This window comes from Rhinoderma darwinii, chromosome 7 (genome assembly GCF_050947455.1).
Source record: "Rhinoderma darwinii isolate aRhiDar2 chromosome 7, aRhiDar2.hap1, whole genome shotgun sequence".
NCBI classification, from domain to species: Eukaryota; Metazoa; Chordata; class Amphibia; order Anura; family Rhinodermatidae; genus Rhinoderma; species Rhinoderma darwinii.
Genome location: NC_134693.1, coordinates 94,586,675 through 94,730,853, shown reverse-complemented (window position 1 = coordinate 94,730,853; position 144,179 = coordinate 94,586,675). Strand labels below are relative to the sequence as shown.

The following is a 144,179-nucleotide window of genomic DNA, read 5'->3' as shown; positions in this document are numbered from 1 at the left end:
GTTTTTATGATGTTCCTGGCTGTTTCTCAGGAGTGTCTAGTAGGATGCAAGATGTTGCACTAAATCTGAGCATCACCTGTGATTTTGATTGTTCTGTATATTCTGTTTATTCTATGATCTCCTCTCTTAGTTTATCATACACTGTGCTTTAATTGCATAGGTAGACCATTGTACTTATATAAGTCTGTTGTCATAACTGACATTTCACGTATTCCTAGTATCACTGTTCCTAGTTTCATTTGATTTCTACCAAACATGTCTGAAATACACGTAGCTACATGGAACGTAAAGGGGATGAATTCACCTACTAAGAGATCCAGACTTCTTCAGGTTTTGAGATCTCAAAACACGGATGTTGCTATCCTACAAGAAACGCATTTAGTGAAAGGGTAGATGCCCCAGCTCTCCACAACATATTTTAACAAATGGTTTCACTCGCAACATCCTGAGTTGAAAAAGTGTGGTGTGTCCATAGCCATGAAGAAATCTGCACCTTTTACATATATCTCTCAACTTTCTGACCCAGAGGGTAGGTTCCTTTTTGTCAAAGGTTTAATTGCAAACACCCCAGTCACGATTGCAGGCATATATGCGCCAAATAGCCAGCAAGTCAGATGGTTGGTAGCCACTTTGCAACAATTGAAACTATTTCAAGCAGGGGTATGTATCCTAGGTGGGGATCTGAATGTCACTCTAGAACCGTTATTAGATTCGTCTAAATGCAGCTCACAGCAATCCTACAGGAGCCTTAGACTATTACATAAAACACTCTCAGACATACAGTTGCAGGATGTATGGAGATCATTTCACCCAACAGGGAAAAGACTACACACACTTCTCAGCGCCTGACCAATCCTATCAACGTCTTGACTATTTGTTTGTTAAGGCCTCACAGCTCTCCATGGTGTCCAAAATAGCAATAGGGCAGATTGTTGTGTCAGATCATGCTCCAGTGGTTATGAGTTTTAATGTGGCATCTTTACCCAAGATGTCGTATACTTGGCAGTTAAATGAAACGTTGTTGAAGTCTGCTGCTCATACGCAGAGAATTTCAGGTAGTCTCCGTCATTACTTTGTCGAAAACATAGCTGAGGAAATCTCCATGTCCAACACTTGGGAGGCTCATAAAGCAGTGGTAAGAGGCAAGTTTATTTCCATAGGCTCTCATGCTAAAAAGGCCCACAGGAAAGAGGTAGATGACACCATGAGGAAGATCTTAATACTGGAAGGCCAACATAAACTGTCCTTAGCTGCCCAGACCCGGAAAGAATTGGTTACGCAACGGGAGCATCTCAAACAGATACTAAACCTTAGAGCCTCTAAAGCTTACCTAAACTCCAAACATGCTATGTATATTCATGGCAATAGGGGATCAAAGCTCATGGCTCTCATGGCTAAAAAGCGACAGGATCAAGCTTATATTAAAACAATTAAGACTGATAATGGGATTGAGTCCTCAGATACCGGAGTTATTGCAAAACAGTTTAAATCATATTATGAGGCTTTGTATGGCATTAGGGCGCAGGAGTCCGGGGAACAGTTTGCAAAACGGAGCGAAGCGATTGATACTTTCTTGCGGAACTTGCACCTGCCTTCTCTTGTTGACAGTCAGAAGGAAGTGTTGTCTCGGCCCTTCTCTCTGCCCGAAGTAGACGCTGCCTTGCAAGGTATGCCGTTGGGAAAGAGTCCAGGACCCGATGGCCTTCCGGCGGTCTATTATAAAACTTTCAGAGACTTGCTCTTGCCACATATGGTCTCGACATTTAACTCGATGTCTGAAGGTAGTGGGTTTACCCGACAGACATTGGAGGCACACATCTCTATAATTCCTAAAGCTGATAAAGACCCGACTCTCTGTGGCAGTTATAGGCCTATTTCATTGTTAAATGTGGACATAAAGATTTATGCTAAAACCCTAGCTAATAGACTGAAGCTGATGTTACCAGATTTAATAAACCTGGAACAAGAGGGTTTTGTGGCGAGGAGGGAGGGCAGAGACAACAGTTTGCGGGTACTTCATCTGATTCAATTGGCGCATAAATGCAAACTTCCTTTGCATTGTTATCCACAGATGCAGAGAAAGCGTTTCGATCGTGTAGATTGGACTTTTATGATTAGAACGCTCCAGAAGTTTGGCCTACCGGACTGCATTATCGCACACATTATGGCTCTGTACACTTGCCCCTCCGCGAAGGTACGAGTGAATGGCACTTTATCCCCCCCATTTCAGATCTCAAATGGCACGAGACAGGGATGTCCGCTGTCACCTCTTCTATTTGTTTTAACGATCGAAACCCTGATTCAGCATATTCGTCAATGCAAACAGATTCGAGTGGTGGAAGTTGGTGGACAAGTACATCTGACGGCGTCTTTTGCTGACGACCTCTTGATATTAACCTCAAATCCACTAATTTCGCTCCCAATGCTGGCTGATGTGTTTGCCAATTTCGAGGAAATCTCCAACTTTAAACTGATAAATCTGTGGCACTCAACATAACATGCTCTGAAGAAGTGGTGGCGGAAGCCCAACTCTCGTCTCCATTTAAGTGGTCATCACGTTCTCTTAAATACTTAGGCCTACAGATTGCTCCTTCCCCGGACTCCTGGTTTCTACTTAATTATAAGCCTCTGATCTCTCAAATTGACAGTATGCTGACAAACTGGAAAATCCCATATATCTCCTGGCTAGGCAGATGTAACCTTTTAAAAATGTTGATAATTCCCAAAATAACCTACTTGCTACAGACCATGCCTATTTTTCTTCCGCAACTGTAATGGCAGGGGGTAGGGAGACGGACAAGTGAGCCCTAGTCTACCCGCCACTCTGTCCCTGCCTACTTGCAATGACCCGCCCTAGGCGACGGGGTACAACTGGGCGGCGGTCCCTGCGCTCAGTAAGTGCACGACAAACACGACAAACATACAAAGGAACACAAGCAAGGAAAAGGGGCCGTTGCCCACGGCAACACCGTGAGCAACCAGAGTGGTGAACGAGCCGAGTCAAGCCAGGAGTGTGCGAGGTACAAAACGAAAAGCAGAAGAGTAGTCGGTAAGCCAGGGTCTGTATGGAGCAGGATCAAAAATAGCAGGAGCTGTAGCTGGGCCAGGAAACCACAAGGAAAGAATCACAAGCACCGAGGGACAGGAAATGCAGGCTTAAATAGACCGAGGGCGGGAGCTAGCTGAGTCTGGCCAGGTTACGATAGGCTCTCCCACTCCTAAGCCTGCCAGCCTGAAAGGTGGAAGCAGGAGTCAGTCTCAGGGATGTATTCTCAGGTGCTGACTGATTAGTTCTGGGAGTTAACCCCGAAGCTGTGCCTGGCAGATCCTTTACAGCAACATTATTTCCATAGTATCAACTCTAAACTAGTGAGTTTTGTTTTGGATAAGAAAGGGCATATGCTGGCACATAGAACTCTGACTAGGCCAAAGATGTTAGGAGGTCTCAACCTCACGGATATACAAGTCTTTTATCAGGCTATTCAGTTGAATAGAATCCTGTATTGGTTTGGGATATCATGCTCCAAACTCTATGTATCTGTAGAAGAAGATGTGTGTGATAGATCCTTAACTCAAACTCTGCTACGCTCGGTATTGCCCTGCCCAAAGGTTGCTCCTACTAATTTGCTTACAAAAGCAACGTTAACTGTTTGGAAAAAACTGCCTTTGAAGGAAGACATTTGCCCAACTCCGTCGCTTTTGACAGCATTAGGTGATCTAATAGGACTTAAGGATGTGAGCGGTAGGGCTCATCCCTTATTAAGTTCAGACTTAAAGGATGTTGCCTTAGGAGATATTGCGCACACTGGAGACTTTCCTTCTTTAGAGCTTATAAGAGAAAAGTTTCCGCACATACGAATACATTACTTGGGTTATATGCAATTGCTCTTAAACTACAATTTTCTTGTTAAGCAAGGCTATATTACTAGGCCATTAACATGGTTTGAGTCCTTGTTGTCCTCGCCAACACCTATACCGAAATCCATCTCCTTGCTATATAAGAAAATAGTTTCAATGGATGAGGAGACTGTCCTACCACATATTGCTTCTTGGGAGAAAGAGTTAAATGTTAAGTTTACACCATCTGAAATTCAGCACATTTATAGGTCTAGTTGTGGCCCCTCTAGATGAGACCTCCTATAAATTGGTGAGCAGGTGGTACAAAACTCGGGAACTACTTCACCGTTTAGAGCCTGAGATATCTCCCCTATGTTGGAGGTGCAACCTAGAACTGGGTACGTACACACACATTTGGTGGTTGTGCGCACTCATACAACCCTACTGGAGAGAAGTGCAACGCATTCTGACACTTATTTGCCCGTCAGCTCAGACTTTATCGCTCCCCTTTCTGCTACTGAATTTACAATCTGACTTCACCTCACGTGGTCCTAAAGAGGACCTGTGGCCACAATTGGTACTAGCGGCAAAGGCTATGATCCCGTTGTGCTGGAGGAAAGCAGCACCCCCATCTATCACACACTGGTTAAATAAAGTGGCACAACTGTCCAGATTGGAAGAACTGAGCTACTTAGCAAACAGAAACATAGGCAAATATTACAGAATATGGCAGCCTTGGCTTAATTTTCTTAATGATCCTGTGGGATATATGGCCTGTCTAAAGGATTGATGTAACCGGCATATATAATGTCCTCTTAAAACTTAGGGATGGGGCTGCTTCCTAACTCCTGTACACCCGCTGACAGGTATTAACATTTCTTTAAGAGATGTTAGAAGGTATATAGATAAAATGGCTGGGTATACCCGGGTATTTTTCCCGACATATCTGCTGATTTCTGAGTCTTGACACATTGCAATGTTCGATCCTCTCTATTATAGTTTCTGTATAACTGCTAAAGTTCATTTTATTTTATATGAGATGTATAACATGTTTGATGGAAAAAAAAAATGAAAACCCAATAAACAAAGTTTTGAGAAAATATCACTTGCTGTCATATGGACATATATTTTGACTTCGTTACCAGAAGTATATCTACATGACAAGAAACAAATAAACATAATAACTATGGCCAAAAACATAGCCATAAAACAATAGATATCACCAATGGTTATCAGTGTATTGCGGTACAGTTGCTCACGTGTATGCGAGTATAGTAAACACCAACAAAAGGATATAGAGAGTCCAACTTTCCTCAAATATGTAATAGTTGCTTCAGGCCGTAGCCCAGTCTGCATCCACTTTGTTGACAGTTGGGTATCTAGTAGCAGATGGTCGTTGAGGAGGCGGCATCAGATTCCATGAATGCATCAGATCCACAGCCCTATCCGGGGAATTACAAATGAACAGAGAGCCATCTCTGCGGATGACAAGCTTCACAAGACATCCCCATTTATAGCAAATTCTCTTCTGCGGGCTAGCTTAGCAGCTGATAGATCAGCATATAGTGAAATACCACCGTAGCCTTCAGGCATATCAGGATTCTTTCTTAGATGTTGCAGGACAAAATCTTTAGTTTTGAAGAAATTTACTCTAGCCAAAGTATCCCTAGGTATTGAACGACCCACGTGTTTGGGCTTAGGGATTCTATCTATCCTATCCACAGACAAATCCAGGGCACAGAGATCTGGCAAGACCGCCTACATCAATTTTTAAAAATATAGGTCAAGCTCAGAGTCAGGAACTGTTTCAGGTATACCCCTGATACGCACATTGTTCCTCCTCGATCTCTCTTCCAGGTCACATATTCTTATTTTGAGCTGATTCACCTCCTCCTCCAGTTCTTAATGTACATCAATCAGTTCATTATGTTAATTGGCATATTCAGCCATCTTATATTCAATATGATCTGTTCTGTCTCCTAGCTCTGCTATATCTTTCCTCATCTCTGCCAACATGGATTTAAAATCAGTCATCAGAGAGGTACGCAGGGAGTTAAGCATAGATTGCATGACCGTTTTAGATAAAGGGGAATCAGATTGCTCACCCCTTTCTTCAATTCCAGACAGCTCAGAAAGCCGATCCCCAGAGGAAGCTGGAGAAACCGCCGGCAACAGTGGCGCCACGGGTATAGAGGAAGGCCCAGGAACAGATCCTTTAGCAAAGAACTCAGTCAATTTCGCCGGTGATGTGGTCTTTCTCCCTTTCCCTCGAGGCATGATATGACGGGTTATTCTTGGATGCAGAGGATCCAAAACAGAGTCGCTTAAGCCGGAGTGTGCTGATAGGTGAGGATTATCAGTCGGAGCTCTCGCTTCAAACGACCGGCGCCATTAGCAGCTAGGCCACATCCCCCATCTAAAGTAAAGTTTGATAGTTGTGGTCGATGACTCTTACTCTGGAAGGTCATTGGTTATTAGCGGTGTACCTCACGTTTCAGTGCTGGAACGACTGTTATTTAATAATTATATAGTAAATGTCATTAATAGCATAGTTTCTATTTTTGCAGATGACAACAAGCTATTTAATATAGTACAGTCTATGGAAGATGTTCATAAGTGACAAGCTAATTTGGAAACACTGGAGAAAAATTTATCATTCAAGATGCGGCGGAATTCGGGCTCAAATTGAGCCACAAATCTGGCAAACATGCTGTGCGCCACCTTTATAAACTGTTTTAGACACTTTTTGGTGGTCTAGCAGAAAGGGCGCAGGCCTAAAGTGCGACAGCCTGCAACAAAATTGTGGCAGATTTGTGGCGTAAATAAAAAACAAAGCTACGAGACAGTGCATCAGCCTTAATATTTTTAGACCCAGCCCTATAGGTGACCAAAAAGTTGAATCTGGTAAAAAAATAACGCCCATCGAGCTTGTCTCGGGTTTAGCCTCCGGGCAGATTCTAGGAAAACCAGATTCTTGTGGTCGGTAAGGACCGTTACCTGGTGCCTAGCCCCCTCCAGGAAGTGGCGCCACTCTTCAAATGCCCATTTAATGGCTAAGAGTTCGCGGTTGCCAATATCATAGTTACTCTCAGTGGGCGAAAACTTCCTGGAGAAGTAGGCACAGGGGCGAAGATGGGTGAGGGACCTGGTACCCTGGGACAAGACAGCCCCCACTCCCACCTCGGACGCGTCAACCTCCACGATAAATGGCTCCATTTGGTTGGGCTGAACCAGCACTGGGGCCGAGATAAAGCACTACTTAAGGACCTCAAAAGCCTGGACAGCCTCAGGAGGCCAGTGGAGGAGATCAGCACCTTTGCGAGTGAGATCCGTAAGAGGCTTGGCGATGACTGAGAAGTTAGCAATAAATCTCCTGTAATAATTAGCGAACCCCAGGAAGCACTGTAACACCTTCAGGGAGGCAGGTTGGACCCATTCCGCCACAGCCTGGACCTTGGCGGGGTCCATGCGGAATTCATGAGGAGTGAGGATTTGACCCAAAAACGGTATCTCCTGCACCCCAAACACACATTTTTCGGTCTTAGCAAACAGTTTGTTTTCCCGAAGGGCCTGGAGCACCTTCCTGACATGCTCAATGTGGGAGGACCAGTCCTTGGAAAACACAAGTATGTCATAAAGATACACTACAAGAAATACCCCCAGGTAGTCTCTTAAAACCTCATTTATGAAATTCTGGAAGACCGCGGGAGCATTACACAACCCAAAGGGCATGACGAGGTATTCGAAATGACCTTCGGGCATGTTAAACGCAGTCTTCCACTCATCCCCCTCTTTGATGCGGATAAGGTTATAAGCCCCTCGTAGATCAAACTTAGAGAACCATTGGGCCCCCTGAACCTCATTGAAGAGATCAGGAATCAAAGGAAGGGGATACTGGTTCCTTACAGTGACCTTATTCATGCTTCGGTAGTCAATACATGGCCTAAGACCACCATCCTTCTTCCCTACGAAGAAGAAGCCAGCACCTACCGGAGAAGTAGAGGGGCGAATGTAACCCTTGGCCAGGCATTCCTGGATATACTCTCTCATGGCTTCACGTTCGGGACAAGAGAGATTAAATATCCTACCCTTAGGGAGCTTAACTCCTGGTACCAAATCAATTGCGCAATCGTATTCTCTATGAGGTGGTAACATTCGGAGGCCTCTTTAGAGAAAACATCAGCGAAGTCCTGAACAAACTCAGGTAGAGTGTTCACCTCCTCAGGGAGTGAAATAGAATTAACAGAAAAACATGACATCATGCATTCATTACCCCATTTGGTAAGATCCCCAGTATTCCAGTCAAACGTGGGATTATGCAACTGCAACCAGGGAAGGCCTAAAACCAAATCGGACGATAATCCCTGCATCACCAGTACAGAGCACTGCTCCAAATGCATGAAGCCAACAAGGAGTTCAAAAACAGGGGTATGCTGTGTAAAATTAGCAAGAGGAGTTGAGTCGATACCCACTACCGGGACAGGTTTAGGCAAATCAATCAATGGCATAACTAGAGACATAGCAAATTCCACAGACATAATATTAGCAGAAGACCCTGAATCCACGAAGGCACTGCCGGTAGCAGACCTACCACCAAAAGAGACCTGAAAGGGAAGCAAGATTTTATTACGTTTCATATTTACGGGAAATACCTGTGCGCCCAAGTGACCTCCCCGATGGTCACTTAGGCGCGGAAGTTCTTCCGGCTGCTTATTCTTACGCCTAGGACAGTTGTTCACTTGATGCTTGTCATCCCCACAGTAGAAGCAGAGACCATTCTTCCTGCGGAACTCTCTACGTTGTTGGGGGGACACAGAGGCCCCGAGTTGCATAGGTACCTCCGAGTCTTCCGTGGAAGAACGAAGCAACGGAACCTCGGGAGGCATCATGGGGGAGTCAGAGGAGAAAACACAAACACGTTCAAGTTGTAGTTCCCTGAGACGTCGGTCAAGTCATACCACTAAAGCCATAACCTGATCTAGGGAGTCAGAAGAGGGAGAGCTAACTAGCAGGTCTTTCAGGGCGTTCGACAGACCCAATCTAAACTGGCACCTTAAGGCAGGGTCATTCCACCCAGAAGCTACGCACCACTTCCTAAAGTCAGAACAATACTCCTCAACAGGTCTCTTACCCTGACGTAAGGTCTCCAGCTGACTCTCGGCAAAGGCAGTCTTGTCAGTCTCGTCATAAATGAGCCCGAGAGCAGAAAAGAAAAGATCAACGGAGGAAAGTTCAGGGGCGTCAGGAGCCAAGGAGAAGGCCCATTCTTGGGGCCCGTCCTGGAGCCGGGACATAATTATACCCACCCGCTGGCTCTCAGAACCAGAGGAGTGGGGCTTTAAGCGAAAATAGAGTCTACAACTCTCCCGAAAGAAGAAAAAAGTCTTCCAGTCCCCTGAGAACCAGTCAGGCAACTTGAGGTGGGGTTCAAGAGGTGAGGTGAGGGGCACTACCAGGGTAGCATCAGGCTGGTTGTCCCTCTGAGCCAGGGCCTGGACCTGTAGGGAGAGGCCCTGCATTTGCTGAGCCAGGGTCTCAAGGGGGTCCATAGTAGTGTCAGGGACCAGGGTAGACTAGGTATATGGGCTTGTGATTATGTAATGTCGGGGTAGGGAGACAGACAAGTGAGCCCTAATCTACCCGCCACTAAGTCCCTGTCTACTTGCAACGACCCACCCTAGGCGACGGGGTACAACTGGGCGACGGTCCCTACACTCAATAGGTGCATGACAGACAAACAGACAAGGGTACAAAGAAGCCAGGGAAATGGGGAAGTTGCCCACGGAGACACCGTGAGCAACAAGCGAAGTGAAAGAGCCGAGTCAAACCAGGAGATGAGCGCGGTACAAAAACGCAGATCAGAAGAGTGGTCAGTAAAGCCAAGGTCAAACACAAGCAGAGGATCAGTAGTTCAAGAAGCTGCAGTAGGGCCAGGAAACCAGCAGAGAAGAATCACAAGCAAAGGAGGAACAGGAAAGGCAGGTATAAATAGACAGAGGGCGGGAGCTAGCTCCGTTTGGCCAGGCTGTGATAGGCTCTCCCACTCCTAAGTCTGCCATCCTGGGTGGTGGAAGATGGAGTCAGTCTCACAGACATAGAAGCAGTTGCAGACTGATTACCTATGGGCGTCGACACAGAAGTTGTGTCTGGCAGATCCTTTACAGCAGGGGTCTCAAACACATGGCACTGAAGCTCCCTTGGGAGAGGACAGAGCAGGCCGAAGGGGGAGCAGGCCAGCTCTCCTTTATGACATAATGAAAGAGCGCAGTCCCTTATCTGCGCTGCTGTATAATTGGTAATAGGTAAGCAATGGCCACACAGCCCCCTGTAAATAGTGCAACCCTCCCTATAGATAACGCCCCACACACCCCACCCTGTTGACAGCCCTACACCCCCTCCTTCCTGTATCCCTGTAGATAGCCCCATTGGGGCTCCCTCTAGGAGTGGAGTCCCCAGCCAGAGCGTTGCCAACGCATATATGGACAGTGACTTCAGGGGGTCCTCCAGCAGAGGAAACCCCGGCCAGAGCGTTGGCAATTCCCTGGCAGGGGAATCTGGTCCAGGAGGTTCCTCTGATGTAACTGTCCATATATGGACAGTGGCTTCAGGGGCTCCTACAGCATCACTCTGGCTGGGTATTCCACTCCTTCAGGGAGCCCCAATGGAATTTTCTATAAGTGGGGGGCACTATCTATAGGGTGTGTATGTGGCACAATCTATAAGGGGTGTGGTGGGGCATTATCTATAGGGGGTGTGGCACTATCTACAAAGGGGTGTGTGGCACTATTTACAGAGGGCATTGTAGTACAGAGGGCATTGTAGCATTATCTACAGAGGGCACTTCGGCACTATATACAGAGGGCACTGTGGCATTATCTACAGAGGCACTGTGGCATTATCTACAGAGGGCACTGTGGCATTATGTACAGAGTGCACTGTGGCATTATCTAGCGGGTGGCACTATGTACAGAGGGAACTGTGGCACTACCTACAGAGGGCACTGTGGGATTATTTAGGGGGTGTGGTACTATCTACAGAAGGCATTGTGGCTCTATCTACAGATGGCACTGTGGTATTATCTAGAGAGGGCACTGTGGTATTATCTACAGAGGGCACTGTGGCATTATTTACAGAGGACAGTCTGACATTTTCTAGGGGGTGGCAGTATCAACAGAGGGCACTGTGGCATTATCTAGGGGGCATGGCACTATATACAGAGGGCACTGTGGCACCACCTACAGAGGGCACTGTGACATTATCTACAGAGGGCACTTTGGCATTATTTACAGAGGGCACTGTGGCATTATCTAAAGAGGGCACTGTGGCATTATCTTGGGGGTGGCTCTTTCTACAGAGGGCACTGTGGCTCTTTCTACAGAGGGCACTGTGGCATTATCTACAGAGGGCACTTTGGCATTATCTACAGAGCGCACTGTGGCATTATCTACAGAGGGCATTGTGGCAGTATCTATAGAGGGCACTGTGGTATCTGTGGATAGTGTGTGGCGCTATCTACAGAGTGCACTGTGACATTATCTACAGAGGGCACTTTGGCATTATTTACAGAGGGCACTGTGGCATTATCTAAAGAGGGCACTGTGGCATTATCTTGGGGGTGGCTCTTTCTACAGAGGGCACTGCGGCTCTTTCTACAGAGGGCACTGTGGCATTATCTACAGAGGGCACTTTGGCATTATCTACAGAGCGCACTGTGGCATTATCTACAGAGGGCATTGTGGCAGTATCTATAGAGGGCACTGTGGTATCTGTGGATAGTGTGTGGCGCTATCTACAGAGTGCACTGTGGCATTATCTACAGTGGGCACTGTGGCATTATCTACAGAGGGCACTGTGGCATTATGTACAGAGTGCACTGTGGCATTATCTAGCAGGTGGCACTATCTACAGAGGGCACTGTGGGATTATTTAGGGGGTGTGGTACTATCTACAGAGGGCATTGTGGATCTATCTACAGATGGCACTGTGGTATTATCTAGAGAGGGCACTGTGGCATTATCTACAGAGGACACTGACATTTTCTAGGGGGTGGCAGTATCAACAGAGGGCACTGTGGCATTATCTAGGGGGCATGGCACTATCTACAGAGGTCACTGTGGCACCACCTACAGAGGGCACTGTGACATTATCTACAGAGGGCACTTTGGCATTATCTAAAGAGGGCACTGTGGCATTATCTTGGGGGTGGCACTATCTACAGAGGGCACTGTGGCTCTTTCTACAGAGGGCACTGTGGCATTATCTACAGAGGGCACTTTGGCATTATCTACAGAGGGCACTGTGGCATTATCTACAGAGGGCACTGTGGCATTATCTATAGAGGGCACTGTGGCACTATCTAAAAAGGGGCTTCCCAATCTTTAGTCTGCCAAATGCTGCCAACTGAGCAGCCAGGCTGCATTTAGCGACATTTAAACTGGAAAACTGGATTGTTAAAATAAGCACGTGGAGTAAACGTGCAAATTTCTGATAAGTTTAAACCTAGCGGTATTATTATAGTAATGTAGTATTATAGTAATATGATATTCTTATGGTAATGTGGTATTCGTATAGTAATGTAGTATTGTTATAGTAATGTAGTATTGTTAAAGTACTGTAGTATTATCATAATAATGTAGTATTATTATAGTAATTTAGTATTGTTCTAGTAGTTCAAATGACACATTGATTAACAATAATTTTGTATTGTATCAAATTAGAAGGTAATGCGGCCCGTCAACTTCAAATTTTTTCTATGTGCGGCCCATTTACCCGGCTGAGTTTGAGACCCCTGTCCTAGGAGGAGTAAAACTTGGAGAGTCAATTGCAGAGAAGGATCTTTTATCGCATTAAATAAACAGTTTCAAGAAACTTTAACATGACTTTTTCCAATGGCTTTTGTTGTCTGATAGCACTCTGCAGCAAGTTATCAGAGTCAAGATAAACTTTGGTACATCTGTGCTTGTAGATCATAGACTAAATAACAGCAACCAATGTCAAACAGCTGCATTTAGAGCCAGTAGGATACTGTTGTGTATTTAAAGAGGCTCTGTAACCAGATTATAAGCGCCATATCTCCTACATAATCTGATTGGCGCTGTAATGTAGATAACAACAGCGGTTTTTATTTTGAAAAATTATCATTTTTGACAAAGTTATGAGCAATTTTAGATTTATGCTAATTAGTTTCTGAATAGACAACTGGGCGTGTTTTTACTTTTTACCAACTGGGCATTGTGAAGAGAAGTGTATGAGGCTGACCAATCACTGACCAATCAGCGTCATACACTTCTCATAGTTCCAGCCCATTGTTACAGCGTGATTGTGCAGTGAAAGAAGCTGGGCTGCAACATTGAGAAGTGTATGACGCTGATTGGTCACTGATTGGTCAGCGTCATACACTTCCATTCACAACGCCCACTTGGTAAAAAGTAAAAACACGCCCAGTTGTCTATTAAAAAACTAATTAGCATAAATCTAAAATTGCTCATAACTTTGTCAAAAATGATCATTTTTTTAAAATAAAAACCACTGTTGTTATCTACATTACAGCACCGATCAGAGGAGATAGGGCACTTATAATCTGGTGACAGAGCCTCTTTAAAGAGGCAAGTACTCACGGGACAGGGATATAATTTTACTACTTTACAAAGCATTAGGCCTTATTCAAACTAACGTAAATTACGTCCTTGTGCTGTCCGTTGAAATAACGGACAGCACATGGACCCATGTAAGTCAATGGGACTATTCACACATGCGTGTTTTTTCACGCAGCGTGTGTCCGTTGCATGAAACTCACTGCATGTCCAATTTTGATCCATTTTTTGCAGGCCACATCGCCCATTGAAGTCAATGGCTGCGTGAAAAACACAGACAGCACACAAACCACATCTGTGTGCTGACTGTGTCTTTTATGCACCAGTTGCTAAAGAAATGATGAGAGGAAAAAAAATAGGAACACTGATGCCACACGGAGAGCCCACTCATACCACACGGAACTAAAACGCATGAAATACGGTCCGTTTTTTGCGGATGCAAAAGGGACACGTTCGTGTGAATCTGGCCTTAGTCTTATGTGGAATATGCAGTACATTACTGGGTGTCGCTTCATAGAAAGGATGCCCTGGAGTTGAAAAAGGTACAAAGACCCACATACTGTAACTTATAAGGGACATGGAGAGTCTTGAGAGTTCTGAAGAAAGAAAATAATAATTAAATGTATTTACTGTTGAGAAGAGACATCTAAGGGGGACATGATACGGATGTAGCCAAGTTTATCTTGACAACTTGCTGCAGAGTATTATCACAAAACAAAAGCCATTGAAAAGTCATTGAAAAAGTCCAGATAAAGTTTATTTTCACTGTGTATTTAATGCATTAAAATTCAATATAAAGATTGCTACATCTGTACATCTATGTAAGAATATTAATGCCCCGTACATATGTAGCCAAGTTTATCTTGACTCTGATAACTTGCTACAGCATGATATCACACAACATTGAAAAAGTCAAGTTAAAGTTTTTTTCCACTGTGTATTTAATGCGTTAAGGGTATGTGCACACACACTAATTACGTCCGTAATTGACGGACGTATTTCGGCCGCAAGTCCCGGACCGAACCCAGTGCAGGGAGCCGGGCTCCTAGCATCATAGTTATATACGATGCTAGGAATCCCTGCCTCGCTGCAGGACAACTGTCCCGTACTGTAATCATGTTTTCAGTACGGGACAGTAGTTCCACGGAGAGGCAGGGACTCCTAGCATCGTATATAACTATGATGCTAGGAGCCCGGCTCCCTGCACTGTGTTCGGTCCGGTACTTGCGGCCGAAATACGTCCGTCAATTACGGACGTAATTAGTGTGTGTGCACATACCCTAAGAGTCAATAAAAAGATGGTTACATCTGAACCAAAAATATGGTGAAAAGCTGTTCCATGTAAAATCCCCTAAAGAAACAAGGGGCATGCCCTCATTCTGGAGAAAAAAGGTTCAATCTCCAAAGGTGACAAGCCTTCTTTATTGTAGGAGCTGTGAACAATGTTCCCTCTAAGTCTTGGCAGCTCCTGAGCGGTGCAGTTAGGGAGAAGGGCAAATCTCCATCAATGGTGGGCGATCTGATGACCAAAAGTAATACCCCCAGTAAACGCTAATATAGCAACTAGATAAGAGAATAAGAAAACTTATTTTATATTCGTTTTAAATTACCTTTTTAAATACTATAATATTACAAGTCCAGCAGTAAAATAGACGACAATTATAAACACCAAATTAAAGAATCCTTCATTAGACCACTGTCCCTGTATATAGCGCCACACAGACCGCCTGTAGATATCGACACACACACACACCCTGTAGATAGTGCCACAGACCGCCTGTAAAGAGCGCCACACAGATCCTATAGATAGTGCCACACACATCCCCCTGTAGACAGCTTCACCCCCCTGTAGATAGCGACACACACAGCCCCCTGTAGATAGCGTCACACACATCCCCATTTCGTTAGCGTCACCCCCCAGTAGATAGCATCACACCCAGCCCCCTGCAGATAGCGCCACATGCAGCCCCCTGCAGATAGTGCCATACGCCGCCCCCTACAGATAGCGCCCCACACAGCCCCCTGCAGATAGCACCACATGCAGAACCCCCTGTAGATAGTGCCACACAGTCCCCTGTAGATAGTGCCACACAGCCCCCTGTAGATAGTGCCACACAGACCCGAAACAAATGAGCAGCATTTACGCAAATACAATTGACATGCTGCAGAATAAAAAACCGCACCGTAGGTCAATTTCTGAGCTTTTTTTTGCACACTTATCATTTACACAGCGTGTGGATGACAATTGTTCACATCTAATCTACTCTGCTGCTACTGTATTAGGGCTTGTCCACACTTAACGGAATTGCTGCGTATTTTCCGCCCGGAAAATATGCAGAATACAGTAGTGGCAAAGTGAGTGAGATTTACCAAATCTCATCCAGACGCTGCGTAAAATTTCCGACCAGACATTTTGTCCTGCGGTGCGTATTTCTCGTACTGCAGCATGTCAATTCCTGCTGTGGAAAGTGGACTGAATTGCTGCATTTTTTCAGAGGAGATGTTACCATCTCCCAACATTGAGAAAAATGCAGCAAAATACGCACCATTTTCTGCAGCAAAAATGCAGGAAATGGTGCTTTTTTTTTGCAGCAGAATTTCTGCAGAAATATATATATATATATATATATATATATATATACACATACATACACACACTATATATACACACACACACACTACATACACCGTGTTCCAAATTATCATGCACATTGGATTTAAGTGTCACAAGCATTTAATTATTAGTTTTTCAATTAAACTCATGGATGGTATTGTGTCTTAGGCCTGAGCGCGCAAAAGGCATTTGACAGCTCCGTGTGTCATCCGTGTATGATGCGCGGCTGCGTGATTTTCGCGCAGCCGCCATCATAGAGATGAGGCTAGTCTACGCCCGTCACTGTCCAAGGTGCTGAAAGAGCTAACTGATCGGCAGTAACTCTTTCAGCACCCTCGACAGTGAGTTCCGATCACAATATACACCAACCTGTGAATCAAAAAAAGACGTTCATACTTACCATGAACTTCCTGCTTCCTCCAGTCCAGTCTCCCGGCCGTTGCCTTGGTGACGCGTCCCTCTCTTGTCATCCGGCCCCACCTCCCAGGATGATGCGGCAGTCCATGAGACCGCTGCAGCCTGTGATTGGCTGCAGGCTGTGCTTGGCCTGTGATTGGCTGCAGCTGTCACTTGGACTGAATTGTCATCCCGGGAGGTCGGACTGGAGGAAGAAGCCGGGAGTTCTCGGTAAGTCAGAACCTCTTGTTTTTTTTACACGTATATGTATATTGTGATCGGAAGTCACTGTCCAGGGTGCTGAACCAGTTTAACTCTTTCAGCACCGTGGACAGTGACTGTCTCCTGCCGTCGCGTACCCGAACATTTTTTGCCGGGTTCGGTCAAAACGAGTTCGGCCGAACCCGGTGAAGTTCGGTGCGCTCATCTCTATTTTGACACTCCGTTTGGATGTTTGTGAACAGAAAAGCACGTGGTGCTTTTCTGTTTACATTCATCCTTTTGACCTTTCTTGCGCGAATCACGCAGTTCGCACGGAAGTGCTTCTGTGCGGCATGCGTGGTTTTCACGCACCCATTGACTTCAATGGGTGCGTGATGCGCGAAAAACGCACGATTATAGAACATTTCGTGAGTTTTACGCAACGCACTCACGCTGCGCAAAATTCACGCATCGTCTAAACTGCCCCATAGAGTAATATAGGTGCGTACGACACGCGTGAAAAGCATGCGCGTCGCACGCGCGTATATTACGCTCGTGTAAATGAGGCCTTAGGCTGGGTTCACACGACCTATTTTCAGGCGTAAACGAGGCGTATTATGCCTCGTTTTACGCCTGAAAATAGGGCTACAATACGTCGGCAAACATCTGCCCATTCATTTGAATGGGTTTGCCGACGTATTGTGCAGACGACCTGTAATTTACGCGTCGTCGTTTGACAGCTGTCAAACGACGACGCGTAAATTGACTGCCTCGGCAAAGAAGTGCAGGGCACTTCTTTGCCACGTAATTTGAGCCGTTCTTCATTGAACTCAATGAAGAGCAGCTCAAGATATACGAGCGTTACAGACGCCTCGTATATTACGAGGAGGAGCATTTACGGCTGAAACGACGCAGCTGTTTTCTTCTAAAACAGGCTGTCATTTCAGCCGTAAATGACAGCTAGCATGTGAACATACCCTAAGGGCTCTTTGGATTATTGTAAACAATCTCAGACACCTGTGATAATTAGTTTGCCAGGTGTGCCCAATTAAAGGAAAACTACTTAAGGCATCATTTACACGAGCGTAATATACGCGCGTGCGACGCGCGTGCTTTTCACGCGTGTCGTACGCACCTATATTAGGCTATGGGGCAGTGCAGACAATCCGTGATTTTTGCGCTCTGCGCGAGTGCGTTGCGTAAAACTCACGACATGTTCTAAAATCGTGCGTTTCTCGCGCATCACGCACCCATTGAAGTCAATGGGTGCGTGAAAACCCCTCATGCCACATCGATGCTCCTGTGTTGCATGCGCGATTTTCACGCATCACTTGTTATGTTCATGCAAAAGAGTTTATAAAGCTGGAGCAAGCAAACACAAACCAGGAAGTGCTTGCGTATTCTCTGCGAGTGGGCCAGCCTGTGTGAAGAGAGAGTAGACTGGCCAGAGATCTGCAGGCATGCGGATGTGGAGCGCCTCATCAGCCTGGTCCAGGCCCAAACTGCGATATGGGACACCCGTGCGGAGTCGTACCACGACCGCACGGCCAAGGAGGACGCCTGGGAGGAGATCGCCAAGGCTCTTTTTGGTGCGGAATGGGAGAGTGGCCGAACCCGGGACCGCAGTAGGATGGGTGAGTACCATGTGTTTTTCAGCGATGCAATGTCATCCCTATTGAAGTACTGTGGCCCTGTATGTGTCTTCCACTCAATTGCCAACTGACATATTGTGTTGCAGCCGCATCACCGTGTAGCATGTCATTAGCAGGGTAGGGCCCCTCATTTTTTGATAGGGCAGAGTTGTTATGTGACCATGTATTTGTTTTTCCTCCAACAGTCCAAGATATAAAAACACGTTGACAGAGCTGCCGCGACTAGTTCCGTCGGGAAATGGGGGACAAAGGACGCAGCGGAGATGGGGCCTCGCGAAAGCGCCCATATATATACATGAAGCAGCTGATGTTCTTGAAGGACATTATGGAGATGCGGACGTAAGAAATTGTGCTTTTGCATGTGTCTAATGTTTTCTCGCCCAGGTCCTGTTCGCCATTGTGTTGTTGTGGGCAATGATCCCTATTGTGTTCTAACGCTGTTTTCCCATTCTAGAACCACCGACAATTTGGAGGACACAGCGGAGGACACCGACTTCGCAGAGTCTCAGCCGCAACCTTCTGCTAGCCCTGACCTGCCCCTTAGCCCGGAGCCTACACCACTGGACCCCGCCCCTGTACAGTCTGCACGGGCCGTGGCCTCTCCGGCTGAGGAGCGCCCCCCGCGCATACCAACTCGCCGCCGCCGAGCTCCACAGCCCACCGCCGGCGGCCAAGTGGATATGCGGGTTTTGGAGTACCTGAGCCGAGCCGCAGATGAGGACGGACAGAACTTTTTTGCCCGGGGCATTGTTCCCCTTCTACGGCTGGTCCCTATGGAAAGAATGGCCCGGCTCCATGCGTCGATCATCACGTTGATCCACACCTCCACACCCCCCCACAATCCGCACCACTGCTTCACGGCAATAGAACAGTGCGCGGATTTGCCATGCCGGCCACCACGCCACATTTGCCGGCACCTTATCACCCCCCCACCCCGATCGCACGGCCCCACCCCTATATGCACCCTATGCCTCCCCCTTTCCCTGCCCCAACTTACCAGGGCCAACATCAGCACCACTATGCTGGCGAAGAACATCCTCCGCAGCTCCAGGTCCAGCATAGTGGTGCTGAAATGCCCGCTTATTCCTCCCCGGGCCACCACTACCAACACCTGTGAGCGTGTTGGTGTGCTCCAAGTTGGCAGCTGGATTTTTGAAGGGCTGGCAAATAGTCCCTTTATGTATTTTCCACCATGTTGGTATTATTTTGTTGAAAAAGTATTTTTGAGGTTCTGTCAACACCAGGTTTAGCTAGTGTGAAGAAGAAACACATAAACATGGTTGTTCATTGTTTCTATTGCGTGTTGTTTTTATTTCGCACACCTCAACACAATGTTTGCCCCACATTTCTTTCGACTATACACTCACACACGGCTGGGCTTTGGCCCCCAATGCATGCACACGTGTTATGAGGTTTTAGTTCATCTATCGGGGTTTGACATTGTTTGCAAGAGATGAGAACGTTTGGGTGCTGTCATGTGACTCTAGGCACACTAAGGACAGTCGCTATTGGAGTAGCCTAACTTTTGGCCGGCTATCATTCTATCTCCTGAAAACGTGTTTTCCAATGGCAAATGTCCTGATCAAACCCTCACAGATGTAAGCTCGCAACCTGCGTCAAGGGTCCTCATGTTTTGCGAGTCCCTAACCCTAGCCAAACAAAACCTAAAACAACAAACACTGGCCACTTGGGACCTGTGTCCTGAAGCTTCCAAAAAATAGACAACCCTTCAAATGTCATCACTCCCCCATGGTGCGGCTCCTGATGGGCACTCAAAATATGCCGCCAAAGTATCCCGCACTCGAAGGCCGGATGTGAGAGATCGGCCGAGAGGAATAGCCGGGACAGTGTCGCTGGTGGCTGCATGTGTTAGGATATATTCTGCATCAAAGCTTGCATCAAAGTTATGCAGAACGACACACACTTGTATAACACGTGTCACATTCTGCATGGACAATTGCATTGTCATCAGAAAGACCCGCCACCTGTTCGACATAATGCCAAAGGCACACTCCACACATCTACGAGCTCGGCCTAGGCGGAGATTGAACATGCGGCGACGATCATCCAAGCCCCTTCTTGCAAAAGGCCGCATGACTTGTCTTGTGAGGGCAAACCCCTCATCCGCCACGATGACATACGGGATTGGGGGTCCGCTGGAGCCAGGGAGGATGGAAGGTTCCGGCACCGCCAGTCGATTATTCAAGAGTCGCTTCCCCATTCTTGATGAACGGAATATGCGGGCATCTGCAGAGCTTCCATACGAGCCTATGTCAACAATAGTGAAACAATCATTTGTGTCCGCCAAGGCCAACAATACCATAGAAAAAAACTGCTTGTAATTATAGTATCGCGAGCCACTGCGTGGGGGCTTTTTCACCCGAATGTGTTTGCCATCTAGGGCACCAATGCAGTTAGGAAATTGACTTGCTCTAAGAAATACCTCCGAAATTCGTAGCCACTGCTCTGTCGTGGGCTGAGGCATGACCGTGCTTTTTAAGCTCTGCCACAACACGACACAGGTGGATGTGACAATGAACAAAATAGTGGTCACTCCCAAAAGAAATTCGAAATGTAACGAATGATAACTATTGCCTGTGGCAAGAAATCTAGAATGCAAAGAGAAAGCACAACACATGTTAGGGGGGGCTGGTAAAACTGACAGCGTCATTGACTAAGTAATTGCAACTGCACACATACCTCAAGTTCACAAGCAGACGTTCCTCAGGGGAAATGCAGCGTCTCATGTTGGTATTCTGGTAGGTGAGGCCAGGGCGAATCTGCTCAAGCAGAAGATCAAATGTGGCCACAGACAAGCGGCAGAACGCTCTAAATTTTTCGGGGTGCCGACGTAAGTCCTCATACAGAGTATCAAAATGCCCTTTGGTGGTTCGTTGGGCCACAAGTGGATGAACCCAAATGCGACATCTTCCACGCGTCTGGTGCTGCAGCATGGGTCGATGGTCCCCAAAACGACGCGAGATCATCCACGCAAGAAGCACACATGCCAGCGACTGAGAAGGCATAACTGTGCCTTGCAAAGCCGATAACGACTCAAATGGAGAAACACACACTGGGGTTTAATGCAGAGGCTGCAATTAAGGCGCAAAACCTGTTTTCCCAGCAAGCAGGGGTTGGGGCAGCAGGCCTATTTGTAGGCTGGCTTCGCGCGTTGAAAAACGCTGGTCGTGCGCGCGTTTAAAACTCAACAACGCTGCGTATACGCATGCCAAACGCAATGACAACGCACGCAATACGCTGCGTTTTTTACGCGCGCAAAACGCACACGCTCATGTAAATGAAGCCTAAGAAGAACGTTCCACATTATTAAGCAGGCCACAGGTTTCAAGCAATATGGGAAAGAAATAGGATCTCTCTGCTGCCGAAAAGCGTGAAATAGTGCAATACCTTGGACAAGGTATGAAAACATTGGATATTTCAAGAAAACTTAAGCGTGATCATCGTACTGTGAAAAGATTTGTGGCTGATTCAGAGCACAGACGGGTTCGTTCAGATAAAGGCATAATGAGGAAGGTTTCTGCCAGACAAATTAATAGGATTAGGAGAGCAGCTGCTAAAATGCCATTGCAAAGCAGCAAACAGGTATTTGAAGCTGCTGGTGCCTTTGGAGTCCCACCAACCTCAAGGTGTAGGATCCTCCAGAGGTTTGCAAGTGTGCATAAAGCTATTATTCGGCCCCCCCCCCCCCCCTAAACAATGCTCACAAGCAGAAACGGTTGCAGTGGGTTCAGAAATACATTAAGACTAATTTTGAAACCGTGTTGTTTACTGATGAGTGCCGTGCAACCCTGGATGGTCCAGATGGATGGAGTAGTGGATGGTTGGTGAATGGCCAGCATGTCCCAACAAGGCTGCGACGTCAGCAAGGAGGTGGTGGAGTCATGTTTTGGGCTGGAATCATGGGGAGAGAGCTGGTAGGCCCCTTTAGGGTCCCTGACGGTGTGAAAATGACCTCTGCAAAGTACGTAGAGTTTATGACTGACCACTTTCTTCCGTGGTACAAAAAGAAGAACCCTATTGAGAACCTTTGGAGCATCCTCAAGCAAAATATCTATGAGGGTGGGAGGCAGTTCGCATCAAAACAGAAGCTCTGGGAGGCTATTCTGACATCTTGCAAAGATATTCAAGCAGAAACTGTCTAAATACTCACAAATTCAATGGATGCAAGAATTGTGAAGGTGATATCAAAAAAGGGGTCCTATGTTAACATGTAACTTGGCCTGTTAAGTTTTTTTTGATTGAAAGAGCTTTTGATTTCTGTAAATATGACCTCCTGATGCTGCAAATTCAACAAATTACCATTTTAGTTCTCTTTCTAACCTTTAAAATGTTTTGATCTCTGTTGTGCATAATAATTTGAAACAGTGCATTTTAAGTTTTTTACTTCTAAAAAAAAATATGTTATCATTAGGAGATTTGTTCAATAAAATTCGCATTATACTCCAACGGTTGATGGCTTGAAGATTATACTGACTGTCATTTGCATCGACTATTTAGGAAATTCAGCGAAAAATAACATTTGCATAATAATTTGGAACGCGGTGTACATACATACACACGTACACATCACAGACACACATGAGTATGCACATTATACACATATAAAGTACACATTGTAAACACACATGAGTATGCACGTTATACACATATAAAGTACACATTGTAAACACACATGAGTATGCACATTATACACATATAAAGTACACATTGTAAACACACATGCACTTACCTTTTATGTAGGATATTTGTGAAGGGCGTTCAACAGGTTGATGTGGTGGGAGTCTTCACACTGCGTTTCTCCTGCTCACAGCCTGACACAGAACCTGCAGACAGTCTCACCTCCCTATGTCCCGACTGCTAGGCTAGCAGCAGGAGGAGAGATGTGTAGAGCAGGGAAGGGGGGCTGGAGGGGGAGTTTCAGCACAGACCACGGCTGCTAAGTAGGACAGAAGCTCACCTCGCCTCATGACAGGTGCGGTCCTGGCACCGGGCCACCGGGCCCTAATGATGATCCACCACTGAGTGCTACACAGCCCCCTCCCCTTGTATATAGTGCTACACAGCCCCCCTCTCCCCTTGTGTATATAGTGCTACACAGCACCCCTCCCCTTGTGTATAGTGCTACACAGCCCCCCTCTCCCCTTGTGTATATAGTGCTACACAGCACCCCTCCCCTTGTGTATAGTGCTACACAGCCCCCCTCTCCCCTTGTGTATATAGTGCTACACAGCCCCCCTCTCCCCTTGTGTATATAGTGCTACACAGCACCCCTCCCCTTGTGTATAGTGCTACACAGCAATTTGCCCCTGTATATAGTGCTACACAGCTCCCCTCCTCCCCTTGTATATAGCTCTACACAGCCCCTCTCCTCCCCTTGTATATGGCACTACACAGCCCCCCTCCCCCTGTATATAGCGCTACACAGCCCCCCTCCTCCCCTTGTATATAGTGCTACACAGCCCCCTCTCCCCTTCTATATAGCGCTACACAGCCCCCCTCCTCCCCTTGTATATAGTGCTACACAGCCCTCCTCTCCCATTGTATATTGCGCTACACAGCCCCCATCTCCCCTTGTATATAGCGCTACACAGCCCCCTCCTCCCCTTGTATATAGTGCTACACAGCCCCCCTCTCCCCCTGTATATAGTGCTACACCTCTCCCCTCCTCCCCTTGTATATAGCGCTGCACAGCAATCCCCCCCTGTATATAGCGCTACACAGCCCCCTCTCCCCTTGTATATAGCGCTACACAGCCCCCCTCCTCCCCTTGTATATAGCGCTACACAGCCCCCTCCTCCCCTTGTATATAGTGCTACACAGCCCCCCTCTCCCCTTCTATATAGCGCTACACAACCCCCCTCCTCCCCTTGTATATAGTGCTACACAGTCCCCTCTCCCGTTGTATATTGCGCTACACAGCCCCCCTCTCCCCTTGTATATAGTGCTACACAGCCCCCTCCTCCCCTTGTAAATAGTGCTACACAGCCCCCCTCTCCCCTTGTATATTGCGCTAAACAGCCCCATCCTTCCCTTGTATATAGCACTACACAGCCCCCTCCTCCCCTTGTATAAAGTGTTACACAGCCCCCCTCCCCCTGTATATAGTGCTACACAGCCCCCCTCTCCCCCTGTATATAGCGCTACACAGCCCCCTCCTCCCCTTGTATATAGTGCTACACAGCCCCCCTCCTCCTGTATATAGCGCTACACAGACCCCCTCCTCCCCTTGTATATAGCACTACACAGCACCTCTCCCCCTTTATAAACTGGCACACAGTTCCTTAAAAAAAAAATAAGACTGTACTTACCTTGCCTCATTCCAGTGACAGACGGAGCGCTACACTTCCTCTTCGGCAAGACGCATTCGCAGACCGGCATGATGATGTGACATCTTCCCCCCAGCCTGCGCGACTCCTAGCGCCTTATAGGCTAAAGGCCTAACGTGACCTGCAGCCAGGGCCGGCTTAAGTTGGATGGCGTCCTCTGTGGGACTCTCTATTGCCGCCCCCTACACAAAGCAAACATTAACCACATATATAGTTACGCACATACTGGAACATATATACTGTACATACATAAAGACAGATATTTAGACATACAGGCAAATATACACACACACATACAGGTAAATATATTGACGTACAGACATATATACACACACACACACACACACACACACCGGCAGATAAATACACAGACAGAGAAGAATATATTCAAATACATAAAAGGCACATTTACAAACAGACCCATATATACCCAGTACAGATAATGTCGTTGATTTCACATGCAGTCCTATGTAACATCACACACAGTGATAACTCCCTGAGTACAGATAATGTTGTAGATTTCACGTGCAGCCCTATGTAACACAACAGATAACACACAGTGATAACTCTCTGAGTACAGATAATGTAGTAGATGTTACCTGCAGTCCTATGTAACACCACAGATAACACACAGTAATAACGGAGTACAGATAATGTAGCAGACGTTACCTGCAGACCTATATAACACCACAGATAACACAATGATAACTCTCTGAGAACAGATAATGTAGTAGCGTTACCTGCAGTTCCATGTAACACCACAGATACCACAGTGATAACTCATTGAGTACAGATAATGTAGTAGATGTTACCTGGAGTCCTATGTAACACCACAGATAACACAGTGATAAGTCTTAGTGCAGATAATGTACTAGTGTTACCTGCAGTCCTATGTAACACCACAGATAACACAGTGATAACTCTCTGAGTACAGATAATGTAGTAGATGTTACCTGCAGTCCTATGTAACACCACAAATAACACAGTGATAACTCTCTGAGTACAGATAATGTAGTAGATGATACCTGCAGTCCTATGTAACACCACAGATAACACATTGATAACTCTAATTACAGATAATGTAGTAGATGTTACCTGCAGTCCTATGTAACACCACAGATAACACAGTGATAACTCTGATGACAGATAATGTAGTAATGTTACCTGCAGTCCTATGTAAAACCAAAGATAGCACAGTGATAACTCTCTGAGCACAGATAATGTTGTAGATGATAACTATACCCACAGACACATATAAACGCACACATAGACATATATATATATATATATATATATATATATATATATATATATATATATAAGGGCAGCAGAGTATATAAGGGCAGCAGGGTATATAAGGGTCAGCAGGGTATATAGGGGGCAGCAGAGTATATAAGGGGCAGCAAGGTATATAAGGGGCAACAGGGTATATAGGGGCAGCAGGGTATATAGGGGCAGCAGAGTATATAAGGGGCAACAGGGTATATAAGGGGAAGCAAGGTATATAAGGGGCAGCAGTGTATATAGGGGCAGCAGGGTATATAATGGGCAGCAAGGTATATAAGGGGCAGCAGGGTATATAAGGGGAGGCAGGTTATATAAGTGGCCACAGGATATATAGGGACAGCAGGATATATAGGGGCAGCAGAGTATATAGGGACAGCAGGATATAAAGGAGGTAGCAAGGTATATAGGGGCAGCAGGGTATTTAGGAGGAAGCACAGATATCTTCATTTTATCTGTTCTACTTTAATATTGAACACACACTTTTACAAAGAGACATAAATACATGCAGACACACAAACAAACACACACACACACACACACACACACACACACACACGCACGCACACTGTAAGATATACACATACAAACACAGAGTCACATACTGTATACACACAGAGACACATACTGTATACACACAGAGACACACACTGCACCTTATAGGCAACACTGGCTGTGAATCTGTGGAATAGTCTACCTCGGCATCTGGTTTTAGCAGAAACAGTATGTAATGTTAAATACTTTTGTGTCAAAAAAGACAAAAGTATAGTAGGTATGATACCTTTATTGGCTAACCATAAAAGTTCTATATGCAAGCTTTCAGAGCACAAAAGCGAGTTTAGAAATGAATGACTTCGAAAAAAGCACAACATTTAAGATGTTACACAAAGACAATTAGTACATGAGGTGATACATCATTAAGATAAGCCGGGGCAATAAAACTAAGGTTATAGGGGTGATGACTTAGGAGTTAAGGCATCTGAAGTCAGTCTGATAGGGGATGTGACGCGTGTCCATGTAGTGGCTCATAAATCCAGGTGTTAGATTGAGGCCTTGTGTCAATGACTGGAATTTTATCATCATCTTGAGTTCCCAAATTTTTCTTTCTCTGTTGTTTTTAAAATGACCCTTAAAAATTAGGACCTTTAAATCTGCCAAACTGTGATCAGGTCTAGAGAAGTGTTTTCCCACGGGTGTATCCAGTTCCTGTTTTATTGTATGTCTGTGAAGATTCATCCTGGTTTGTAGTTTTTGTATGGTTTCACCAATGTAGATTCCTTTATTGATGCACTTTGTGCACAGGATCATGTACACTACATTGGAGGATGTACAGGAGAACGTGCCAGTGATATTATAGTCCTGCTGCGTGTTTGGTATGTGGATGGTGTTTGATGACAAGATGTTGGTACAGGTCTTGCATTTTCTACTGTTTTAAGGAAAAGTGCCAGTGTCTGATGGTGATGAGAGGGCACTTCTGACCAGGAGATTCCTTAGGTTTGGCGGTTGTTTGTATGCAAGGAGAGGTAAATCCGGGAATATTTCCTTCAGTTTATTGTCTTTGTTAAATATAGGTTGGAGATCAGCAGCAATTTTCCTCAAGATGTTCATTTGTGGGTTGTATATGACCACTAGAGGAACCCTACTGTTGTCTTCTTTCTTTTTGTACTCCAGAAGATTGCTCCTTGGAATTCTTCTTGCTCTGTAGATCTGATCATCTATAATGCTTGGATGGTATCCCTGTTGTAGGAATGTACACCTCAGTGATAGCAGGGGTTGTTTTCTGTCTTCACTGTCTGAACAGATCCGTATGTACCACAGAGCATGGCTGTAGATGCTGGATTTCTTAATGTGTCTCGGATGGAAGCTGTTCCATCTCAGATATGCTGGACGGCCTGTAGGTTTATGGTAGATTGTTGTTGTTTGTATGGTATTGTTTCTCATGTATATGGTCATGTCCAGGAAATGTATTTGAGATGTAGAGTAGTTGAGAGTGAGTTTGATGGTAGGATGGAACTTGTTGAAGTTTTTATGGAAAGAAAGCAGTTCATGTTCAGAGCCTGTCCAGATTATCAACAGGTCATCAATGTACCGGAAATATGCTAGAGGTTTAGTTGCGCAGGTTGATAAAAATTCCTCCTCTAGTGTGGCCATGAACAGGTTAGCATATTGTGGTGATATTTTGCTACCCATAGCGCTTCCCATACATTGCAGATATAGGTCTTTGTCAAATAAAAAATAATTGTGATGGAGTACGAACCTGATGAGTTGTAGGGCTGGCTCTGTCGTTAGATTGTTCTTTTGAAGAAAGTGTTGGCATGCGGCTATGCCATCCTCATGGGGGAGGTTCGAATACAGAGACTCCACATCCATAGTTGCCAATAATGTTCCCTCTGGTAGTGGACCTAGGGCTGAGAGTTTGCAGAGGACGTCTGTGGTGTCCTGGACATAACTGGGTGTGCACCTCACCAAGGGCTTTAGAGGATTTTCCACCCAGCCAGAAATATTCTCAGTTAAAGTCCCAACACCTGAAATGATTGGTCTCCCTGGATTTCCTTCTTTATGTATTTTAGGTAATATGTAGAATGTACCCATTCTGGGATTGTCCAATATAAGGTCCATTAAACTGTCTGATACAGCGTTGAAACTATTTATGATATGGACAAGTTTGTCTGTGTATTGTTTGGTGGGGTCTTCATTAAGCAGGGTGTAGTATTTTTTGTCTGAGAGTTGTCTATGTGCCTCCTGGATGTAGTCAGATGTATTCAGAATTACTACAGCGCCTCCTTTATCAGCTGGTTTGATGATGATGTCTTTGTTGGATTTTAGTGATTTTGTGGCGTTCCTTTCCTCCGTGCTGAGATTGTGTGTTACTTTGTGCTAAGTAATGTAGGGAGAATTTCTCCAGCTCACCTTGTAAAAGTTGATTTGGTTTTTGTAATGGGTAATCCTGGTGCTCGGATCCTCGTGGTGGCTCACGAAAAAAGTTTACTTTGAAGGAAAGGAAGGTTGGATCCAGCAATCGTGGAAATAAAAGGAATCTTTTTCCAAGTTTTAATTATTCTTGTTAAAAAATAAGAGGTTCAATAGCGTATATAATATCTTGCAATGATAGGAGTAATGGTAGGTAGCCTACGCGTTTCAGACGGTGTCTCCGTCCTTATTCATGGCTAGGATAAGAACTCTGACTGTGTATGCTGGGTTTAAATGTGTTTGACCACAGGTGTGTGTTTAATTAATTGCGTTTCAGGGGTGCCTGGTGTTGGAACGCAGCCTTTGACCCGCCTCCCACATTGACCGGCTCCTGGGCTAATGGGCTAAATGATCCGAGAATGGTAAGTATCTTTTGAATTGTTTATATATCTATCAAAACGCTTGTGACATGTATGTATCCACGTAGTATGTTGACATTCTTGGATAAGCGGACGTATAAAAAAGCCATGGTCTAAATACGCATTGTTAGAATTTATAATGCATTGAGTCAGATTGTGTGTGAATGGTGGTTTGAGTGAGAAATGTAGAAAAAGAAGAACTAGGTTTTTTCTTCACAAATGTTGTGAAGATGAATTGATGAAAATTCATGATTAGAATCAATGCGTATTTAGACCATGGCTTTTTTATACGTCCGCTTATCCAAGAATGTCAACATACTACGTGGATACATACATGTCACAAGCGTTTTGATAGATATATAAACAATTCAAAAGATACTTACCATTCTCGGATCATTTAGCCCATTAGCCCAGGAGCCGGTCAATGTGGGAGGCGGGTCAAAGGCTGCGTTCCAACACCAGGCACCCCTGAAACGCAATTAATTAAACACACACCTGTGGTCAAACACATTTAAACCCAGCATACACAGTCAGAGTTCTTATCCTAGCCATGAATAAGGACGGAGACACCGTCTGAAACGCGTAGGCTACCTACCATTACTCCTATCATTGCAAGATATTATATACGCTATTGAACCTCTTATTTTTTAACAAGAATAATTAAAACTTGGAAAAAGATTCCTTTTATTTCCACGATTGCTGGATCCAACCTTCCTTTCCTTCAAAGTGTTACTTTGTGCTGTTGGTCGAAGATCTCAGATTTAACTTTTTTTCTGAAGCATTATATGTAGTAATCCAGACTTGGATTGTATCCAGGTTGTGGGGCCCAGTTTGTCGTCTTCTTCTTTCTTGATGTTTCTTTTCCCATCCCAGCTTGTGATGTCATATCTGTTTTGTCAGAAAATAATTCTTTCAGCCGCAATCTGCGGAAGTATTCCTCCACGTCACTGCAAAACTGGGCTCTGTCAAGTGGTTTAGTGGGACAAAATGTAAATCCTTTAGACAGAACATTCATTTTCATTTTGCTAGGTTCATGCTGAGAGAGGTTTACAACAGAGGATGGTATATCCAAATGTTTATGTGGATTTTGCTTTCCTTCTTGTATTTTGAAACCCGCTCTCTTCAGATGCTAAGTTCATGGCTTCAAGAAAGGGTAGATGTTTTCGTAGAACAAATCAACATCAACCCTCTTGTAAATGTTTTGAATTGATTGAATGTTGATCCAGTCTGATCGCCACTTAGGAACAGGAAGAAAATGTTTCCCTTTTAGGGCAGATTGTATCATGCGTCACACAACTTACTTGCACTCTGTTCGCTTTTTTCTTTTTTAATGAGTTGCCAATAAAAAGCTATATATTTATATGGATGTGCTGGAAAAACTACCTTTTACTCTTACCAATATACTCTTTATACTTATCCTTTCTTGCTCCCGGGTCCTCTTAAGCTCCTAGCGCCACCGCACACATGGTCCTGACACTTTATGGTGTCAGGACTAAGTGTAGAGGTGCCAGGGCTTGAAGAGGACCTGGGATGGAGGAGGGTAAGTATTAGGTCTCATACACACGACTATATTAGTTTTGCGGTCGGCAAAACCACGGGTCCATTGTGGTCTGTCGGACCGCAAAAAACCCTTGTTGTGCATCCGTGTGTCATCCAGAATCTACAACATTTCACCAGTATTGATGAATCCGCAAATGCGGACCGTAAAATGACTTGTCCTGAGTTTTTGCGGTCCGGATTCGTGACTCCCCCATCGATCCGTGTAAATCACGGTCGTGTGCATGGGGCCATAGAAAATAATGGGTCTGCAATTTATCCACAAAAATGCGGATAAATTGCTGCCACAAAAATGTAGTTGTGTGCGTGAGGCCTTACTGGCCGTTATCTACTAGATTAATTTAATTAATAATGACCAATTAAAAAATAAATAAAAATGCAGTCATTTAGTGGGCCCCTAAAGTTCAGCATCGGCCTCACTTAATTTGCCCCTGCTGCCAGGCTCTGATTGTAAACCTCTGATTTAGGTTTTACTGTAGGAAGTTAGAATAAAAATCAAGCTACTGTGTGTTCCTCCACCTGCCGAGTTACAGAGGTATACTCCTGTAGAAGTATTCTTCTAAGGGAGAATAGTGATCTACAAAGTCACAATATGGCGGCCCACTGAGTGACTATGGCTTCATAATATAGACCTGTAGGGACTCCGTGTGCTGCTGTACATGGTGCTTTTTAAAAAAACGAGCCACTAGAAATGACCTTTTATTGTATCTACTTAGAAGCAAGACCTATATTTTTCAGTCATGTTTCGTATCTCCTTTAATTTAACATTGAGATTCCTTTAGGACTTATTTCTTCATTTGAGGTGTGGAAATGTTTTCTCTGGTAGTTTATCTTTCCATTCACTTGGTGACAAAAAACAGAAGGGAGAACAGATGTGTCTAAAGCTTTCCACAAATGACCAGACATCTTACTGACACCAATTGTCAGCAAGACATCAGCCACCCCCTGGCAGCACTGCATGGCACCAATCTTTCACTTTTCCCTACTATGAAAACAAGAAAACTAATTCTCGTCACAGTAATTTGTTTCTAACTCGTGTATTGCTTAAAAAACAGCGAAGTGAGGATTACAATTGCTCATTGACGTCAATTAAAAAAGGACAAAGGAAAGCAAATGTACACGCCACAAACATAATCACATAAAAGTAGCCTACACCAAGTCCTTTATTTATGAAGTATTGAAGCGCATATTAAACAAATACAATCATATAAATGAGAAACAAAGATCGAATGAGACAGTCTGAATGCGCTAAGACAGCTTATGTGAAAAAGCAGAGAGGAGGAAAGGGACCCTGAAAGAGGGAGGGATAGAATGAATGTGAGAGAGGAGGAGGGAGCAGAAGAGAGCTCAATAGAGAAAGAGGGAGATGAAACAAGTACAGCAGCTTAGTCAGAAGGTAAGAAGGAAAAAATATTTTATATATACATTATGGACAATGGAACACTGGGTAACTACAACACATGTGCACATGGTCTTATGCCCACTAGAGAGCCAAATTCTTCCACACCGGCTCGTTTCCATGTACATTGTGTCTGCATGCAGGTGCCTATGCACAAATCGAATTATCCAGGGAAGAATACAAGGGCACACATCTGTGCATCAAGCTGACACGTTGTATTGATATACAAATATATTACCACCCAATCAAGGAGAGTGATACATTGACTATATCTATATATAAAATTCATTTTTCTCTGCCCAAGTAAGCATTTCTCCTTAGTATTCATACCTGTAGTGTTACTAAGACTGCTCCAATAGTGAATACATCTAACTAACCTTTAAGAATGTGTGTTTGTTTTTTTTATTTAATCTGAATACTCATGTTGAATATTATTATGTTATGTAGTTTACATACTGTTAAAACATAGTTGAAATTACAAAATGATATGCTGGATATGATAGGTTGCATTGTATATGCAATATTCATTTATGTGTGATAGTACTTTAATAATATGACTAGATAAATGGTACACTTGTATGCAGAAATAGTTGCTTGGGTTATTCTGGAGGCATTAATGAACTGATAAAGGTAAAATAGCTCTTCGATTTACATGGTGGACATGTACAGCGTTGAATTTGTCAGTGCAGCAGAGATGAGTGTGCCATTTGGTGCAACTTATGGTGGTTTTTGATAGGCATGTTCGTACACGCAGTGAGTCATTTGCACATTGTGTTAAACAGTAAAATGTCAGCTCTGCTACATCTGTGTCTATTATAAATGAAATGTTTTTGCATGTATGGTAACTGCTGGGATGGAGAAGGTTACTGCTTTCAAAGGGAAATAATAATATATATGAATATCTTCATTTGTTTGCCTAAACATTTCGATTTTATTTTATTTAGTCTTAATTGTTGTTATTTCCACAAATGTATTAAATTATACTTCCTAAATTAATGTCACATTTTTTTATGGTAGTTTGATGCATCAAGCTGCCATCAAGCATAATGTTTCTTGATATGTGATATGAGTAAGTTGATTCCAAAGATTAGAAGGGAAAAAGCAGCACAGGTCTCAAGTTTAAGGGATGGTGACACGCTGTCAAATCGAACGAGCCCAATCCGATGTTATAAATGCCAAAAAATTATCAACGTTTCAACCCATGTTATATGAAAGGGCTTGAGAAAGACGCTTCATATAACACGGGTGGAAAGGTTGCTTTTGCTATGTTAATGCGTTAACAATCAACGTCACCTTTTTGCTGCTACTTCTGGAGATGTGTGCTGCTGTCCATACTTTTCATTTTTTGACATGAGCAAGTTGTTGTGACATGGAAGTCTTACCGCATGTCACAGTATATTTTTCATATTTAGCTCACTGGATGAAATCACTGTTGATTCACCTCCACTATTTGAGTGCTGCCTACCTTCTTTATTTGACTAGTATATTTTTCACATCAATTAATTTACATCAATTGTATGATAGATAGATAGATAGATAGATAGATAGATAGATAGATAGATAGATAGATAGATAGATAGATAGATAGATAGATAGATAGATAGATAGATAGATAGATAGATAGATAGATAGATAGATAGATAGATATGTATGAGTTGATTATTAGGTAAATGTTTGTAATAGTCTATTTTAATTTTGTTTGTTTTTTTCCTGTATTCTCCATAGTGTGGTGAATGATTCAAAGAAATGTCTCAGTCATGGAATGGATCAGTCTCAACAGAACTGCCCCCTGGAGGAATCATTGTTCCTGTTGTCTTTTCCTTGATATTTGCTCTGGGCACAGTGGGGAACGGTTTAGTTTTGGTTGTGCTGCTGAGAAATGGCCAGAACAAGTACAACACCACAAACCTCTTCATTCTAAACCTTGGGGTGGCTGACTTATGCTTCATACTCCTATGTGTTCCATTTCAAGCAACTATATACACCTTGGATGGATGGTTATTTGGGGCCTTCCTCTGCAAAGCTGTTCACTTCTCCATCTACCTGTCCATGTATGCCAGCAGTTTCACATTGGCTGCCGTCTCAGTTGACAGGTAAAGAAAAAAATCCATTCTAATAATTGCCCAGAATATTTTTTTTAGCAGTTCTGTCCAAGATCCAACTGCTCTAGGCAAAAGCCATCAACTTCTGTTCCCTCCATCTTTCTATATTTTAGCACTCAGCACCTTCTTCTCACATCTACTTGTGTTGACCATCTTTCCATCATCCTTGGTCATTGTTTCTCCGGTCGTGTGCAAGACTGCGTGTATATATATACTGAAGTTGTCAAAGGTGTTTTTATCAATATATTAAATAGGCCCATCTCTGTGGACAAACAATTGTACAGCAAATTTCCATTTCCTTCTCCACTGTCACTCTCTTTTTCCCATATTCTTTTCTTTGGCTGCTCTATTAAAGTTATTTTATATTATATATAATGAATGAGCAATTGCAACACAACCAGCATAAAATACTGTGATTAAAATAACATGCTCATATCCATGTTATCATAATGCAGTAGGAACAAATTACTTCACTTATAATTCCTTTCATAACTGACCTACAGCCAAACAGACTAATGCATGTTGATTCAGATTTAGGTTCTGTTCACATCTGAATTATGGTTTTCTGTTGTCCTGCTCCATCATAGGAACAGAGCAATGATAAAACGGACGCGCCGTATCTGTCATGGCGTCTGTTGAATTGCAGCACAAAATAGCGCAGCTTCCTGTGCTATTTTGCCCAGCAAAAGAGATTTATCTGTAACGGTGCCTCTTAATGAATCCTCCATCACAGAAAGGTACCTCTAGGTTGAAGGTACTTTAAAGTATCATGAGTTAAAAGAGCATAATGTATTTTCTAGCAGCCGCTGATTCCAATACCAAGAACCCTCTTGTCTTGATGTAAACGATGGCGACCCCCTGTCTTCTCATCCTCCAGAGAAACGGTTACATGATGTACACACTAGACTGCTTTGTCTCAGGGTTGCAAATCTGTTTTTGTTCTGTATTTTGTTTTTCTGGTCAATTTAGCAAAAAAATCACAGACAAACAAATTTTCATAAACCCTGGAAAACGAAAATTAAGTAATATAGGTCTATAACTTAGAATACTTATATAAACGCATTACCAGAATTTACTGTGAACTGTAAAATGATGATAATTGTAATCACAAGAACCTACACTACTAGCCCCAGCCTAAAGAAAATTACCATTTTTATTATAGTTCTGCCCAATAATCCCCATATAATTATGGACTCTTTGCGAATTCGCGGCTGGTTAGCAATCCTTCTTTTTCTCTGTGTCTGCTTTAATCTGTGCAGGTGCTGCATTATAGTTTTTATCGTCATGAACATGTATGGACACATATCATGTCTTATCTGCTCACAGTGTCAGACTGCGGTTTCAATGAAGACCACCTATTTGAGAGGACCACCCCCTTAAAGAACAGATTTTTCTATGACCAATTTTCAACTGGATTATAGTCTAAGTACAGTACAGTGGCCCTATTTAAAAAGGCCATCTCTCATTCTGACCAGTGACCACTCTGTTTGAACAGGTGTTTTTGTAAAGACTGCATATGTCACTTACTTGACCATTCTTTGTGCTTCTGTGTCCTATGAAATGCATAGCGGGACAGCAAGCCCTAGCAGAGGACAGGAGGATACCAGAGGAGAGAAGAAAGCTGCCAAGCTTTGAATCTCTGCTCTTGCTTTCTCCTTCCCAGCTCTGATGTATCCCTTGATTGAATGTTGAACAGGGGAGCAAGGTGCCGCTTACTGAAGCCAGTCAGAAAAGGAGTTGGCAACTATGAGTGCAGCAGGCATCATAATGCACTTGCATAGAGCTCAGCCCACACAATAAGCTGCAGCACAGTCTGCCACTAGCTGTTGAGAAAAGAGCAATCAATTGGAGGAAAATAAGTTAGCCATACTGGGTAGAATGAGAGGTGAGGATATGATGGGGAACTGAGGGGAAGGAAGATATGCTAGGGACTAAAGACAAAGAAGCTATGCTGGGTACTGAAGAGAAGAAAGCTATGATGGGGACAGAGGAAAAGGAAGCTTGGCATAAAGATGATTTTCTTTTAAACGAAGCAACACCTGGCGGACATGACTCTGATGAGTTGCTGGATCTGGGGAAAAAATCTAAATGTCATCGAGATACACCACAACACAAACATAAAGGAGATCACGAAAAATGTCATTGACAAATTCTTGAAACAAAGCGGGGGCGTTACACAGACCGAAGGGCATAACTAGGTATTCATAGTGCCCATCACGAGTATTAAACCAGTCTTCCACTCGTCACCTTAACGAATCTGAATCAGATTGTAGGCCCCCCGCAGGTCCAGTTTAGAAAAAAAAATTTGCCCCCCGTATGCGATCAAACAGTTCTGAAATCAAAGGCAGTGGATACCTGTTCTTCACCGTGATCTGGTTGAGGCCTCGGTAGTCAATGCAGGGTCGGAGGGATCCATCTTTCTTCTTGACAAAGAAAAAACCAGCTCTGGCCAGGGATGAGGATTTACGAATGAAGCCCCTCTCCAGATTCTCTTTAATGTAGGCAGACATAGACTGGGTTTCTGGCAAGGAGAGAGGGTACACTCTACCGCGAGAAGGGGACAACTCAGTAATCAAGTCGATCGGACAATCATATGCTCGATGTGGCGGCAAAGTCTCAGCCTCCTTCTTATCGTAGACATCAGAGAACATAGAGAAACAAGAAGGCAACCCTGCCAATGACTGAAGTGGAGGAGGCTGTGGTGGCTGGATATGACCCAGACAGTGGTCGAGACACTTGGGACCCCACTGGAGAACCTTTCCAGAGTTCCAATCCAGGACTGGGGCATGCAAACGGAGCAAAGGCAAACCCAGCAGCACGGGGTTGACGGCCTTGGGCAGGACAAACAGGGAGATGAGCTCAGAATGAAGAGCTCCCAGTTGGGGTCTTAATGGCTTGGTCACAGACAAAACTGGGTCAGGCCATGGCAGTCCATCTACCGAGGCAATGATCAACGGCCTTTCCAGCAGGAAAGTGGGCAACTGTAGAAGATCCACAAGGTCTTGGCAGATGAAATTGGCTGCAGAGCCAGAGTCCAGGTAGGCAGAGACCGGATGGGGCCTCTCACCAGCAATGATGGTTACGGGAATGAACAGTTTGGAGGAGAGTTCTCGATTAAATGCAGTAGCGCCCAGGGTTGTCTCTCCAACCAAACCTAGGCTCTGGGGTTTTTTGGCTTCTGAGGACACAGACGCATGACTTGGCCAGCGAGGCCGAAATATAAATAGAGTCCAGAGGTGCACCTGCGCTGTTTCTCCTGGACAGACAATTTTAGCTGATCCACTTGCATCGGAACCTCGGGTAAAGCAGTAGAACGAGGCAAGAGGGGTTGCTGGAAGTTAGGCACCAGTCTAGGAGGCCATCTCTCCTGAAGAACCTCATGAGATCTCTCCCTCAGCCTTATGTCCACCCGAGTGGCAAGCAGAATGAGGTCGTCCAAGGCTGGTGGCAGATCTCGAGCAGCAAGTTCGTCCTTGATCTCGGTCGATAGACCTTGCCAAAAGGATGCCACCAAGGCCTCATTGTTCCAGGATAGTTATCCTGCCATGGTCCAGAACTGGATGGTGTATTTGCCCACGGAGGTGTCCTAATGACGGTTAAAGATAGCAGTAGCTGCCGACGAGACTCGTCCTGGCTCCTCGAAAACAGTCCGGAATAACCGCACAAACCCCTGGAAGTCTCGGGTCCCTGACGCTCCCAGATAGGGTTTGCCCATGCCAGGGCCATCCCGGCAAGTAGAGACAAGACGAAGGCGATCTTGGTTGCGTCCTACGGAAATGCTCGGGCGTGCAGGGTAAAATGGATATAGCATTGGTTCAGAAACCCCCAGCATGAACTTGCGTCTCCATAGAACCGGGAAGGTAATGGCAGCGAGAACCGAGGATCCGAGCCGGAACTGCCAGGAGGTGTAGCAGGAGGGTCGATCTGAGGAGCTTTCATAGAGGAAGGAAGGGAAGCAGCTAGTATCCCTAGCTGTTGTGCCATGGAGTCCACTGCCACAAGAAGTTGATCCTGTCTTGCTCGGAGATCCTGCAGGTCGACCTGCATGGCTTTGGAGGGTGACATGCCCTTGAATTGACCAGTGGGGTCCAGGGCCTGAGCGTACTATCATGATGCAGGGTGTGGACCCACTCGACCATACCGCGTATGGGGATGGCAGCTGACCAAACAGGTATAGTACAGAGTCTATAGTCCAGAAAGGGTACCTGTGGCAACTCGGACAGTAGCTAGGCAGGCTAGGCTGGGACCAGGCAGCAGGTAGACGTCAGGCGTGGAGTAGCGGAACAGACGTGGATTGCAGCACAACATGATTACAGCTCAGCACGGTAATAGGTCTGGATAGCACGGGAAACAGGATACAGGAACAGGGAACACTTGGAAACTGGAAGACACTAGGAAGCCATTAGCACAACAAACTTTGGGTAACTAACAATGCTCAGGCAAAGAACTAGATGGCAGAGCCCCTTTTATAGTCCAGTAACATGCTGGGCTTGATTGCAGACTTCCTGCAATTATGCACGCACTGGCCCTTTAAGACTGTTCACTCGTGGGCACCCTCCAGGAGACAGTCTCGATACCAGGAAGTGAGTGCTGGCGCCCCACTGGGAGACGACGCAGCAGAGAACACACAGGTCCATGGCCACGGCCGTTGAGGGGTAAGCCAGAACGACGGGCCGTGGCCATAGACATTACAATACCAATGTATACTGGCCAAACAAATGCCAAAGACACTCTTTTGGCACACCTTTGGCCAATAATAGTCTATGGGCATGTTACACATATACTGTAATGACAGGGTAGGGAGACAGACAGGTGAGCCCTAATCTACCCGCCACTCAGTCCCTGCCTACTTGCAACGACCCGTCCTAAGCGACGGGGTACAACTGGGCGATGGTCCCTACGCTCACTAAGTGCAAGACAGACAAAACAGACAGGGGTACACAGAAGAAGGGAAACGGGGCAGCTGCCCACAGAGACACCGTGAGTAACAAGAGTGGTGAACGAGCCGAGTCAAACCAGGAGAGAGCAAGGTACAAAACGCTGAGCAGGAGAATGGTCAGAAAGCCAAGGTCAATAACAAGTAGCGGATCAGTAGTACAAGCAGCAGCAGCAAGTCAGGAAACAAGCATAGAAGAATCACAGGCAAAGGAGGAACAGGAAAGGCAGGTATAAATAGACAGTGGGCGGGAACTAGCTCCGTCTGGCCAGGCTGTGATAGGCTCTCCCACTCCTAAGCCTGCCATCCTGAGTGGTGGAAGATGGAGTCAGTCTCACAGACATAGGAGCAGGTGCAGACTGATTGCCCACGGGCGTCGACACAGAACCTTTACAGTACCCCCCCTTTTATGAGGGGCCACTGGACCCTTTCTAGGTGGACCTGGTTTATTGGGGAAACGAAGGTGGAACCTCTTGAGCAATACCCCAGCGTGAACATCCCGGGCGGGTACCCAAGTCCTCTCCTCAGGCCCGTATCCTCTCCAATGGACCAGGTACTGGAGGGAGCCTTGGACCATCCGGCTGTCCACAATCTTGGCCACCCCGAATTCTACCCCCTCAGGGGTGAGAACAGGGACCGGAGGTTTCCTCGAGGGAGCCAAGGACGGGGAGCAGCGTTTAAGGAGGGAGGCATGAAAGACGTCGTATACTCGAAAAGACGGGGTCAATTCCAGTCGGAAGGAGACAGGGTTAAGGACTTCAATGACCTTGTACGGCCCTATAAACCGGGGAGCAAATTTAGGGCGCAAATTTTTAGAAGATAGCCACACCAGATCCCCGACCACAAACAAGGGGTTAGCAGAACGTCTTCTATTTGCCTGAGTCTTTTGTATGCTCTGGGACGCCTCTAGGTTCTTCTGAACCTGGGCCCAGACTGTGCACAGTTCCTGATGAACGATATCTACCTCAGGATTGTTGGAACTACCAGGTGAAACGGAGGAGAACCGTGGATTAAACCCAAAATTACAGAAAAAGTGGGAAGACCCCTAACGAGTTACTGACCCGGTTATTAAGGGAAAATTCGGCGAGGGGAATGAATGAGACCCAATAATGTTGACAGTCAGAGATAAAACACCTTAAATATTGTTCTAGAACCTGATTAGTCCTCTCCGTTTGGCCATTAGTTTCAGGATGGAAAGCCGAGGGGAAGGACAGATCAATCTCCAACTTTTTACAGAAGGCTCTCCAAAATAATGAAACAAATTGTACCCCTCTGTCAGAAACAATATTGACAGGAACCCCATGGAGACGCAGGATGTGTTTGATAAACAAGGTAGCTAATGTCTTAGCATTGGGTAGTTTCTTGAGGGGCACAAAGTGGCACATTTTACTGAAGCGGTCTACTACAACCCACACCACTGACTTGCCTTGAGATGGAGGCAAATCGGTGATAAAATCCATGGAGATATGTGTCCAAGGTCTCTGGGGAATGGGCAAAGAACATAGTAAGCCCGCTGGTCGGGACCTGGGAGTCTTTGACCTAGCACAAACCTCACAAGCGGCGACGTAGGCCTTAACGTCTTTCAGCAACCCAGGCCACCAGTGTTTTCTGGCAATGAGGTGCTTGGTACTCAGGATGCCTGGACGGCCAGATAGTGCAGAGTCATGATTTTCTCTAAGTACCCTTAGCCGGAGTTGCAGGGGAACAAACAGCTTGTTCTCAGGAAGGTTCCCGGGAGCTGAACCTTGATCAGTCGCAATTTCGGAGACTAAATCAGAATCAATAGAGGAAATGATTATACCTGGAGGCAAAACACAAGCAGGATCCTCCTCCGAAGGAGGGCTGGCCATGAAGCTACGCGACAGTGCGTCAGCCTTAATATTTTTAGACCCAGCCCTATAGGTGACCAAAAAGTTGAATCTGGTAAAAAATAACGCCCATCGAGCTTGTCTCGGGTTTAGCCTCCGGGCAGATTCTAAGAAAACCAGATTCTTGTGGTCGGTAAGGACCGTTACCTGGTGCCTAGCCCCCTCCAGGAAGTGGCGCCACTCTTCAAATGCCCATTTAATGGCTAAGAGTTTGCGGTTGCCAATATCATAGTTACTCTCAGTGGGCGAAAACTTCCTGGAGAAGTAGGCACAGGGACGGAGATGGGTGAGGGACCTGGTACCCTGCGACAAGACAGCACCCACTCCCACCTCGGAGGCGTCAACCTCCACGATGAATGGCTCCATTTGGTTGGGCTGAACCAGCACTGGGGCTGAGATAAAGCACTTCTTAAGGACCTCAAAAGCCTGGACAGCCTCAGGAGGCCAGTGGAGGAGATCAGCACCTTTGCGAGTGAGATCCGTAAGAGGCTTAGCGATGACCGAGAAGTTAGCAATAAATCTCCTGTAATAATTAGCAAATCCCAGGAAGCACTGTAACGCCTTCAGGGAGGCAGGTTGGACCCATTCCGCCACAGACAGCCTGGACCTTGGCGGCGTCCATGCGGAATTCATGAGGAGTGAGGATTTGACCCAAAAATTGTATCTCTTGCACCCCAAACACACATTTTTCGGTCTTAGCAAACAGTTTATTTTCCCGAAGGACCTGGAGCACCTTCCTGACATGCTCAATGTGGGAGGACCAGTCCTTGGAAAACACAAGTATGTCATCAAGGTACACTACAAGAAATACCCCCAGATAGTCTCTTAAAATCTCATTTATGAAATTCTGGAAGACCGCGGGAGCATTACACAACCCAAAGGGCATGACGAGGTATTCGAAATGACCTTCGGGCGTGTTAAACGCAGTCTTCCACTCATCCCCCTCTTTGATGCGGATAAGGTTATAAGCCCCCCGTAGATCAAACTTAGAGAACCATTGGGCCCCCTGAACCTGATTGAAGAGATCAGGAATCAAAGGAAGGGGGTACTGGTTCCTTACAGAGACCTTATTCAAGTTCCGGTAGTCGATGCATGGCCTAAAACCACCATCCTTCTTCCCTACGAAGAAGAAGCCAGCACCAACCGGAGAAGTAGAGGGGCGAATGTAACCCTTGGCCAGGCATTCCTGGATATACTCTCTCATGGCTTGACGTTCGGGACAAGAGAGATTGAATATCCTACCCTTAGGGAGCTTAGCTCCTGGTACCAAATCAATTGCGCAATCGTATTCTCTATGAGGAGGTAACACTTCGGAGGCCTCTTTAGAGAAAACATCAGCGAAGTCCTGAACAAACTCAGGTAGAGTGTTCACCTCCTCAGGGAGAGAAATAGAATTAACAGAAAAACATGACGTCATGCATTCATTACACCATTTGGTAAGATCCCCAGTATTCCAGTTAAACGTGGCACTATGCAACTGCAACCAGGGAAGGCCTAAAACCAAATCGGACGATAATCCCTGCATCACCAGTACAGAGCACTGCTCCATATGCATGGAGCCAACAAGGAGTTCAAAAACAGGGGTATGCTGTGTAAAATAACCATTAGCAAGAGGAGTGGAGTCGATACCCACTACCGGGAAAGGTTTAGGCAAATCAATCAATGGCATAGCTAGAGACATAGCAAATTCCACAGACATAATATTAGCAGAAGACCCTGAATCCACGAAGGCACTGCCGGTAGCAGACCTACCACCAAAAGAGACCTGAAAGGGAAGCAAGATTTTATTAGGTTTCATCTTTACGGGAAATACCTGTGCGCCCAATTGACCTCCCCGATGATCACTTAGGCGCGGAAGTTCTTCCGGCTGCTTATTCTTACGTCCAGGACAGTTGTTCACTTGATGCTTGTCATCCTTACAGTAGAAGCAGAGACCATTCTTCCTGCGGAACTTTCTACGTTGTTGGGGGGACACGGAGGCCCCGAGTTGCATAGGTTCATCCGAGTTTTCCGTTGAAGAATGAAGCAACGGAACCTCGGGAGCCATCATGGGGGAGTCAGAGGAGAAGGCACAAAAACGTTCAAGTCGTCGTTCCCTGAGACGTCGGTCAAGTCGTACCGCTAAAGCCATAACCTGATCTAGGGAGTCAGCAGAGGGATAGCTAACTAGCAGGTCTCTCAGGGCGTTCGACAGACCCAATCTAAACTGGCACCTCAAGGCTGGGTCATTCCACCAAGAAGCTACACACCACTTCCTAAAGTCAGAACAATACTCCTCTACAGGTCTCTTACCCTTACGTAAGGTCACCAGCTGACTCTCGGCAAAGGCAGTCTTGTCAGTCTCGTCAATGAGCCCGAGAGAAGAAAAGAAAAGATCAACGGAGGAAAGTTCAGGGGCGTCAGGAGACAAGGAGAAGGCCCATTCTTGGGGCCCGTCCTGGAGCCGGGACATAATTATACCCACCCGCTGGCTCTCAGAACCTGAGGAGTGGGGCTTTAAGCCAAAATAAAGTCTACAACTCTCCTGAAAGGAGAAAAAAGTCTTCCGGTCCCCTGAGAACCGGTCAGGCAACTTGAGGTGGGGTTCAAGAGGTGAGGTGGGGGGTACTACCAGGGAAGCATAACGCAGATTGTCCCTCTGAGCCAGGGCCTGGACCTGTAGGGAGAGGCCCTGCATCTGCTGAGCCAGGGTCTCAAGGGGGTCCATAGATGTGTCAGGGACCAGGGTAGACTAGGTATATGGGCCTGTGATTATGTAATGACAGGGTAGGGAGACAGACAGGTGAGCCCTAATCTACCCGCCACTCAGTCCCTGCCTACTTGCAACGACGGTCCCTACGCTCAGTAAGTGCAAGACAGACAAAACAGACAGAGGTACACTGAAGAAGGGAAACGGAGCAGCTGCCCACGGAGACACTGTGAGCAACAAGAGTGGTGAACTAGCCGAGTCAAACCAGGAGAGAGCGAGGTACAAAACGCTGAGCAGGAGAGTGGTCAGAAAGCCAAGGTCAATAACAAGCAGAGGATCAGTAGTACAAGCAGCAGCAGCAAGCCAGGAAACAAGCATAGAAGAATCACAGGCAAAGGAGGAACAGGAAAGGCAGGTATAAATAGACAGTGGGTGGGAACTAGCTCCGTCTGGCCAGGCTGTGATAGGCTCTCCCACTCCTAAGCCTGCCATCCTGAGTGGTGGAAGGTGGAGTCAGTCTCACAGACATAGGAGCAGGTGCAGACTGATTGCCCACGGGCGTCGACACAGAACCTGTGTCTGGCAAACCTTTACATATACATCGGGATAATTTTCTCTCCTTATATGCCGATTGTAATGCCGAACCTTGTGAACCTTGGCTTACAAGATAATTGTCATTTCTATATAGCAAAAGTAAAGGTCTTTATGTCTGTATCTCTAGACCACCACCTTGCAGTGGGTCGGAAATACTTAATTAATAAATGCTATTCAAAAGCATTGCAGATTTTCTAGTCTTATATAAATCTAGATATAAAGCTTAATCATTGGCAGATTATCAATATCTATGTAAAACATTATAGTGTGTTGAGGTAGAAGAAACTTAAAACCCCCCATTGAAATAGTGTAAATAATGGAAAGGGTCAGATTATAGGGTGAGCAAAAGGGGTACCTTCAAGAGGCCTCCCCAAACCAAGGAGCCTCCAGAACCAAGTTACCCAGCTATTTGCAGACACTAGAAGCTGGTCACAGGAGTTTGAATGGATTGTACACCTTCACAACCAAGCTTTTTTATTGCATCCAAAATCAGAAATGAAGCAACTTTGCAATAAATGTAATTCATTTTGTATCTACAGCTTCTATGCAAACCTACGTGTCTCCATCGTAACAGACAACAAACAAACCTTGTGTAGTCAGAACAACAAAGTAACTTTTTTCATTTTAGATTCATTGAGGCAAAAAAATAGAAATTTGGTTATGAAGGTGGATTTCGTTTTTCCTGTGTGCCTCCAGCAATATAAAAGTTTAAAATGTGGCATAAGAGCTGATTATGCAGCTCTTAATAATATTTATTACTCAGGGTCAGAGCATCATGGCCTTATTTGCCTGCATTGCTACTAGAAGATATCCAGCAGTCAAGTGTGCATTTTACTACAATACTATATGGAGAGGTGTAAAAGCAGCTGCCAGACACCTCTGGCTCTGATGAGCTCCTGGTTGAAGAAAGGATTGTGCACATTAAAATACAAAATGCTGAACTCTGTTTTGTCTAAGGCCTCATTTACACGAGCGTGTGCGTTTTGCGCGCGCAAAAAACGCTGCGTTTTGCGCGCGCAAAAGGCACTTGGCAGCTCCGTGTGTCATCCGTGTATGATGCGCGGCTGCGTGATTTTCGCGCAGCCGCCATCATAGAGATGAGGCTAGTCGACGCCCGTCACTGTCCAAGGTGCTGAAAGAGCTAACTGATCGGCAGTAACTCTTTCAGCACCCTCGACAGTGAATGCCGATCACAATATACACCAACCTGTGAATAAAAAAAGATGTTCAAACTTACCATGAACTGCCTGCTTCCTCCAGTCCGGTCTCCCGGCCGTTGCCTTGGTGACGCGTCCCTCTCTCGTCATCCGGCCCCACCTCCCAGGATGACGCCGCAGTCCATGAGACCGCTGCAGCCTGTGATTGGCTGCAGCCTGTGCTTGGCCTGTGATTGGCTGCAGCTGTCACTTGGACTTAACTGTCATCCCGGGAGGTCGGACCGGAGTTATCGGTAAGTCAGAACGTCTTTTTTTTTTTACAGGTTCATGGATTTTCGGAGCGGAAGTCACTGTCCATGGTGCTGAACCAGTTTAACGCTTTCAGCACCGTGGACAGAGACTGTCTCCTGACGTCGCGTACCCGAACATTTTTTACCGGTTTCGGTCAAAACGAGTTTGGCCGAACCCGGTGAAGTTCGGTGCGCTCATCTCGAATTTGACACTCCGTTTGGATGTTTGTAACCAGAAAAGCACGTGGTGCTTTTCTGTTTACATTCATCCTTTTGACAGCTCTTGCGTGATTTTCGCGCATGCAACGCAGGACCGTCAGTGTGGCATGCGTTGTTTTCACGCACCCATTGAAGTCAATGGGTGCGTGTTGCGTGAAAAACGCAAGAATATAGAACATGTCGTGAGTTTTACGCAACGCACTCACGCTGCGCAAAATTCACGCATCGTCTAAACAGCCCCATAGACTATTATAGGTGCGTACGACACGCGTGAAAAGCACGCGCGTCGCACGCGCGTATAATACGCTCGTGTAAATGAGGCCTAACAGTAAATGTCAGGTAAAGTTGTCCTTGTATTATATGACACTGTTAATAGGGAGGGGGTTCCCACCAATTTTGTTGTCTGGAAGCCTCTATCAACCTTGATCTGGACCTGGTTATAGAACTGCCTTCTTAGGCCTTATTCACACCACCGTGTTCAGTCCGTGATATATGGTCTGCATGTCGGCTGCATTTCCCAGACCGAACACAGTTCAGGGAGCCGGGCTCATAGCATCATAGTTATGTATGACGCTGTGAGTCACTGCCTCCTCGCAGGACTACTGTCCCGTACTGAAAACATGTTTTAGTACGGGACAGTATTCCCGCGGGGAGGCAGGGACACCTAGCGACATACATAGCTATGATGCTGGGAGCTCCCTGAACTGTCTTCGGTCCGGGCAATGTGGCCGACATACGGACCATATATCACGGACCGAACAAGGTCTTGTAAAGAAGGCCTTAGGCTACATTTATACAAGCGTAAGGGTATGTTCACACGCACTAATTACGGACGTAATTCGGGCGTTTTTGCCCCGAATTACGTCTGAAAAATGCGCCTCGATAGCGTTGACAAACATCTGCCCATTGAAAGCAATGGGCTGACGTTTGTATGTTCACACGAGGCGTATATTTACGCGCCGCTGTCAAATGACGGTGCGTAAATAGACGCCCGCGTCAAAGAAGTGACCTGTTACTTCTTTGGGCGTAATTGGAGCCATTATTCATTGACTCCAATGATTAGCAGCGCCAATTACGTCCGTAACTGACGCGGCGTTCAAGCGCCTGCACATGCCGTTACAGCTGAAATTACGGGGATGTTTCCTCCTGAAAACATCCCCGTAATTTCAGCCGTTACGGACGCTGCCGTGTGAACATACCCTAACAGATATACAGTACACATAAAAAAACGTGCGTAAATCTGGTCCGTGTGTGTTACGTTATTGCATCTGTGCTTTGCGAGTGGCATGTGTTTTTCACGCACTTACAAAGCCCATCTCTTTTTTTTTTTCAATGGAAATAATGAGCAAGTCACGAACAGTACACGAATGTGCATCTGTGTGCTGTGCGTGGTTTTCACGCACCCATTGACTTCAAAGGGTGCGTAGGTGCATCAAAACGCACCAATATAGCACATGCAGCGAGTTTCACGCAACGGACTCTCGCTGCGTGAAAACTCCTGCATGTGTGAACAGCCCCATTTAAATCAATGGGTCCCAGTGTTGTGAGTGATTTTCATGCACAGCACACGGTTGATTTATGCTCGTCTGAATGAGGCCTAAACAAAAGTTAATCAGATGTCCTGACTATACTACGAAAAACATGACTATAGTAAAAAAAAATGTTCTCCAAAGCCATTATTAACATGCTGGAATGCAGCAAGTGATTTTAAGCCGGGGCACCTCTAGGAACTCATACTGGAACTTCCCATGTCATTGAAGATCATGAGGCAGTAATACAGCTAAGGGTATGTTCACATGATGAGAGGCATTTACGTGTGAAAAGACAGACTGTTAACAGCTGCCTCGTTTCACACGTAAATGCTCCTCCTCGCATTTTGCGAGCCGTCTGAGACGCTCGTAAATCTTGAGCTGTGCTTCATTGAGTTCAATGAAGAACAGCTCAAATTACGTGGCAAAGAAGTGCCCTGCACTTCTTTGCCGAGGCAGTCCATTTACGCGTCGTCGTTTGACAGCTGTCAAACGACGACGCGTAATTACAGGTCGTCTGCACAATACGTCGGCAAACCCATTCAAATGAATGGGCAGATGTTTGCCGACGTATTGTAGCCCTATTTTCAGGCGTAAAACGAGGCATAATACGCCTCGTTTACGTCTGAAAATAGGTCGTGTGAACCCAGCCTGAAGCCACACATTTGGCATGTCTACAAATGCTCTTTATGGAGTTTTGGCCTCATTGTAGTTTTACAGAATGAATTAGAACTTTACGATTAAATGCCTCAGGAGATTGGAAGTACAGTTCATCTAGATCCCTCTCAGTCAGGATTAGGGACACAGAACTGCTAACAATAAATAGTTCAAATGATTATAAGAGAATGTGTACAGCTGCTTTGGGATTAGAATTCACGGTGCTGATTTTACTATAATTCTTCCAAAATATATTAGAATATAGTGTAGCAAGCATTAAGGATGTTGCTTTCAGACTTTATAACGGTATTATTTATTTTCATTGTTGTGTGTCCATAAGCAAGAGCAAGGTAGAACAAGTGAAAAAAAACACAAAAAATTATTATTTGCAATACTTCTTGCAAACTCTTAGAATAAGCAGTCTAGACAAGCTTCTATGCTTTTTTTTTAACTTCTTTATTTTGCAAAAGACCATTATAAATTATACAAACACAGTAATACATCATTATAATCCGCCTTCACACCCAACCCAAGAGGAAGACGAGAAGCGTGAAAAAGAAAGAACATTTAATGAACTTTTAACCCAGGAATCAGCTTCGGCCTTTCTCCTAGTGACTAGAGATGAGCAAACCGGGACAACCGAATCCGGTTTCGGTCCGAACATCGTGAAAGCCCAATGGCGGATTATAATATGGGCGTTTCGGGCGGTCGCCCGGGGCCCGAGGCTGCCAGGGGGCCCATCGCGGCCCGAACCGCCCATCGCGGCCCGAACCGCGGCCCGAACCGCGCTGCCCGCTTACAACTGAATTTGCATCCGCAGGACGCAGATTCAGTTGGGTTGAATGCTGGAGCCTCGCCCCAGCATTCACTCTGCCGTGAGCGGCTCGGTGCAGGCAGGCGCGATGTAGTGACGTCATCGCGCCTGTCTGCACGGAGTCACTCACAGCACAGTGCAGAGGAGGAGAAGCATCGCATCCCCCACCGTCGTGGGAACCGGGATAGGTAAGTAATTATGTTTTATTTTTTATTAGGTACGCACATATGGGGCATTATACTGTGTCAGCTATGGGGCATTATACTGTGTCAGCTATGGGGGCATTATACTGTGTCAGCTATGGGGGCATTATACTGTGTCAGCTATGGGGGCATTATACTGTGTCAGCTATGGGGGCATTATACTGTGTCAGCTATGGGGCATTATGCTGTGACAGCTATGGGGCATTATACCGTGTCAGCTATGGGGGCATTATACTGTGTCAGCTATGGGGGCATTATACTGTGTCAGCTATGGGGGCATTATACTGTGTCAGCTATGGGGCATTATACGGTGTCACATCTATGGAGGCATTATACTGTGTCAGCTATGGGGCATTATACTGTGTCACCTCTATGGAGGCATTATACTGTGTCAGCTATGGGGCATTATACTGTGTCACCTCTATGGGGGCATTATACTGTGTCAGCTATGGGGCATTATACTGTGTCAGCTATGGGGCATTATACTGTGTCGCAGCTATGGGGACATTATACTGTGTCGCAGCTATGGGGACATTATACTGTGTCACCTCTATGGGGCATTTTACTGTGTCACAGCTATGGAGGCATTATACTGTGTCGCAGCTATGGAGGCATTATACTGTGTCGCAGCTATGGGGCATTATACTGTGTCACATCTATGGAGGCATTATACTGTGTCAGCTATGGGGCATTATACTGTGTCAGCTATGGGGCATTATACTGTGTTGCAGCTATGGGGCATTATACTGTGTCGTAGCTATGGGGCATTATAATGTGTCGCAGCTATGGAGGCATTATACTGTGTCGCAGCTATGGAGGCATTATACTGTGTCGCAGCTATGGGGGCATTATACTGTGTCGCAGCAATGGGGACATTATACTGTGTCGCAGCTATGGAGGCATTATACTGTGTCGCAGCTATGGGGACATTATACTGTGTCGCAGCTATGGAGGCATTATACTGTGTTGCAGCTATGGGGGCATTATACTGTGTCACATCTATGGGGCATTATACTGTGTAGAGGCAGCTATGAAGGGCATTATACTGTGGGGGCAGCTATGGGTGGCAATATACTGTGGGGGCAGCTACGGGGGACATTATACTGAGCAATTACAAGAGCTGCAGGTCCAAGGGGGGAGACGCTGTGTAGCACAATATACACGGGGGGATTGTTGTATAGCACTATATAGAAGGGAGCGCTGTGTATCACTATATCTAAGGGGGATTGCTGTGTAGCACTATATACAAGAGGGGGAGGGCTATGTGACGCTATTTACAGAGGGGGAGGACTGTGTAGCGCTATTTACAGGGGGCTGTGTGTGGTGCTATCTACAGTGTTTGACACAATTATATTCAGGGGCGCAGTCTATGGTGCTATAATATTTAGGGGCACAGTGTTTGTACTATTTTATTCAGGGGCGCAGTGTTTGGTGCTATTATATTTAGGGGCACAGTGTGTGGCACCATGATAATATTATCTTTGTTTATAGGTGTGGTAAAAAATAGTGTAGTACCGTGTTAGCCAGAGACAATATGAAATGTTAAATACTTTTGTGTCAAAAAAGACAAAAGTATAATAGGTATGATACCTTTATTGGCTAACCATAAAAGTTCTATATGCAAACTTTCAGAGCACAGAGGCCCCTTCTTCAGGCAGTTTACAAATGAATGACTTAGAAAAAAGCACAACATTTAGATGTTACACAAAGACAATTAGTACATGAGGTGATACATCATTAAGATAAGCCGGGGCAATAAAACTGAGGTTATAGGGGTGATGACTTAGGAGTTAAGGCATCTGGAGTCAGTCTGATGGGGGACGTGACGTGTGTCCATGTAGTGGCTCATAAATCCTGGTGTTAGATTGAGGCCTTGTGTCAATGACTGGAATTTTATCATCATCTTGAATTCCCAAATTTTTCTTTCTCTGATGTTTTTAAAATGACCCTTCAGAATGAGTACCTTTAAATCTGCCAAACTGTGGTCTGGTCCAGAGAAGTGTTTTCCCACGGGTGTATCCACCTCCTGTTTTATTGTATGTCTGTGAAGATTCATCCTGGTTTGTAGTTTTTGTATTGTTTCTCCAATGTAGATTCCTTTATTGATGCACCTTGTACACAGGATCATGTACACTACATTGGAGGATGTACAGGAGAACGTGCCAGTGATTTTATAGTCCTGCTGCGTGTTTGGTATCTGGATGGTGTTTGATGACCAGATGTTGGTACAGGTCTTGCATTTTCTACTGTTGCAAGGAAAAGTGCCAGTCTCTGTTGGTGGTGAGAGGGCACTTCTGACCAGGAGATTCCTTAGGTTTGGTGGCTGTTTGTAGGCAAGGAGTGGTAAATCTGGGAATATTTCCTTCAGTTTATTGTCTTTGTTAAATATAGGTTGGAGATCAGCAGCAATTTTCCTCAAGATGTTCATTTGGGGGTTGTATATGACCACTAGGGGAACCCTGCTGTTGTCTTCCTTCTTTTTGTACTCCAGAAGATTGCTCCTTGGAATTCTTGTTGCTCTGTAGATCTGATCATCTATAATCCTTGGATGGTATCCCTGTTGTAAGAATGTATTCCTCAGTGATAGCAGGTGTTGTTTTGTGTCTTCACAGTCTGAACAGATCCGTATGTATCGCAGAGCCTGGCTGTAGATGATGGATTTCTTTATGTGTCTCGGATGGAAGCTGTTCCATCTCAGATATGCTGGACGGCCTGTAGGTTTATGTTAGATTGTTGTTTGTATGGTATTGTCTCTCATGTATATGGTCATGTCCAGAAAATGTATTTGAGATGTAGAGTAGTTGAGAGTGAGTTTGATGGTAGGATGGAACTTGTTGAAGTTTTTATGGAAAGAAAGCAGTTCATGTTCAGAGCCTGTCCAGATTATCAGCAGGTCATCAATGTACCGGAAATATGCTAGAGGTTTAGTTGCGCAGGTTGATAAAAACTCTTCCTCTAGTTTGGCCATGAACAGGTTAGCATATTGTGGTGACATTTTGCTACCCATAGCGCTTCCCATACATTGCAGATATATGTCTTTGTCAAATAAAATATAATTGTGATGGAGTACGAACCTGATGAGTTGTAGGGCTGGCTCTGTCGCTAGATTGTTCTTTTGAAGAAAGTGTTGGCATGCGGCTATGCCATCCTCATGGGGGATGTTAGAATATAAAGATTCCACATCCATAGTTGCCAATATTGTTCCCTCTGGTAGTGGACCTAGAGCTGAGAGTTTGCAGAGGACATCTGTGGTGTCCTGGACATAACTGGGTGTGCACCTCACCAAGGGCTTTAGAAGATTTTCCACCCAGCCAGAAATATTCTCAGTTAAAGTCCCAACACCTGAAATGATTGGTCTCCCTGGATTGCCTTCTTTATGTATTTTAGGTAACATGTAGAATGTTCCCATTCTGGGATTGTCCGGAATAAGGTCCAGTAAAGTGTCTGATACAGCGTTGAAATTATTGATGATACGGACAAGTTCTACTGTGTATTGTTTGGTGGGGTCTTCATTAAGCAGGGTGTAGTATTTTCTGTCTGAGAGTTGTCTGTGTGCCTCCTGGATATAATCGGATGTATTCAGAATCACTACAGCGCCTCCTTTATCAGCTGGTTTGATGATGATGTCTCTGTTGGATTTTAGTGATTTTGTTGCATTCCTTTCCTCCATGCTGAGATTGTGTGTTACTTTGTGTTGTTGGTCCAAGATCTCAGATTTAACTTTTTTTCTGAAGCAGTCTATGTAGTAATCCAGAGTTTGATTGTATCCAGGTTGTGGGGTCCAGTTTGTCGTCTTCTTCTTTCTTGATGTTTCTTTTCCCATCCCGGCTTGTGATGTCATATCTGTTTTGTCAGAAAAGAATTCTTTCAGCCGTAATCTGCGGAAGTATTCCTCCACGCTAGGAGTCCCTGCCTTGCTGCAGGACAACTGTCCCGTAGTATAATCATGTTTACAGTACGGGATAGTTGTCCTGCAGTGAGGCAGGGACTCCTAGCATCGTACATAAGTATGATGCTAGGAGCCCGGCTCCTTGCACTGTGTTCGGCCCGGGACTTGCGGCCGAAATACGTCCGTCAATTACGGACGTAATTAGCGTGTGTGCACATACCCGTAGAAGGGGCTCATCCCCGTTGCATGGGTTAACATCCAACTTGCAATATAGGCAGCCTTTGTAGTACTACAACGCCCAGCATTCCCTGAGTGCACAGTGGCTGATAGAAATTCTCATTCATTGCCATTTGCCAAGCCAGTGTGTGAATAAGCTTTTAGAAGGGGCTCATCCCCGTTGCATGGGTTAACATCCAACTTGCAATACAGGCAGCCTTTGTAGTACTACAACGCCCAGCATTCCCCGACTAACTGGCACCTTATGAGTCACTGATTTTCCGCAAGTCCGAATAACAATTTAAAAGGGCCTCACTTCTGTCTAAGGGTTTAATTCAACGTGCTAATTAAGTACAGCCGGTGCCTTTGGTGCTATTATACAAGTGACAGCATACACTGACTGCCACCTATTCACAGTCACTCATTTTCAGCCAGTCCAAATAATATTTTATAAGGGCCTCATTCCTCTAGTAGGGGAAGGGGTTTTGATTCAACTTGCTGCACTCCAGCAGTGAAATGTCTGGTAAAAAAAAGGTTGTGAAAGGACGGGGTAGAGGAAAAAACACCCATGCCATGTCCTCTTCCAGTCCAAATGTTGGATCTGTTGGTGCCAGACCCAGTACCAGCATTTGTGGCACAAGACATGTGCCCAGTTCTACTAGTAGCAGCAGCCATGTGCCTGCTGGAAGTAGTAGCAGTATCAGCAAGCCAGACTTGTGCATCTCCTCCGGTGGGCGCGTTATTTTAGACAATACGGCCATTGTGGACTGGTTGGCTGGCTCGCGGTCATCTCAGCAGGAAGACTCTAACGATCTGGCTTCAAGCCAGGTTTCGTTGGATTCCAGATCCTCTACAGTTCCTTGGCACAGTGACAGTAGTAATATGGGTATTTCTAGCGTTTCCATTCCATCATCTATGTCTTCACTCCCCCTTCCTAGCGGGAAGCCATCTTTCCTGAGAGTCCTATGAGACATCTCCTCGGGTGCGAAGGAAGATACTGAACAACATAGTGATGATAATTTGTTTTCCGCGAGTCAGCCAACGGAGTGTGTTGCGGCGGTGGAGGTGGAAGCGGTGTCCGAGACGCATAGCTGTGGTAGTGGGGGTGTTGGTGGTAGCCGTGGTGGCAGACGCAGTAATGAGGGGGGGCATGGAGCCCGCCATGATGTCACATCACATTCACAACACAGTGACAGAAGTGGCAGGGGATGATGAGGAGGGCCATGATGATGATGTTGTTTTAGACAGGACGTGGGAACCAGGTGACGACGGCGTCAGAGGAGGAGGGTAGTAGTGGCGGCACTGGTAGTGATAAACAGCCAAGCCGAGGTAGGGGCAGAAGTAAATCTGCAAAACGTTGCAGCGGTAGGGTCAGCTCAGGAGCCGGTGACAGCGACACTGCTGCTACTGGTGTAGGCTCCCGAAAAAAGCCTGCCAGACAAGGGGCAAGTTCGGGAGGTGGTGGTGGTGGTGGTGGACGTGGTACTACCTCTTTACGGTACTCTGCCGTGTGGCAATTTTTCTGTACCTTCCCGGAGGATGAAAACATGGCACAGTGCCGTATCTGCAAGCAGAAAGTAAGGCGTGGGCAGGGCAGCAATGTAGGAACTACCGCTCTACGTAAACACATGGAGCGGCATCACAAGGCCATGTGGGACAATCAACATGCCCCACCATCATGTACATCTAATGAAGACCCCTCTGCCGCTGCTGCTGCTGCTACTCCAAGTCCCTGTCATCTAAGTAGTAGCCAGGCCTTATCCACCATCTTGTTGTCATCATCATCACTGTCATCTAGTGCTCCTCCTACATCCCGTCAGTTATCCATTACGGAATCGTTGTCCAATAAGCAACAATATATACCCAGTCATCCACTTGTCGTGCGGCTTAATTCACACCTGGCTAAGTTGTTGGTGGTGCAGTCGCTGCCGTACCACCTGGTCGACTTCGCCGGCTTCAAGCAATTGATGGCGTGCGCTCAGCCTAGGTGGCGAATACCTAGCCGCCATTACTTCTTCAAAACAGCTGTCCCTGCCTTTCACAAGCACGTGGAGGAAAAGGTGGGCCAGTCCTTGCAATTATCCGTGTGCAGCAGGGTACATGCCACCGTCGACACATGGAGCAGCAACTATGGGCAGGGACAGTACATGTCTTTCATGGCACACTGGGTCAATATTTTGCAGTCCCATGCACCACCACAGCAATGCCAGGCATTACCACCTCCACGCTTGTATCTTTCTGGTTCAACTTCGGACACCAGGCGCCTACCATCCTCCTCCTCCTTGCCCTCCTTAATGGAGTTCTTCCCGTCCCGGACAGGACACAGCGTATCTTCCACTCCTCCTCCCTCCTCTTTTCATAGGTGCAAGGTGAAGCGCCACAACGCTGTCTTACACCTGCTGAGCCTGGGCGAGAAAAGCCACACAGGGCAGGAGCTGCTGCTGTGCATCAAGGAGGAAATCGCACGCTGGCTGTCTCCTCTGAAACTCACACTGGGCAATGTTGTCTCTGATAACGGGAAGAACGTTGTGGCTGCACTGCGTCTAGGTCACCTGACACACGCTCCTTGCATGGCACATGTGAGCAATCTGGTCATAACACGCTTCTTAAAGTCATATGTTGGTTTTAAGGGTGTGCTGGCCATGTCCAGGAGGGTTTGCGTTCGCTTTAGAAATTCGTATGCATTTAAGCACGCCCTCCTGGACTTGCAGCGTCAAAACAATCTCCCAGAACACAGCCTGATTTGCGACGTTCCAACACGCTGGAATTCCACCCTGCACATGTTGCACCGTCTGTACGAACAGCGGAAAGCCGTGAATGATTTCCTGATGCAGCAGACGGGCAGCGTTTGGAGCCAGTGTAATTTCGAGCTCAGGCACTGGCAGCTGGTTAGAGACGCATGTCGCATTTTGAGGCCCTTTGAAGAGGCCACACGATTTGTGAGCCGTGATGCTAGCGGAATGAACGATGTTATGCCGCTTCATTCTGGAGCAAACGTTCACAGCGATGATTCAGCAAAGGATGGAGGAAGGATCACATCTGGCTATGGATGTTGAGGAGGAGGATGAGGATGAGGAAACAGGACCTGAAGAGGAGCTGGATTTGGAGATGGAATCACAGGAAGGGATAGGGTACGAGGCAGCCGCACAACATGACAGTGATGATGATGACGACGAGTCTGACGACGACCTTGATGATGGACAACCATGGCAGTATGGGGCGGAGATGTAACCAACCGGGCCCTCTGAAACGCTGGCCAGGATGGCGAGCTGTATGCTTCGTTACTTGCGCGCTGACTGTCGTATTGTTAGCATGAAGCAAAGCGATGAGTACTGGATAGCCACACTTTTAGACCCTCGGTATAAAGCCAGAATGGGGGAGTTTTTTGCGCCTTCCGAGACGGAGGCAAAATTGGCTTATTATCGAGAGAAGCTATGCAGCCAGCTTGTCATGGCTTTCAAACGGCAATCACCTGCTGCAAGCATGTCTGACCGGGGGGCCACTCTCCGCTCCCCACTGTCTTATCGTTCCACCGCCTCTGGCAGAGCTACCTCTGCAGCAGCAGCCAATTCAGTTTGGAAAATATGATGACAACATTTTTACATCCAATACCCCGACCTGACACACATCGTAGTCACCAAAGGGATGTTCACCATCACCTAAACAACCAGGTTCACTCGTACCTGGACTGTGCCCTTTCTCCGTCAGAAATCCTGATCCCAGACCCCATGGACTTCTGAGTCAGCACATTGGATCATTAGCAAGAACTGGCCCAGTTTGCCATGGGTGTACTGTCTTGTCCACCCTCCAGTGTAGCGTCAGAGAGGGTATTCAGCACGGCAGGGGGCTTCGTCACCCCTAAGCGAACAAGATTGTCCGCCAACAGCTTGGAAAATCTCACGTTTCTGAAAATGAATCAAGCGTGGATCAGTGAGGATTTTAAAACCCCTGTGCCTGATGCCACTGATTAGATCTGACATTGCTGCTGCCGCTGCCGCCTGCTGCTGCCGCCTGCTACTATGGGATTCTGTCCTGTCCACTCTTTTTTTAATGTGCCGCTGTTGGTGCTGCTACTACTTCTACCACCAATCCACCCCCAGTGCCGTCTGCTACAAGCAGGCCTGCCCCACCACAGGGCTTTGTCTGTGACTGTCCAGTCTATTTTAATGTGCTGCTACTACTACTACCACTACCACCACCCGTGCTGTCCGTTGGCTACCTCTACAACCACCAATACACCTCCACTGCTGTCTGCTACAAGCAGGCCTGAGGCCAGCCCCACCACAGGTCTTTGTCCTGTGACTGTCCAGTGTCTTTTAATGTGCTGCTACTACTACTACTACTACCACCACCCGTGCTGTCCGTTGGCTACCTCTACTACCACCAATACACCTCCACTGCCGTCTGCTACAAGCAGGCCTGCCCCACCACAGGGCTTTGTCCTGTGACTGTCCAGTCTGTTTTAATGTGCTGCTACTACTACTACCACCACCCTTTCTGTCCGTTGGCTACCTCTACTACCACCAATACACCTCCACTGCCGTCTGCTACAAGCAGGCCTGCCCCACCACAGGGCTTTGTCCTGTGACTGTCCAGTGTCTTTTAATGTGCTGCTACTACTACTACTACCACCATCCGTTCTGTCCGTTGGCTACCTCTACTACCACCAATACACCTCCACTGCCGTCTGCTACAAGCAGGCCTGCCCCACCACAGGGCTTTGTCCTGTGACTGTCCAGTGTCTTTTAATGTGCTGCTACTACTACTTCTACCACCACCCGTGCTGTCCGTTGGCTACCTCTACTACCACCAATACACCTCCACTGCCGTCTGCTCCAAGCAGGCCTGCCCCACCACAGGGCTTTGTCCTGTGACTGTCCAGTGTCTTTTAATGTTCTGCTACTACTACTACCACCATCACCCTTGCTGTCCGTTGGCTACCTCTACTACCACCAATACACCTCCACTGCCGTCTGCTACAAGCAGGCCTGAGGCCAGCCCCACCACAGGGCTTTGTTCTGTGACTGTTCAGTGTCTTTTAATGTGCTGCTACTACTACTACTACTACTACCACCACCCGTGCTGTCCGTTGGCTACCTCTACTACCACCAATACACCTCCACTGCCGTCTGCTACAAGCAGGCCTGCCCCACCACAGGGCTTTGTCCTGTGACTGTCCAGTGTCTTTTAATGTGCTGCTGCTACTACTACTACCACCGCCCTTGCTGTCCGTTGGCTACCTCTACTACCACCAATACACCTCCACTGCCGTCTGCTCCAAGCAGGCCTGCCCCACCACAGGGCTTTGTCCTGTGACTGTCCAGTGTCTTTTAATGTGCTGCTACTACTACTACTACCACCACCCTTGCTGTCCGTTGCCTACCTCTACTACCACCAATACACCTCCACTGCCGTCTGCTACAAGCAGGCCTGCCCCACCACAGGCCTTTGTCCTGTGACTGTCCAGTGTCTTTTAATGTGCTGCTACTACTACTACCACCACTCTTGCTGTCCGTTGGCTACCTCTACTACCACCAATCCACCCCCAGTGCCGTCTGCTACAAGCAAGCCTGCCCCACCACAGGACTTTGTCCTGTGACTGTCCAGTCTGTTTTAATGTGCTGCTACTACTACTACCACCACTCTTGCTGTCCGTTGGCTACCTCTACTACCACCAATCCACCCCCAGTGCCGTCTGCTACAAGTTGGCCTGCCCCACCACAGGGCTTTGTCCTGTGACTGTCCAGTCTGTTTTAATGTGCTGCTACTACTACTACCACCACCCTTTCTGTCCGTTGGCTACCTCTACTACCACCAATACACCTCCACTGCCGTCTGCTACAAGCAGGCCTGGAGGGCTTGTGAAAAAGCCATTGCTTGTTGCTTTTACATCCATGTATCTGTATGGATGAACCCCGGCGGGCATCTGCCAATAAAAAGAGTACATTTTTGGAAGGCTTGTGAAAAGCCATTGCTTTTTGCTTTTACATCCATGTATCTGTATGGATGAACCCTGGCAGGCATCTGCCAATAAAAAGGGTAAATTTTTGGAGGGCTTGTGAAAAGCCTTTGCTTGTTGCTTTTACATCCACGTATGGAACTCTTTTATTATAAAAGTAAAAAACATAACAACAACATCAGCCGATGTAAACCATAACCAAAATACTTCAAAAAGAAAAAAACAAAAAATATTTTCCAAAACATACCAGGCACTCTTTGGGATAAGAATAATTTCATATAAATTTTTATTAAATTCCATATAAAAATATATTTTAAAGATTTTTCATATATAAATATATCTCTTTCCTCTTTTATCCATAATACAAAGATTTTTTATAGGAAAAGAAAAGGGTTTGAGAAAACACATTTGTTTTAAACTAGATGTACATAATTAAAAAAATGTCTCCTGGCCAGGATACCAACACAGACTTTTATAACATTACTGCCATTAATTTATCCCCCTCTACACACAATGACATGTCATGATGAGATATCTAGGTAATAGGTGTTCTATACATAAGCCAAAATCAGACCCATATAAGAGATTAGCTATAAGAACCGGTTCTGAAGATTTTTTATCCAGACACCATTGGTCTCCGTTCACACTTGCACTTTTTTCTTTTTACTCCTTCTTTTCTAATTTTGGTCCGAAACCAACAGAAACAGTTCCTCTTGTGTAATAGCAATGCAATTGTATATAAGGAGTTAAATATTTAACTTTAAATCTTCCTATACTCGGGGGCAGCCGAGATTTCACCCAAAGGTGAGCAAATCTAAGCAATGGAGCACGCTCCTACATTGAAGAGTCGGAATCCTGCTATGCTGGTATCCACGTTAAATTTTTATTCAGACACCATTGGTCTCAGTTCACACTTGCAGTTTTTGCTTTTTCCTCCTTCTTTTAGAATTTTGGTCCGAAACCAACAGGAGCAGTTCCTCTTATATAATAGCCATGCAAATATAGATAAAGAGTTGAATACTCATCTTTATGTTGATCTCGCAACTCAAGGTGGACTGAAAGTTCACTCTTTTTCACTATGTTCCTCCTCCTGGAGCAATTGTAGAGTTAAGGCAGATTTTAAAAAAAATTATATATATCAATCGCGTTTTTCACCCCTTCAATCTCATCATTGGCAGATCACAATTCCCACATGGAAGGTTCTCCTTATATCCACTCCATCCACGGTCAATCCTTATGTTGAATAGCTTGGATCTTCCTATGCTCGGGGGCAGCCGAGGTTTCACCCAAGGTGAGCAAATTGTAGCAATGGAACACACTCCTCACTGGAGAGTCGGTATCGTAATATGCTGGTATCCACGTTGGTTTTTTCTGGCAACACTGGAGACTGCAAGACGAGGCAAGGTTGACGTCACTACCTGCCAGGTGTAGACTAATTGATCAGCTGACATGTTTCATCCCGAACCGGGATTTCCTCAGAGCCATTTTGGCAACCTTGCCTCGTCTTGCAGTCTCCAGTGTTGCCAGAAAAAACCAACGTGGATACCAGCATATTACGATACCGACTCTCCAGTGAGGAGTGTGTTCCATTGCTACAATTTGCTCACCTTGGGTGAAACCTCGGCTGCCCCCGAGCATAGGAAGATCCAAGCTATTCAACATAAGGATTGACCGTGGATGGAGTGGATATAAGGAGAACCTTCCATGTGGGAATTGTGATCTGCCAATGATGAGATTGAAGGGGTGAAAAACGCGATTGATATATATAATTTTTTTTAAAATCTGCCTTAACTCTACAATTGCTCCAGGAGGAGGAACATAGTGAAAAAGAGTGAACTTTCAGTCCACCTTGAGTTGCGAGATCAACATAAAGATGAGTATTCAACTCTTTATCTATATTTGCATGGCTATTATATAAGAGGAACTGCTCCTGTTGGTTTCGGACCAAAATTCTAAAAGAAGGAGGAAAAAGCAAAAACTGCAAGTGTGAACTGAGACCAATGGTGTCTGAATAAAAATTTAACGTGGATACCAGCATAGCAGGATTCCGACTCTTCAATGTAGGAGCGTGCTCCATTGCTTAGATTTGCTCACCTTTGGGTGAAATCTCGGCTGCCCCCGAGTATAGGAAGATTTAAAGTTAAATATTTAACTCCTTATATACAATTGCATTGCTATTACACAAGAGGAACTGTTTCTGTTGGTTTCGGACCAAAATTAGAAAAGGAGTAAAAAGAAAAAAGTGCAAGTGTGAACGGAGACCAATGGTGTCTGGATAAAAAATCTTCAGAACCGGTTCTTATAGCTAATCTCTTATATGGGTCTGATTTTGGCTTATGTATAGAACACCTATTACCTAGATATCTCATCATGACATGTCATTGTGTGTAGAGGGGGATAAATTAATGGCAGTAATGTTATAAAAGTCTGTGTTGGTATCCTGGCCAGGAGACATTTTTTTAATTATGTACATCTAGTTTAAAACAAATGTGTTTTCTCAAACCCTTTTCTTTTCCTATAAAAAATCTTTGTATTATGGATAAAAGAGGAAAGAGATATATTTATATATGAAAAATCTTTAAAATATATTTTTATATGGAATTTAATAAAAATTTATATGAAATTATTCTTATCCCAAAGAGTGCCTGGTATGTTTTGGAAAATATTTTTTGTTTTTTTCTTTTTGAATTGTTGCTCTCCGAAACGGCACCGTGCTATATATGGATTGCATATTTTGGGATTTCTATTAGGTATGGTTTATAACCATTTCTTGTGTTTAGCTCATAACCAAAATACAACATATACAAACATAAACATAAGACATTATATACATATTTTTAAATACATCACTGTATTCCTCCATGTTCCCGGACTTGGCCAATTCCTCAACCAGCTACACTCATCCACATTTAACTTTTATCGTATCCCCCGCCACCTCTCAGTATCCATTTGCCCCCACTCACTCCCTTCCGTACTCATTTGAAACAATCAGCCGGAATGTGTCAAACCCCCCAACGTTCATACCCATATTTATATACAACATACTTTAATCTTTACACCCACATATACATAAGAATATATATACACCTATACTTTTTTTACACCTCCACCTATATACCTATATATATATTTTTTAATTTTTTTATTTTTTTTTTTTTATTATTATTTTTTACATTTTTTTTCTTTTTTTCTTTTTTTTTTCTTTTCTTTTCTTTTTTTTTTATTATTTTTTTTTTGTTTTTTTTCCTCAATATATATACTAACCCTAACTCTAACTAACCTAACCCTTCACCACACCAGGCCAACACCCCGCCTCATGTCCCCTCATGTCCGCTTAGTCCTGATGCCGGCCTCCGCCACCACACCGTAGACCTCCCACTCAGACCCTCGCCCCATGTCCTCTCATGTTCTGCATAGTCCGGGCCCGAGCGGGAGAAAAAAAGAAAACAATATAATCCTCCCCACAACCCCCCATTCCCCCACCCAACCTATCTAAACCCCTGTCACTCTCCCTCGCATATACATAACAACAAAAACACAACCCGAAAGCACCAAGTTCGGTTCCTGTAAGCCATTATACTGCCTTTATGTACAGAAAACAAAAAACTCTGCCGTGCACAATCCCAGCCTACCACCAGAAAGAGGAGAAAGAGACCCACCCGACCCCCTCGGGGATAGGATCCACCCACGCCGACACCTCCCTATCGCTTCCCCTATCGCTTTCCCCTAAAGCTGTCCCTTCTCTTACCCTTTGTTTGATCTAGCCCTAAACTCGCCCTCCTTTCCCTATTGTTTTCCCTATCGCTTAATTTTTTAGTGCCTAAGCGAGGGCGGACCCCCCCCCCAGACGAGCCAGATGAGCCCCCCCTCCCCCTGAAGGTCAATACCCTAAGGCACCCCAAAAGAAAAGCCCCTCCATAGGCGAGAGGCTTTGGATGCTCCCAGTCTATCAACCTCCAAAGAACGTACCTTCACCAGGCCACCGATGATGTTCCCTACAACTTCTTCCACCAGAAGGATTTTGCTCTGCGTAGATACTAAACACCGTGCGTTCCAGGTAAAGTGCCTAACCACTATGCTAACTAAAAAATAAGTTTTTTACGGTCCCTACCACCTAGGTCTCCGAACATCCCATAAGCCCACCCAGCGTAGGAGAGGTTGGCTAAGCCGAGCCAGCCAATGGAGGCACCCACCCTTTTGTACACCTCTGCATTAAAGGAGCAATGAAGCAGGAAATGCTCCATACTCTCTAGTGTATCGCTACACTCCTCCCGAGGACATCCTCTGTCATCAGTGTTTCTGTACTTCAAATTGCCCCTTACGTACAGTCTCCCGTGGAAGCAGCGCCAAGCCAGATCCCAAAACTTCTGGGGAATCCTCACTGAATTTAAAAGTTTTAATCCCTCCCTGAGGTCACTACTTGGGCAGTCTTTGAGAGCCAGGGGCTTCTGGAAGTGGGTCATCAGAACCCTTCTGTCGAGGAATTTCCTCGGCATGATCCTGATCTCCCACACCTCCAGACCCCACCGGCGTACCATCTTCAAGACCAGGGCGGCATAAGCTGGGAGATGTCCATGGGGTGTACGCAGGTCTTTCACTTGGCCTCCTCTCTCCCATTCCTGGAAGAAGGGCTGAAACCACTCCCTGTAGGAGAGAATCCACCAAGGAGCCCTCTCTTGCCAGAGGTTTGCCATATTGATCTTAACAAAGGTGTTCACTAGGAACACCACTGGGTTAACCATACCTAACCCTCCTAGTTTCCTTGGTAGATACGTAACTTCTCTCTTAATTAGGTTGAGCCTGTTCCCCCATAACAGTTGGAAGAACAGGCTATAGACCCGAGCCCAGAGAGGTTCTGGCAAGATGCACACACTGCCGAGGTAGAGCAACATGGGCACCAGGTAAGCTTTGGCCAAGTGAACCCTTTCTCTAAGGGTTAAGGACCAACCCTTCCATTGGCCGACCTTCTGGGCAACTAACTTTAGCCTGTCATCCCAGTTTTTCTTGGGATAATCACCCGGGCCAAATTCCACTCCTAAGATCTTTGCAGACCCCTGAGGCTCTGGAAGGGTGTCCAGGAGACCAAAACTAGGATCTCCTCCTCCCAGCCAGAGACTCACGCACTTGTCGCCGTTAACCTTGGACCCAGATGCCCGTGAGTAACATTCCACTTCTGACATCACCCACTCCTCCTCCCCTTGAGAGGAGACGAAAATGGAGACGTCATCCGCGTATGCAACCACCCTCTGAGTGGCTTCTGGCCCTTCCAAGCCGACCCCGATCCCCGCCAATGGTCCACGGTCAACCCTTCTTAAAAAAGGGTCAATCGCAAACACATATAGCAGGGGACTCAGAGGACAGCCCTGGCGGACACCAGACCCAACCTCAAAGGGGGTTCCAACCCAACCGTTAACCAGCGCGAAAGTCTCTGCCCCAGTGTATAAGGTCTGGAGCCAATTGACAAACCCTCCCGGCAGACCATACCTCAGAAGGACCGACCATAGATACTCATGATTCACTCGGTCAAACGCTTTGGCCTGGTCCAAGGACAGGACGTACCCCTTCCACTGGCCAGAATTTCCCCGCTCCACTGCCTCTCTGACACTGAGGACAGCACTAAAAGTGCTGCGGCCTGGAACGGAACAATGCTGGACCGGCGAAAGAAGCCGGGGTGCAAATTTCACCAACCGATTAAACAGCACCTTTGCGAGAACCTTTCTGTCCGTATTGAGGAGCGCTATGGGACGCCAATTCTCAATACAGGTCGAATCCTTACCCTTTGATAGAACAATCAAAGCTGACCTCCTCATTGACTTTGGCAGAGTGCCCGAGGATAGACACTCATTAAATACCGCTGTCAAGAGAGGAACTAGGGTTCCTTTAAAGGTATTATAGAACTCGGATGTTAAGCCATCCGGCCCTGGCGATTTTTTCAGACCTAGTCCGTCAATCGCCAACATTACTTCCTCTTCTTTGATTGGATCCATCAAAACATTAAGGGAGGAGTCCTCTCCCGGCTCAGGGATAGTTTCAGCCAGGAAAGCCGACATCTCCTCCCGTTCTGGATCCTGCCTACCCAAAAGGTGAGAGTAGAAGGATCTAACGACCTCCAGAATCCCTGACTTGGATCTCCTCAGGGACCCTGTACTGTCTATTAGTCCTGTCACTATTTTACGACTCACTGACATCTTACAGTTCCTGTAGGGGTCGGGCGAGCGGTACCTCCCGAAATCCCTCTCAAGAACCAAAGATGCGTGCCTATCATACTGACACCTCTTGAGCAACGCTTTCACCCTGGAGATCTCCTCCTGGCTACCTCCGTCCGAGACCAGACGTTCGAGTTTCCTCCTCAGCTCCTGATACAGGCACCTGCTCATGGACCTGAGGCCTGAAAGCCGGCGGAAAAATCCTGCCACCCGATATTTAAACAACTCCCACCACTCAGACTTAGTGCCACCTAGATCCAACAAAGGTACCTGGTCCTGGAGAAAATCTTCAAAGGCCTGTCTTATTTCCGCTTCTTCCAGGAGAGTAGAATTCAGCCTCCATATGCCTCGACCCATCCGAAGGGATTCTGCAATGTTCAGAGAAAACAAAATCATACAGTGGTCGGAGAATTCCACCTCAACAACGGACACTGGTGAAGAGATGGCTTCCTCCTTCAAAAAAAACCTATCTATCCTAGACCTACAGCTTCCTCTTTGATAGGTGAACCCGGGGTGACCTGGGGTATGCCTGATGTGGATATCCACCAGGCGAGCCTCGCTAGCTATGCTATTTAAGGCTATACTATCGTAGGCCAGTCTGTCTATGGAACCTCCTCTATCGCGGGGTCTAACGACAGTGTTAAAATCCCCTCCAAAGATGACCTGTCGCCTAGAAAAAAGGAAAGGCTTAATCCTCATAAAGAGACTTTTCCGGTCCCACTTAGTTTGGGGACCATAGATGTTGATTAATCGCAATTCTTGTCCCTTTATGAGAACATCTAAAATCAGGCACCTTCCCATTTCTAATTCTATCATCCGTCGGCATTTTACCGGTGCGGTGAAAAGAACCGCCACACCGCTATATGGCTCGGCCGCAAGAGACCAGTAGGAGGGCCCGCATCGCCAATCTCTCCTGGCTTTTACGACGTCTGCCAAAAGCGCCAGCCTGGTCTCTTGCAAAAACAAAATGTCAGCTTCAACTTGGCTGAGAAAATCAAAGGCCATAAATTTAGCCATATCTGACTTAATGCTGGCGACATTAATGGAAGCCAGCGTCAACGGTGTGGGTACCGCCATCCTGGATGATAAAATTAGATGGCTTTCTTCTTCCCACCCCTGTCATGGTCTGAGGAGGACCCCCCAGACTCTCTCCCTTTCTTAGCACGTTTTTTGGAGGTGGTGGAGTCCATCCCCTCCTGGCGGACCTCCCCCCCCTCACTCACACTCCCATCCTCGTCCCCCTGCCCCAGGTTGACCCCTGCCCCAGAGGCCTTTGTACCTCTCGGGGGAAGGGGTCCGGCGCCCTCTGAGACCCCTACCTCACCCTCCTCTTCACTTTGCTGAAGAGCTGGAAAATCCATGAGGGCTTGGTAGCGGTTGGGGGAGAGCACCAGAGGGGTGCAGATGTTGCCTTCCGTGGCCGGGGCATGGCCAGATGACTTTGGCCCGCTCAAGATCTTGCCCTGTGTCCCAGGTGTTTTTTTAGGCTGTACCCTCTCTTCCTCACCAACACTTTCATATTGGGAGGATTGAGAGTCCTCAGCCGCTTGCTCCCTCTGGATCCTCCTGACCTCCTCATCCAATTCAGTGTCCCCAATGGCATCCGTCTCCAGGGCAGGCTCCGGGATCAGGCCAGAGGTCCGCCCAGTTGCCTGGGCTTCCCTCAGCTCCCTCTCCTTTTGCCTTTTCTCCAGCCTTCGATGGTAGGAAGGCTGGAGCCCTCTCCTTGATATCTTCACTTGCCCTTTTGCCCCGCCGTCTCTGCATGCCCCCTCACCCACAGGAGCCACCCCACTCTCTTCTCCTGCAGGCTTGGCGACAACATTGACCACGGAGCGAGGACACCTACTGAATGGGTGACCTAAGTCACCACACAGGTGACACCTAATCTGGTCACACGATGCGGCCAGATGACCTACCCCCCCACAATGAGCGCACTTCTGCACCGTGCAGCCTGCGCTCAAGTGTGAGGGGTCGCCACACCGGTGACACAGCCTCGGCTGCCCCTGGTAGAAGACCAGGATGCGATCCCTCCCAAGGAAAGCAGAGGATGGAATGTGGGACACAGTTTGCCCCAGACGCCTAACTTTAACCATAAACGTCCAGGCCCCTGACCAGATGCCGAACTCATCCAGATTCTTCCTGGGCATCTTCGCCACCTCTCCAAAATGACTTAACCAGGTCATGATGTCAATGCAATAAAGTGACTCGTTACGGGTGAGAACGGTCACCTTCTTGAGACCATTCTGGCGGGATATCGCTTGTGCAGCAAAATCCCGCCAGCCGGGCTCGTCCTTCACCAGCTCATAATTCCCCCAGAAGACCTCCAGGCCTCCTGGTTGAACAAAGCTGATGTCGAACTCAGCTGAGCCATGAGGGTGTATCAGGGCAAATATGTCACGTGCCCTGAAGCCCATCCCCAGCAGCAGCTCCACCACCGTTTTCCTGGGGGGACAGATCTCATTGCCACGCCACCGGAGACGGACCACATTCCTCCTGACCACAGCCTGCCCGGTTGTCGGGAGCGACCACTGATCTCCTCTTTTCTCTCGGAAGGCCTCCAACCCGTACCTATCTATCCAGAATGATAGGTCCCTCTGCACACCCCCTACAGTCAGGGACTGCTTCCCCTCCCTTAAGGCCTGCAGGAGGCGCTGTTGCAAGTGACCTTCCCCAGGGCCGGAGGACGAGGGTGGGTGGGCTGGTGGTCCCCCCCCCCACTACCCCGGCATAAGTCCTGCTTGGGGCACTGGGAAGAGGAGCACCAGGCCCTCCCACATTTCCGGCTGACACTTTCTCTCGCAACCCTGTCATTCCCTTGGCCAAGCCAGGCTCAACATTTTTTTTCTTTTCACTCGCTTTCCCTGCCCTGACTACAACTCCCACCTCTGCATCATCAGGTGCAGCTACGGAGGGGCCGCCAGATGACATAAGCGGCACCTCCAAGCAACCCTCCGCATCATCGGTGTCCATATCACTTGCCAGGGCAGGAAAAGACACTTCTCTATTTACATCACTATATACTTCATTAATCACCTCTTTATTTACATCATTGCTCTTTTCTTTACCTTCTTCATTAATTTTTATTTTACGCTCTTCATTAACTTTTATTTTACAATTTTCATTTACTGGTACTGTCACTTTAATTTCTGAGCTGCTTTTCAGCAACAACTCTGGATTTACATTTGCCAAGCCACTCCCCTCCTCCACTCCGGAGTGACTGGCTCCGCCTCTGCCAGAGGCTTTGGCTCCGCCCTTATCCGAGGCATCGGGTGCCTGCAGACCTATTACGCTGACCGGTCGCGGTGTGACAGGACCGGCCACGTTACAGGCACCCGATCCACGGGACCGCGCCGCCGCTGACTTCCGGTCCGCCCCCTCCTCCGATACTCGGCTCACGCCAAGCACCGGTCTCCGGGGCTCGCCGTCAGCCTGCTCTGGGACCACGCCCCCTGCTGCGCTCTGGCCGCCAGTGCCGCCCACTTCACAGCGAGCGCCGTCCGGCGCCATTTTGCCCGTCCTCGCTGCGATCTTCCCGCTTTCCCGCCCCGACCCCACTGCAGGAGACGGGGCTGGGGGGTTTGCGGGTTCTGCACTCCGAACCAGAATCTCTTGTGACCCGGAGTGCAGGGGAGACCCATGGACAAACACGAGTCTCACCTCTTTCAGCCGCCTCTCCTCTCTCAGCTTCTGCCGCATCTTTTTCTTCCTCCGTTTCTCTGCTGCTGCACTTTTTTCCTCTTCCTCTGGGGGCAGCTCCGAGCCGAAACTGAACCCCTCCAGCGACACAGGGGATTCCTGGTCGCAGATCTGTGTCAGTAGACCGGGGGGGTGCTCCTCCTCTGACCCGGAGCTGCTCCCCGGTAAACGTACCATATTCGGTGAAATAGTCCTTGCCGTTAAATCCCCCGACTCGCGCGGTGCCTCTGCGTCCGACTCCTCCCGTGCTGGGACAGGCACCGGCTCGACAGGGGTTTCCTCCATGGCAGCTTCCATGCTTGCTGCCGAGGTTCCTTGACCGCTTTCTCTAACCGCCATTTCCGTAAAACGGTCCTCATTTTTTAACTTTTCAGCGAAAATGCCTCCTCCTTTTAGGATGGTCGCTCTCCTCTCCTCCACTTCCTTCACCTCCCGGAGCAGGGAGCGGACCTGCGCCGAAAACTTGGCTCTCCTGCCGCCAGAGGATTTCGCTGCCCTCTGCCGGGCTACCACTAGCTCTCCACGGAGGCGCTGCAGGGACCTACCCAGGTCTTTATACTCCTCGAGGTGGGCCACGAGGCGGGAGCCAAAAGTGGTAGCCTCCTCTCCCGGCCTCAGTGACCCCCACCCCGCGGGGTCCCTGCAGCCATGGTCTTCCAGGCCCGATCTTGCTGGTCCCTCTCCTGGAGAGTGCTCCATCGCCTCTGCTCTCTTTGCAGCATTCTGCGATGCCCCAGCCCTGGGGGGCGACGAGGCCACATTGCTGCAGCCCCGAGATGACCTCTCCCCCAGGGCTGGCTCCACTTTCCCAGCCGGCTGGGATGTCCCTCCACCCCCCACCGGCCTACTCCGGAGGGTGGAGGACCGGTACTCCATCTCCGGATGGAGCCCCCCTCAGGGCACTCTGCAAGCCCAGACAGGTGTAACAAACCTGGGCAGGTAATAAAGCAGAGTCCCTGGGAAGGTATATACAAAACAAAAAAAAAAACACACCCAAAACCAAAGCACCTCCTCACTCCTCAGAGAGCAAGCCGCATCTGCCAAGAAAATGGGTCAATTTTTGGAGGGCTTGTGAAAAGCCATTGCTTGTTGCTTTTACATCCATGTATGGATGAACCCCGGCAGGCATCTGCCAATAAAAAGGGTAAATTTTTGGAGGGCTTGTCAAAAACCATTGCTTGTTGCTTTTACATTACATCCATGTATGGATGAACCCCGGCAGGCATCTGCCAATAAAAAGAGTAAATTTTTGGAGGGCTTATGAAAAGCCATTGCTTGTTGCTTTTACATCCATGTATCTGTATGGATGAACCCCGGCAGGCATCTGCCAATAAAAAGGGTACATTTTTGGAGGGCTTGTGAAAAGCCATTGCTTGTTGCTTTTACATCCATGTATGGATGAACCCCGGCAGGCATCTGCCAATAAAAAGGGTACATTTTTGGAGGGCTTGTGAAAAGCCATTGCTTGTTGCTTTTACATCCATGTATCTGTATGGATGAACCCCGGCAGGCATCTGCCAATAAAAAGGGTACATTTTTGGAGGGCTTGTGAAAAGCCATTGCTTGTTGCTTTTACATCCATGTATGGATGAACCCCGGCAGGCATCTGCTAATAAAAACGGTACATTTTTTGAGGGCTTGTCAAAAGCCATTGCTTCTTCTTTTACCACCTTATATGTATGAACCCTGGCAGGCATCTGCCGTCAAAAATGGTTAATTCTTGTACCTTTTTTAACAATGCATTAAGCATACAACATGCACAAGTGCAGTGGTTTCTGTTAGTTATCACCGTGTCCCATCCGTTTTCCTATAGCCATACATGTTGGTGTAACTTTGACACTAACTTTGCCTTAAAGACAGCTCAAAAGTACTTGGATACACTCATGGGTGACCTAAGAGTATTATACAGGGCTTCTAGGGCTTTTAAACAGTGTTATACACGATTTTTAGGGGCTTTCTTGAATTACAGGTTCGGTCAGAACTAGTTCGGTCCGAATCGAACTTTTTCATGAAATTCGGCGAACCAGCTGAACCGAACTTTTCATAAGTTCGCTCATCTCTACTAGTGACAATGAGCGGACAACGGCACCCGAAACATATTTTTTTTGCCATATACAGTCAGCAGACAATGGGAGCTTTAACCAAATCGTAATCTTTTTAACAACTGGGGAGACATTTAGATCTATAAATCTAGATATGTATTTTGCAATATCGATCAGTAGGTACTTAAAAGATTCCTCCTTACCCAAAGTCTTAACTCTCACATGAGCAGTGTCTCAGTTTTAGGGCAATAGAGTTCTCTTGCTAGATATAGAAAAATATAATCTGCATAAAGTGATATGATGTACTCTCTCCCCCTACATCCAAACCCTCAAATATTCTAATCATGACTTCGTTTAACTGCAAAAGGCTCTATAAAAAGTCAAATATGTGGGGGGGGGGGGGCATCCTTGCCAAGTTCCTCTGCTAAGGGCGAAGAATTCACTTTGTTCCCCATTAACCAGAACCCTTGCCCTGGGACTTTTATAAAGGATCTACACCCAACTGAATAACGTATCACCAAATCCATATTTAATAAGCATCTGTTCAGGAATGGCCACTCCACCTTGTCGAAACCTTTGACCACGTCAAATGACTGGATGGAGTGGTCACCTGACTCCCTCCCCTTAATCTGCAAGCTACTGTACAGTCTTCAATTTAAGGCTGTTGACCCACTGGGCATAAAGCCACACTGGTTCCCCTCCACCAATGTTGAAACCACCCCAGCTAGCCTTAATGCCAGAATCTTAACATCCATGTTCAAAAACTAAATCGGACCATAAGACTTCGGGCCATCTTTCCACACCTTCAGAATAAGAAAAGAAACTGCCTCATACATGGACAGGGGGGAAGGAACTGGAAGTAAAGCTAAAATATCTCCAAACCTTTGTTAAAATTTAAATAGCAGACCATCTGGGTGCGACACCTATGATTTAGGCGCATCCCTAATTACTCTTAACACATAACCTGATGGTCTATTATACCCAAATACTGTACCATTTGTGATTCATCTCCCTTATCATCTCCCGACTCTAATGGCGCAGATAAGAGAAACCTCTTCTTTACGTCGTTAACCCTTTGAATGCTGCAATCAAAGCTGATTGCGGCGTTCAAAGGGAAAATGGAAGGGGGGACTGCACTTTGATCACGTCACAGGGAATAGCGTCACAGGGAATTGCATCACAGGGAATCGCGTCACAGGCGATTGATATATGCCAGCACTATAAAGTTAAAAAATCTAAATCAAATATTCCCCTATGGGATTAAAAAAAAAAGCAAAAAAAGTAAAATTAATAAAAAAAACATTAATGTTAAATAAAAAAAATATCACTATCAAAAAGTACATACAAATGCACATTTTTTTACTATTAATAAACTTTACCAAATAAAAGTCCCAATATATAAAATAATAAACACATATTTGGTATTGCTATGACCGTAACAATCTGCACAATAGAGTTGTACTTTATGTACAATGCATTCGGAAAGTCTTCAGACCCCTTCAATTTTTTCACATTTTGTTATGTTAAGACCTTGTACTAAAATAAAATATGCAAGTTTTTTCCCATCATTCTGCACTCATTACCCCTTAATGACAAAGTGAAAACAAAATGTTAGTAATCTTTGCTAATTTATTGGGCATAATACCCCAGAAGACTTGAGGCCGTTATCGCTTCCAAAGGTGCTTCAACTAAGTATTGAGTAAAGGGCCTGAATTCTTAGGTCCATGCGAAATGAAAGTTTATAATTTTTTATAAATTTGGAAAAGAAAAATTCTGTTTTTACTTTGTCGTTAAGGAGTATTAAATGTAGAATTATGGGGAAAAACTTGATTTTTTATTTTTATTTTAATACAAGGCCTCAACATAACAAATGTGAAAAAAGTGAAAGGGTCTGAAGACTTTACGAATGCACTGTACAGAAAGTACAACTCTTTCCGAAAAATTGGCAGTCTCATTCAGCTACGTCAAACAAAAAATAAAGAAGTTATGAGCTCCGGGATGCAAAGAGAAAATAGTTCTGTCCTCAAGGCCAAAATTAGCTGTGTCCTTAACACCTTCACGCTCCACGATGTACTATTCTGCTGAGCACATTGTTCGCGCTCAGTGACGGAATAGTATATCTGGGGAAAATGCCTCGCCATTTTCCCCAGCGTTTCCGACAGCAGGCTATTACAGCTCAGTGTGTCGGGACCAATCGTAGTGGTCCCGCCTCCGCGATCGCTGCTATTGGTTAGTCAGTGACGACCGACCAATAGCAACGATCACATTCATCATTTCCTGCTCTGACGTCAGATCCTGCCGCACCCGCTCTCAGTTGGAGTTAGTTAGTCATAGAGAGCGGTTGTGGAGAGAATCAGTGCAGAGTAGTTAGAAAAAAAACCTGTATATTAGTTGTTTTGTTTTGCTTTTCCCACCTTCTAGTCACTTCCCTCTCCTGTCCTTGTGTTCCCCTTGTCATCCACGTTTTTGGTTAGTGATCTTTATCACTGACCACTTTTGAGTCTTCAGGGCCACATTCCTTGGTCCCTGGGGATAATTTTTTCTTTTTTTTTTCTTTATAAAATTTAATAAAAACAATTAAAAAAAAAGGTTTCGTTTAGAAACTTAGCAGCTAGTTAGTTTAGTATTAGGGTTAGTTAGTGTCAGGGACCCGTGAAAAAGCGTAGTTAGGTATAGCGTCAGGGTATTTAGCGTCAGGAATCTGTCGTCGTAGTTAGGTTTAGCGTTAGGGATCCATCACTGTAGTTAGGTTTAGCGTTAGGGATCCATCACTGTAGTTAGGTTTAGCGTTAGGGATCCATCACTGTAGCTAGGTGTAGCGTTAGGGATCCATCACTGTAGAGCTCACATAAAATCAGTTGCTAGCGTCAGGGAATTGTTGGGTATAACGTCAGGGAATTTAGTGTCAGGAATCCGTCACCATAGTTAGGTTTAGCGTCAGGAAAGCTCGGAATAATCTAGTTAGGTTTAGTGTCAGGGAATCGTCGCCGTAGTTTGGCTTAGTGTCAGGGAAGTTCACATAAAATCACATAAAATCTAGTTAGGCTTAGTGTTAGGAACCCTCGCCCTAGTTAGCTGTAGTGTCAGGGAAGTCCACTCGTTCTATAAAAAAAAATATATATATAAATATATATATATATATATATATATAAAGTTTAGATAGTTATCTGCAGCATCTCAACTAGTATTAGGCCTCATGCACACGATCGTAGCCATGTGAACGGCTGTGATTTTCGGGTCGGCCAGGCGCGGAGTGTTACCCGCGAGCCGCCCGCACATCGCGGGCCGTGCACACGGTTAATATTTTCTATGAGCCTGGACGGCAGAACACGGCCGTTATAAGACATGTCCATTCTTTCTGCGGTCCAGGCTCCTGGGCCATGCACGGACTATGAAAACCATGGTTGTGTGCATGGGCCCATAGAAATGAATGGGGCCGCAATTCTCCCGTGGATTTTCGAGGGAATTGCGGCCGCAAAAGCACGTTCGTGTGCATGGGGCTTTAGGCCCTAGAATGCCCCCTTTACTGGGAGTTAACGCAAAAATTGTGTGGGATTTGGTGCACCCGCTGCTGTACCAGGGTTTCCCCTCTACCTGGATACCTGGATAATTTTTATAACAGCATCACACTCTTCAAGTGCCTCGCTTCCAGAAGTGCCATGCGGCACTGCTAGAAAAAAAATCTGAGAGGCCTCCCTAAGACTCTGCTTGGGCAAACACTCAGAAGGAGTGAGTGCAGGGCACATTCTAGCAGCAACATATTGTGTGTCAAGTACAAGGACAAGAGAGATGTCCTTGTATTGACCACAATACATGGCCACACCAGTACCCATGCACCTGTACGAGGTACCAGTATAGAGACCCCCAAATCAAACTACATTCTGGACTACATTAGGTACATGGGAGGGGTGGACTTGTCAGATCAAGTCCTGAAGCCCTACAGTGCCATGCAAAAATCTAGCGTGTGGTATAAGAAGCTGGCCGTGCACATCATACAGATGGCATTGTACAATGTGTACGTGCTACATCGATGTGCAGGCCAGAGGGGAACTTTCCTGGAAATTCAAGAGGTGGTTATCAAAAACCTAATCTTTAGGGACCAGGAAGTAATCAAGGAGCACCCAGTACCTCTGGAAGCGAGGCCACACGCATAGTACCAGGGCAACATTTTCCAGGAGAAGTCCCCCAAATTGGCAAGAAGGGGGAAAAAGTCAAAAGAGGTGCAGAGTCTGCTCAAAGAGGGGGATAATGAAGGACACAATATATCAATGTCCTAAAAAAACAGGGCTCTGTATGAAAGATTGTTTTAAAATTTATCATACATCCCTTGATTTTTAATTTACCCCAGTTTTACTTACACTGATGCACTCAGCACAGCTTATCCCCCTCATCTTTCCATTCTGAGCCCCGCCGTGTGCTCAGGCAGCAAATAACAGCCACATGTAGGGTATTGAAGTACCCGGGCAAACCCACATTACAGTTTATGGGGTGTATATCTCCGGTGTCACATGCTGGTCACAATATAATGGACACTGAAATGGCATATATGGATAGAAAATTGCAAATCTCACTCTGCACCATCTGATGCGTATTATCTTTTACACAGTACCTGTAGGGTCAAAATGCTCACTAACCTCTAGATGAATGCCTTAAGGGGTGTAGTTTTTACAAAGAGGTCACTTCTCGGGGATTTAAACTGTATTGGTACCTCAGGTGTTTCTGCATACATGATTTATTACAAGAAAAGCTCCAGTAGGCCAAATGGTGGTCCTTTCCTTCTGAGCCCTGCCGTGTGCCCAGGCAGCTAATAACAGCCACATGTAGGGTATTGCCGTACCCGGGAGAACCCACATTACAGTTTATGGGGTGTATGTCTCTGGTGGCACATGCTGGCCACAATATATCGGACACTGAATTGGCATATATGTATAGAAAATTGCAAATCTCACTCTGCACCATCTGCTGCGCATTATCTTTTACACAGTACCCGTGGGGTCAAAATGCTCACTACACCTCTAGATGAATGTCTTAAGGGGTGTAGTTTTTAAAACGGGATTACTTCTTGGGGATTTCCACTGTACTGGTACCTCAGGGGCTTCTGCATACATGACTTCGCACCAGAAAAGCTCCAGTAGGCCAAATGGTGGTCCTTTCCTCCTGAGCCCTGCCGTGTGCCCAGGCAGCAGATAAAAGCCACATGTAGGGTATTGCCGTACCCGGGAGAACTCACATTACAGTTTATGGGGTGTATGTCCCCGGAAGGCACATGATGGGCACAATATATCGGACACTGAAATGGCATATATGTATAGAAAATGGCAAATCTCACTCAGCACCATCTGCTGTGCATTATCTTTTACACAATACCTGTGGGGTCAAAATGCTCACTACACCACTAGATAAATGTCTTAACGGGTGTAGTTTTTAAAATGAGGTCACTTCTCGGGGGCTTCAACTGTATTCGTACCTATGGGGCTCTGCAAATGTGACATGGCACCCGAAAACAAATCCAGCAAAATCTAAGCCCCAAAGAACGCATAGCACTCATTCCCTTCTGAGCTCTCCCATAGGCACAAACGGCAGTTTATCACCACAAATGGGTATTGCCGCACTCAGGACAAATTGGGCAACAAAATGTAGTATTTTATTCCTTGTGAAAATAAGAAATTTTTAGCCAAAACTATATATTATTGGATAAAAATTAAATATTATTTTAATTCACAGCCCAATTTAAATAAGTTCTGTGAAAAAACTGTGGGTTCTGATGCAAATTTCACCTCTACTTTACTTTAACTTCTGTGAAACGCCTAAAGGGTTAAGAAACTTTCTAAATGATGTTTTGAATACTTTGAGGGGTCTAATTTTTAAAATGGGGTGTTTTATGGGGTTTATAACACAGAGGCCCCTCAAAGCCACTTCAGAACTGAATTGGTACCTAAAAAAAAAGGCTTTTTAAATTTTCATGAAAATATGAGAAATTGCTGGTTATGTTCTAAGCCGTAACGTCCTAGAAAAATAAAATAATATTTAAGAAATTATGCAAATCTAAAGTAGACATATGGGAAATTTTAATTAGTAACTATTTTGTGTGGTATAACCATCTGCCTTACAAGCAGATACGTTTAACTTAAAAAATGTGCTACGTTTTCGAAATTTTCTTTAAATGTTGCTATTTTTCACAAATAAACACTCAATGTATCGACCAAATTGTTACCATTAACATAAAACCCAATGTGTCACGAGAAAACAATCTCAGAATCGCTTGGATAGGTAAAAGCATTCCAATTTTATTACCACATAAAGTGAAATATGTCAGATTTTAAAACTGGGTTCTGAGCCTTAAGGCCCAAACTAGGCTGCATCCTTAACCCCTTAAGGACGCAGCCTAGTTTGGGCCTTAAAGGGAATGTGTTGCCAGAAAAACATGTTTTTTTTTTTTTAATTAAACATTTAGTGTGTAGGTGATTAAACATTGTTCAAATTTTTTTTATTTTTTTCACGAGTCAGGAAATATTATAAATTAGATTCTAATTTATAATATTTCCCATTGCTGGTCACTAGATGGAGCTATTCCCAAAATTGCAGCATTGCAAAATTGGGTAAAAAGCCCTCGCTCTAGTGAGCTCTCAGCATCCCCCCCTCCTTTATCCTGGCTAGTGCCGGGATAAACGAGGGGTTTGAACGGTCTATCCTCCTACACTGTGTGTCGCCATTTTTTGAGCTAACACACAGTGTAGTAGGTTTACATACAGTAGTAAACGTACACAAACACGAACATACATTCAAAATCTCTTACCTGCTCCTGCCGCCGCGGCTCCCTCCGGCCCGTCCGCTCCGTCTGCTGCCGCTGGTCCAAGTGCACAAGTCCGGAAGCCGCGACCGGAAGTAGTAATCTTACTGTCCGGCCGCGACTTCCGGTCCACAGGAAAATGGCGCCGGACGGCGCCAATTTCAAATTGGACTGTGTGGGAGCGGCGCATGCGCAGTTCCCACACAGACGGCGTACACAGAAGTGGATGGGACGGGAGCCGTTCGCAGTCCCTATGGGACTGTGGCTGCCGTATCCATGTCTGTATGTGTCGTTAATCGACACATACAGAAATGGAACAAAAAATGGCAGCCCCCATAGGGAAGAAAAAGTGTAAAAATAAGAAAAAGTAAAACACAAACACACAAATAAATATAAACGTTTTTAATAAAGCACTAACATCTTTAACATATGAAAAAAAAATTTGTGATGACACTGTTCCTTTAAGGCTCAGAGCCCATTTTTCAAATCTGACATATTTCACTTTATGTGGTAATAACGTCGGAATGCTTAAACCTATCCAAGCGATTCTGAGATTGTTTTCTCGTGAGACATAGGGCTTTATGCTAGTGGGGGAAATTGGACGATATATTCAGTGTTTATTGGTGAAAAATTGCAACATTTAGAGAAAATTTATAAAAAATAGAATTTTTCAGAATTTAAATGCATCTGCTTGTAAAACAGATGGTTATACCACCCAAAATAGTTACTAGTTCACATTTCCCATATGTCTACTTTAGATTGGCATTGTTTTTTGAACATTCTTTTCTTTTTCTTGGACGTTACAAGGCTTAGAACATAAACAGCAATTTCTCATATTTGTAAGAAAATTTAGCCTTTTTTTAAGGTACCTCTTCAGTTCTGAAGTGGCTTTGAGGGGCCTATGTATTAGAAACTCCCATAAAACACCCCATTTTGAAAACTAGACCCATCAAAGTATTCAAAACAGCATTTACAAAATTTATTTAACCCTTTAGGCATTTCACAGGAATTAAAGCAAAGTGGAGATGAAATTTGCAAATTTCATTTTTCTTGCTGAATTTCAATTGTATAAATTTTTTTTCTGTAACACAGATGATTTTACCAGAGAAACACTACTAAATATGTATTGTCCAGATTCTGCAGTTTTTAGAAATGTCCCACACGTGTCTCTAGTACGCTCGTGGACTAAAACACAAGCCCCAGAAGCCAAGAAGCACCTAGTGCATTTTGAGGCCTCTTTTTTATTAGAATATATTTTAGGCAGCATGCCAGGTTTGAAGAGGTGTTGAGGTGCCAAAACAGTAGGAATCCCCCAAAAGTGACCCCATTTCAGAAACTAAACCCCTCAAGGAATTCATTTATGGTTGTTGTTACCATTTTGACCCCACAGTTTTTACATGGCACGTATTTGAATTGGGCTATGAAATTTAAAAAAAAATGACATTTTTTCCAATAAAATGTCATTTTTCATCAAAATTTCTTATTTTCACAGGGAACAATATACCCCATTTTGTTGCCCAATTTCTTCTGAATGCAGCAATACCCCATTTGTGGCGATAAACTGCCGTTTGGGCTCATGGGAGGCCTCAGATGGGAAGGAGCACTGTGTGTTCTTTGGAGTGCAGATTTTGCTGGATTGATTTTTGGGTGCCATGTCGCATTTGCAGAGCCCCAGAGGTATCAAAGCAATGGAAACCCACCAGAAGTGACCCCATTTTGGAAACTACACCCCTCAAGGAATTCATTTATGGGTAATGTGACCATTTAGACCCCATAGTTTCTTCACAGAACTTATTTAAATTGGGCTGGGAATTAAAAAAAAATATATATATATTTTTCCAATAATATGTAGTTTTAGCTCAAAATTTCTTATTTTCACAAGAAATAAAATACTCAGTTTTGTTGCCCAATTTGTCCTGAGTGCAGCAATACCCAATTTGTGGTGATAAACTGCCGTTTGGGCCCATGGGAGGGCTCAGAAGGAAAGGAGCGCTATTTGTTCTTTGGAGTCCAGATTTTGCTGGATTGGTTTTCGGGTGCCATGTCGCATTTGCAGAGCCCCAGAGGTATCAAAGCAATGGAAACCCACTAGAAGTGACCCCATTTTGGAAACTGCACCCCTCAGGGAATTGATTTATGGTTGTTGGTACCATTTTGACCGCACAGTTTTTTCACAGCACGTATTTGAATTGGGCTGTGAAATGAAAAAAATGACATTCTTTCCAATAAGATGTCATTTTTTTTATCAAACTTTCTTATTTTCACAGGGAATAAAATACCCCATTTTGTTGCCCAATTTGTCCTGAGTGCGGCAATACCCCATTTGTGGTGATAAACTGCTGTTTGGGCCCATGGGAGGGCTCAGAAGGAAAGGACCACCATTTGGCCTACTGGGGATTTTCTGGTGCGAAGTCATGTATGCAGAAGCCCTTGAGGTACCAGTACAGTTGAAACCCCCGAGAAGTGACCCCGTTTTAAAACTACACCCCTTAAGGCATTCATCTAGAGGTGTAGTGAGCATTTTGACTGGAGACATACACCCCATAAACTGTAATGTGGGTTCTCACGGGTACGGCAATACCCTACATGTGGCTGTGCGGAGTGCATCAGGGTAAGTAAAACTGGCGTAGATTAAAAATCAAGGGATGTATGATACATTTTAAAACACTCTTTCATACAGAGCCTTAGTTTTTCAGGAAACATGTCACATTGATATATTGTGTCCTTCCTTATCCCCCTCTTATAACAGACTTTGCACCTCTTTTGACTTTTTCCCTTCTTGCCAAAGTGTTAACCTGGTACTATGCGTGTGACCTCGCTTCCAGAAGTACTGGGATCCCCCCCTTCCTGGCCCCTAAAAATTAGTTTCTTGATAACCACCTCTTGAAATTCCAGGAAAGTTCCCCTCTGGCCTGTACATCGACGTAGCACGTACGCATTGTATAATGCCATCGGTATGATGTGCACGGCCAGCTTCTTATACCACACCGCATGGCGCTGTAGGACTTCAGGGCTTGATCTGACAAGTCCACCCCTCTCATGTACATACTGTAGTCCAGGATGCAGTCTGGTTTGTGGGTCTCTGTACTGGTACCTCGTACAGGTACATGGGTACTGGTGTGGCCATGTATTGTTGTCAATACAAGGACATCTCTCTTGTCCTTGGCACACAATATGTTGCTGCTAGAATGTGCCCTGCTCTCACCCCTTTTGAGTGTTCGTCCAAGCAGAGTCTTAGGGAGGCCTCTCAGATTTCTTCTAGCAGTGCCGCATTCCGCAGGACTTCTGGAAGCGAGGCACTTGAAGAGTGGGACGCTGGTATAAAAATTATCCAGGTAGAGGTGGTAACCCAGGTCCAGCAGTGGGTGCACCAAATCCCACACAATTTTTGCATTAACTCCCAGTAAGGGGGGGGGCATTCTGGGGGCTGAATACTGGTGTGCTTCCCTTCATATATCCTAAATCTGTAGGTATACCCTGATGCACTCTCGCACAGCTTATACATCTTCACGCCATACCTTGCCCTCTTGCCTGGAAGGTACTGGCGGAATTGAAGCCTCCCTTTAAAATGTACCAAGGACACATCAATAGAAATACAATTCTCGGGGGTGAATGCTTGGGAAAACCGGGCACTGAAACGGTCTAATAGGGGTCTCCGTTTATACAAACGGTCAAAACTGGGGTCATCTCGGAGTGGGCACGGCTCATTATCAGTATAATGTAAGAAGCGAAGTATTGCCTCATTTTTTTGTAATTTTTTTTTTAGGTTCCAGTTCAGTTCTGAAGTTGCTTTGAGGGGCCCATATATTAGAAACCCCTATGAAACACCCCATTTTAGAAACTAGACCCCTCAAAGTATTCACAACAGCATTTAGAAAGTTTATGAACCCTTTAGGTGTTTCACGGGAATTTAGAGCAAAGTAGAGGTGAAATTTACATATTTATTTTGTCAGAAAATCCTTTTGATACCATTTTTTTTTATAACACAAAAGGTTTTACCAGAGAAATGCAATCAATATTTATTGCCCAGATTCTGCAGTTTTGAGAAATATCCAACATGTGGTCCTAGTGCACTAATGGACTGAAGCACCGGCCTCCGAAGCAAAGGAGCACCTAGTGGATTTTGAGGCCTCCTTTTTATTAGGCACCATGTCCGGTTTGAAGAGGTCTTGTGGTGCCAAAACAATGGAAACCCCCCAAAAGTGAACCCATTTTGGAAACTAGACACCTTGAGGAATTGATTGTAGTTTTCATGGGGTGCATGCGACTTTTTGAACCGTTTTTATTCTATTTTTAAGTGGTGTGGTGACTAAAAAAAACGCAATTCTACTATTGTTTTTTCATAAAAATTTTTTACAGCATTCACCGTGCGCATAAATGACATATTCACTTTATTCTGCGGGGCGATACGATTACGGCGATACCAGATGTTTATAGTTTTTTTTATGTCTTATGGCGTTTGCACGATAAATTACTTTTTGTAAAAAATCATTCACTTTTTGTGTTACCTTATTCTAAAAGCCATAACTTTTTTATTTTTCCATCAATAAATCCGTGCGAGGACTTATTTTTTGCGTAACGAACTGTAGGTTCGATCAGGATTTTTAGGTGCATGCGACTTTTTGATCTCTTTTTATTCCAGTTTTTGGGAGGCGAAGTGACCAAACAATTGTGATTCTGGTATGGTTTATTATTATTTTCTTTTACGGCATTCACCGCGCGGGATAAATGACAAAATAATTTTGTAGTTCAGGCCGTTACGGACGCGGCGATACCAATTATGTATTGTTTATTTGTTTGTTTATATATTTTTATTAATAATAAACGACTGATAAGGGAAAAAGGGGGATTTTTTACTTTTATTACTTTTAAAACTTTTATTTTCTTGTTTTTACACATCTTTTTTTAACTTTTTTTTTACTTTCTTACTTTGTCCCACTAGGGGACTTGAGGGCAGGAGGCCCTGATCGCTATTCTAATACACTGCACTACATGCGTAGTGCAGTGTATTAGAACTGTCAGCTACTCACTGACAGCAAGCGCAGTGGGTCCTGACTTTGTCAGGACCCACTAGGCTTCCGTCAACGCCATTTTTAGGTGTCCGGTTGCCATAGTCACCATCGCCGGCCGCTATCGTGTAGCAGGCCGGCGATTGTAGCTTAACCCCTAAAAAGCCGCTTTCGGTATTGAACGCGGCTTTTAAGGGGTTAATCAGCGGGGACACAGCGATCGGTCCCCGCTGTAGGAGCTGCGGCAGCTGCTGTACGAGACAGCAGCTGTCACAGCTCCTGCATGTGTCGGGAAGACGGCCGAAATGGCCGTTACTCCCGCGACGTACTATTCCGTCGCTGAGCGCGAACGTATTGGTTAGCGCGACGGAACAGTGCATCGCTGAGCGCGAAGGGGTTAAGGGGTTAAATACTATGTACACCTTTAAAAATATAGTTATATATATATATATAACTATATGTCAGAGACACGCAGGACCATGAACCCGTCAGCCCCGCTGACCTGACGGATACAGGTTTCAGCACTAGATACAGCGGCTCTGTATACAGGATACATAGAAGCTGTATCTGGAAAAGTAAAAATAATTTTTAATAAAATGTAATTACAAAGGTGCACCAATCACACTAATGCACATTTTATTTTATTTTTAATTGTTTTCAAAGGTGTACATGGCCTTTAAGGAGTTAAAAGTCAATACTTTGTAGAGCCATCTTTTGCTGTATATGCAGATGCAAGTCTCTTGGGGTATGTCTCTATTAGCTTAAGGCTGGGTTCACACGACCTATTTTCAGACGTAAATGAGGCGTATTATGCCTCGTTTTACGTCTGAAAATAGGGCTACAACACGTCGGCAAACATCTGCCCATTCATTTGAATGGGTTTGTCGACGTACTGTGCAGACGACCTGTCATTTACGCGTCGTCGTTTGACAGCTGTCAGACGACGATGCGTAAAAATACAGCCTCGTCAAAAGAAGTGCAGGACACTTCTTTCAGACGTAATTTGAGCCGTTCTTCATTGAACTCAATGAAGAGCAGCTCAAAATTGACGGCTGTCAGAGAAGCCTCGCAAAATGCGAGGAGGAGCATTTACGTCTGAAACGAGGCAGCTGTTTTCTCCTGAAAACAGTCTGTCTTTTCAGACGTAAATGCCTGCTATCGTGTGCACATACCCTAACACATCTAGATGCTAGGCAGTGGCGTAACTACCGCCGTAGCAGCGGTAGCGACTGCTACGGGGCCCGCGGCATGAGGGGGCCCATGTCGCCCGCCGGCACGGGCCCCCACCATGGCCGGAGGCTCCGCTAGCAGCCGCTATGGCTGCTACAGCGGGACGCCACTGAACACTATGGCAGAGCAGGGAGGTATCTCCCCGCTCTGCCATTAAACAAAAGACATGTATCCCCTATCCACAGGACAGGGGATACATGTGTGATCGCTGGCATTGATAGGGAGAATGGGGGACTGAAAGTCCCCTGAAGTTCTCCATCACAAACCTCGGACTGCCGGGGTCTGTGTCGGCAGCTCCGTAGAAATGAATGGAGCGCCGGTCGCGCTTGTGCGCATGCGTGACCAGTGTTCCTTTCATTTTTATTGAGTTGCCGACACAGACGCCGGAAGTCAGAGGTTAGTCATGGAGAACTTCAGGGGACTTTCAGTCCCCCGTTCTCCCTATCAATGCCAACGATCACACATGTATCACCTGTCCTGTGGATAGGGGATGCATGTTATTTGTAGGACACACTATAGGTCACATTTTTTTTGGGGGGGGGGGGGGCGCTGTATGGCGTTCCCTACAGGGGGGGGGTTTGGCGTTCCCTGCAGGGGGGGCGCTCTATGCTGTTCCCTGCAGGGGGGCGCTGTATTGCGTTCCCTGCAGGGGGCGCTGTATGGCGTTCCCTGCAGGGGGAGGGCGCTGTATGGCGTTCCCTGCAGGGGGGGGCGCTGTATGGCTTTCCCTGCAGGGGGGGGGCTGTATGGCGTTCCCTGCAGGGGGGGCTGTATGGCGTTCCCTGCAGGGGGGTGCTGTATGGCATTCCCTGCAGGGGGAGACGCTGTATGGCGTTCCCTTCAGGGGGGGGCGCTGTATGGCGTTCCCTACAGGGGGGGTTTTGGCGTTCCCTGCAGGGGGGGCGCTGTATGGCGTTCCCTGCAGGGGGGGCGCTGTATGGCGTTCCCTGCAGGGGGGGGGCTCTGTATGGCGTTCCCTGCAGGGGGGGGCGCTGTATGGCGTTCCCTGCAGGGGGGGGCTGTATGGCGTTCCCTGCAGGGGGGCTGTATGGCATTCTCTACAGTGGGGGCTGTATGGCGTTAGCGCCATACAGCCCCCTCTGTAGAGAACGCTATACAGTCCCCCTGTAGATAGTGCCATACAGTCCCCTGTAGATAACGCCATACAGTCCCCCCTGTAGATAACGCCACACAGTCCCCCCTGTAGATAACGCCACACAGCCCCCCCTGTTGATAACGCCACACAGTCCACCCTGTAGATAACGCCATACAGACCCCCCCCCTGTAGATAACGCCATACAGCCCCCTCTGTAGATAATGCCATACAGCCCCCTCTGTAGATAGCGCCATACAGCCCCCTCTGTAGATAACGCCATACAAACCCCCTGTAGATAACGCCACACAGCCCCCCCTGTAGATAACGCCACACAGTCCCCCCTGTAGATAACGCCACACAGCCCCCCCTGTAGGGAACGCCATACAGCCCCCTCTGTAGATAGCGCCATACAGCCCCCTCTGTAGATAACGCCATACAGTCTACAGGGGGGCTGTATGTCGTTATCTACAGGGGGCGCTGTATTGTGTTATCTACAGGGGGGACTGTATGGCGTTATCTACAGGGGGGGCTGTAAAAAAGGCACTATCTACAAGGGGGGGTTGTGTGACACCCAGGGGAGGGGGGGCCTCAGTCAAAAGTTTGCTATGGGGCCCAGTCTTTCCTAGTTACGCCCCTGATGATAGGATTTTTGTCCATTCTTCCAGGTAAAATTCCTCAAACTCCTTAAAGTTAGATGGATTGCGTTGGTGTACAGCAGTTTTCAAGCGATTCTAAATTTAATTAAGTTCTGGGATTTGACTAAGCCATTCCAAAACATTTAAATGTTTCCCCTTAACCAATTACAGCATAGCTTTAGCAGAATGTTTAGTGTCATAGTCCTGCTGGAAGGGGAACCTCCGACCCTGTCTCAAATCTCTGGCAGACTGTAACAGGTTTTCCTCAAGAATTTCCCTGTATTTACTGACATCAATCTTTTCTCCAATCCTGCTGATAAAAAGTAACCCACAGCATAAGTCTGCCACCACCATGCTTCACTGTGAGAATGGTGTTCTTAGGGTGATAGGAAGTGTTGGGTTTATGCCACACATAGAGTTTCCCATGATGGTAAAAAAGTTACATTTTAGTCTCAACTGTTTGGAGAACATTCTTCCATGGGTTTTGGGAGTCTGCCACATGCGGTTGAGCAAACTCAAAATGTGTTTTCATATGGTTTTCTTTGAGCAATGGCTTTTTTCTGGCCACTCTTCCATAAAGTCTCACTCTGAGGAGTGTACGTCTTGTAGTGGTCCTGTAAAGAGATACTTCCATCTCCACTGTGGTTCTTTGAAGAGCCTACAGTCTTAGGGTATGTGCACACGGCTTACTTCCGGACGTTTTTCGGGTCGTAAATGTCCGAAAAACGTCCGAAAGATCGGAAAGCAGAACGCCTCCAAACATCTGCCTATTAATTTCAATGGGAAAAACGGCGTTCTGTTCCGACGGACCATTTTTTTTAAGCGGCCGTTTTGAAAAATCGCCCCGAAAAAGAAGTGCATGTCACTTCTTGAGACGTTTTTCGAGCCTTTTTCATTGACTCTATATTTCACAGCTCCAAAAACGTCCGTAAACAACGCAGCGAAAAACGCTAGTTACTAAAAAAAAACGGCTGAAAATCAGGAGCTGTTTTCCCTTGAAAACAGATTCATATTTTCAGACGTTTTGGATTTGGTGTGTGCACATACCCTTATAGTTGATGTATTTGTTGATCCTATGATTAAAGAAGCACTACGGTGTATTTTTTTTTACTGCCACCCGTTTTAATATGTAGTGACATGTAATTTAATGTTGTGTATCAACATACCTGGTGCTGTATTCACAGGACACCGCTCCGTTCTGGGCCTCCGATAGTTCACATGATCTTTACTCTGGTTGAATCCTACATCATTAGAGAAACTTTTTGAAGATGCCATTATTTGTATAACAAACCTTAAGAAAATTTAACTCTTGTCAGAACTCTTCTAAAACTGACAAACTTTATATACGATACATATACACTACCGTTCAAAAGTTTAGGGTCACTTAGAAATTTCCTTATTTTTGAAAGAAAAGCACAGTTTTTTTCAATGAAGATAACATTAAATTAATCAGAAATACACTCTATACATTGCTAATGTGCTAAATGACTATTCTAGCTGCAAACGTCTGGTTTTTAATGCAATATCTACATAGGTGTATAGAGGCCCATTTCCAGCAACCATCACTCCAGTGTTCTAATGGTACATTGTGTTTGCTAACTGTGTTAGAAGGCTAATGGATGATTAGAAAACACTTGGAAACCCTTGTGCAATTATGTTAGCACCGCTGTAAACAGTTTTGCTGTTTAGAGGAGCTATAAAACTGACCTTCCTTTGAGCTAGTTGAGAATCTGGAGCATTACATTTGTGGGTTCGATTAAACTCTCAAAATGGCTAGAAAAAGAGAGCTTTCATGTGAAACTCGACAGTCTATTCTTGTTCTTAGAAATGAAGGCTATTCCATGCGAGAAATTGCCAAGAAACTGAAGATTTCCTACAACGTTGTGTACTACTCCCTTCAGAGGATAGCACACACAGGCTCTAACAAGAGTAGAAAGAGAAGTGGGAAGCCCCGCTGCACAACTGAGCAACAAGACAAGTACATTAGAGTCTCTAGTTTGAGAAATAGACGCCTCACAGGTCCTCAACTGGCAGCTTCATTAAATAGTACCCGCAAAATGCCAGTTTCAACGTCTACAGTGAAGAGGCGACTCCGGGATGCTGGCCTTCAGGGCAGAGTGGCAAAGAAAAAGCCATATCTGAGACTGGCTAATAAAAGGAAAAGATTAATATGGGCAAAAGCACACAGACATTGGAGAGAGGAAGATTGGAAAAAAGTGTTATGGACAGACGAATCGAAGTTTGAGGTGTTTGGATCACACAGAAGAACATTTGTGAGACGCAGAACGACTGAAAAGATGCTGGAAGAGTGCCTGACGCCATCTGTCAAGCATGGTGGAGGTAATGTGATGGTCTGGGGTTGCTTTGGTGCTGGTAAAGTGGGAGATTTGTACAAGGTAAAAGGGATTTTGAATAAGGAATGCTATCACTCCATTTTGCAGCGCCATGCCATACCGTGTGGACAGCGCTTGATTGGAGCCAATTTCATCCTACAACAGGACAATGACCCAAAGCACACCTCCAAATTATGCAAGAACTATTTAGGGAAGAAGCAGGCAGCTGGTATTCTATCTGTAATGGAGTGGCCAGCGCAGTCACCAGATCTCAACCCCATAGAGCTGTTGTGGGAGCAGCTTGACCGTATGGTACGCAAGAAGTGCCCATCAAGCCAATCCAACTTGTGGGAGGGCCTTCTGGAAGCATGGGGTGAAATTTCTCCCGATTACCTTAGCAAATTAACAGCTAGAATGCCAAAGGTCTGCAATGCTGGAATTGATGCAAATGGAGCATTCCAAGACCAAAGCAAAGTTTGAAGGAGAAAATTATTATTTCAAATAAAAATCATTATTTCTAACCTTGTCAATGTCTTCACTATGTTTTCTAGTCATTTTGCAACTCATTTGATAAATATAAGTGTGAGTTTTCATGGAAAACACAAAATTGTCTCGGTGACCCCAAACTTTTGAACGGTAGTGTATATGTATGTATATATATTTATACGTTAACTAAACAGCTTGAGAAAGGTTCTTTGACGGACCGAAACGTCGCTGCTCACTTGAGGTGAATAAATCCACCCTTTTTCATCAATCTTGAAGTCCTGGTGCCGTTACTTCTTCCTATGGTTTTTGTATATTTCAAGTTGGGGAAGTGATTCATCCTCTTGGTATCGTTCACATGGCCTAATTTATAGTTGGAGTGCTGTGTTCATCTACAATTGGAGTATATATATATATATATATATATATATACATATATATATATATTAAATTCATACCTCCCAACCGTCCCAGATTAAGCGGGACAGTCCCAGATTCCAGACGATGTCCCGCTGTCCTTGGCAGCCGGGGGTATTGTTACCTCCACTTAACTGCCTCCAACAGATTTTCTTCTTCCTGCCGGCATCTCCCTCACGGAGATGCCGCCACATGCGTCCGCTCTGTCCCGTAGTGCTCACTAGAGGGTGACCATACACCAGGGAGTCATCTCCGTGGGAGAGTATGCCATTCAGTTCCATACCCTGGCTGCAGAACTAACCTGGAACAACGAGGCCTCAGTGGCTACATTCTGGCAGGGACTGTCTACTGGGATTAAATACGAGCTTGCTGCTCGATATCTGCCACCTACACTGGACGATCTCTTACTACTAGCCACCCGGGTTGACATGAGGATCCGGGAGCGTTCCCAAGAGGTTCACCGGGGGAGAGGATTTCCTAGGCTGGCTTCTACTTTCCATCAATCCCTATTGTTTTCTTCAGTTGTCCCACCACAGGAGCCTATGCAGGTGGACCGGGCCAAATTTACTACCCAGGAGAGACAACGCAGACGCACTTCAGGACTTTGTCTGTATTGCGGCCTCGGAGACCATGTTGTACGTTTGTGTCCCCAGAAGCCAAAGAGACCCCAGTGCCTAGGATTGGTTGGAGAGACAAGTCTAGGCGGAACGGCACGAAATAAAAAATTATTTTCCAAACTGATCATTCCTGTGACCATAGTGTCCAGCGAGAAGACGCACCGGGGTTCTGCCTATCTGGACTAAGGATCCACAGCAAATCCAGCAAGACCTAGTGAACCATCTCCAGTTGCCCACTGTTCCTCTGGCGACGTCTTTGGTTGTTGCCTTGGTGAATGGTCTTCCTCTGCCCGGTCCAATCGTGTCTGAGACAAAGCCGCTGAAGCTCCAAGTTGGAGTCCTTCATACTGAACTAATTACCTTCCTAGTCTTGCCTAAAGCCATCAATCCGGTACTTCTGGGCCTGCCTTGGCTCCGGCTGCATGCTCCTGTCCTGGATTGGAGTTCCGGAGATGTTCTCCATCGGGGGCCCAAATGCCCCCACTGCTGCCTGTTCTAGTTTCATCCTGTTCAGACTTCTCTGACTCAGTCATTAGTGGGATTGCCTACTAATTTTTCTCGATTTGCAGACGTCTTTAGCAAAAAAGGAGGCTGAAATGCTTCCTCCACACCAGTCTTACGACTGTCCGATTGAACTGGTCCCAAATGCTTCTCTTTCCCATGGACGGGTATATCCTCTCTGCTTGCCAGAGACTAATTCCATATTTATCCCCGGCGGGCGCTGCATAAATATTGCCACATACCATATAAACCACAGTAAACACAAAACACAAGCGGGTATGTATGTAAGGCAAAAGATAGTATAGGAACAAGGAGAAACCTCCAGCTCACCGGTCTGCGTCTTCAGGTAGCGTCAGTCGGATCCCCGCGACGGCCCGCGGTATATAGTAGTAGAGAAGAGGAGAAATTGATCCAGCGCTAGTATTGGTTTAAAAGGGAAAAACACGTCCCATGTTTATTGAAGAAATAATTAAAATTGGAAGGGAGACGCAGTCCCAAGGCAGGAAGTAGGAGAAGTGTGGGTGAGTGCCCAAGCCTATGCGTTTCGAACGCGGTCTGCGTTCTTAGTCATGGCAGGAAGATGTTGAACGTGTGTCTGGGACTCCACTATATGCACAAAATATCAGCTGTTGAAATTAGTATGCAAATGCCAGTAATTAACTCCCAGTAAGCCAGAGAGAAATAGTTGATTAGTGAATAACGAATAACGAATAAGGGAGGTGGCAATGCGAGGGATAAATGAAAGAATTTATTTGAGTTTATATATTATGCACGAAGTAGTTATTTTAACTAAATAAGTAAATAGATAAATGTATGTGCAATATTATTATAAACAGAATGAGATTAAATGTTACATTTTGGCACATAGTGGAGGAAACCGGAACACACGGCCAAAGAAAAAAATGTATTTTATTTACTCAAACATATACAAAGTACAACAAAATATAAAGTCAAGAATTAAAAACATTAAACAGATAGTTAAATGTTGTTAAAAGAGAAGCGGTTGAAGAAGATATACCTATATATCATAATGTCAAATGTTTGAAGAAATGCATATGACAAAATCACGATATATGCTTGAAGAATGAACAGTTGTTATGTACAAGGGAAAAAGTACCTGAAACATTATACATAGATGATTATAGCATATATTAGCATGTCCTTTGGACTATTTGTATAAAGCATTAATGTATAGATGAATTAATTTGTTAGGGGTATCCGTATACAGAGAAGACTGTAGTTTTTCATATATAATCATATAGAGATAATGATAGTATATAATTCGATTTAGACAAAAATTTAGGATGGAAAAATAAATTTTATACATTATGTTTGATAGAACTTGTTAAAAATGCAAATTTAAATTAATTGTGAACCATATAAGATGTAGATTTCAAATAGAGAGCTATAGTATAAATATGTGCCGCATAATGAAGAACGGAGTCCATGGAATTCAACAACCAAATGCACTTATAAACTGTGTAAAGAGGAGGGAACTCTTATTTATATATGTAAGACAGATTTTATATGTTATTCATAAAGTGTAATTTATCGCGAAATGCATGTATAGTCTAGAACACAGCGATGTATAGTAAATTATAAACATTCGGCATGGATCTGCTAATATATCAAGATGTTAAGTATTTTACTTTGATAATCAGGAAATATATGCATAAGAAATGTGTGATATATTGGGAGATACAGAAGTTAGAAAACGGAAAATTAAGATGCAGATTATGAACACAACACAACGAATACAGTAACTACTCAGAGAACATAAGATGCATGAAAAATGTAGATCATTAAATGGAAAACATATAGAGTGTGAAACTCTAGGTCAAACGCGGCAATACTGCTATATATCGCATAGTGTGAAGAGAGTTCTCAGTTTTTCTGAGGAAATACTAGTTGTTACTAGCCACACAAAATTGTGGCTGCGTAACACTATAATTTAAATAATTTATTTACAACTTACATATTTTTTTTGGGGGTGAGATAAATTTGAGTTACTGCAGAGCTAAATAAGAATTAGTTAATTGTCAGAAAATTGTATGATAAGCTATATTGTGTCTATAAAGATAGAAATCACTGACACTGGGAATGTCAATATATATATTAATGCAAACAATAGAAAGCAATATAGGTAATCTCAATATTTAATAGTGGAACATGAGTTCCTTTTTGAGGTTAAGTCCTTGGGGAGAGCGAGTTTCAAGATTATAAATCCAGAAAGCCTCTCGTGTAAGAAGTCGATGTTTGAGATTTCCTCCCCTCATTGTCCCTCTTACTTTTTCAATGGCATAAGTGCTGAAAGTGTTAATATTTCTATTATGGCATGTAATGAAATGCCTTGCTGCATTTGAGATGTTAACAATAGAGGGATTCCTGATATAACTTAGATGTTCTAAAATGCGAATCTTAAATTTTCTTGTGGTGCAACCTACATATTTAAGTTTGCACATTGTACATTCAATAATATATACGACATAATCGCTGTTGCAGTTAATATAGGATTTAATTGTAAAAGTGTTGGTTTCTGTAGAATTGGAATATTGTTTGTTTATTTTGACAAAAGTGCAAACCTTGCAGGGGTTGACACCACATTTAAAAAATCCCTTATGTGTCAGCCAAGATGGTTTGGGAAGATCCATTGTGAGAAGTGATGGGGACAGTATATTACCTAGCGTTTGTGCTCTTCTGGAAACTATTCTACAACCGTCTTTCAAAAGTGTATCTAATTTGGGATCTTCACATAACAATGGAATATATTTCAAAACCATGTTTTTGATGATGTTAAATTGTTTGTTGAATTGAAGTACAAGAGTTGGAGTATTACTGTTCATAGTGTAGTTTGTTGGGACAGCTTTGATTTTGTCTGCAAATAACAAGGATTCTCTATTTTTGGTTCCAACTATATTTTTGGCCCTAGTTAACGTCCAATCTTTGTACCCTCTAGCACTTAGTCTCTGACATATAGCGGATTCTTCTTTGACATAACCTGTGTGTGAACTGCAATTGCGTTTGGCACGCGTTAGCTCACCTATGGGAATTACAGAGATGGTATGAGTAGGATGGCAACTAGAGGCGTGCAATATAGTATTGCCTGACACGGGTTTACGGTAAATGACAGATTGGATAGTATCTCCAACTTTGCAAGACAACTTAAGATCAAGGAAGTTCATAGATGTTGCATTCTGATTTTTGGTAAATCTAAGATTCGATGTATTATTATTTAGGAATGATAGAAATTGTGGTATGGTAGACACATCTCCCTCCCAAATGAACAGGAGATCATCAATGTATCTACCATACCAATGGATAAATTGAGAGCATGGATTGGTATGGGAGAAGATGTAATACTCTTCCCACCAAGCCATAGTGAGATTGGCAATGGATGGAGAGAATTTTGCCCCCATAGATACTCCCCTTTTTTGTAGGTAGAATTTACCTGCGAAATTAAAATAATTATGTAGCATGAGAAATTGGGCTGTCTCTACCAAAAATGCTTGCAAAGTTGGATCATAGCCACTATATTTATACAAATGATAAGTAAGAGCTTCAATGGCAATTGCGTGTGGAATACTAGTATAGAGGGAAACAACGTCACAGGATAACCAGGTGAAATTTTGGTGCCATATTTTGTTATGAAAAGCCTGTAGGACATCTTTAGTATCCCTAAGGTGTCCCGGTACTCTAGTGACTAGGGGTTGAAGATAGGTGTCCAGCCATTCAGAAGTTCTTTCTGTCAGAGATCCTATACCGGAGACAATAGGACGCATGGGAGGGGGATTGATTCCCTTATGTGTTTTGGGGAGAGCATGTAATATGGGAACGATGGGGTGTTCTACCAACAGATATTTGTGTTCTTTGTTTGAGATGAAACCCAGATCTGAACCCTTGTCTATTATTTTTTTAAGAGAAATGCTAAATTTTGTAGTTGGATCTTGATGTAGTATGGTATATGTGTCTGAATCATTCAGTAGTGTCATGATTTGACTAATGTAAACATCTTTGTCCATAACTGTAATGCTCCCTCCTTTGTCTGCCATGCGAATGACAATGTCCGAATTGTCCCGTAAGGTTTTGATAGCTTGTTTCTCCAAAACTGATAGATTATGTGAGGATCCTTCAATTTTGAGTGATTCTTGAATCTTGTAGAGCTCACGTTCCATGACTTGTTGGAATAAATCCATAGATTCAGTGCGGGACTGGATAGGATAAAATCCCGTATTCTTTACTTCAAATTTTGTTGTCGTCAGAGGGGACTGGTTGGTACAATGTCCTGCCAATTCTTCAAGATGTAATAGTGTAGTTTGTTCTGTGAAGGATAATGTTTTGTAAACATTAGTAACCACGGACGTTTGAGAGGGTACTTGTGGTGAAGTTACCGAGGATTCTTCTGGAGTCAGGAAATGCCTTTGGATGGTGAGGTTGCGGATAAACTTGTTTAAGTCAAGAAGAGTATTAAATAAATCTAAATCTTGGTTAGGTACAAAATTCAACCCTAGTGACAGGACCTTGATTTGAGATTTGGTTAATGGGGTGGAAGAGAGGTTAACCACATTTAAGGTTCTTAATGTTTCTGGTTCCTCAATCTCCTGGGTAGTGCGATGTTGACTTGACTTGTGTTTTCTACCCCCCCTCTTCCCACGTTTTTTGAAATATCTTGTGTGCCAGTATGGCTAAATCTTGATGGTGTGTTAGCTCTGGGTATGTCAAGGTCCGATTCCTCTTCTGCTCCATCCGTAGTTTAGGCTTCAGTGGAACTGAAGCTAACTTTGCGAAAATCCGCATGATGTTTGTGTGGAGAGCGCCTGTTCCTTAAGATTGATTTCGTCTTATATTTGTTGAAATTGGACTTGTGCCAGATGTACACCTCATTTTTACTGTAGTCCTGGTTATCTCTTTGAAATTTGTTTTTCTTCGTTTCTGCAATAGATTTTTCTAATTGCTCTAAGTGGTCATTGGTTCGTTTTTGCAGTACTAAGAAATCAGGTGAGCTGGAGGATGAGTTGATCTCCTCTTTTAATTTGCTGATATCGATTTGTAGTTCTGATAGTTTGATTTCTTCCTGTTTGGTGATAAGCCGCATAAGATTGATAGAGCAATCAGTTAGGATACTATTCCATTCTGTGGAAAATTCATCTGAATAAATATGAGTCGGTATCTTTTTAAGTCTCAGACCTCGTGGAATCATATTTTTGGAAATATAATTATGAAGGGTGGTTAGATCCCACCAAACTTTAGTTTCTGTAACTGATAGCTTTTCTAATTCTTTAAATTTGTTATGCAGCGAAACATTAGATAAATCGGAAAAATCAGAATCCCCGAAAACAATAGCTGCCATTTCAGCTCTTGACCGTTGGGGTGTTTGAGACATAGACATATTGTAAACGTATTGTCCTTAGAGTAATAAAGGTGAATACTTGTTTGCAAAGGATCAAATGATAATGGTATTCTTCAATGCTTCTTTAAAAACATGCATGAACAGAAATTATTTGTTGATTAGATACATATATATGCGTGCAATTGTATATGTGCCACGGGAATAATAGCTGATGCACTCGTTGAGAAAAATGTCTCGGAAGCAACACAGTTATTTGGAGTGCTCACGTCTTCAAAGTGTAATAACACAAAAGTAAGAGTAGCACGAGTGCATTTAGAAGCTAAATCACCAGTGTGCACGGAGGATATGCCGTAATAGATAGTATAGGAACAAGGAGAAACCTCCAGCTCACCGGTCTGCGTCTTCAGGTAGCGTCAGTCGGATCCCCGCGACGGCCCGCGGTATATAGTAGTAGAGAAGAGGAGAAATTGATCCAGCGCTAGTATTGGTTTAAAAGGGAAAAACACGTCCCATGTTTATTGAAGAAATAATTAAAAATGGAAGGGAGACGCAGTCCCAAGGCAGGAAGTAGGAGAAGTGTGGGTGAGTGCCCAAGCCTACGCGTTTCGAACGCGGTCTGCGTTCTTAGTCATGGCAGGAAGATGTTGAACGTGTGTCTGGGACTCCACTATATGCACAAAATATCAGCTGTTGAAATTAGTATGCAAATGCCAGTAATTAACTCCCAGTAAGACAGAGAGAAATAGTTGATTAGTGAATAACGAATAACGAATAAGGGAGGTGGCAATGCGAGGGATAAATGAAAGAATTTATTTGAGTTTATATATTATGCACGAAGTAGTTATTTTAACTAAATAAGTAAATAGATAAATGTATGTGCAATATTATTATAAACAGAATGAGATTAAATGTTAAATTTTGGCACATAGTGGAGGAAACCGGAACACACGGCCAAAGAAAAAAATGTATTTTATTTACTCAAACATATACAAAGTACAACAAAATATAAAGTCAAGAATTAAACACATTAAACATTTATAGACACAATATAGCTTATCATACAATTTTCTGACAATTAACTAATTCTTATTTAGCTCTGCAGTAACTCAAATTTATCTCACCCCCACAAAAAATATGTAAGTTGTAAATAAATTATTTAAATTATAGTGTTACGCAGCCACAATTTTGTGTGGCTAGTAACAACTAGTATTTCCTCAGAAAAACTGAGAACTCTCTTCACACTATGCGATATATAGCAGTATTGCCGCGTTTGACCTAGAGTTTCACACTCTATATGTTTTCCATTTAATGATCTACATTTTTCATGCATCTTATGTTCTCTGAGTAGTTACTGTATTCGTTGTGTTGTGTTCATAATCTGCATCTTAATTTTCCGTTTTCTAACTTCTGTATCTCCCAATATATCACACATTTCTTATGCATATATTTCCTGATTATCAAAGTAAAATACTTAACATCTTGATATATTAGCAGATCCATGCCGAATGTTTATAATTTACTATACATCGCTGTGTTCTAGACTATACATGCATTTCGCGATAAATTACACTTTATGAATAACATATAAAATCTGTCTTACATATATAAATAAGAGTTCCCTCCTCTTTACACAGTTTATAAGTGCATTTGGTTGTTGAATTCCATGGACTCCGTTCTTCATTATGCGGCACATATTTATACTATAGCTCTCTATTTGAAATCTACATCTTATATGGTTCACAATTAATTTAAATTTGCATTTTTAACAAGTTCTATCAAACATAATGTATAAAATTTATTTTTCCATCCTAAATTTTTGTCTAAATCGAATTATATACTATCATTATCTCTATATGATTATATATGAAAAACTACAGTCTTCTCTGTATACGGATACCCCTAACAAATTAATTCATCTATACATTAATGCTTTATACAAATAGTCCAAAGGACATGCTAATATATGCTATAATCATCTATGTATAATGTTTCAGGTACTTTTTCCCTTGTACATAACAACTGTTCATTCTTCAAGCATATATCGTGATTTTGTCATATGCATTTCTTCAAACATTTGACATTATGATATATAGGTATATCTTCTTCAACCGCTTCTCTTTTAACAACATTTAACTATCTGTTTAATGTTTTTAATTCTTGACTTTATATTTTGTTGTACTTTGTATATGTTTGAGTAAATAAAATACATTTTTTTCTTTGGCCGTGTGTTCCGGTTTCCTCCACTATGTGCCAAAATTTAACATTTAATCTCATTCTGTTTATAATAATATTGCACATACATTTATCTATTTACTTATTTAGTTAAAATAACTACTTCGTGCATAATATATAAACTCAAATAAATTCTTTCATTTATCCCTCGCATTGCCACCTCCCTTATTCGTTATTCGTTATTCACTAATCAACTATTTCTCTCTGGCTTACTGGGAGTTAATTACTGGCATTTGCATACTAATTTCAACAGCTGATATTTTGTGCATATAGTGGAGTCCCAGACACACGTTCAACATCTTCCTGCCATGACTAAGAACGCAGACCGCGTTCGAAATGCATAGGCTTGGGCACTCACCCACACTTCTCCTACTTCCTGCCTTGGGACTGCTTCTCCCTTCCAATTTTAATTATTTCTTCAATAAACATGGGACGTGTTTTTCCCTTTTAAACCAATACTAGCGCTGGATCAATTTCTCCTCTTCTCTAAGGCAAAAGATACTCTAGAATCACTATGTTTACCACAAAAATATATTTTATTCAGAGCAAATACACCACATAAATAATTAAAAACATTTAAGATAGCATAAACATGCTAGACAAAATCTCTTGGGGGTTGCCACTCTAATAAGTGGCCAACAAGAAAAGACCCCACACTCCCACCTAATCCGCTCAACATGCATTCCTAATATTTAAGCATGAATCTGAAAAAATGTTGCATCAAACCATCTGCATGAAAACAGCATAGTTACGTGATAGCCAGAGAGGGGAAGAGGGGACTGAATGCCCCACCCGTATCGCCACAATTGTGGCTTCCTCAGGGGTAATTTCTGTAATGAAGTGTATTCTTGCTATCCAAGAACATGAAGTTGATTACAATTATTCCAAAATCTGTGCACAATAAGGCACACTTACCTATCTCTCTCCCCCGGCGTGCACCATGCTGCCACGTGAAGCGGCGTCTGCTCGTATGTGGTGCGCATGCACCGGGGTCGACACACCAGACATGTGATGTCCACGCATGCGCAGCATAACAAGCAGGGCTGGGAAAGCAGCCGCCGTCTGGGCGCACGTAAAACCCTGCGCACGTAAAACCCTGCAGGACAGAACAGAACGGGCAGCAGATGTCACAGAGAAGACACTGTTCACGGCAATATGTACAGTGAAGGAAATAAGTATTTGATCCCTTGCTGATTTTGTAAGTTTGCCCACTGTCAAAGACATGAACAGTCTAGAATTTTTAGGCTAGGTTAATTTTACCAGAGAGAGATAGATTATATATAAAAAAAAAAAAACACAGAAAATCACATTGTCAAACTTATATATATTTATTTGCATTGTGCACAGAGAAATAAGTATTTGATCCCTTTGGCAAACAAGACTTAATACTTGGTGGCAAAACCCTTGTTGGCAAGCACAGCAGTCAGATGTTTTTTGTAGTTGATGATGAGGTTTGCACACATGTTAGATGGAATTTTGGCCTACTCCTCTTTGCAGATCATCTGTAAATCATTAAGATTTCGAGGCTGTCGCTTGGCAACTCGGATCTTCAGCTGCCTCCATAAGTTTTCGATGGGATTAAGGTCTGGAGACTGGCTAGGCCACTCCATGACCTTAATGTGCTTCTTTTTGAGCCACTCCTTTGTTGCCTTGGCTGTATGTTTCGGGTCATTGTCGTGCTGAAAGACCCAGCCACGAGCCATTTTTAATGTCCTGGTGGTCGGAAGGAGGTTGTCACTCAGGATTTGACGGTACATGGCTCCATCCATTCTCCCATTGATGCGGTGAAGTAGTCCTGTGCCCTTAGCAGAGAAACACCCCCAAAACATAATGTTTCCACCTCCATGCTTGACAGTGGGGACGGTGTTCTTTGGGTCATAGGCAGCATTTCTCTTCCTCCAAACACGGCGAGTTGAGTTAATGCCAAAGAGCTCAATTTTAGTCTCATCTGACCACAGCACCTTCTCCCAATCACTCTCAGAATCATCCAGATTTTCATTTGCAAACTTCAGACGGGCCTGTACATGTGCCTTCTTGAGCAGGGGGACCTTAAGGGCACTGCAGGATTTTAATCCATTACGGCGTAATGTGTTACCAATGGTTTTCTTGGTGACTGTGGTCCCAGCTGCCTTGAGATCATTAACAAGTTCCCCCCGTGTAGTTTTCAGCTGAGCTCTGACCTTCCACAGGATCAGGGATACCCCACGCGGTGAGATTTTGCATGGATCTCTCCAGATCCGACGACTCATCGGAGGCATGTTCATCAAGTTCTACTGCGATTAAGGGAGAATCGTCTGTATGCTAAGCTGGAGAAGTGCATCTTTGAAAAAAATTCTCTGCCCTTCCTGGGTTACATCAAATTGGATCAAGTTCTCAAGACCCTGAGAAGGTAAAGTCTGTTCTGGAATGGCCATGTCCTCAGGGCCTGCGGTCCATACAGCGTTTTTTGGGATTCGCCAACTTCTACCGGCAGTTTATCCCAAACTTCCCATCACTGACGGCTCCCATCTCTACCCTTACCAAGAAGGGTGTGAACGCCAAGGTGTGGACTCCAGAGGCAGAGTCTGCATTTAATAGCCTCAAGAAAGCCTTCACTTCAGCCTTGATCCTCCATCATCCTGACGTTTCTCGGCAGTTCTCTTTGGAGGTGGACGCCTCCTCTGTTGGTGCAGGTGCACTTCTGTTCCAGAAGAGCACCAAAGGAAAGGCAGTAGTATGTGGCTATTACTCAAGACTTTTTTCCTCTGCAAATCGCAACTACTCTATTGGGGATTGCGAGCTGCTGGCCATGAAATTGGCTCTGGAGGAGTGGAGATATCTGCTAGAGGGCGAAGTTCACCCCATACTGATATACACCAACCACAAGAACCTCACCTATCTCCAGTAGGCTCAGCGACTATACCCCCGTAAAGCCAGGTGGTCGCTGTTTTTTACCTGTTTCCAATTTGCGCTCCACTACCGTCCTGCTCACAAGAATGTGAGGGCTGATGCCCTGTCCAGGTCGTTTGAGACGGATGACACAGTGGAGTCCCTTCAAAGTATCATAGATCCGTCCTGCATTGTCATTGCCAATCCTTTGCAAGTTAGAGACATCCCTCCAGGGAGGACATTTGTTCGGTTGTGTCACGGTTTGTGGGCCCACTAGGCCGCACTGCCGTAGCAGGGAGGCAGCTGGCCAAACAACAGGGAACCCAGGAAATACAAAGTCCCGCACAAGGGTACCTGGATAGTTGAGACAATGGCCACAGCTCTGGCACGGATGGAGGTGGGTGCAGCAGGTAACGCCAGACGTGGCAGATGACACAGAATGTGGCGGATGACAAAGGTACCGCAGGTTGCGCCAGACGTGGCGAATCCCTCTGGACATGGCAGATGACACAAGATGTGGCGGATGACACAGGTGCAGTAGACACAGTCATTAGCGGGATTGCCTACTCATTTTTCTCGATTTGCAGACGTCTTTAGCAAAAAAGGAGGCTGAAATGCTTCCTCCACACCAGTCTTACGACTGTCCGATTGAACTGGTCGAAAATGCTTCTCTTTCCCATGGACGGGTATATCCTCTCTGCTTGCCAGAGACTAATTCCATATTTATCCCCGGCGGGCGCTGCATAAATATTGCCACATACCATATAAACCACAGTAAACACAAAACACAAGCGGGTATGTATGTAAGGCAAAAGATACTCTAGAATCACTATGTATACCACAAAAATATATTTTATTCAGAGCAAATACACCACATAAATAATTAAAAACATTTAAGATAGCATAAACATGCTAGACAAAATCTCTTGGGGGTTGCCACCCTAATAAGTGGCCAACAAGAAAAGACCCCACACTCCCACCTAATCCGCTCAACATGCATTCCTAATATTTAAGCATGAATCTGAAAAAATGTTGCATCAAACCATCTGCATGAAAACAGCATAGTTACGTGATAGCCAGAGAGGGGAAGAGGGGACTGAATGCCCCACCCGTATCGCCACAAATGTGGCTTCCTCAGGGGTAATTTCTGTAATGAAGTGTATTCTTGCTATCTAAGAACATGAAGTTGATTACAATTATTCCAAAATCTGTGCACAATAAGGCACACTTACCTATCTCTCTCCCCCGGCGTGCACCATGCTGCCACGTGAAGCGGCGTCTGCTTTTATGTGGTGCGCATGCACCGGGGTCGACACACCAGTCATGTGATGTCCACGCATGCGCAGCATAACAAGCAGGGCTGGGAAAGCAGCCGCCGTCTGGGCGCACGTAAAACCCTGCGCACGTAAAACCCTGCAGGACAGAACAGAACGGGCAGCAGATGTCACAGAGAAGACACTGTTCACGGCAATATGTACAGTGAAGGAAATAAGTATTTGATCCCTTGCTGATTTTGTAAGTTTGCCCACTGTCAAAGACATGAACAGTCTAGAATTTTTAGGCTAGGTTAATTTTACCAGAGAGAGATAGATTATATATAAAAAAAAAAAAACACAGAAAATCACATTGTCAAAATTATATATATTTATTTGCATTGTGCACAGAGAAATAAGTATTTGATCCCTTTGGCAAACAAGACTTAATACTTGGTGGCAAAACCCTTGTTGGCAAGCACAGCAGTCAGATGTTTTTTGTAGTTGATGATGAGGTTTGCACACATGTTAGATGGAATTTTGGCCTACTCCTCTTTGCAGATCATCTGTAAATCATTAAGATTTCGAGGCTGTCGCTTGGCAACTCGGATCTTCAGCTGCCTCCATAAGTTTTTGATGGGATTAAGGTCTGGAGACTGGCTAGGCCACTCCATGACCTTAATGTGCTTCTTTTTGAGCCACTCCTTTGTTGCCTTGTCTGTATGTTTCGGGTCATTGTCGTGCTGAAAGACCCAGCCACGAGCCATTTTTAATCTCCTAGTGGTCGGAAGGAGGTTGTCACTCAGGATTTGACGGTACATGGCTCCATCCATTCTCCCATTGATGCGGTGAAGTAGTCCTGTGCCCTTAGCAGAGAAACACCCCCAAAACATAATGTTTCCACCTCCATGCTTGACAGTGGGGACGGTGTTCTTTGGGTCATAGGCAGCATTTCTCTTCCTCCAAACACGGCGAGTTGAGTTAATGCCAAAGAGCTCAATTTTAGTCTCATCTGACCACAGCACCTTCTCCCAATCACTCTCAGAATCATCCAGATGTTCATTTGCAAACTTCAGACGGGCCTGTACATGTGCCTTCTTGAGCAGGGGGACCTTGCGGGCACTGCAGGATTTTAATCCATTACGGCGTAATGTGTTACCAATGGTTTTCTTGGTGACTGTGGTCCCAGCTGCCTTGAGATCATTAACAAGTTCCCCCCGTGTAGTTTTCGGCTGAGCTCTGACCTTCCACAGGATCAAGGATACCCCACGCGGTGAGATTTTGCATGGATCTCTCCAGATCCGACGACTCATCGGAGGCATGTTCATCAAGTTCTACTGCGATTAAAGGAGAATCGTCTGTATGCTAAGCTGGAGAAGTGCATCTTTGAAAAAAATTCTCTGCCCTTCCTGGGTTACATCAAATCGGATCAAGTTCTCAAGACCCTGAGAAGGTAAAGTCTGTTCTGGAATGGCCATGTCCTCAGGGCCTGCGGTCCATACAGCGTTTTTTGGGATTCGCCAACTTCTACCGGCAGTTTATCCCAAACTTCCCATCACTGACGGCTCCCATCTCTACCCTTACCAAGAAGGGTGTGAATGCCAAGGTGTGGACTCCAGAGGCAGAGTCTGCATTTAATAGCCTCAAGAAAGCCTTCACTTCAGCCTCGATCCTCCATCATCCTGACGTTTCTCGGCAGTTCTCTTTGGAGGTGGACGCCTCCTCTGTTGGTGCAGGTGCACTTCTGTTCCAGAAGAGCACCAAAGGAAAGGCAGTAGTATGTGGCTATTACTCAAGACTTTTTTCCTCTGCAAAGCGCAACTACTCTATTGGGGATTGCGAGCTGCTGGCCATGAAATTGGCTCTGGAGGAGTGGAGATATCTGCTAGAGGGCGAAGTTCACCCCATACTGATATACACCAACCACAAGAACCTCACCTATCTCCAGTTGGCTCAGCGACTATACCCCCGTCAAGCCAGGTGGTCGCTGTTTTTTACCTGTTTCCAATTTGCGCTCTGTTTTTTACCTGTTTCCAATTTGCGCTCCACTACCGTCCTGCTCACAAGAATGTGAGGGCTGATGCCCTGTCCAGGTCTTTTGAGACGGATGACACAGTGGAGTCCCTTCAAAGTATCATAGACCCGTCCTGCATTGTCATTGCCAATCCTTTGCAAGTTAGAGACATCCCTCCAGGGAGGACATTTGTTCGGTTGTGTCACGATTTGTGGGCCCACTAGGCCGCACTGCCGTAGCAGGGAGGCAGCTGGCCAAACAACAGGGAACCCAGGAAATACAAAGTCCCGCACAAGGGTACCTGGATAGTTGAGACAATGGCCGCAGCTCTGGCACGGATGGAGGTGGGTGCAGCAGGTAACGCCAGACGTGGCAGATGACACAGAACGTGGCGGATGACAAAGGTACCGCAGGTTGCGCCAGACGTGGCGAATCCCTCTGGACATGGCAGATGACACAAGATGTGGCGGATGACACAGGTGCAGTAGACACGACTCCAACTATTAGGCACAGGAACAAGAACACAGCACGGGACACAGGAACGGATAACAAGGCACGGGTAACAACAGGAACGGGAAACACTAAGGGACCATTTGCAAGACAGACTTGGGGTATACTAACAATGCTCAGGCAAGGATCAGACGGGCTGGGGCTTTCTTATAGTCCAGGAAATCATGTGTGTTGATGATGATGATTTCCTATATGTGCTCGCGCTGGCCCTTTAAGAGCAGGCACGAGCATGCGCGCGCACCCTACGGGACACAGCGGACCGGAGCGGAAGTGAGTGCTGGCGTCTCCTAGGAAGGAGATGGGGACCAGCACTCACAGATCCATGGCTGCGGGTGTCAGGAGGTGAGTATACTAACATCGCTCAACAACGCTCAGGCAAGGATCAGATGGGCTGGGGCCTTCTTATAGTCCAGGAAATCATGTGTGTTGATGATGATGATTTCCTACATGTGCACTCGCGGGACACAGCGGACCGGAGCGGAAGTGAGTGCTGGCGTCTCCTGGGCAGGAGATGGGGACCAGCGCTCACAGATCCATGGACGCTACAGTATCCCCCCTCTTACGCCCCTTCTTCTTGGGACCAGAGCGAGAGAGGAACTTCTTAACGAGAGCAGGGGCATCAAGGTTCTCTTCCGGCTCCCAGGATCTCTCCTTAGGACCAAACCCTCTCCAATCCACCAAATAGAAAGTCCTTCCTCCTACCCTCTTGCAGTCCAGGATCTCCCTCACCTCGAACACATCAGAAGAACCGATGGGAGCAGTTGTGGAACAGGAAGTCTTGCTGTAGCAGTTCAGGACCACTGGTTTCAGGAGGGACACATTAAAGGAGTTGGGGATTCTGAGGGTAGGAGGAAGCCACAGTTTATAGGAGACAGGGTTAATATGTTGCAGAATCTCAAAAGGACCGAGGAACCTGGGAGCAAACTTGTATGAAGGCCCCTTCAAACGAATGTTCTGTTAAGACTGCCAGACTTTGGTACCTGGAAGATACTGCGGCGGCACCCTTCTTCTTGTTTCCACTTTTCGCTTCATGCGATTGACAGCCAGCAAAATAGAGGACCGGGTGTGTTGCCAGATTTGCAGGAAGTCCCCAAATGCAGAGTTAGCAGCGGGTATCTGAGAAGTAGTAGACACTGGAAGAGGGACTCTAGGATGTTGACCGTATACAATGTAAAACGGACTGGAAGTGGTGAACTCGCTTGTGTGATTGTTGTACGAGAACTCGTCCCATGGAAGAAGCTGTATCCAGTTATCATGCTGTAAGGAGATGAAGTGACGGAGATAATTCTCCATGATCTGGTTGATCCTCTCAACTTGCCCATTGGACTGGGGGTGATAGACTGAGGAAAAGTCCAATCTCACATTCAGGAGTTTACAGAGAGCCCTCCAGAACTTCGAGGTAAACTGAACCCCCCAATCGGACACAACGTGAAGGGGCAAGCCATGCAAGCGGACGATGTGCTGAATGAAGAGACTCGCCAGTCGGGGAGCAGAAGGTAGGCCGGTCAGTGGGATAAAATGTGCCATCTTCGAGAACCGGTCCACCACCACCCAGACGGTGTTGCATACTGCTGAGGGAGGAAGGTCAGTGACAAAGTCCATCGCAATGTGCTGCCAGGGGGCATTGGGTACAGGCAGGTTGAAGGAGGCCAGCAGGCTTGGAGTGAGTAACCTTGTTATAAGCACACACCGTGCAAGAAGAGACAAAATCCACAACCTCCTTGGGCAGCGTGGGCCACCAGAAGTGACGAGCAATCAGGTCTCGGGTTTTACGAACACCAGGGTGCCCAGCCAGTTTAGAACTGAGTCCCCATCGGAGAATTCTTCTCCTCTCTGCTAACCGAACAAAAGTCCTCCCTGGAGGGATGTCTCTAACCTGCAAAGGATTGTCAGTGATAATGCAGGACGGGTCTATGATAGTTTGAAGAGACTCCACCGTGTCATCGGTCTCAAATGACCTGGACAGGGCATCGGCCCTCACATTCTTGTCAGCGGGATGGTAGTGGAGCACAAATTGGAAACAGGTGAAGAACAGCTACCACCTGGCTTGACGGGGATTTAGTTGTTGAGCGGACTGAAGGTAGGTGAGGTTCTTGTGGTCGGTGTAGATCAGAATGGGGTGAGCTGTGCCCTCCAGCAGATGTCTCCACTCCTCCAGAGCCAATTTGATGGCCAGTAGCTCCCGATCCCCAGTAGAGTAATTGCGCTCTGCAGAAGAAAAAAGTATTTGGAGCTTTTCTGGAACAGAAGTGCACTTGCACCAACAGAAGAGGCGTCCACCTCCAAAGAAAACTGTCGGAATACGTATTTTTGAGACTAATATAATGCGGACTCTGCCTCTGGGGTCCACACCTTGGCGTTCACACCCTTCTTGGTAAGGGTGGATAATAGGAGATGTCAGTGATGAGAAATTTGAGATAAACTGGCAGCAGAAATTGGCGAATCCCAGGAAATGCTGTATAGACCTCAGACCTTGAGGACGTGTTCACTCCAGGACAGTTCTTACTTTCTCAGGATCCATCTTGAGACCTTGATCCGATATGATGTAGCCCAGGAAGGGCAGAGAACTCCTCTCAAAGACGCATGTCTCCAGCTTGGCGTATATATGATTCTCCCTTAATCGTAGTAGAACTTGACGGACATGCCTCCAATGAGTCGTCGGATCTGGGGAGAAAATCGAAATATCATCGAGATAGACAACAACACAGATATAGAGGAGATCACGGAAGATATCATTAACGAATTCCTGAAACACTGCAGGAGCCATTACACAGTCCGAAGGTCATTACTAGGTATTCCTAGTGCCCGTCACGGATGTTAAATGCCGTCTTCCATTCGTCACCCCGGCGAATCCGGATTAGGTCATAAGCAACAAAATTACAAACGTGCAACACACCATGGCTTGTGTGAGAAAGGTCTAGCTTAGAAAAAATTTTGGCTCCTCGTATGCGATAAAACAGCTCGGATATAAGTGGCAACGGGTATTTGTTCTTGACCGTGATCTGGTTGAGACCACGGTAGTCAATGCAGGGGCGAAGGGATCTGTCTTTCTTTTTAACGAAGAAGAACCCAGCCCTGACCGGGGAGGAAGACTTTCTTATGAAACCCCTCTCCAAATTCTCCTTGATATAGGCTGACATGGATAGAGACTCTGGCAAGGAGAGAGGATATACTCGACCTTGGAGGAAAGAGGCATTAGGAACCAGTTCAATGGGGCAGTCATAAGTCCAATGTAGAGGCAGCGTCTCAGCCTCCCTTTTGCTGAAAACATCTGCAAACTGAGCAAACTGGGGGGGGGGGCAGTCCCGCCAATGACTGAGGTAGAGGAGGCTGGACAGAATGGATCTGCAAAAGACAATGACCAAGGCCTTTGGAGCCCCATTGGAGAACCTCTCCGGAATTCCAGTCCAGGACTGGGGCATGTAGTCAAAGCCAAGGCAGGCCCAGCAGAACAGGATTGATGGCCTTGGGCAAAACAAGGAAATAAATCAGTTCAGAATGAAGGACTCCAACGTGGAGCTTCAACGGCTTGGTTTTAGAAACGATTGGATTAGGCAGAGGCAGTCCATTCACTGAGGCAACAGCCAAAGATGTCTCCAGGGGAACTGTGGGCAACTGAAGATGATCCACTAGCTCCTTTTGGATGAAGTTTGCAGCAGACCCAGAGTCAAGATAGGCAGAAACCCGGTGCGTCCTCTCGCCGGATTCTAGGGTCACAGGAATAGTCAGCTTGGAACAGAATGCTTTATTAGGTACCGTTCCACCTAGGGTTGGCTCTCTAACCAATCCTAGGCAATGGGGTCTCTCTGGCCTCTGGGGACACAGACACACAATATGGCCTCCGAGGCCGCAATACAGACAAAATCCAGAAGTGTGTCTGCGTTGTTTCTCCTGGATAGACAATTTGACATGGTTCATCTGCATTGGATCCTCTGGTGGGGTGACTGAGGAGGATTGCTGGAAACTAGAATCCAGCTTAGGAAGTTCTCTCTCCCGGAGAACCTCTTTGGAACACTCCCGGATCCTCATGTCAACCCGGGTGGCAAATAGGATAAGATCGTCCAGGGTAGATGGCAGATCGCGAGCGGCCAGCGCGTCCTTAATCCCCAAAGACAGTCCCTGCCAGAATGTGGCCACCAAAGCCTCGTTGTTCCAGGTTAACTCAGCAGCCAGGATACGGAACTGAATGGCATACTCGCCCACGGAGAGGTCTTGCTGGTGTAGGATCAGCAGGGATGCAGCAGCCGAAGAAACTCTCCCAGGTTCCTCAAAGATCAAGCGGAAGGTCCGTAAGAAGCACTGCAAGTCACAGGTCTCTGGTCCCTGATGTTCCCACAGAGGATTAGCCCATGCCAGGGCTTTGCCAGTAAGGAGAGAGATGATGAAGCCGATCCTGATGTCATCCAAAGAGAAGGACCTGGTATGTAGTCTGAAGTGGATCTGGCACTGATTCAAAAATCCCCTACAGGTCCTCGGGTCTCCGTTATAGTGTGGAGGTAGTGGCAAGAAGCACAGGGGGTCAGTACTGGTACAGACAGGAAGTGTAGCAGGAGGAACAGCAGGAATGGGTGCGGTGATGACTGTGGTTGGAGCAAACAGCCGATGGGCTATGGCGTTCACTGACAGGAGGAGTTGGTCTTGCCGTGACTGGAGGTCTTGCATCTCGGCCAGCACGGCTTGTGTCATCAAGGTCTCCGGTTGAACAGCGGGGTCCATGGCCTGAGCGTACTGTCACGGTTGTGGGTAAGTGGACCCACTAGGCCGCACCACCGTAGCAGGGAGGCAGCTGGCCAAACAACAGGGAACCCCAGAAATACAAAGTCCCGCACAATGGTACCTGGATAGTTTAGACAGTGGCCGCAGCTCTGGCACAGATGGAGGTGAGTGCAGCAGGTAACGCCAGACGTGGAAGATGACAGCAGGTGCCGCAGGTTGCGCCAGACGTGGCAAATCTCTCAGGTCGTGGCAGATGGCACAGGACATGGCGGATGACACAGGTGCCGCAGGTTGCGCCAGACGTGGCGAATCCCCCTGGACGTGGCAGATGACGCAGGACGTGTCGGATGACACAGGTGCCGCAGGTTGCGCCAGATGTGGCGAATCCCTCTGGACGTGGCAGATGACACAGGATGTGGCAGAGGACACAGGTGCAGTAGACACAACTCCAACCAGTAGACACAGGAACAAGAATACAGCATGGGATACAGGTACGGGTAGCAGGGCATGGGTAACAACTGGAAGGGAAACACTAAGGGACCGCAAGACAGACAGACAGACAGACTTGGGGTATACTAACAATGCTCAGGCAAGGATCAGACGGGCTGGGGCCTTCTTATAGTCCAGGAAATCATGTGTGTTGATGATGATGATTTCCTACATGTGCTCGCGCTGGCCCTTTAAGAGCAGGCACGAGCGTGCGCGCGCACCCTACGGGACACAGCGGACCGGAGCGGAAGTGAGTGCTGGCGTCTCCTGGAAGGAGATGGGGACCAGCACTCACAGATCCATGGCTGCGGGTGTCAGGACCAGACGGCCCGCGTCCATGGACGCTACAGGCTGGCAGACAGGAGAAGAATTCTCCGCTGGGGACACAGCTCTAAACTGGCTGGACACGCTGGTGTTCGTAAGACCAGAGACCTGAATACTCATCATTTCTGGTGGCCCACACTGCCCAAAGATGTTGTGGACTTTGTCTCTTCCTGCACGGTGTGTGCTTCTAACAAGGCTGCTTACTTCAATGCCCCCTGGCAGCACATTGTGACGGACTTTGTCACAGACCTTTCTCCCTCAGCAGGATGCAACACCTGTCTTCTTTCTGCTCCTCGCCTGGCAAATCTGTTTATCCAGCACATCTTCCATTTACATGGCTTGCCCCTTCACATCGTATCTTATCAGGGGGTTCAGTTCACCTCAAATTCTGGAGAGCCCTGTGCAGACTCCTGGATGTGAAATTGGACTTTTCCTCAGCTTATCACCCCCAGTCCAATGGTCAAGTAGAGAGGATTAACCAGATCATGGAGAATTATCTCCGCCACTTCATCTCCATGCAGCATGACTTTCTATTTCTTGGACTGGAGAGGGTTGGGTCCTGAGGAGAGATCCTGGGAGCCAGAGGAGAACCTCAATGCCCCTACCCTCATTAAAAAATTCCGCTCTCACTCTGGACCCAAGAAGAGAAGGCGTAAGTGGGTGGTAGTGTTACGGCCGCGGTAACGGATCGCGACCTCCACTTACCTTTCTCCCGCAGATCCTCTGCCGTGACATACGCTCTGAGGAAGTCACGTGAGTGACATCCCACGCCGGAAATCCATGGTCTGGTCTGGAGACACTTGAGACACATGCTCTGCATGTAATTCGGACGTAGCCGGAATACCGGTCTATTCACTGGGTAATGATTATACACACCTTCCAGAAATTTAAAGACAACGACTGGGGTAACCTGTGGGATTGCTAACTTTGTTACATCTTATATATACCTTGCTCGGATTCGACTTTGGAGTGCGGACAACACCATACTTATGGTGGAGGTACTTTCTACTTTGACAATTGTATGTCTAAAAGCATTCATGGCACTCGCACTTGATCCGGATGTCTATAAAAGTCTATCACTGTACAGATGCCTGATATTATTACCTTCTGGGAGACTCTAACAAATAAACAGTGGAAGTGTGATCGCTGTGCCTTTACTGATTCCCGACTTTGAGAAAACCTCCCTGAGCTGTGGTGTTCATTTGCAGGAGGGACAATATATTCGACTTTATTGACAGAATTTGTCTCAAAAGAATCTCTTGTTGGTTGTCACGCATATACCCAACGATAAGTATAACTTCACACTTATTACACGGCTTGACAACAAGGCTCCACTTGCTTACATAATCATTTATGTTTATGTGTAGCAGTTACCCTGTGATCATTAATACAGTTGTTACTCTACTTATCGTTCCATGGTATTATATTTAGCCCCCACCTTTTCAGTGGTATTATTGAACTGAGATGTCTACTACGCCATGATTCTCAAATAACTTGTAATTAACTATATCTCTTATTATGTTGAATATATTTATGCATTAAGCATAATATATTTATGCATTAAGTATATGCTCTGTTTGAGTAAGAATTCCTCTCAACTTTGTGAATCATGTTACCATTACCTGACCGTTCTTGTGATGTTTATGTTTGTTTGTCAGTTTATGCAGGATTGTAATTGCTACCTTTTAATTATACTCTAATAAATTTCTTATTTTTATAGTGGATTAGAGCCGAGTGCCTTATATATACCAGGATTTATTCCCATCCCCCCCCCCTCTTTTTTGTTTATTGATGATGTGACTGAAGACAGAAGCAGCCGGATGAATTTTGAAGTCTTCAGGGATATAATTTCTGCTCAAATCCAACCAAATGCAGCAAGGTTGATTGATCACAGTACAGAGGGACAGGGGCCCAAAACATACTGCGAAAGCAACCCATATCAATGACCTGTTACATTCAGTTATAGTGCAGAAGGAAACTAATTTGGTGCAAGATAGTGCTGGTGTGAGTAGTATCTGTTCGTAACAGAGGAAGTGGCCAAATTGACTATAAACTCTTAGGCCCCATGCACACGTCAGTATTTTCCGTCCGTAATTACGGACCCATTAATTTCTATGGGCTACGGACATTTTTCCATAATTTTTAAGGATGAGTGTTCATGCCTTAAAAATTATAGAACATGTCCTTTTTTTGTCCGTAATTACGGCACGGACTCCCCGTAGAAACCTATAGGCACCTTTGTAATTACGGATGGCTACGGCTGTGCACCCATAGCCATCTGTAATTACGGAAGCGTTGCTAAGTGACGCCAGGTTTTCAGACGTTGCATATCATTTGTGGTTTTCTTCTTTTTGCGGATCCGTAAATACGAATGCATTACGGATGCACTACGGACTGTATTTACGAACACCGTTCCATATATGCGGAAGATTTACGGATGACTATAAATGACTACGGATCTGTGTTTACGGACATTATTTACGGATGGATGAAATTTAGGGTTGTGTGCATGGGGCCTTAGGCTACATTCACACGACACGTGTGACGGCCCTAATCAGAACAATGAAGTTCTATGAGTGTATTCACATGGCCTTTTTTTAACAGCCCACGAATACCAGCCGTCAAAAAATAGGACATATGTTTTCACGGCCAGACGGCTCCCATGAAAGTCAATTGATCTGTTTTTACCGATCATGTTTTTACTGATCTTGGCCGAGGACTCCCCGCCCATAGTGCTACTTTGAGCACTGAGCCCGGGGAAGCCCCTGACAGTACTGTCCATGTATGGACAGTGAAGTCAGGGCTTTCAACTATGGAGTTCCCTGCCAGAACATCGCATGGTCTCTGGCTGGGGACTCCTGTCTTGGGAAAGCCCTTGACATCACTGTCCATATATGGACAGCGGAGTCAGGGGCTGCCTCTGACTCCCCCCAGTAAATAGCAACTCCCCCTGTACATAGCGCCACTGTAGCTCCATGTAGGAGCGGAATCCCCAGCGGACAGACCCCGCTCTGGGCGGGCATTCCGCTCCTGCAGAAACCCCCGGTGTCACTATCCATATATGGACAGTGACGTCAGAGGCTGCTCCTGAAGAGGAATCCTTGGTCAGGGCGCTGCCGAAGCTCCGGCAGGGGATACCGCTCTTAGAGAGGCAGTTACAGTGGCGCTATCTACAAGGGGGTGATGATATCTACAGGGGAGGATGCAATCTACAGTGGGGGTGGTGCTATCTACATGGGCACTGTGGCACTATGTGGGCACTGGCACTTTATATGTGGGCACTATGTCACTTTATATGTGTGTGCACTGTGGTTGTATGTGGGCACTTTGGCACTATCTATAGTGGGCACTGTAGCACTATGTGGGCACTGGCACTTTATATGTGGGCACTATAGCACTTTATATGTGGGCACTGTGGTACTATGTGGGCACTGGCCCTATGTGGATATTATCTACAGTGGGCACTGTGGCCCTATCTACAGGGACATTGCGGTACTATCTACATGGGAACTGTGTTTTTTTCAGGGGGTTGGGACAAAAAAAGCCTGGTAAATTAAATCCATAATTTTTTCTAAAGGCCATGAAAAATGCATTGCAAACGGATGACAAACGGCCATTAAATGGACAGATGGAATGGAAATGGGTGAAAATTTGGAGACACACTAATGCAAAATGGCCATGACAGTTGATCAGTTTTTAATGGCTATTTTTTTTCACTGTTGTGTGAATGTAGACGACTGCAGGCTGCTGCTATAATATTTTCACATGAAAATTAGGTCTTATCCAGAAGAACGAAAACTGTCTCCCTATTTCCACCCATAGGTAGTTACCCTGTAAATCAATGTCTGATACAAAGTCTCAGAGATGTAACTTTTATATCCTGGGCCCATATGCAAAATCTGTAACACAACTACACATGTCCAGGTCCGGACTGGCCATCTGGCAGTTCTGGCAAATGCCAGACGGGCCGCTGAGCAGTGGGCCGCCTGCTGGCCGTCCAAACGATCAGTGTCGGCTCAGGTGGCAGGGTACAGCATTTGTAAGGGGGCGGCCGGCACAGCAGCTAAGAACGGCCGTCCGACTGTAATAGCAGCCGCGGTCTGTGCTGCTATTACTAAATCTCCCGGTGTAAAATCTCCCCCTCCAGCCCCCTTCCCTGCTCTTTACACAACCTCTCCTCATCCTTCTGCTGCTGGCGTTACCAGTAGGGACGTGAGGGAGGGAGGGGGAGGGGAGGGGAGACTGTCGGCGGGCTCTGTATCGGGCTGTGAACTGAAGTGCTGGAGTGAAGAATCCCCCCCATCAACTGCTGAACTCCCTTCACAATTATCCTACATAAAAGTAAGTGCATGTGTGTTTACAATGTGTACTTTATATGTGTTTAATGTGTGCATGTAATGTGCATATTGGTGTGTCTGTGATGTGTACATGGGTATATATATAGTGTGTGTGATGTGTATATATAGTGTATGTGATGTGTACATGTGTGTGTGTATATATAGTGTATGTGATGTGTACATGTGTGTATATATAGTGTATGTGATGTGTACATATGTGTATATATAGTGAGTGTATATAGTGTGTTTGATGTGTACGTGTGTGTGTGTGTGTGTGTGTGTGTGTGTGTGTGTGTGTGTGTGCGTGCGTGTGTGTATATATATATATATATATATATATATATATTTATACATATATAAGTGGAGAGCGCTATAGCCGTTGTATTTATTTCACTTGTAGTTTAAATACTGCAGATTTTACCAATGGATTTCGTTGTGGTAAGGGCTCGTCCACATGCTCCTGAATTGCTGCGTTTTATCCGGCCGGAAAAAAATGCAGTAGAATACAATAGCAGCATAGTGGGGGACATTTAACAAATCTCATCCACACGCTGCATAAAATTCCCGAGCCGAAATTAACCTGCAGTGCGTAATTTACAGACCGCAGAATATCTATTCCCGATACGGAAAGTGTGCAGAATTGTTGCATTCTTCTTAGGAGACATCTCCATCTCCCAACATTGAAAAAACGCAGCAATTTACGCATAATTTTCTGTCGCAAACACCGCAGGAAATGGTGCGTTTTAGCCACAGCGGAAAGCCTTTCACTTTCAAATGGAATTGCTGCAGAAATTTTCTGCAGCAATTCCATTGTGTGTGGACAAGCCCTAAATCCGCAGCATAAAATGGAGCGGATTTTGCTATTCTCAATGTTGGGGGATGGTGACATCACCTCTGAAAAACGCAGCAATTCAGTCCACTTTCCGCAGCAGGAATTGACATGCTGCAGTACGAAAAATAGGCACCGCAGGTAAACTTCTTATCAGAAATTTTACGCAGCATGTGGATAGGATTTGATAAGTCTCATCCACTTTGCTGCTACTGTATTCTGCGTATTTTACATCCGCAACACCGGATGGAAAATACGCAGCAATTCTGTTACGTGTGGACAAGCCCTAATGCAGTAGCAGCAGAGTGGGTGAGATTTGAACAAATCTCACCAACATGATGAGCGGTAAAAAAAGCTCCGAAATTTACCTGCGGTCCGTTTTTTTAAGCATGTCAATCGTATTTGCATAAACGCTGCTTAATTGTTTCAGGTTTTCCCCATTTAATTCAATGGTGAGGTAAAACCCGCAATAAATAGAAGATGTTGTGTTTTTTTGCGACGGAAATGCAGCGATTCCGATGCAAAAAATCGCAACTCGGGAAAAATTTTAATCTTATACTTACCCAGAATTCATTTTGTTTTGTCCGGGCCGGCCTCCTGGAATGACGTTTCATCCATGTGACTGCTGCAGCCAATCGCAGGCTGCAGCGGTCACATGGGATGAAACATCATCCCAGGGCTGCAGGATGTAGGAGAGAAGCGTCGTCATGATAAGTATCCATTTTTTCTGCTCAGTTTTCCGCAGCGGCCATTCCTGGCAGAAAAACTGCACCACAATTTGCTGCAGGTTTTCAGCCGGAATTCCCAGGGCGGATACGCTGTATGCTTTTACACAACGTATCCATCCTGTGGGATCATACCCGTACAGTATATACATATAGTAGATGCTGTCATACAACGATACAGCTGCAAACCACGTCAACGTGCTGCATTCCCACGAGTCAGAGCAGTTTTCAAATGATTGTTAATGTCCATGCAGTTTTTTGCAAATCATAACAATCATTTGAAAACCGCACCGACTTTTGGTAAAACTGCATGTGCCTCGTGTTGTACTGGACGATGGTTGTTAGTAAAGATCTGATTGTTTGCATTAAAGGCTGTGTACCCCTTTGAAGTGGATTATATATATATATATATATATATATATATATATATATATATATATACAGGGTGGGCCATTTATATGGATACACCTAAATAAAATGGAAATGGTTGGTGATATTAACTTCCTGTTTGTGGCACATTAGTATATGGGAGGGGGGAAACTTTTCAAGCTGGGTGTTGACAATGGCGGCCATTTTGAAGTCGGACATTTTGTATCCAACTTTAGTTTTTCCAATGGGAAGAGGGTCATGTGACACATCAAACTTATCGAGAATTTCACAAGAAAAACAATGGTGTGCTTGGTTTTAACGTTACTTTATTCTTTCATGAGTTATTTACAAGTTTCTGACCACTTATAAAATGTGTTCAAAGTGCTGCCCATTGTGTTGGATTGTCAATGCAACCCCCTTTTCCCACTCTTCACACACTGATAGCAACACCGCAGAAGAAATGCTAGCACAGGCTTCCAGTATCCATAGTTTCAGTTGCTGCACATCTCGTATCTTCACAGCATAGACAATTGCCTTTAGATGACCCCAAAGATAAAAGTCTAAGGGGGTCAGATCGGGAGACCTAGGGGGCCATTCAACTGGCCCACGACGACCAATCCTCTTTCCAGGAAACTGTTCATCTAGGAATGCTTGGACCTGACACCCATAATGTGGTGGTGCACCATCTTGCTGGAAAAACTCAGGGAACGTGCCAGCTTCAGTGCATAAAGAGGGAAACACATCATTATGTAGCAATTTAAGATATCCCGTGGCCTTGAGGTTTCCATTGATGAAGAAATCTAAAGGGTTTTACACTTTTTCGGAAAGACAGGACAAATAGGAAAGGCGGTGGTGTATTTCTGTATGTGAGAAGTGATATGAAGGCGAGTCGGAAAGAGACAATAGTGGGTGAAGACTGTGAGGTGGTTGAAACCTTGTGGGTGGAACTAGAAAGGGAGGTAATCACTGAAAAAATTACTTTTGGTGTAATCTATAGACCCCCCAATATAACTGAGGCGATGGAAGGTCAGCTATATAAACAGATGGAGCGGGCTGCACAGGCGGTTATTGTAGTAATAATGGGAGATTTTAATTACCGGGATATTAATTGGTGTCATGGTTCGGCTTCAACTGCAAAGGGGAGACATTTCCTCAACCTGTTGCAAGAACATTTTATGGGCCAGTTTGTGGAAGACCCGACTAGAGGTGAAGCTCTGTTGGATCTGGTCATTTCTAATAATGCAGATCTTGTTGGGTCAATGTTTGTGAAAACCTTGGTAACAGTGATCACAATATAGTTACATTTTACCTATACTGTAAAAAACAAACACAGGCTGGGACGGCAAAAACACTTAATTTTAAGAAAGCCAATTCAAGATATAGACTGGGAAAAACTAATGTTAAATAATGGGACAAATGATAGATGGGAGATTTTCAAATCTACTTTGGGTAATTATAGTGTAAAATGTATTCCTATAGGTAACAAGTATAAACGACTAAAATGAAATCCCACATGGCTTACATCTTCTGTAAAAAGGGCAATAACTGACAAAAAAAAAGGCATTTAGAAAATACAAATCTGAGGGTACAGCTGTAGCTTTTTTAAATTATAAAGAGCGTAATAAAATCTGTAAAAATGGAATAAAATTAGCAAAAATACAAAATGAAAGGCAGGTAGCCAAGGATAATAAAACAAATCCCAAAAAATTCTTCAAGTATATAAATGCAAAAAAGCCAAAGGTCTGAACATGTAGGACCCCTAGAGTTGGTCACAGGGGATCAAGAGAAGGCAGAGTTACTAAATGGGTTCTTACGCTCTGTATATACAACAGAAGAAGGAGCAGCTGATGTAGCTGGTGCCAGTGCTGTTAATATATCAGTTGATATACTGAATTGGATGAATGTAGATATGGTACAAGCTAAATAAAATAAAATAAATGTGCACAAGGCCCTGGGACCAGATGGGTTACATCCTAGAATTCTTAAAGAGCTTAGTTCAGTTATTTCTGTCCCCCTTTTCATAATATTCAGAGATTCTCTAGTGACTGGTATAGTGCCAAGGGACTGGTGCAGAGCAAATGTGGTGCCTATTTTCAAAAAGGGCTCTATGTCTTCCCCGGGTAATTATAGACCAGTAAGCTTAACATCCATCGTGGGGAAAATGTTTGAGAGGCTATTGAGGGACTATATACAGGATTATGTGACAAAAAATAGTATTATAAGTGACAGCTAGCACGGTTTTACTAAGGACAGAAGTTGTCAAACTAACCTGATCTGTTTTTATGAAGAGGTGAACAGAAGCCTAGGCAGAGGGGCCGCTGCGGATATAATGTTTTTGGACTTTGCAAAGGCATTTGACACTGTCCCTCATAATGGGTAAATTAAGGACTATAGGTTTAGAAAATATAGTTTGTAATTGGATTGAGAATTGGCTCAAGGACTGTATCCAGAGAGTTGTGGTGAATGATTCCTACTCTGAATGGTCCCCGGTTATAAGTGGTGTACCACTATTATTCAACTTATTTATTAATTATATAGAGGATGGGATTAATAGCACTATTTTTATTTTTGCAGATGACACCAAGCTATGTAATATAGTTCAGTCTATGGAAGATGTTCGTGAATTGCAAGTGGATTTAAACAAACTAAGTATTTGGGCATCCAGTTGGCAAATTAAGTTTAATGTAGATAAATGAAAAGTTATGCATCTGGGTACCAACAACCTGCATACATCATATGTCCTAGGGGGAGCTACACTGGGGGATTCACTTGTTGAGAAGGATCTGGGTGTACTTTTAAATCATAAACTAAATAACAGCATGCAGTGTCAATCAGCTGCTTCAAAGGCCAGCAGGATATTGTTGTGTATTAAAAGAGGCATGGACTCGTGGGACAGGGAGGTAATATTGCCACTTTACAAAGCATTAGTAAGGCCTCATCTAGAATATGCAGTTCAGTTCTGGGCTACAGTTCATAGAAAGGATGCCCTGGAGTTGGAAAAAATACAAAGAAGAGCAACGAAGCTAATAAGGGGCATGGAGAATCTAAGTTATGAGGAAAGATTAAAAGAATTAAACCTATTTAGCCTAGAAAAAAAGACGACTAAGGGGGACATGATTAATTTATATAAATATATTAATGGCACATACAAAAAATATGGTGAAATCCTGTTCCATGTAAAAACCCTCAAAAAAACAAGGGGGCACTCCCTCCGTCTGGAGAAAAAAAGGTTCAACCTGCAGAGGCGACAAGCCTTCTTTACTGTGAGAACTGTGAATCTATGGAATAGTCTACCGCAGGAGCTGGTCACAGCAGGGACAGTAGATGGCTTTAAAAAAGGGTTAGATAATTCCCTAGAACAAAAAAATATTAGCTCCTATGTGTAGAAATTTTCCCTTCCCTTTTCCCGTCCCTTGGTTGAACTTGATGGACATGTGTCTTTTTTCAGCCGTACTAACTATGTAACTATATGTAACTATATGCTAATTACTACATAAAGGGTCATGGGTCAGTGCCGCTATCCTGTAGAGTCACACAGTCCTAACTGCAAACTCACCTTTCCATGCTTGGTTGACATCCCCCTTGGCTGTTATACATCACTACCAGTCTCCTCCAACTTTCTTGGATGCACCATTGCCTTGTACTCCATGAACATGCACCATTCAGTGAGTTGTACTCTGCACCGCGCATGCCAGGGGAATACAAGGCAAAGGAGAAGGCTGGTAGTAATTTAGAACAGTCAGGGGGATGCCAATCAAGATCTGGGGGGCGCCATTTCAATTTACGCCTCAGGCAGCAGAAAAGCTAGAAATGGCCCTGGGGCGGCGGCACCACTGAAACCAGCTGCCGCCACCCCCTCATGCACTATTTGTACCTGCCTTACAATGACGCTGATTGGCAGGGCAGAAAGACTTGCTCCGCCAATCAGTGCCTTTCAATGATGCTAGCGGCACGATGACGTCATCGCACCACTTCTGTTGTTGAAAGGCGCTGATTGATGGGGCAATTCATTCTGCCCTGCCAATCAGCGCCGTCATTCAGCCCCAGCAGACCTGCTCAGAAAAGAGCAGGCTTGCATTGACATAGGATGACGTGGGATCGGGATCGAGTATGTAAAGTCGTTTTTTTATTGTTCTTTTTTTTTAACACTTGATTGGCATTATCTACGGGGGGGAGAACTATATGTGGGGCATTATATACAGGGGAGCTATATGTGGGCCACAATGTACAGGAGAGGCTATATGTGAGGCACTATCTACAGGGGGCCATATGTAGGACACCATATACAGGGGGCTATATGTGGGGCACCATCTACAGGGGGGGGGGGTATATGTGGGGCACTATATACAAAAAATCCTCTAGAATATCGAGCATGTTCATTATTCTCGTGGAAAAACAGTGGATTCGTTGGAGTTGGGGCTATCAAGAACTATTCCTCTCATTTACACCTGTTTTAATAAATCTCCCCATGTCTTGTATAGATGAAAGGTGGTCCCATGTACTCCAGCCCGACACTGGTGGCTGCGGATGGCCTGCGGTGGGCCTGTGTGCTTAAAAATGCCAGGGCTGATTTTAAGTCCCAGTCTGGCCCTGCACTTGTCCACCAACTATCACACATAATTTATATTACTGGTATCCTCATGTTGGTCAAAATGACCTATAAGTGCCTGAGTACGACCGCAACCTCTGCACCTTATATAGTTATGCTCCTGCACAGTCCAATTACTATTAGGATTGCATTTACTTTTGCCAATTAGATTGTATGTTCCTTTGATCAATTATTTTGCACAAAGAAATACTAAGTTGCATATGAAATTAAGTATGCTATGCATATAATGACCGTAAGATTGTATGTGGAAAAAATATCTCAGTCTCTCAGAGCCTCCACTGTTTCTACTAGGGCTCATTTAGGGGTGACCCTGTAATTACTTTCTTAGTCCTGCAATATATAATAATCCTTCTAGAAAAAATAGCATGGAAGCAGCACTCAAATAAAGGAGATTTATTCACCAAATATCAATCACCACAACGTTTCACCCTCTCTATGAGGGCATATTCAAGCGGTCCTATAATTATACTTCTACATTTAACTAATGACTTCAGCAATTAAATCCTGCCCATTACTTCCAGGGACGTGAATGTGTAAGAGAGAGAAAGATCAGTACAAATGTAACGGGGCATGCAAGTACGAACGAGAAGGCAAACCACGTGAACATTGAAGAGGCTGAGGATCCCCACCAATCTAATACTGATGTCTATCAGAAGGATAGGCCATCAATTTTAAAAACCCGGATAACCCCTTTAAAGGGAACCTGTCAGTAGTTTTGCGTTCCCAAAACTGCTGACAGCACTACATACAGGGTGGGGAGTGCAGCGTAACAATATCTGTGTTGTCTGAGCCTCTGCGGCACTTGTGATCGCGGTGCCTGGGACATCAAAATGTAGATGTCTTGACCATGTAACTTGCACGACCAACAACGCTGCACTCCCCACCCTATATATAGTGCTGTCAGCATGTTTTGAGGGCTCAAAACTACTGACAGGTTCCCTTTAAAGGGGTTGTCCTGGTTTTTAAAATATCTGCTAATATAACAATACATAAGGGCACTCGACCAAGTACGGTGTAATTGGCTCAGTAAACTATTGACATAGAGCACTAGATGTTACTGCTTAGAATTATTTGTTCTGTTTTGATTCTATTGATAGAAATAAAGGTACATGACATGTATTAACTTTCTAAATTTTGCCCTTATTCCCCTCGGACTACAGATATTTGGCTATCCGTTACCCACTTAAATCACGTGACCTTCGTACAGCAAGAAATGCCCTGGCAGCCATTGCAGTTATATGGGCTCTTTCTATTCTGTTTGCAGGCCCTTACCTAAGCTACTATCACATCATCCTCTACAATCAAGTGCCCATATGTATTCCTAACTGGGAAGATCGTAGGAGAAAGATCATGGACGTATCAACATTTGTCTTTGGGTACCTTCTACCAGTACTTATTCTTGGCTTGTCCTATGCTAGAACCATCTGTTTTCTTTGGACTTCAGTGGATCCCGTGAAGACTGTATCTGAATCTCGAAAAGCTAAACACAAAGTGACCAAAATGATAGTCATAGTAGCTGTGCTTTTTTGCATCTGTTGGCTGCCTCATCATTTGGTAATCCTGTGCTTCTGGTTTGGACACTTTCCCTTCAACAGGGCAACATATGCCTTCCGCCTTGTGTCCCATTGTATGTCTTATGCTAACTCATGTCTCAATCCTATTGTTTATGCTCTTATCTCCAAGCACTTTCGGAAAAGGTTCAAGCAAGTTTTCACATGTATGCTTACTCAGAAGCGGGCACGCAACAAAGTGCACGCAGCCCAGGCTGCAAACACAGTAGCTGGCTTTTATGCTGGACATACAGAGGTCACCCAAGTTCGAGAGGAACCTGCTCGTGGTGAAAGAGCAGCAAGAGAAGAAGGTATTGAGATTGGCAGCCCAGACGAATCATCCAGTCGCAGGATGGTTGGAGGAAGTTGGGGTACACGGTTGCCCAAGACGGTTGGTTTTACAACACAGGCAACATGAAAAAGGAGTATGCAACAGTTGCACCCAATGGTAATATCAAAAGCAGCATCAATGAACAATGCTATGGTAGAAGGGGATCCCAGATCTCCAGTATTAAGCTCAGTTAGGCAAATTGCAACTTCATAATATACCTCAGGCAACATGAATTAGATAGGATGATCTTTGAATGAAGGAATTACCATGCCTGCAAATAGATGGTGCCATGCTGCTCAACAAATGGCCTTAGTAATAGATGGAAATTCTATTTGAATGAAACAGTTACAGTAACCTTCCATAAGCTTTACATTGTACTGTCTGCACTATGACTGTTTCATTCATAAGATGAAGGCTAGATTAGTCCTGCACTATATAATGCTGCTAATTTTATCCAATAGCTACTAGTATTTTAAATACGATTTCTATTCTTACAAAACCTGGGAACTACATCTTCTGACAGTGGTATCAGATCCATTTATAAATGATGTTCACTAAGAGCTGTTCTACCTTAATGCTCCATTGAAGTGAGAGTTAATAATATGCTAGATGTGTTTTATGCATTGTGCACACGATGGCTTCCACTGTCTTAAAACATGACATTTAACAAGCAGAGGAAGAAGAATACATTACTGTCCTGTCTCCATAACTACAATTGAATCATTCAACTGTAGCCTCCAATCACACTGTCAGTATTGACAATACTGTCTATAATATGGGTGCTGGAATTACAATTAGTTGTACTACTTTTTATTATCACTAATGAGGTCAAAAGCCTGATTTCCAAAAATAGAACTGTATACTGTAGGTAAGGTATATTTTCACACTGATACCATTTAAAGTCTTCTTGTATGTTAAATTAAATGTATTTTCTCAATTAAAATGCAACCATAACAGATCAAAAATGAAATTTGACCATTGCCTTCTTTACAGATGTTTTACCTTTGACTTACAATAAGGGTGTCTTCACATAGGTTTTTTTAAGCGTATTTTGGAGCATAAAACGCAAGTTTTATGCTACAAAATACACTTGAAATATGCCTACAAACAGTTTAACATTGATTTCAATGTCAAATACACTGTGTTGCTCATAAGAAGCATGTTTTTACGCTCCTGAATTCAAAGAAACGCCTCGTATAAATATGCCTAAAAAAAAAGTGACATGTCACTTCTTAAGGGTGTTTTTGAGGCTGATTTTCCATTTACAATACAAAGTACGCTTCAAAATACGCTCGCAAAACCAAAAACGTTTTGAAAATTAGCTCCAAAAATGGCTGGATTTAGAGGCTGTTTTCTCTTGAAATCAGCCTCGTATTTTTCTGTTTCCAACATATGCCGTGTGAACACAGCCTGAAGCTAAACTATGCCATAGTTACATATAATACATAGTTATTAAGATTAAAAAAAGATAAATATCCTTCATGTTCAACCTTTCTCAGACCTAGCTGTTTTATCTAGAGGAAGACAAAACAGAAATCCCATGGCCAACAGTAGCCAATTTTGGCTGATGGCAGTTGAACAATTCCCTATATACTGTACAGTATCATTCATTGCTTAATTATTTATAACCTCTATGCCATTTATCATTATTTAAGCATTTAGTCCTTATTTGCATGCTATTATAGTATGTGACATTACTGCCTCTTGTTAGGGCATTCCATAGTTACTCTAACTGTAAAGATCCCTTTCCTATATCGATGTCTGAATCATCTTTTTTCCAGCCATAAATAATTTTTGGGTTCTTTGTACAGTTCTTAGAATGGATAAAACATGTGCCTGGTCCTTGTACTGACCACACATGTTAATAAGATTTTCAGCGTCTCCTTTCCAAGTTGAACAAGCCCAATTTTTCATACTCTCATTGTAGGAGAGACTTCCCATTTCATTTATAAATCTTGTAACCCGCTTTTGAACCCCCTCCAGCTCTCCTATATCCTTTTTACAACGAGGAGCCCAAAACGGAATCCTATTTAATGAAATATTGAGCTTCCCTTCAGCTTTTGTATGTATCTACAAAAGCAAACTACAAAATGCCAGCAGAGCTCTTGAAGGTCATATTTTTGGATGTTGAAAGCTATGCTTGCTTAGAAGTTGTATGATACCTCAGGAATATGTTTATATAGACTAAATGCGATTAGAACTAACTGGAATGGCGTTATTCCCATGTCATTTTATATTTTGCAATATTATTAGGTACTTCTATGCAGATTTGGTGAATGCAGCTTAAGTAATTATTAGGTAAAATCTGTCACAGATTTCAATGTTCCCTATGGGAGCTGTCATAGTCTATCCACACTGACCACAGTTACACAGTAACATTAGCTTCCATTATAATATTGCATGCAGATTGTTCTATTTCCATCTCCACTAAATGCCTATATTCTGTACATTTGATCAAACTTGCTCTTCCTATCCAGAGAACACCTTGCTGTTATATTGCAGAATAAATTGAAATGAAATGATCGTGTCTATCTCATGAAATATTCAGCATAAGAAGCATAATCTTTTTTCCTGTAGTATGTCACATATGGCCAACAATACAATACGTTTATTACTGAATGGAAGGGATTGTTGGTGATGAACTGATATAAATTTATTATGGAAAAAGTATTATATAAAGAAATACCCAATCACAACTGCCAAGTGTAGCTGTATGCTCATGCCAACATTTTGTTTCGCTTATAACCATCCTGCAAAGCTTATGTTTTTCTCTATGACTATTTCCCACAGTTATATTCATAGCATTTAATTTAATGGTCCTTATTTTACCAATTTTTTTAAGTGACATATGCCCAATATAGTATTATAGATTGATAGGTATTACCCTCATACAATTTTATATATAATATGTTGGAGCAATGAGATTCACACTAGGTGTACACCACCGATTTATGATATATGTATAGTAACAGGAAAGGGAAAGAGGAAAGTAGTGTGATCAAATAATATTGAAAATAATAAATTCTTTATTAGTAAATAGTTAAAATAACAATGTTAGCTGAAAATTTGTAGTGCCAATGACCCCTCACTTGACACTATAGACAAATAAATGTCTTAATTATTCTTACTCCATTGGGGAAATATGCGAGTAATGGGACAAGTAGCCTAAATCTTAGATGTATATTGATATATTGATTAGCCCACAGTTGTATATGCTAAAGCAAAGTGTTGTGGAAATTACACTGCTAGAGCATTAACTTGAGTTGGTTGTAGTGGTACACAATTCTCTATAATGCTGTGCTGAAGGTTCCTTCATCGGGCTGTAATGTTAGCCCAGCGATGGAGGAACCTAGTAAAGTGACAGTCACTGCGTGTCTGTCAAGTTGCACATAGACCAGATCAGCATACAATGTACAATGCTGAGCACGGTCAAATGAGAGAGAGTACACGGCAAAAGCCGGGATAAGCTGTCTGGGTGCTTGTTAGCACGTCCAGTGCAGCTAAACACGGTCCCTATTTGTGGGCTATTGCAGCTCACTGAGCACAGAATGTGTGTGCAGCCTAGATGGAGAGACTGCTAAATCAACAGTCTCTACGTAGCGGCTCAATGGTCACACGGCTCAAAATCAAAAGTGCCGTTTGTGAATAATGAACCAGTGTAATCTACAGAGCAGAACCGAGATCAGCTGTCTGGGTGCTGTCAGCACGTCCAGTACAGCGTAGCACGGACTCTCACTATAGGCTGCTACGGCTCACTGGGCACACACTGTGTGCTGCATCGAGGAGAGACTTTCAGGATGACAGTCTCTGCATTCCTGTGGAGCTTCTAGTTGATCACTACGGCATACAGGGAGTAGTGCCGTTCGTGATCAGAATGGGAGTTTACAGTGTTGAGCCCGGATCAGCTGTCTGGGTGCTAACAGCACATCCAGTACAGCTCAGCACGGTCCCCCACTGCAGGCTGCTGCGGTTCCCTAGGCACACACTGTGTGTACAGTGTCAACAAGAGACTGTTGAAATAACAGTCTCTGCGGTTTTTGAAGCTGCTCGTTGATCATTACGGCACACAATAGACAGTGCCGTTCGTGACCAACGACCAGGGAGTTGAAGCCTGTATGCCGGGATCAGCTGTCTGGGTGCTAATCAGCACGTCCAGAGCAGCCCGGTCCCTTCATAATTGACTGAGCGCACGTACTATGTGCAGCTTCAGTGATAGAGGCATAGAGGAGTCCCTGTCTCTTAGCAGATATTCTGCCACAGTTGTTAGTTGGAGACTAGTGTCTCAAATAACGGAGTTAGTGTTAGAGCATGAAACATTGTTGATAGTGAAACACCCGACGCGCGTTTCGCCGGAACTTCCGGCTTCTTCCAGGGGTGACCCCTGGAAGAAGCCGGAAGTTCCGGCGAAACGCCCGTCGGGTGTTTCACTATCAACAATGTTTCATGCTCTAACACTAACTCCGGCGAAGTTCCGGCGAAACGCGCGTCGGGTGTTTCACTATCAACAATGTTTCATGCTCTAACACTAACTCCGTTATTTGAGACACTAGTCTCCAACTAACAACTGTGGCAGAATATCTGCTAAGAGACAGGGACTCCTCTATGCCTCTATCACTGAAGCTGCACATAGTACGTGCGCTCAGTCAATTATAGCAGCTCAAACGAAGGGACCGGGCTGCTCTGGACGTGCTGATTAGCACCCAGACAGCTGATCCCGGCATACAGGCTTCAACTCCCTGGTCGTTGGTCACGAACGGCACTGTCTATTGTGTGCCGTAATGATCAACGAGCAGCTTCAAAGACCGCAGAGACTGTTATTTCAACAGTCTCTTGTTGACACTGTACACACAGTGTGTGCCTAGGGAACCGCAGCAGCCTGCAGTGGGGGACCGTGCTGAGCTGTACTGGATGTGCTGTTAGCACCCAGACAGCTGATCCGGGCTCAACACTGTAAACTCCCATTCTGATCACGAACGGCACTACTCCCTGTATGCCGTAGTGATCAACTAGAAGCTCCACAGGAATGCAGAGACTGTCATCCTGAAAGTCTCTCCTCGATGCAGCACACAGTGTGTGCCAAGTGAGCCGTAGCAGCCTACAGTGAGAGTCCGTGCTACGCTGTACTGGACGTGCTGACAGCACCCAGACAGCTGATCTCGGTTCTGCTCTGTAGATTACACTGGTTCATTATTCACAAACGGCACTTTTGATTTTGAGCCGCGTGACCATTGAGCCGCTACGTAGAGACTGTTGATTTAGCAGTCTCTCCATCTAGGCTGCACACACATTCTGTGCTCAGTGAGCTGCAATAGCCCACAAATAGGGACCGTGTTTAGCTGCACTGGACGTGCTAACAAGCACCCAGACAGCTTATCCCGGCTTTTGCGTGTACTCTCTCTCATTTGACCGTGCTCAGCATTGTACATTGTATGCTGATCTGGTCTATGTGCAACTTGACAGACACGCAGTGACTGTCACTTTACTAGGTTCCTCCATCGCTGGGCTAACATTACAGCCCGATGAAGGAACCTTCAGCACAGCATTATAGAGAATTGTGTACCACTACAACCAACTCAAGTTAATGCTCTAGCAGTGTAATTTCCACAACACTTTGCTTTAGCATATACAACTGTGGGCTAATCAATATATCAATATACATCTAAGATTTAGGCTACTTGTCCCATTACTCGCATATTTCCCCAACGGAGTAAGAATAATTAAGACATTTATTTGTCTATAGTGTCAAGTGAGGGGTCATTGGCACTACAAATTTTCAGCTAACATTGTTATTTTAACTATTTACTAATAAAGAATTTATTATTTTCAATATTATTTGATCACACTACTTTCCTCTTTCCCTTTCCTGTTACTATACATATGCCCAATATGCAATATTGATTTTAATGTCCAGTAATCACATTATTTTCAAATCTATATTAAAACATATATTGGACTCATAATTTAACAAAAATTTAATTGCAATACAAGAGGTAAAGCATAGTCCTTCAATAAAATACAGTATATTTATCCTCCAGGCTGAAGCATGCTGTGTTCTCAGTGTACTGTGAGCACAAGCTGTGGAAAAAGAATATGAAAACAGGATCAAAAGAATATCAAAATGATTTTTTTTTTATAACAATTAGACATTTATTAGACATATACACATGCAGTTTTACTGCATATTTGACATATTCTGGACTGAAAAATCCATTATAAACATAAAAGCTTTCCTTGAGTTGCCCAAAGGCCATTTATTTACTAAGGTGCTAATAGAAAATTTAGTACTGGATTATAGTTCTCTAGAAATCAAAAGCTTTTCCTTTCTTTTTATTGTATTACCTTTTGTCTCCTTAGGTCAAAATAAAAAAAAATCATTGTATAGATGTGAACATAATGTGAATCTGTAGCTACAACCTATTACTCTAGACATTCTTGGGTCCCATAGTGAACTGCTGATTGCCAGAGATTTGCCACGTGAAGTCTTTGCAATTTTGCAAAAAAACAAAACAAAAACGCAACAAAAACACAATTTGAATGCTTCGTGTGAACAGACCCTTAAGGAAGTCAGGCTTCTATTGAAAAAAAATTGTTGTATTTATGAAACACTCGCTTAAAGTGAAGATAAAAAACTTTTATGTATGTGTTCCTTTAAACAATAAAGGACAATAAAATAAATTTCAATATATTATATTTACCTTACTGAAAGCATTAGCCTGCTATGCTGTAGTATTCTTCCCTGCTCCCCTGCTGCTGTTACTGCTGAGGTCAGGGGCATCGCTAGCACCGGGCCTTCGGGGCCCAAGCTCTGGATCCCTGGCGCCTGCCACATTCGGGTCGCAATATATATCTGTATAAGATTACTGCCTGCTGGGGCCCTGTATCAAAGCCTAACATGTGGCAAGCTTAGATACAGGGCCCATCAAACAGGATTACACATGCTGTGATCCTGTCTGCTGGTCCCTGTATCTAAGCCTACCACATGATATTCTTAGATACATGGCCCATGTCTGATCCTGTCTGATGGGCCCTGTATCTAAGCCTACCACATAGTAGGCTAAGATACAGGGCCCCACCAGACAGTAATCTTATACAGTATAAGATTATTGTCTGCTGGGGCACTGTATCTAAGCCTACCTTGTGGTAGGCTTAGATACATCGTCTGACAGTATCACACATGGGCCCTGTATGTAAGCCTGCCACATGTGTTACTAATGGGTTTTATTTGTGTTTGTGATTTTTTTACAGATACGGTCGTTGGACTACGTCGGATTCGAGGACTATTTCGATGACGGCTTTTTTTTATTTTCAATAAAATGGTTAATGAGGTTATGCGGGAGTTTTTACTTCAATAAAATATTTTATCTATGGCTCTGTATTTTCTTTTAAACTTTATTACTACCGCCTTAGTATTGGCCGCTGTCTAATTGACAGCATCCATTACTAAGGCGGGGCTTAGTGTTAGCCGGTGAAGAGGCTAACACTAACCCCCATTATTACCCTGATACCCACCGCCACCAGGGGTACCAGGAAGTGCTGGGTATGATCCAGTACCCGACCATCTGTAGTGATGGTCGGGGCACTGGGGCGGCCACAGGCTGGTATTATTAGGCTGGGAAAGGCCAAAAACTGTGACCCTTCCCACTTTAGTAATGCTAGCCTGCTGCTGCTGTGTTGTATTTGGCTGGTTATGAAAATTGGGGCGACCCAAGGTCATTTTTTATTTTATTTATTTATTTTTTAAATAAATAATTGGAAAAAACCGACATGCCCCCCTTTTCTCATAACTTGCCAGATACAACACAGCAGCAGGCTAACATAACCTGGATGGGGAGGTCACTGGTTTTGGCCTGTTCCAGCCTAATAATACCAGCCTGCAGCCACCCCAGTGCTCGACTGTCACTACAAATGGTCGTGTACTGGATCGTACCTGACTCTTCCCAGCAACCTTGGTGGCGGTGGGTACCGGGGTAATAATGTGGGTTAGTGTTAGCCTCTGTACCAGCTAACACTAAGCCCCACCTTAATAATGGACGCTGTCAATCAGCCAGCAGCTATTAATAAGGCAGTAGTAATAAAGTTTAAAAAAACTACAAGGACATAAAAAAATATATTTTATTGAAATACAAAACCCCCACAACCTTCACTAACCATTTTATTGAGAATAAAAAAACGCCGTCATCGAAGTAGTCCTTTAAATCCGACGTAGTCCAACAACCGTATCTGTAAAAAAACACAAACACACACAAAAAAATTTGTAACACGTAAAAAAAAAGCAAAACAATTATTATACTTACCTTTCCTGGATCCAGCGCTGGAAGCGCAAGGTCAGAGAGATGGGCCCTATATCTAAGCCTTTCATGTGTGATATTGTCTGCTGAGCCACAGTATCTAATCCTATCCATAGATATAGGGTCAGAGTGCTACAGATATGCTGTCTTATATATATATATATATATATATATATATATATATATATATATATATACACACATTTACATACACGCACACACTTTTTTTTTTGGGGGGGTGGACATATGTTAGTACAAGGATACTTACTGCTGGGGCCCTGTATCTAAGTCTATCATGTGTGATACTGACTGCTGGGGCACTGTATCTCAGTCTGTTGTGTATGATACTGTCTGCTAGGGCTATGTATCTTATGGTATGTTCACACGGCCCGTAAATGCCCGAAAAACGGCCGAAAAATCAGAAGCAGAACGCCTCCAAACATCTGCCCATTGATTTCAATGGGAAAACGGCGTGTTCCGATCGTTTTTCGTGGCTTTTTTTATGCGTAAAAAAAGGGCTGCGAAAAAGAAGTGCAGGACACTTCTTGGGACGTTTTTGGAGCCGTTTTCCATAGACTCTAGTGAAAAAAGCTCCAAAAACGGCCGTAAAAAACGCAGCGAAAATCGCGAGTGGCACAAAAAACGTCTGAAAATCAGGAGCTGTTTTCTCTTGAAAACAGCTCCGTATTTTGAGACGTTTTTGACTCTGCGTGTGAACATACCCTAAGCATATCATGTATGATACTGTCTGCTGAGACAAGGTGGGCATGTGGGACTTCCTACAGGGGACTTCATGGCACTGTCTACAAGGTGGATGTATGGCAGGGGGACTGTGTGTGGAACTATAGAGGGGATTGTGACATTATATACAGGGGGCATTGTGTGGGGGGAACTCTCTACAGGTGTTTTGATTAGAGCCCCTAGACATAACTTTGCTTGGGGCCCAGAAATGCCAAATTTGCCACTGAGGGTTAGCTTGACAGATTTACGCACGGAACAAATGTGCTTAAATCTGGTAGTGTGCTTGGTGTTTTGCATCAGTGGGCTTTGCGTGTGGCATGTGTTTTTCACGCACTTTTTTTTTTTCCAATGTAATTGATGCGTGAAACATGGACAGCACACGGATGTCGTCCGTGTGCTGTCCGTTGTTTTCACGCACCCATTGACGTCAATGGGCGACTACGTACACTGTACTTCCCTGTCAGAATCCATGGGCAGAGCGCTAGTAGAGGCTCTGTCCAGGCAGAGGCGTAGCTAGGTTCTCTTGCACCCGGGGCAAAGATTCAGATTGGCGCCCCCCCCCCCCCCATTTATTTCCCGACATCTCCTTCCCCCTCGCCATGTTTTCTTTCCTTACCAATCAATGAGGTGTAATTTTTTTTCACAATTTTTTTAATGTAACTCGAGTATAAAAGCATTTCTACATTTTACAAGCGATGTAGTTCTATAATGTAATTAACATAAAAATAAATTAAAAGAAAATAAATTAAAGAGGCCACACACAGCCCCCTTGTAGATAGTGCCACACACAGCGCGCTGCCCTTTGTAAATAGCGCCACACTCCCCCTCTTTGTAAATAGTGCCACATTCCCCCCTTTTAAATAGCGCCACACTCCCCCCTCTTGTAAATAGCGCCACACTCCCCCCCCCCCCCTTGTACTTAGCGCCACACTGTGAACAGACCGGTGAGCGGTAGCCTACCGCTACCACTCTCCACTCTGCCTGGTGTGACTTACCGGAGAAGCCGAGGAGGTCATTCGGCGCAGGCAGCGACAGAGTTCCTTCTGACTAGGGTTGGTGACAGCCAGGGCCGGCCTTAGCTTGGATGGCACCATGTGCGGGACTCTCTATTGCCGCCCCCTACACAAACCAAAAATTAACCACATATATGGACACGCTGGAACATATATACTGTACATACATAAAGATAGATATTTAGACATACAGGCAAATATACATACACACATCCGGAATATATACATACAGGTAAATATATAGACGTACAGACACATATACACACACACCGGCAGATAAATACACAGTCAGGAACATATACAAATACATAAAAAGCACACATATACAAGCAAAAAGACACATTCACAAACAGACCCATATATACCCACACAGGCACATATGTACACAGCACAGATAATGTAGTAGATGTTACCTGCAGTCCTATGTAACAACACAGATAACACACAGTGATAACTCTCTGAGTACAGATAATGTAGCAGATGTTACCTGCAGTCCTATGTAACACCACAGATAACACAGTGATAACTCTCTGAGTACAGATAATGAAGTAGATGTTACCTGCAGTCCTATGTAACACCACAGATAACACAATGATAACTGAGTACAGATAATGTAGTAGCTGTTACCTGCAGTCCTATGTAACACCACAGATAACACAGTGATAATTCTCTGAGTACAGATAATGTAGTTATGTCACCTGAAGTCCTATGTAACACCACAGATAATAGTTATAACTCTCTGAGTACAGATAATGAAGTGGATGTTAACTGCAGTCCTATGTAACATCACACATAACACAGTGATAACTCTCTGAGTACAGATAATGTAGTAGATGTAAGAGACAAACACATGCAGAGACACAGACAGACAGAGGCACACACACACACACACACACACACTGTAACATATACACATACAAACACACTGTATTCACACTACACACACAGATGCTCACCATGTCTCCTTGCTGATAGCATCACAGGTCAGGACGGGCTGTGGGCGGAGCTTCCTCTCTGCTTCTCGGCATGTGTAACAGCAGAGCTGGAAGGCTGCAGCACGGGAGTGGACCTGTCCCCTGACCTGAGTCTCATCTGACCCCATGTCACTGATGTGAGGTCAGCTGACAAGTCAGGTGACTGGACTGGTCCACTCCCTGGCCGTCACAGACCCCAGTGATTTCCTGGCTCTTCCTAAAGCTACTGCAGGTGTCCGACATACGGGGCGCCTATCAGCAGCGATCAGCTGCTCTTCGGCGCCCCCCCTCCCTTCCCTACCACCGGGTTGCGCCCGGGGCACATGCCTCGCCTGCCTCCCCATAGCTACGCCCCTGGCCCAGGACTCCCGACCTGGGAATCCTCCTGATGTCACTGCCCATATATTGGCAGTGAAGTCATGAGGTTTCCCTGGCACTGAGTACCGGGCAGAGCCTCTTTTAGCGCTCTGCCTGGGGACCCTAGCATTGCTTCTGACGTCACTGCACATATATGGGCAGTGACGTCAGGAGTATTCCTAGGTCTGTAGTCCCAGGCACAGCCTCTACTAGTGCTCTGCCCAGGGATTGCAGCACTGAAGAAGCCCCTGCAGTGACATTAGCAGCAGTGCAAGGGTTCCGAGGCAGTGCTAGGGTCCCCACTGGGGAAGCCCCTGACGTCACTGTCCATATATAGGCAGTGATGTCATCAGCAGTTCTAGGGTCCACAGGCAAAGCACTAGAAGAGGCTTTGCCTGGGTCTCTGGGCCAGGAAAAGCTCCTGACGTCACCTCCCATAAATGGGCATTGACGTCAGGAGCTTTTTCTGGCCCAGAGTCCCAGGCAGGGCCTCTACTAGCGCTCTGCCTGGGGATACTAGCACTGCTGCTGATATGGGCAGTGATGTCTGGAGCTGCCGGAGATCTACATTTGAAGTGCACCTATAGTTGTGAAAAACTTTTGACATGTTATAGTGATATTCTAGAAGTTTTGATTGGTGGGAGTCATTTCTGCACGGCTCCGCTCAGCTTTCCTCAGAAAGCCAAGCAAGCGGTGTATGGGCTTAATCTATAAGTCCGTACACCGCTCGCGTGACTTTCTGAGGAAAGCCAAACAGAGTCGAGCAGAAACTAAGCAATTCTTCCGCTTTGTTGTAGCGACCAGTGGGGGTCTCAGACCTCCACTGATCAAAAGTTCTGACATGTTACTATAACATGTCAAAAGTTTTTGGTAATGTTTTTTTTTTGTTTGTATGTAAAGGTTCGATTACTGGACTACTTTGGATTTGAGGACTACTTCGATGATGGCGTTTTTTTATTTTTAATAAAATGATTAACGAGGGTTGTGTGTGGGGTGTTTTATTTCAATAAAATATGTTTTCTATGTGTCTGCGTTTTTTTAAAAACGTCATTACTACTGCCTTAATAATGGCCGCTGTCTGATTGACAGCGTCCATTACTAAGGCAGGGCTTAGTGTTAGCCAGTGAAAAGGCTAACACTAACCTCCCATTATTACTCCGGTACCCTCCGCCACCGGGGTACCGGAAAGAGTCAGGTGTAATTCCGTACCCGACCATCTGATGTGACTGGTATGCACTGGGGCGGCCGCAGGCTGGTTTTATCAGGCTGGGAAGGCCCAAACACCATGGTCCTTGCCATCCAGGTAATGCTAGGTTGATGCTGCTGTGTTGTATCTGGCTGGTTATGAAAAATGGGGGGACCGTACGTCATATTTATTTTCAGTAATTTTATTTTTTTTTAAACGATGTTGGGTCCCCCTCATTTTTCATAACCATTTAGATACAACATAGCAGAAGCAGGTTGGCGTTACCATGGTGGGAAGGCCAATGGTTTTTGGGGGCTTTCCCAGCCTAATAATACCAGGCTGGGGCCGCCCCAATGCCTAACCATCACTATATATGGTCGGTTACTGTATTGTACCAGGCTCTTCCCGGTACCCCTGGTGGAGGTGGGTACCGGGGTAATAATGGGCGATTAGTGTTAGCCTTTCCACCGGCAGCAGCCATTTGGCGGAAACAATAGGGCAGTCGTGTGCGCTATTGATTCTGTCAAAAAAACCTGAAACCTTACGTAAAGGAGACAAACGGAAACCTATTTGCAAAGGAAGCATTACCACTGAAACCAATGGTAATGCAAACTGAAGCTATGGTTTCCGTTTAGTTTGCGTTCATGGGTTCCTCTGACGGAAATGCCTGACAGAAGCCATGAATGGAGCCCCGATGCTGATGTAAACACATCCTTACTGTGTCAATAATGTAGTCAATTTAGAAGGCGATGTGCAGAGAACTGCATCACTGATTTCTAGCACCTTCAGGAGTGTTGCAAGACCCAAAGCATATGTCCCCCCTCACACACAAAAAAATGATCTATATACATATACAGTTATTAAATCATACCACTATACCAGATGAAATATTACCTGTATACTGTTACTGAATAATACCTCCACACCATAACCACATAGTGACTGAATAAAACCCCCTTACTGTTACTGAATAAAAACCACTATACAAAGACCAATATTACCACATGTAGTGACCATATAGTGGTAGATGCCAGTCATACACAGGAGCTATGGAGACAATATAAGTGATTACAGCATATTTATATCTAGTGACTGTAGCGCCCATGGCCGCGGGCCGTCGGGTTCACTCACCTCCCGACGCCCGCAGCCATGGATCTGTGAGCGCTGGCCTCCGTCTCCCTCCTAGGAGATGCCAGCGCTCACTTCCGCTCCGTCCGGCTGTGTCCCGTAGGGTGCACGCGCACGCTCGCGCCCGCTCTTAAAGGGCCAGCGCACGCACATGAAAACAATGATCATTAACCCACATGATTTCCTGCCCTATAAGAATGCCCCAGCCCTTCTGATCCTTGCCTGAGCGTTGTTAGTCTTTCCCAGTCTGTCTCGCAAATGGTCCCTTAGTGTCTCCCGCTCCAGCTGTTACCCGTGCCCTGTTACCGTTCCTGTATTCCGCATTGTTCCTGTGCCTACCCATGTTCAAGTGTCATCTGCCATGTCAAGTGCCATCTGCCACGTCAAGTGCCATCTGCCACGTCAAGTGTCATCTGCCACGTCAAGTGTCATCTGCCACGTCAAGTGTCATCTGCCACGTCAAGTGCCATCTGCCACGTCAAGTGTCTTCTGCCACGTCAAGTGCCATCTGCTCATCGGATACTGCCCGCCACGTCTGGCGCCACTTTCCGCACCTGCCTCCATCCGTGCTGAAGCCATAGTCACCGCCCGGACTATTTCAGGTACCTAAGCATTACTGTCTGCCATCTTACTTTCACATAGACTGTGACCTGGTCAGCTGCCTCCCCGCTACAGCGGAGCGGCCTATTGCGTCCACAAACCCAGTGTCCGTGACAGTGACTCACAGGTGATGTTTTCTCTGATTAGAGTCGTTCACTTTCCCTTTTGATTACTTATTCCAGCTACGACTCATCTCTGCAGAATATGACATTTTGGTTTCTCGCTTTTCAAGCACCCTCCAAACCTATACCCCATCCTCTAAAGAACCTCATAATCCACAGTGCCCAGATGGTAATAATGATCCCTCAGTGCTCGACACAATAAAAGTGCCCCATCAGTAACAGTACCCCCTCGTCCCCCACAGCTGTAACGCCCCCTTTGTGCCCCCTGTAGATAGCACCACACACAGCCCCCTGTAGATAGTGCCACATTCCCCCTTATATATAGTGCCACACAACCCCCCTTAGTAGAAAGTGCCACACAGCCCCTCTTGTATATAGTGCCACACAGCCCTCCCCTTCTATATAGTGCCACTCCCTTGTATATATAGTGCCACACAGCCCCCTTGTATAAAGTGCCACACAGACCCCCTTGTATATGGTGCCACTCAGCCCCCACTTGTATATAGTGCCACACAGCCCCCTCCCTTGTATATAGTGCTGTACAGCGCTCCCCCTTGTATATAGTGCTACATAACCCCCTTGTATATAGTGCTACACAGTGTCCCCCTTGTATATAGTGCTACACAATGCTCCCCCTTGTATATAGTGCTACACAGCGCTCCACCCTTGTATATAGTGCTACACAGTCCGGCCTTGTATATAGTGCCAAACAGCCCCCCCCCCCCCTTGTATATAGTGCTACACAGTGCTCCACCCTTGTATATAGTGCTACACAGCGCTTCCCCCCTTGTTTATAGTGCCACACAGCCCGGCCTTGTATATAGTGCCAAACAACCCCCCCCCCCTTGTATCTAGTGCCATACAGCGCTCCCCACTTGTATATAGTGCTACACAGCCCCCCCTTGTATATAGTGCTATATAGCGCCACCCATTGTATATAGTGCTACACAGCACCCCCCCAATCGTATATAATGCTACACAGCGCCCCCCTTGTATATAGTGTTACACAGCATCCCCCCTTGTAAAAAGTGCTAGACAGAGTCCCCCCTTGTATACAGTGCTACACAATGCTCCCCCCTATGTACATAGTGCTATTCAGCTCCCCCACTTGTATATAGAGCTACACAGCACCCCTCTTATATGTAGTGCATGTCACGATCTTTGGGTATGTGGACCCACTGGGCTGTGTCACGGTCACAGGGTATGTGAACCCACTAGGCCGCTCCGCCGTAGCGGAGAGGCAGCTCACCAGGTCACAGTCTATATGAAAGTCAATAGTAGATTGAACGCTTCGGTACCTGAACTGGTCCAGATGGTGGCTGTGGCTTCAGCACGGATGGAGGTCGTTGCAGCAGGTAGCGCCAGACGTGGCGGGCAGTATCCGATGTGGCAGAAGACACTGGACGCGGCAGAAGACACTGGACGTGGCAGAAGACACTGGACATGGCAGAAGACCCTGGACGTGGCAAACGACACTGGACGTGGAAAACGACAGCAGGTGCAGTAGACACGACTCCAACACTGGTAGGCACAGGAACAAGAACAGTACGGGATACAGGAACAGGTAACAGGGCACGGGTAACAACTGGAACGGGAAACACTAAGGGACCATTTGCAAGACAGACTGGGATAAACTAACAATGCTCAGGCAAGGATCAGAAGGGCTGGGGCCTTCTTATAGACCAGGAAATCATGGCAGTTGATGATGATGAGGATTTCCTTTGTGCGCGCGCTGGCCCTAGCACCCTACGGGACACAGCCGAATAGAGCGAAAGTGAGTGCTGGCTTCTCCAAGGAAGGAAATGGGGACCAGCGCTCACGGATCCATGGCTGCGGGTGTCAGGAGGTGAGTAAACCCGACGGCCCGTGGCCATGGACACTACAGTATCCCCCCTCTTACGCCCCCTCTTCTTGGGGCCAGAGCAAGGGAGGAACTTTTTAATAAGAGAAGGTGCACTGAGGTTCTCTTCTGGCTCCCAGGACCACTCCTCATGACCAAACACTCTTCAGTCCACCAAATAGAAAGTCCTTCCTCCTACCATTTTGCAGTCCAGGATCTCCCTTACCTCGAATACATCAGAAGGACCGCTGGGAGCAACTGTGAAACTAGAAGTCTTACTGTAGCGGTTCAGTACCACTGGTTTCAGGAGGGACACATGGAAGGAGTTGGGAATTATGAGGGTAGGAGGCAGCCGCAGCTTATAGGAGACAGGGTTTATCTGTTGCAGAATCTCGAAAGGACCAAGGAACTTGGGAGCAAACTTGTATGAGGGAACCTTCAAGCAAATGTTCTGAGAGGACAGCCAGACTAGTACCTGGAAGATACTGAGGCGGCTCTCTTCTCTTTGTATACGCCTTTCGCTTCATGCGATCGACTGCCAGCAAAATAGAGGACCGGGTCTGTTGCCAGATTTGCAGAAAGTCCCCATATGCAGAGTCAGCAGCGGGTACCTCAGATGAAGTCGACACAGGAAGAGGGACTCTAGGATGTTGACTGTATACAATGTGAAATGGAGTGGAAGTGGTGGACTCACTTGTGTGGTTGTATGAGAACTCGGCCCATGGAAGAAGCTGTACCCAGTTATCATGCTGTGAAGAGATGAAGTGGCGGAGATAATTCTCCATGATCTGGTTGATCCTTTCAACTTGCCCATTGGACTGGGGGTGAGAGGCTGAGGAAAAGTCCAAACTTACATCCAGGAGTTTACAGAGGGCTCTCCAGAACTTTGAGGTAAACTGCACACCCCGGTCGGACACAATGTGAAGAGGCAAGCCCTGCAAGTGAAAGATGTGTTGAATGAAGAGACTCACCAGTTTGGGAGCAGAAGGTAGGCCGGTCAGCGGGATAAAATGTGCCATTTTAGAGAACCGGTCCACCACCACCCAGACAGTGTTACATACTGCTGAGGGGGGAAGGTCTGTGACAAAGTCCATTGCAATGTGGTGTCAAGGGGCATTGGGTACAGGCAGAAGTTGAAGCAGGCCGGCCGGCTTGGAGTGAGTAACTTTGTTAGAAGCACACACCGTGCAAGAAGAGACAAAGTCCAGAACATCTTTAGGTAGCGTGGGCCACCAGAAGTGACGAGCAATCAGGTCTCGGCTCTTATGGACACCAGCATGCCCTGCTAGTTTAGAACTGTGTCCCCAGCGGAGAATTCTTGTCCTGTTTGCCAACCGAACAAAAGTCCGCCCAGGAGGGATGTCTCTAATCTGCAGGGGATTAGCAGTGACAATGCAGGACGGGTCTATGATAGTCTGAAGGGACTCCACCGTGTCTTCCGTCTCAAACGATCTGGACAGGGCATCGGCCCTCACATTCTTGTCAGCGGGACGGTAGTGGAGCAGAAACTGGAAACGGGTGAAAAATAGCGACAACCTGGCTTGACGAGGATTCAGTCTTTGAGGGGACTGAAGGTAGTTAAGGTTCTTGTGGTCGGTGTAGATCAAGATGGGGTGAGCTGCACTCTCTAGAAGATGTCTCCACTCCTCCAGAGCCAATTTGATGGCCAGTAGCTCCCGATCTCCAATAGAGTAATTGCGCTCAGCAGAAGAAAAAAGTCTTGAGTAGTAGCCACATACTACTGCCTTTCCTTTGGAGCTCCTCTGGAACAGAAGTACACCTGCACCAACAGAAGAAGTGTCCACCTCCAATGAGAACTGTCGAGATATGTCAGAGTGATGGAGGATCGAAGCTGAAGTGAAGGCTTTCTTGAGGCTAATCAATGCGGACTCTGCCTCTGGAGTCCATACCTTGGTGTTCACACCCTTCTTGGTAAGGGTAGAGATGGGAGACGTCAGAGATGAAAAGTTCAGAGTAAACTGCCGGTAGAAATTGGCGAATCCCAGGAACCGTTGTATGGCCCTTAGGCCTTGAGGACGTTGCGACTCCAAGACAGACTTTAGTTTCTCAGGGTCCATCTTAAGACCTTGATCCGAGATGACGTAACCCAGGAAGGGAAAATACTTCTTTTCAAAGACGCACTTCTCCAACTTGGCATATAAGCGATTCTCTCTTAGTCGCAGAAGAACTTGACGGACATGCCTCGAATGGGTCATCAGATCTGGGGAGAAAATCAAAATATCATCGAGATAAATTACAACACACATATAGAGGAGATCTCGGAAAATATTATTGACGAATTCCTGAAATACTGCGGGAGCGTTACACAGTCCGAAGGGCATCACTAGGTTTTCGTAGTGCCCATCGTGGGTGTTAAATGCGGTCTTCCATTCGTCACCCCGGCGAATCCGGATTAGGTTATAAGCCCCCCGCAGATCTAGCTTAGAAATTTTTTTGGCTCCTTGTATGTGATCAAACAGCTCGGATATAAGTGGCAATGAGTATTTGTTCTTGACCGTGACGGTAGGCAATGCAGGGTCAAAGAGATCCATCTCTCTTCTTAACGAAGAAGAAGCCAGCCCCAGCCGGGGAGGAAGATTTTCAAATAAAACCCCTCTCCAAATTCTCCTTGATATAGGCTGACATAGATAAAGTCTCTGGCAAGGAGAGAGGATATACTCGTCCACGGGGAAGAGAAGCATTAGGAACCAGTTCAATGGGACAGTCATAATTCCGATGTGGAGACGTCTCAGCCTCTCGTTTGCAGAAGACATCCGCAAAACTGGCATATTGAGATGGTAGACCGGAGAGTGATTGAGGCAGAGGGGGCATAACAGGACAGACTTCTGACAGGCAATGGCTATGGCATCTGGAACCCCATTGAAGAACTTCTCCGGAACTCCAGTCAAGAACCGGGGCGTGTAGGGGGAGCCATGGCAGACCCAGCAAGATAGGATTCATAGCCTTAGGTAGTACCAGGAAGGTGATCTGTTCTGAGTGAAGAGCTCCGACCCGTAGTGTGATGAGCATAATCGGATCGGGCAATGGTAGACCATTCACAGAGGCAACAGCCAGGGGTCTCTCCAGAAGGCCTGTGTGTAGACGTAAACGATCCACTAGATCCTGCTGGATGAAATTAGCAGCCGCACCAGAGTCAAGATAGGCGGAGGAAGGATGTGACGTCTCTCCGGAGATGATGGCCACAGGAATCGATAATTTGGAAGAGGTTTTAACGTTTGGAGACGTTCCACCTAGAGTTGCCTCTCCAATCAACCCTAGGTACTGGAGTTTCCCAGTTTCTGTGGGCATTGGCGCACAAAATGACCTTTAAGGCCACAATACATACATAGTCCAGAGGAGCGTCTGTGCTGCTTCTCCTGTTCAGATAACCAGACTCTGTCTACCTGCATGGGTTCTTCAGGTAGCGCACTAGGGGAAGGCAATAGTGGTCTCTGGACCGAGGGTGCTGGTCTGTGGACCCGGCTCTCTTGTAGAACCTCTTGAGAGCGCTCCCAGATTCTCATATCAACCCGGGTGGCTAACAGGATGGGGGCATCCAAGGTAGAAGGAAGGTCGCGGGCTGCCAGTTCATCCTTGATGTGAGAGGACAGACCCTGCCAGAAGGTCACCACCAGTGCCTCATTGTTCCATGCCAGCTCGACTGCTAGGGTACAGAAGGAGATAGCATACTCCCCTGCTGTGGAGCTCTCTTGCTTGAGGGTCAACAGAGTGGCTGCAGCAGAGGATGTTCGAACTGGCTCCTCGAACACAACACGAAAGGATTGCAGGAACAAGGCTAGGTCCGAGGATACAAGTCCTTGTTGCTCCAAGATTGAGTTCACCCATGCGAGGCCTTGCCAGCGGGGAAGGAGATAATAAATGCCACTTTGGCCTCCTCGGAGGAGAAGAGATGAGCCCGTAGCCTAAAATGAACCGTGCATTGGTTAATAAATCCTCTACATGCTCTGGGATCCCCGTCGTAGCGAGGAGGAAGATGCAGAGGAACTGTGGATCCGGAACAAACAGGAGGAGCAACGGGCAGTGGCACAGCAACAGCTTCAGGAGGAAGAACCGGGGGTGGAACAGTGAGTAGATCAAGACGGACCAGCATAGAATTCACAGCCTCAAGGAGTTGATCCTGATGTGTGCGTAGGTCATGCATCTCCGTCTGTATCTTCTGGACTGCGGTCTTGGGCTGGCCAGCGGGTTCCATGGCCTGAGCGTACTGTCCCGGTCACAGGGTATGTGGACCCACTAGGCCGCTCCGCCGTAGCGGAGAGGCAGCTAACCAGGTCACAGTCTATATGAAAGTCAATAGTAAATAGTAACTCTTGGGTACCTGAACTAGTCCAGACGGTGGCTGTGGCTTCAGCACGGATGGTGGCAGGGGCAGCAGGTAGCCCCAGACGTGGCGGGCAGTATCCGATGTGGCAGAAGACACTGGATGTGGCAGAAGACACTGGACGTGGAAAACGACACTGGACATGGCAGAAGACACTGGACGTGGCAAACGACACTGGATGTGGCAAACGACAGCAGGTGGAGTAGATACGACTCAAACACTGGTAGGCACAGGAACAAGAACAGTACGGGATGCAGGAACAGGTAACAGGGTACGGGTAACAACTGGAACGGGAAACACTAAGGGACCATTTTCTGGGATAAACTAACAACGCTCAGGCAAGGATCAGAAGGCCTGGAGCCTTCTTATAGACCAGGAAATCATGGTGGTTGATGATGATGACGATTTCCTTCGTGCCCTTTAAGGCCAGACACGAGCGTGCGCGCGCACCCTACGGGACACAGCAGAACGGATCGGAAGTAAGCGCTGGTGTCTCCTAGGAATGAGATGGAGACCAGCGCTCACGGATCCATGGCTGTGGGCGTCGGGAGGTGAGTAAACCTGACGGCCCGTGGCCATGGACGCTACATGCTGTACCACCGTAGCGGGATAGCAGCTGGCCAAATAGTGTACCAAGTAAAGTCTATAGTCCGAGCAAGGGTACCTGTGGTAGTACAGACAGTAGCGAACGCTAGT

General features: G+C 45.3%; 1 protein-coding gene across 1 annotated transcript; it reads left to right on the top strand.

Moving 5' to 3' along the window:
* Nucleotides 1–32,123: 32,123 nt before the first annotated feature.
* On the top strand, nucleotides 32,124–123,812 carry GALR3 (galanin receptor 3). The gene is made up of 3 exons (XM_075833702.1): nucleotides 32,124–32,206; nucleotides 33,935–34,302; nucleotides 122,172–123,812. The coding sequence occupies exons 2-3, from the start codon at nucleotides 33,956–33,958 to the stop codon at nucleotides 122,977–122,979; spliced, it is 1,155 nt and encodes a 384-aa protein (XP_075689817.1). The 5' UTR covers nucleotides 32,124–32,206; nucleotides 33,935–33,955; the 3' UTR covers nucleotides 122,980–123,812.
* The last annotated feature ends 20,367 nt before the right edge of the window (nucleotides 123,813–144,179 follow it).

Excerpts from the sequence above, each read along its gene's own strand:
- GALR3 (XM_075833702.1), top strand. The coding sequence starts at position 33,956 with ATGTCTCAGTCATGGAATGGATCAGTCTCAACAGAACTGCCCCCTGGA. Across the intron at positions 34,303-122,171 it reads GCTGCCGTCTCAGTTGACAG|ATATTTGGCTATCCGTTACC; the intron begins GTAAAGAAAAAA and ends CTCGGACTACAG.